Here is a 144,179-nt window from a genome sequence, read left to right on the forward strand (position 1 = left end):
GTTCCAAGTCCCAAGGATCAGATGAAAGAATTGGGGAGGTGCGTCATTCTCTTATCTTACAGCCCAGGCTTGGAAACACCTTCCCCCACATTGTCGCAATACTAAATCTGAAAATCTGTTTCAGAAAATCACTGACTACCTGGCTACTTGACATAGCTTTTCTAACATAGTGATTAACTGCAAGGGAGCTAGGGTGGTTGATGTTTTTCTTAGTACAGGGACACTCTTCAGAGTAGCTGTTGTGCTCTATAAATGATCTGAATGATTGATTGATTGACTGACATACAAATATTGGGGAGCTTAAAACAGGCTCAATACAAGTAGTGAGTGATGTAAAAAACACACTTTTACAGGACCCCTTACAAAATGGGCAGTTCATTGGATAAGGCAAACACCACCACAAGATGTGGTCCAGTGATATATGTTGGCCACGAAGGTAGGTGACTTCATGTATACGCCTCTATTTACCACCTTACCTAAACATACTGGAAATAAAGACTGTGTTATAAATAGAGGTAGGGCCGACAACGCAGTGACATTTCCGTAGGGATGGTAGCCTATTGCATTGCCATCAAAATCACTGTGACCCCCAGGAGACATGGTGTGTAATCTCAACCTTTCCAGTTGACCAAATTATGTGCTCTTTGGTTTGGTAACACTTTTTGAACTTGTTCTTCTGCTCCCATTTTGTGCCAAAAATAGGCACCTTTAATAGCAATTTAAAGCTGTCCTGTAAATGTTGCTAAAAACAAAATCCGGACTGACACTAGCTTGGGTTGGGGGGAGGTTCAACAGTGCCCAGAGTGTATTCACAAAACTGTAATAGAGTGGTTAAGTTATAGCCTTTGGAGAGCGCAGTACGTCACTGCAGTCTTGAGTCTTCTAATTTACCAACGTGTCTGATCTTGAGAAAATGATCCTCTCATTGTGCCTTGATCTCCTAAGCTGACAATATGTGTGCATGTTCAATTGGGCTTACTGAAACTATAAAGACATATTTCCAGAGTATGCCCAGGTACTGTTTTCATTCATTTCATTCAAACATTCAGTCTTTAAATGCACTTGCCCACATTCAGTATTATCATCTTTAAAGGGTGAACATCCCAGAAGATTCACTGTGCTAGACACTCTTCCCTACTAGTCTTGCAGTAAACAAAAGGTCACCAACATCAAATGCTCTTTTATAGCCCATACATTGTTAAAATTCTGACATGGGTCACTATACCAAGGCTCTCAATATCTCAATGTCTACTAATGAGCCTTTCCTATATTTGTCCTAAGAACAGCAAAGTGCAGGATATGTGGTGTCCCGCACCAGCTCAGCAGAAGCAACTAGACAATTTACCAAAAACTGGGAGATGCTGCAGTACACTGGCCAATTAACCCTTAGCATTTTGAACAGGTGCAGCACCGATACTGGGATTCCACAGCATCTGGCGTGCATGCATTTAAAGGCTTTTCGAAGAGGCTGCACTTGTGTGCGTCTAGATCACAGTTACTCAGGCTATGAATGGGCTTCTCCAAATACCAGTGATCTAATAGGTCCTGGCTACTTCAGAAATAAATCAATACAAACAGAAGGCCTCAGAGTGGCAGCAACAGGGCTTTAAGAATGCTAATGCAGAATACCACATAGCGAGAACAGTGCCAGAACTTGCACATTTAATTAAGTATCCACCCATTCGTTCTTATCAGTGACTTAAGCACCTGCTCCAGAGATCTGTCTGTTACCTACATGCCCGTCCTCCCAGATCCGTTCTTTGGGGATTGGGAAATTGCACATTCTGTGAGAAAGGGAAGCTTGCTTTGCTACTGTTATGTTGTACCTGTTCTGTGGGAAAGCATACTTTGCAATACTGGTGCGCGATCTGTACCTTTCCTGCGACAAGAAAAGCTTGAACTGTTTGCAATGAAGGGGTACTTGTTATATGAAAATGGGTTTTTCCACTGCTGTTGCACCAACTTATGAAAAACAAAGGGTATGTTAAAGGCACTTGCATAACATGTCTTATGAACTGGGGACTGTTTCGAAATATTTGATCTGGGGTACCTATGATCCTTACGAAGACACCTGATGCCATAGGGAAAATAGTTAAGAGTTGAAACGTTGGCAGAAAAAAAGAAGCAGAGTCTATAGCTCAGACATCCTGTTCTTGTGCTAGGGAGTTGTCAGTTAAAACTGTTTTATCCCTTCCACACACAATTTTAATATAGTACTGACAGTTTAACAAAGGGAGAATGTAATTGTCGACATAAGGGACTTAACCGCACCCAAACTAGGAAACGCATAGCCAGGAGACTATAATCAGTAAATTGTGGTACTCTCTGGCGCTTCCAGCAAGGACATGAATGCATAGTAATTGCATAAGAGGTTTAATTGTTCCAGGAGTTTCAAACTAATTGTATGTTTTGCCTGTATACAGAAAGCATTAAACAGTCGATTAACTTGTTTCACTTCTTTTTAGTATGTTAGCTCTGGTGTTGTACATGTTCAGCATATATGAGTTAATTGTGTGGTGCTCTATTTGCTACTGCCACTCATTTATTTACACTCCGTGTAAGGGTATGCTGAGCTGCTGCTTTCCATGTTTCATCTTTATTGCGTTGTGAAGCATAATACGAAACGTCCCACTGCATAAATAACAAAACAATTTGCTTTACTAAGTCTTGCTTTAATGTATAATGAGAATGAAAGAGTGAACTCTCAAAACATATACGAGCAGAGTTAACTTTTGGTTGTATGTGTGAAACAAGCAGTTTTTTAAAAGGAATAGATAACTTTGTAAAATTTAAAAAGACACAGATGACACGTTCCTCCGCGTCTCCAAGTTACTCCGGCCAATTCTGGGATTTTAGTCAACAGCACTTTGAATGATAGGGCTTTGTGTCCACAAGTAAAGTTTAAAGCAAATCTACAAACACTATGAGATTGGCTGAAAAATCAGAAGTGGCTTATGGTATTATATTCGATGGTGAACTTTGGCACCCTTGAGAAATGACAAGGGCATGCACTGTCTCTTTGAGACCATTTTGGTTTTCTCTCAGTAGACTTTGACACCGCTCATTATTTAGTGTTTGTCGGCTTCATTGTCGCTCTCATTTTCTTGATTCTTATGGGGAAGCTGCTGTAAATGTCCTTCCTGTTTGTGTACTTATCCGTCCCCAGGTGCATAGATGCATTACTTTTGTTCTTCTATGGCTCATTTCATAGGCACTGTAGGAGGCTTGCCTGGTTTGTAATGGGAACATAAGGTACTTACATCTTATACCAGGTCCAGTTATCCCTTATTAGTGAAATGTAGGCAGTGTCTAGAAGCCAGGCTGTCTAGAGGTAGCTGTAGGCAGAGCAGCCAAGGCTGAACTAGGAGACATGCAAAGCTCTTGCAATACCACTGTAGTCACACAGTACTCATACACAATAAAGACAATATCCAGTGTTACCAAAAATAAAGGTACTTTATTTTAGTGACACAAGGCCAAAAATATCTTAGAGGCTATACTTCCTTAGGAGGTAAGTATTATACACAAAATATACGCCAGTAATCAAAATCAGGTAAGTAAACAGTCATACAAAAGTGCAAACAGTGAAAATCACCATAGGCTATAATTGGCCTAGAGGAAACACAAACCATATACTAAAATAGTGAAACGAGAAAGTCGGTTTCCCACCTATGCAAGAGTAGTGTGTAAAAGGGTGGTGGGAGTGTAAGAAAACACCAAAGGCAAGTAAAGTACCCCACCCCAGAGCCCAGGAAAACAGGAGTAAAGTACAGCGTTTCCTCAGAACACACTGGGAGTCATGGTAAAGGATTATGCACAAACCAAGCAAGAGTGCAAGACACCAATGATGGATTCCTGGACCTGAAGACCTGTGGAGAGAGGAGACCAAGTCCAAGAACAGCAGAAGAGTCCAGGAGTAACAGGAGGCCCTGCTGACCCGGATGAAGGTGCAAAAGTGGATTCTCCGGTTAGAAGAAAAAGTCAGGAATGCACCAAGAAGACAGATGTGGGTTCCTACTTGGTGCAAGAGATGTCCCACATTAAGTAGAAGAATGCAGGCTGGTTTTCGTCATTGGATTACACCAACAAGCCTTGGCTCATGCAAAAGACGCCTTTGGTTGGAAAAGGTGCTACCTGGACTCAGGAGGAACCTGGGGGTCTCAACTCAGCTGAGGAAACAGAGGGGGCTCACTGCACTTCAGAGAGCCCTCAGAAGACCAGACAGCACCCACAGGAGTCCCAGGACACGGGTACAAAGGAGTTGCAAATCGCTGTCATTGCAGCACTACAAAAAAAGGATCTCATGCCACCGGGGAACAACACAGTGAGCTGAGCGCCGTAGGATAGAATTCTGGGGATTTGGGCTATGCTGTGCACGAGGGATTTCTTGGAGAAGCACAAAGAAGCCCTAGGAGCTGCAAAGCACGCAGTGCACAGGGTTACTGTCTGGCTTGTGGATGCAAGCCCTTACCTCCACTAAATTTGGACAGCTGGACCTTTGGACAGTCAGGATCACTTTGGTCCACCACCTGAGTTCCAGGGATCACGCTCGTTGACAGGAGAGGAGTCCCAGAGTACTGGTTGTTGCTGCAGAGAGGTGCCTGCTGAAGCAGGGAAGTGACTCCGTCACTCCACGGGAGAGTCCTTTGGTCCTTCTGGTGCAGAATGAAGACAGGCAGTCCTCACAGCGTACATGACCTGGAAACTGTTGCAGTTGCTGGCAGGAGCTGAAGTTACAGAGTTGCAGTAGCCTTCTTGGATACTTTGTTGCAGTTGTAGAGTTATTGGAACAGTTCTGCGGTTGTTACAATGATAGAAGGTGAAGCAGAGGTTGCAGAGGAGTCCTGCTGGAATCTTGCAAAACTGAATCTGAGGAAACACCCACAGGAGAGAACCTAAATAGCCCTGAGAGGGGGATTGGTCACCTAACAAGGTAATCACTTATCAGGAGAGGTCTCTGGCGTCACCTGCTAGCACTGGCCACTCAGATGCTCCCAGAGTATCCCAACACCTTGGAATCCAAGATGGCTAACACCAGGGACACTCTGGAGGAGCTCTGGGCACAACCCCTTCGGTGGTGATGGACAGAGGAGTGGTCACTCCCCTTTCCTTTTCCTTTGTCCAGTTTCGTGCCAGAGCAGGGACTGGGGGTCCCTGAACTGATGTAGACTGGATTAAGCAAGGAGGGCGCCATCTGTGTCAGAGGCTCTGGGACACCTATTTCCAGAGGGGGGGGGGGGTAACACCCCTGTCCCAAAGGAAATGCTTTGTTCTGCCTTCCTGGGATTAGGCTGCCCAGGCCCCAGGAGGGCAGAAGCCTGCCTGTGAGGTGGCAGCAGCTGGGGCTGCAGTGGAAACCTCAGAGAGCTGGTTTGGCAGCACTGAGGATCCATGGAGGAGCCCCTAGGGTGCACGGAATTGGTTCCCAATACCAGAATCGTATTGGGGGTACAATTTCACAATCTTAGACACCTCACATGGCCATGTTCAGGGTTACCTTGATGAAGCTACATATACGTATTGACCTATATGTAGTGCACATTTAGAATGGAGTCCCAGCACTCAGGAAGTCCGGGAAGTTGGTCCTGGACAATGTGAGGGCACGTTTGCTAGTGCAAGTGTGCCGTCACACACCGTAGGTTTGCATCTAGCTTTCAGGAACTGAAGGTTAGACATGTAGGTGACTTATAAGTTACCTGGTGCAGTGAAAATATCTGTGAAATAGTGCTTGCACTATTTCACTCAGGCTGCAATGGTGGTCCTGAAGACTGAAGAAGTGTTTGTATGCACTCCTTATGGGTGGCAAAAGGAAATGCTGCAGCCCATAAGGATCTCCTGGAACCCCAATGCCCTGGGTACCTAGGTACCATATACTAGGGACTTAGACTGGGGGGTCCAGTATGCCAATCTGGAGTGGAATATGGAGTCACTAGACTATAGTGACAAATTTAGAAACAGAGACAGCATGAGCACTGGAGTTCTGGTTAGAAGGACTCCAGTGACACATTCAAGCATACTGACAACACAGTAAAACATACTGACATATAGGCTACAAACTATGGGCACTGGAGTCCTTACTAGCAGGATCCCAGCGAGAAAGTAAAAACCCACTGACAAACAGGCAGAAATTGGGGGTAACATGCCAAGAAAGATGGTACTTTTCTACAGGCACTGCATTTTTCTTTGGGCTCAAGCATTCAACCAGGGTGCTTCGTTTTCAGCTGTTGTCTTTTGTACATTTCCTGTCTCTGTGTTCCTAAACTATCTGACTACTTTACTACTCCCACTCTCCTTCCTCTGTCTGTGTTTCCCTGCCACTACTGATATACCCTCCCTCCATCTATTGTCTGTGCTGCCCTGCCCCACCAGACTACCCTCCCTCTTCTGTTGTCCATTTTGTCCTGCTTTGACCTGCCCTCTCTCCCTCACTTGCCCCTCTGTGATAGCAAACAAAAGCACTATGACACAGCCACCACTAGCTGCGTCTTAGCACTCTTTCCGCCCCAACACCACTCTTTCCGCCCCAACACTCTCCTCTGTCAGTGTAGATCTCCCTATCTGTACTCTGTTGTCTCCTCCCTCCCCCTGGTGATGTCTCCCACCCCATTCTCCCTCCAGCCAACAATAAAGAAGCAATATGACAAGGACAGCGCAGGCACCATCATAGTGTTTTTTTAACTTTCAGCAATGTTGGTGTCACACAGAATACACCAGTGTTTAGAGTTAGCTTTTCAGGGGATTAGCATAAATTCCAATGTCACTGCGGATGGCATGACCCTGGCTCCTCGGAGAGAAAGCTACCCTTGACCAAACTCTTCTTAGCCTGGGCAAAGATTTCACCATGGCTGCACATATAGCAATGATCTTCTGATACAGCACCAGCATCTGGTCACCTTCGCTAGCACCCCATCATAATTTAGGCCAGTTTATTAAACCTGGTCCTGGTGTGCAATTTAGCAACCCTTTCTTCTCCTAGGTTAGTGGACAATGTGGGTAAGTCTGCATAGATCCAGTAGCTATTCACTAATATATTGTGCGGATATTTGTACTGGACAACTACACTTTCTGCACAGGACTGGACTCGGAACCCAAAGCAGCCCTGGCAGATTATGCCACTCCAGCCTCCATAAGGTGCATAACAAGCCTGACCACTACAATGGGGTTTAGGGGTTCTCCTCACAAGAATATTTGGGAAAAATGACAAAAACTGTGTATTCTATAATACATTTTTTATTATATATTTAATTGTATTAGTTTTTAAACAGTGCCTCTCATTCCTCCATAGCCCCCTCACACATATTTCATTTGTTTTATAGCACCCCTATTACCAGCGCAGGGTGTTGGAGCACTTTACATCACGCACACATACAGAGACAATGAATCATATGTGTGTAAATCAGTGTATACAAAATGTTGACAAGGAGGACTACAAGATGTAGGATTCACACGTCATCCATACTGGTAGGAATTTTTTAAGAGGATTTGGTCTGCAGAAGCATAAACTCAGGATTCAGAATGTAAAACAATGGTTAGGGTTGACTTTTCTCATAACTTATTTCTACCAAAACAAACCAGTTTAATCAAAATTAGGATCAACAAAGACTGGTAAAACCAACTTTCCAACCTGTATCATGCAGTTTGCATGTAGCCCTTTGAGGACAGTTCATAGCTCACTGTGCTAGATTATGATTGTAACATATGAACTGCAAGTAACAAAGGGATCTTTGTGACAAAAGCAGTATCTCCCTGAGCTATGCTCATAAAATACTGTTCTGTGATCTACATAGTACACGTTCTCTGCAACAGGCATATTAAATCTCTGCTCTATCTTAGATGAGCCAAAACTTTAATTATCAGAGTTGTCTTGGCACTTTTATTGCTGCCTGAAAACTGTTGGATATACAAGGGACTCTACAGTGCTTGTAAAACTGCTGCATGCAACAAAACCGACCCCGGTAACAAAAGCAGCCCTCACCCTTCCACTGGAGAAGTGTGGCACGATGGTTAGAGCGGCAGAACCTGATGCAAAAATCTGGCCCAATACCAAGGTTCAATTCCCACCTCAGTGGGTCTTGGGCTCAATTCCCTTGGGCCAGATAATTCTTGCCTCAGTGCCTAATCTAATTAATGGGTCCCACTCTGCAAATCTGGGCAATAGCTTGCTTAATCTCCACAATGTCTCTCATGGAACATGGGTGCCTGGCTTCACCCTGGGGCAGTCCGTGAATGGGCGCCTCAAAGGGAAAAGCCAGGAGGGGTTCCCCAGCGGTATGCGTACAGCGCCTTGATAGCCTAACGGGTGAGTAGTGTGCTATACAAGTGTGAAGTTTACCGTTTTTTTTCCCTGCCTCCCAGAGAAACGCCTTATGCCTGGTAGGTCAGTCCGGCCTTGTTTCTGTGCTGGTCCACTGTCTGAAAGACGTGAGATAGAAACAGGCCCTTTGTTTCTAATGAAAATCAAATCACAATCGCGAAAAGCATAAGCATAAGCATGCATAGTTATTTTCATTTTCCAAAGTACGGTGGCTTGACGGGCATCAGTACTGCGTCTTTCCAAAATGCTAAGCATGCTATGACATAGTAATCATGGTTCCTGTCTCGTCCCAGGGAGATAAGCATTGTGTGACAGAGCAATGTGATTTCACTTTTAATTGTTGGAATGATGCAGGCAAGTTTTGAAACAGCTGGAACAGTGTCCTGCTGTTAGGAGAATGCCCAGCAAGTCATGGAACAGTAGGCTTTGGTGATGTCTCTTCTGAGAAAGCTGCACCGGAGCTTGTGCAGTTAGTGATTTATCCCACACTGGTAAATAAGAGATAAAGGGCACACAACTGGGCCCCGTGCCACTCAACCTACTGCACAAATGACAGCTATGATCCTAAACTGCTGGCAGTTGTTCTTCTGTATAGCTCAGTGGGTAAAACCATTTGCTGCTGCTGAAATCTGTGCGCAAGCAGCAAATCATGGGCTTCAAATGCTGCAGCTTAGCTATTCAGACTTCTGAGAATGATAAAGCTGGGGTATGGGTAGTTCTGTGATGGAAACCTAGCAACTGTTTGAAAAATCAACCCTGGACTAATAAAACCGCTCCTGTGTGAAGAAAGCAGATTGGGAACTATGTGCCTGGTAAGTAAGAACCATTACAAAGAGTATCTCTGAAATAACCTAAAACATAGCACGAGGTGGACAGATGGAGTTATACAGACACACTCCTTGTCGGATCAAGGAGTTTCCGAGGAGACCAAACTGATGCCCTTGCTAGGAACTTGCTGTGCCTGGGACAGACCCCTCACAAATAGGAGCAGATCACAAAGTATCCGCGCGTGGGCTGGGACACAAACATGATGATCCTAACTTTTAACACAGTAGCCTTATCACATTAGACCAGTGTTGAAACTGAGTAGGGGACTTGTATCCTTTCACTGTTCACATTTAGGAAACGTGCACACATAGGGGCAGATTTATACTCCGTCTGCGCCGATTGTGTGTCAAATATTTTGACGCACAATCAGTGCAAACGTTGCCCCGTATTTAAACTTTGACGCCCAAGCCCGCGGATGACAAAATTCCACGTGTGCGTAATTTTTTGGATGCAGCAACCCGCCTTGCTTTAATTATATGCAAGGTAGGTTTTCCCCTCCAAAAAATGGCTTAAAGGGCCGTGCGTCGTATTTATGCTTTCGGGCAAAAATGACGCACGGGCGGGAGGCGGAGCCAGAAAATGACGCACAGCCCAATTTGCGTCAAAAATTAACGCCTGGGTCAGGGCAGGCGTTAAAATGGGGCAAACACACCTTTATTTAATCAGAACACACAGAACAAAAAGCAGAGCAGCAGAGCAGCAACAGGGAGCCATGGAGGTGATTCTAATCCAGCGTGCACACAGATGCAGAGCCCAGCAGCAACATCAGCAGCTACAACAACACCAGCAGGGACCCCAAAGGCAGCGCAGAAGGCAGGAGAGGATATTCCGCCCAAGAACAACCCTTCAGGGCCTCAGGGAACACAACATCATACAGAGGTACCGGTTGAACTGACAGGCCATTCAGCAGCTGCTGCGCAACAAAAACAAAGCTGCTTGCCGTACTTCACATGCTGGCAAGTGGCTATTTTCAAACAACTGGTGCCCTGGTTGGCGCAATATCACAACCATCATTCTCCGCCTTTTTGCCCAAAGTACTGGATGCCATAATTCGACTGACACCAGCCACATCTGCTGCCCTAACACACTGCAGAAGCAGCAGGAAACAAAACAGGGGTTCTACCTCATCAGTGGCATCCCACACGTCCTTGGTGCAATCGACTGCACACATGTACGCCTTGTGCCACCTGCTGCAACTGAACACCTCTACCGCAACAGGAAGCACACACATTCCATCAACGTGCAGGCCATAGTCGATCACCAGGGATTGATCACCAACATCGTGGCTAAATATCCTGGGAGTGTACATGACTCATACATCTTCCGTCACTGCACCATCAATGAACACTTCCAGGATGGACGGTATGGCAATGGACTACTTGTTGGTAAGTACAAAAACCTACTTATATACTCACTGCACAGCAACCCTCTAGGAAACACAACACATACACCACAACAGCAACATGTCAACAGGAACACCCTGAGGTCGTGACATCACTAGCCATGTTTCTTAAGTCACCATTGAAACTGTCACACATTGGAAATTACTGTACAGCCTAAGGTGAAGACGTCAATGAGTGTGGTTGCCTAAATGTCACCTTGCAAATTGTAAGTGTCCCAATGACCTTTACATTAATACATTGCATAAGTTTCAAGGTATGGGATGTCCAGGGTACTTTGATATGAACGTGTTAACAACACTTTCAATTTTAACTGTGCATGGAACTATCATCTCACCCCCAGTGAAGACACACGGACACCTGTATCACAAGTCACAATGCTAGGGATGGCACACTGTACTGCAAATCCCAAAACATACTGCTGACAAGTGGTTAGCAGACAAACACTTGTTCAGCCAAGGAAACAACACAATGCAGATGGTACAGCCTACAAGCATAGGATGTCACATTAGTACACAAAAGAGTCACAGACAACACAAGACAACTGCTGCCATGAAAGGTCTTTTCAATAGTGCCAGCTACATCAACATGATCCCATTCATTTTCTCTTGCAGCTGATCAGGGGTATGGCATCCAGCCATGGATTATGACACCATTTGGCAACCCAAGTACTGCTGCAGAGCGTGCATACAACGAGGCCCATAGGAGGACACACAGCATTGTTAAGCGGACCTTCGGCATCCTCAAGTCAAGGTTCCGCTGCCTCGACATCACTGGTGGTAGCCTCCTATATTCCCCGGAGATGGTCTTTAGGATCATCCTCACATGTGCAATATTGCACAACATTTGTATCAAAATAAACATTCCCCTCCTGGAACCAGAGCCACACATGCCTGAAGAGGAGGAAGAGGAGGATGCTGACCTGCGACAGGAGGGGAAACATTCAGAACACAGCTGCTGGTATACGCAGGTGGCAACAGATTGTAAATAATTTCTTCTGAATATGATCACCTTCACCACTTTAGTAAACTAATTTAAGTAAACACCTATTCTAATCACCATATCATGGTCTGGCTATTCCTTTTTGCACACCTTCATCTCTACTTATCAGAATAAGAGTGTTGCCTCATGGAGCATTGCTGAGATACTGAGTAGGACACGGAACATCCCAGAGCTAATGTGATGCCAAACATATAGGGGGTGATTCCAACCCTGGCGGTCGGTGTTAAAGTGGCGGCCAACCCGCCAACAGGCTGGCGGTCCAAAAAATGGAATTCTGACCCTGGCGGGAACCGCCAACACAGCCCGCCACTTTAACACTCCGACCGCCACGGCGGGACAGACAAACAGCGCGGCGGTCACCGCCAACAGGCAGGCGGCAGACAATGTACCGCCCACACTATCACAACTCACCAATCCGCCACCTTTTCCGGGGCGGGAGCACCGCGATAAAAACACGGCGGAAACAGACTACGAACGGGAAAACGCTCACCTCTACGCACTCCACGAGGACGGAGGACAGCATGGAGCCCGAAGTAAACATCCTACCAGCTATTGTCTACCTGCTCATCTACCACGAGTACGAACTCCGGCGCAGAAGACAACGGTGAGCACTGCACCTACGACACAGGGGAGGGGGGAGGACGAAAGGTTACGGGCACACACATACGCCTCCCCCCAACCATCAACACACCAATGCAGAGCAACAACTGAGTGACACCCCCCAAACCCCCCTGAAAAATGCAAAGACATAATAAAAATGTTACGTTAAATTTATGTAAAAATTAGGTTCATTGAAGTCATGAAAAATTTACGAAATGAAATATCAAACCATAAATAATGAACAGTGCGAAAGCTATGTACAAAGTCAATAAGTCCAGCCCAGTTTTTCGAATATCCACAGTCCATGGGCCAATGTCCACCAAACACATGGGCAAAGCCCACACAGGAGACCTGAGTCCGTTGGAGAGAGCACTGCTGGGGCATCAGATGACAAAACGACAGGCACCTCAGGGGGGAGGGAAGGGGGGGCACCTCAGCCACATGAGTCCACGACGCCAGAACCACGAAGGGGCCACCATGCCCACTGTGCCATCCTGGGGAGTGCAAAGCCACAGTCTCTCAAGTCTATACAGTGGGTGGGTTGCCCACTGTTACATCCTGGGGAGTGCAAAGCCACAGTCTCTCAAGTCTATACAGTGGGTGGGTTGCCCACTGTGCCATCCTGGGAAGTGCAAAGCCACAGTCCATCAGGTGGATTACAGACTCCACTGGTTATGGAGGAGGCAGGGTGCCCAGAGTGCAGCGTGAACACTAGCTCGAGACAGAACCAGCACTGTCAATGGGCCAGCGGTGCTTGAGACGGCGGGGCCCAGCAGAGCGGTGCTTGACAGGAAGGGCCCAGCGGAGCGGTGCTTGACAGGAAGGGCCCAGCGGAGCGGTGCTTGAGACAGCGGGCCCAGCGGAGCGGTGCTTGAGACGGCGGGGCCCAGCGGAGCGGTGCTTGACAGGAAGGGCCCAGCGGAGCGGTGCTTGACAGGAAGGGCCCAGCGGAGCGGTGCTTGACAGGAAGGGCCCAGCGGAGCGGTGCTTGAGACGGCGGGGCCCAGCGGAGCGGTGCTTGACAGGAAGGGCCCAGCGGAGCGGTGCTTGAGACAGCGGGGCCCAGCGGAGCGGTGCTTGAGACGGCGGGGCCCAGCGGAGCGGTGCTTGACAGGAAGGGCCCAGCGGAGCGGTGCTTGACAGGAAGGGCCCAGCGGAGCGGTGCTTGACAGGCGGGGCCCAGCGGAGCAGTGCTTGACAGGAAGGGCCCAGCGGAGCGGTGCTTGAGACAGCGGGGCCCTCTTCAGCAGTGCCTTTCAGCACGGCGGGGCCCTCTTCAGCGGTGCCTTTCAGCACGGCGGGCCCTCTTCAGCGGTGCCTTTCTTCACGGCGGGGCCCTCTTCAACGGTGCCTTTCTTCACGGCGGGGCCCTCTTCAGCGGTGCCTTTCTTCACGGCGGGGCCCTCTTCAGCGGTGCCTTTCAGCACGGCGGGGCCCTCTTCAGCGGTGCCTTTCTTCACGGCGGAGCCCTCTTCAGCGGTGCCTTTCAGCACGGCGGGCCCTCTTCAGCGGTGCCTTTCAGCACGGCCGGGCCCTCTTCAGCGGTGCCTTTCTTCACGGCGGGGCCCTCTTCAGCGGTGCCTTTCAGCATGGCGGGGCCCTCTTCAGCGGTGCCTTTCTTCACGGCGGGGACCTCTTCAGCGGTGCTTGTCCAGTCATTCAAGGGAGCCAGACCTGGCCAGGACTCCCTGCTTAGTCCCCCTCCGACCGTGCAGTTGCTGGACCCTTCTGTGACGGAGTCCTGGGCCCGTGGGTGTCCTCCGTCACACCCGGGATGGGGCTTGTGGGGCCCTCCTGGTCCACGCCCCTGCTGGCTGACTTCTCCGCCCTGCTGCCCTTGCCCTCCTTCGATGAGGCTCTCTGGCCCTTGCCTCCCCTGGATGTTGTGGCAGGTGACGGCCCAGGACTTTGCTCCTTGGGGGCAGCCGTGTCAGACTTCTCGCGGCGGCCCTTGATTTTACGGGTCCTCTTTCCGGGGGGGGGGGCTGGCTGTCCCCTTGCTGCTGGCCGATGTATCAGTGCTGGGAAAGGGTGGACTCCAAAACCCGTGCACAATGGTGACACTTGAAGCAGGGCTGGTGGTGGCTGAGGTGCTCAAGGGACTCTTACCAGATGGAGGGGGTGGGTCAGGTGGGGCAAAGAGGTTAAGTTTTGAGAGGTAAAGTTTTTTAGGACCAATGTAAAGGGTAGGTGCAGTGGGAATGGGAGTGGAGGAAGAGGATGTGGTTGTAGGAGAGTCAGGTGTGCTGTCTTTGGGTGCAGGTGCTTGTGACGTAGGCTGTCGTGAGGTGGTTGGCTGTTGGGTGGGTGGCTGCCTGCGTTTGTGTGTCTTGGAAGAGGGGGTGACAGACACAGTGGGAGAGGACACAGGGGATGTGTACATGGCAGTGGGGGTGGTGACTGCACGTGTGCGGACTGTACTGGAGGGTGTGCTGGTGATGGAAGTACTGGCTGATGGTGGTGTGCATGCAGGTGTGAGTGGAGACGCCACAGGGAGGGAGGAGGGAGACGAGGAGGAGGGGGACACAGAGGTGGTAGTGACTGTTGGCATGTCTGCATCTGTGTGTTGCTTGGGTGAATGCTTGTGTGATCTGTGGTGCTTATGTCTGGATGAGCTGCCCTTGGGTGTTGAGGTGTGTGCAGGCTGGTCTGATGGTGTGGATGGGATAGGCTGAGGAACAGGAGACAGAGACAGGGTGGAGGCAGTTAGAAGAGGGAGGCTGGAAACAGGGACAATGGCTGCCGTCAGTGCTGAGGCCAGAGTATTGAACGATCGTTGATGGGCAGCATGACCCGAATGAATGCCCTCCAGGTATGCATTGCTCCGATGCACCTCCCTCTCTACCCCCTGGATGGCATTCAAAAGGGTAGACTGCCCAACAATGATGGTCTGTAGGAGGTCAATGACCTCCTCACTGAGGGCAGCAGGGGTAACAGGGGCAGGGCCTGAGGTGCCTGGGGCGAAGGAGATGCCCGCCTTCTTGGGCGAGCGGGCACGGAGCGAAGGCTGAGGGGCTGCTGGGAGGGCGGAGCTGGTGTGCTGGGTGGCGGCTGTACCTGTAGAGGTGGGGGCCCGGATGTTGCCGCCACCGCTAGGGAGCTCCCTTCCGAGGACGTTTCGGTGTCGCTGGTGTCACCACGGGTCCCCGTTGTGGTGCTCCCCTCGCCCTCCGTATCACTGGTGACCTCGGTGTCTGTACCATGGCCCACCGGGGCCTTGTGAGTTGCAGCTCCCTCGTGCTCCGATGCCAATTCTCCTCCGCCTGATGATGCTAATGCACACATGCACAAGAAGATAAAGAAAAAGGGTGGGGGGAGAAATAAAAACAGGTTGAGTGCATGCATTGTCAACACCGTTGGCGGAGAGGACAGACACAGGAGCCTCATGCACTACGCCGCGCAATCGGGGTACACTACTCAGTACTTGTGACTAGGCCAACAGGTCTATGGACAACAAATGCGCACATGGGTGATGCTGGACCATCGATTGCTGTACTTGTCACCCTACAGAGGTGGGGGGCGGGGGCACAGGGCCATGCCTAAAGGAGGGGTCTACACTACAGAAAGCGCCCTGGCCTAATGTCACCCACAGCCCTCCTCCCCCACCCAGACGCCTCCACTGCGTGTAAAGATAGCAGAATGTGCTGCTACTCACCCCCTTGTGTCTGCTGTGATGTCCTCACGCGCCCATCCAAATCGGGGTAGGCCACCTCCAGGATCCGGGACATCAGGGGGGTCAAGGTACGACTGGCACCCCTCCTACGTTGGGAGGCCATCCCCAGCAGTGACTCGTCCCGCGGCAGATGTCCTCCCACCTCTTTCGGCAGTGGGTGCCCCGTCTGTTGTGGGCCCCCCAGGGCCCGGACTTCCTTGGCGATGGCACGCCAAATGTCGACTTTCTGATGGGCACTGACCTATTTGACATGTACAGGGTGGAATAGGAAATATCATCATTTTTCTGCATGTTAGATGTGATTGCCCCCCCCTCCCCAACCTTGCCATGTGGCACATGCTCTCATCTGTCGTGCCTTGCACTCCTCATTCTCTCCCCACCCCACCATCTTACATCCACCATACACAACCCAGGCATAGCCCATTCAACGTGCACCCAGTGTACTTACCTGTTGGTCTGGAGGACCGAAGAGTAGCGCATACTGGGGGAGGACCCCATCCACAAGTTTCTCCAACTCTTCAGAAGTGAAGGAAGGGGCCCTTTCCCCAGTCGCAGCAGCCATTGTCTCTTCCAGACCGAGGTCACAGCAGCACTTGCAGTATAGGTCCTCTCCTGTGGATGATCAGGTCTCGAGTGATTATTCAGATAGAAAATGGCGGTCACGCCTGCGGCGGTGCGTGCCGCCGCGGTGCGTATCGCGACCGCCGGCGCACCTCGTCATTGGCTCCTGAAACCCATAGGGTTCAATGTTAACCAATGCGGCTTTGCACAGCGGTCTTCGACCGCCTACTGCCACGGTGTGCCACGCCAGCGCATTGACCTCACATCCCACTGTCACACTTCTCAGGTCAGGCAGCCGCCATTTCAAGGGCCCACATGGCTTAATTTCTACTGCGTCACACAGGCCTAGGCCTTGCATTGCCACTCATACAAGCCATTCAATGCATAGCGATTTGTGTACTGTGCAAGCTGTGGTTACGTACCTGTGGGTTGCTTGACTCTGTACTCCATGTTGTCCTTCCTAGGCACCGTCCGCTGGGACTTGCGAGGAGAAGGAGGAATCCTCCCGTGTACCGACCGCTGGTGGACCTGTCGACAATGGAAGAACGACATATTATACTTCGATACCGACTTGACCGAGCCACTATACATGAACTGTGTGCCCAGCTGGAGCCAGCCCTGATGTCCCCCATCCGCCAACCCACAGGAATTCCCCCTCTGGTGCAGGTTCTGTCAGTTCTCCATTTTTTGGCAAGTGGGTCTTTTCAGACAACAGTGGCCATGTCATCAGGGATGTCTCAGCCTATGTTTTCTAAGATTTTGTCCAGAGTGTTGTCTGCCCTGATGAAAGACATGCAGAGCTACATTGTTTTCCCTGAGGAGGGTGATTTGGCCACTGTGAAGGGTGATTTCTATGCCCTTGGACATATCCCCAACATCATTGGTGCCATTGATGGGACCCATGTGGCTTTAGTACCCCCAAAAGACAATGAGCAGGTGTACAGAAACAGAAAAAATTACCATTCGATGAATGTGCAGGTGGTCTGTTTGGCTGACCAGTACATCTCCCATGTAAATGCCAAGTTCCCTGGGTCAGTGCATGACGTGTATGTTATGCGAAATAGCAGCATCCCTTATGTGATGGAACAGCTACAGAGACAACGTGTGTGGCTAATAGGTGACTCTGGTTACCCCAACCTGCCTTGGCTATTGACCCCAGTGAGGAATCCCTGGACCAGGGCAGAGGAACGGTACAATGAGGCCCATGGGCGAACTAGGAGGATCATAGAAAGGACCTTCGGGCTCCTGAAGGCCAGGTTCAGGTGCCTGCATATGACAGGTGGATCCCTAATGTACTCACCAAAGAAGGTGTGCCATATCATCGTGGCCTGCTGTATGCTTCACAATCTTGCATTGCGACGCCAGGTGCCTTTCCTGCAGGAGGATGCTCCAGATGGTGGTGTTGTAGCAGCTGTGGAGCCTGTGGAGAGTGAAGAGCAGGAAGACGACGGGGACGACACGGACAACAGGGATACAGTTATACAACAGTATTTTCAGTAGCACACAGGTAAGAATCACCCACGCCATTTTAGATTTACTTCTGGCCTCCTGCATTTCTACTTTCTGTGTTCCCCACCATTTCCTTTTCACTGAATTGTGACTTTCCATTCACTTTTCAGAGCTGTTTGACCAACTGCGTGACTTCTGCTTTGTTTGCCCATGGACTAAAGCTCATTGACATTGGTATGTTGTCCTCACAATGTAACTGAACATTATTGAACCGTTATGTGTAATACATTTGTTAAGAATACAAGCAGACTCCAGATTTTTGAAGTGCAATTAGTGATTTATTTTTAGTGCTACATATAGGTCCATGATAGTAAAACGGTGATGGGTGGGGGTGGAGTAATGTCCATGGCAGAGTCCAGTTCTCAGTTTCACAGGTGCATTGTCCATATGCCTGTGGAAGGATGGAGCAGGGGCTGTTTAAGGTTGGACAGGGTGACAATGTGGGACAGTGGGATGACATCAGGGGGTATCTTATGCTGGCGGGGGTCTTGGCATCCTACTCTGTCTTCTTTTGTGATCTCAGGTTCCTCTTGCGGGGTGGTTGTTCTTCAGCAGGAGGTGGGGTTCTGGTGGCCTGTCGTTGTGTGGGGGCCTCCTGTCCACTAGCGCCGGCGGAGGTGGTAGGCTGTTCCTGGTCCAGGCTAGTGACAGGGGCCCTTTGTGGTGCCACATGGTCCCGCAATGTGGTGACTATCTGGTTGAGGGCCAGGACTATGGTCCCCATTGCGGAACCGATGATCCTGAGTTCGTCTCTGAACCTCATGTACCGTTCCTCCTGCTGTGCCTGGATCTCCTGGAACCTGGCCAGTACCGTCGCCATCGTCTCCTGGGAGTGGTGGTATGCTCCCATGATGGTGGTGAGGGCCTCTTGGAGAGTGGGTTCCCTGGGCCTGTCCTCCCCCCCCTGTCGCACTACAGCCCTCCCAGTTCCCCTGTTTCCCCGGGCCTCTGTCCCCTGGACGGTGTGCCCACTACCACTGCCCCCAGGTCCCTGTTGTTGTTGGGGTAGTGGGTCAGCCTGGGTGCCCTGTAGTGGCGGACACACCGCTGATTGACGCGTCCTGGAGACAGAGGCATGGGCCCGCTGGGTGGGAGCTGTGCTGATATTCCCAGAGGGGGTTAGGTCTGCTGTGGCCTGTGTCTGTGTGTGGGGAACCGACTGTCCAGAGGTCCCCGATGGTCCGGGCTGGTCATCAGGTTCTAGGTCGACAGAGCTGCTGTCATCACTGGGTGCCTGTTCTGGGGGTGGGATGGACAAATCTGGACCCTCCTGGCCGGTGTGTTGGCGTTCGGGCCCTGCAGGGGTAAAAGAGTATGGTTATTGCTTCTGTGTGTGCCATGGAGTGCGATTTGTGGGTGCCCTTGTCCCCCAGTGCTGGCATTCCCTTGTGGGAGGAGTTGTGAGGGTGGTTTGTGGGGGGGGGTGGGTATGTGCAGTGGTCATGCATAGGTGATGGGTGTCCATGGTTTGTGTTGGCATTCAGGGTTTGGTGTTGGGTTGGGTGGGTTGTGCTGGTGAGACATTGGCAGGGAGGATGTGTGCTGGGGGGTTGGGGGTGAGGGTGGGGGTGTGGGTTGGCATGCTGGTGGTTGGGGGGGGGGTGAAGTAGTTGAGATTCGACTTACCAGAGTCCATTCCTCCGGCTACTCCAGCGAGGCCGTCAGGATGCAGGATGTTAAAGACCTCTTGCTCCCATGCTGTGAATTCGGGTGGAGTGGGTGGGGGTCCGCCGCCAGTCTTCTGTACAGCGATGTTGTGTCTTGACACCATCAAGCGCACCTTCCCCCGTAGGTCGTTCCAGCGCTTTCGGATGTCTTCCCGATTTCTGGGATGCTGTCCCACAGCGTTGACCCTGTCGACGATCCTTTGCCATAGCTCCGCTTTCCTGGCTATTGTGGTGTGCTGCACCTGTGTGCCGAAGAGCTGGGGCTCTACCCTTATTATTTCCTCCACCATGACCCTGAGTTCTTGGTCCGAGAACCTGGGGTGTCTTTGGGGTGCCATGGGGTGGTGTGGATGAGGTGTGGGGTGCTGTTTGTGGTGATGTGAGTGGTGGTGTGTGGTGATGTGTGCGTAGATGTGGTGTGGGTGATGATGTTGGGTTCCTGTGTGTGTTGTGGTTTGCGTTCCCTGTGCTCTCTCTCTGTGTATTGCGCCTTGTCTCTGAATTTCGATTTGTGGGGGTTTGTGGGTGATGTGGGTGTGTGTTTTATATGGTGATGGGTGTGTGGGAGTGGTGTGTGTATGTGTATCAGGTGTGTGTATTTTGAATTGTCCAATGTGGCTGTGTTTTGTATGTGTGTGTGTATTTTGACCGCGGCGGTGTGTACCGCCAATGGAATACCGCGGTTGAAAGACCGCCGCGTGGATTCGTGGGTCGTAATGGCGTGGGCGTGTTTGTGTTGGCGTGACGGTGGAGGTTTGGTCATCTCCAGTTCATCGCTGCCCGCTGATGAGGCGGCCTTCAGTGGATGTCGGGTTTTTGGCGGTTTGCCAGTTGGAGGTCAGAATGACCGTGGCGGTTTACCGCGGCCGTATAATGGCGGACTTCTGACCGGCGGTAAGGGCCTTTTACCGCCGAGGTCAGAATGACCCCCATAATGGTCACATACACACACACTCTTAATGACATATACCATGTACATATCTCCTTTGAAAGCCAATAGCAGAGGACCACAACTATTTCACACATACATGTTGAAAGCAAGGTCCAACGCAGCATATGGCACACAACTATGACACCATCACTCCATAAGGGGAAAACAAGCCTCATACATGAAGCAGTCAATGTGCTTTGGCATCACTAACAGGAATGTCTGACCAGACCCTTGACAGCAGTTAGTCCAACTGCATCCAATATTTGCAAGGAATATCTGTGACTAGAGTTCCATAGAAGCAGAACATAGACAGCACAAGTGCCACACATATGACATGCATTGCGCACATGACATTCCATGCTCATGTCAGGCCATTTCCTAACTCCTGACACACCCATGCACCTGGTCACAACCCACCTGTCGGACGAGGTCCCTGGAATACTAATACCTCCTCTACACACACAGACGAACATTAGCAAACCAGAGTGCTACGCCCTTTCCTAAGGTATGCCATTGTCATATAACATCTGACTGCATGGACGTCAGGTCAATTTATACACTGTCTTCTAGTGTCAAAGCCCTGTTAGCACATGTAGATTGCTTCCCCTTGTGAAAATGTCTGTTGGCCCTTAGAATGCAAGTCTCACCTACAGGGCTGGTGAGAAACAGATGCAGCCCATACTTGTGATCACCTCCATGCACACCACCCATTTCAAAAAGCACTGCCCCTGATGATGCCTGGAACAGCATAGGAGTTGCCATTATGTCAAATACACCGTCAACCATTGATACTAAGTAAGCCGTGTAACACAGCCCTTGGGTTCATTTGTCACCTTCAAAAACACAGGACGTACACAGTTTGACATGTCAACTGTCTAGTTTGTCCTCCAAACAGTCTCAGTCAGACCACTGATTATGTAACTTGTCCAGTAGCTGGCTCCTGAATCAGCTTGCATTCTGTCAGCCTGACTGGCAACTGTCGGTGCGACACACTAAAGTATCCCTGTGTCTACATATGTACCACACGTGCGTAAGCAAACCTCCCATTCATCAGGGGGCATTGGGCATGGGCTTCTACCATGCATACCCAAATACATTGTATAGGATCATCTGCCTTTTAACTGTACCATTTGAGTTACATCCTCTTGGAAATGCAAAATTCATGGCCCATCCCTTGTCTGGGTTGCATATATGCATGAATGACAAAGTGTGACAGTGTCCCAGGGTCATAGGCAGGGATTGGGTATGGGGCTTTCAGCACAACCAGCAACCTCTGATAATGTCCATGAATAATACACAAATGTCAGAACCATGACAGTTCACACACAGCATCACAGTGCGCACAACATAGTGATGGGCCGTGTGTGGTGAATAACTGCGAGAATAAACAGCACAGAGGCTATGATGTTCCCAGATGCAGTGGGAAGTGCAGAGGCCAACCTGTGTACAAATGTTGTAATGACACCTGCCGGAACATGACAATTGAGACATTATCTCACTCAGCACACCAAGGTTGCCCTGTTGACTGTCTCATTACACGTCTTTAGTGACTGGGTGGGACCATCCACATGTTGGTTCACATGTCCACATCTACTTTACTCACATTGATCAACAAAGGATACTCAGTAGTTACAGGAATAGCTGCCACTGACTCATGATGAGTCCTGGTACGAACTGTGACAAATTACACCCCAAACAATCTACAGGATCATCATTGGACCACACACATGAACAAGACACCTATGTGCAATTGATCACTGGAAATATGTGGACACGTGCTGTCTTGTATGCTGGTCCACCACAGCCACTTGATAGTTGGGGCTCACTTCTATTGCCTCAACTGTGGTGTCATCATACATATGAGATTGACCCTTGTCTGTCTGTGCGAACAACATGGTACCCACTCCTCAATGCATGTGTATGACTCACTGTGGGATTCATCAACTAGTGCCTAGGAAGCTCTTACCAATACCCTAGGACATAGGATGTAGAAAATGTGGACCATTGACATGAACATGCATCTGCCATCCATCTGGTGCATGCTATGTCACATGTGGTGTCTACGTGACCCTAAAACTTGGAAGTATACTTTACGGGTGTTGTTACATGTATGACTAACACATGCCCTTGCTCATTTTAAATTTGACTTGCATCTTAGGATTGGACACATGGACGTCACATTCATACAACCATATGTACAATTATGCTTCATGTGATATACACACACACTTGGTCAACCAACACATTAGTTGTCAAAGCACACACTTTGAGCCAAAGGCATTTAGGTATTGTACATATGTGCGTCATAATGCTATCCTCTCCTTATGACAAGCATGCACAATTTGTGCCACACATATATGTAGGCCACACTTATGACCATCTATGATGTCAGCCAACTGTAAAAATACTGTGAAGGGTGTAGTAAATGATGCTCAGCTGCAGTATGATGTCACACATGTGAACATACACCATCAACACCATACTGTCTTCAATTAGACAATCTCTGATGTGTTCCAAATGTAAAATAACCAAAACACCAGTAAAAATGCCCCAAACCAGTTAATGCACTGTGACTTTGACGTCCCTAGCGGTGTGCGTATTTTTTTGTTTACCAAAACTGTATTTGCGTCATTTTTTTTACGCACAGGAGTTAAATTTAGCCTGCATCCAGATATTTGTACAGTCCATGTATCATTATGTGGATGCGGGTTAATATTCATGTCTGTGCGTCAAAATAAATTATGCAAATACAGTTTTGTGCAACAAAAAATGCCGCATAACGCGAAAAAGGCGGGACTTTTCATACAGGAAGTGATGTAATAGGATATCCTGTTTACAGATCATGTACAGTGGGTGTACTTTCACTTTCACTTTGCAGTCTATGATCCTTCTAGACTGTGTGGCTGTGTAGAGAGTGTTGTCTAGAGATTTTGTGCTGTATTTGTCCTGTGTGCTATCTGTAAAGTCCTTTTGTGAAATAAATATTGTTTGTGTATACTGTAGTACTGTGTTTTGTCTACATTTGTCCATTTATCTTGTGTATTTCTTGTTTTGTGGGAGTCTGTTGTGGGTAGTGTTAGTCTGGGGATAGTTAGGCTCTTTTAGTGCTTGGGTTTACTTTTTTTCTGTCTTTTTACCCCTACTTTCACCCTTTTCCCCTTTCTATTTCTTTTACCCCTATTCCTTATCTTCATCTAAAAGTATGTCTGGTAGGCCACGTCTTGGCAGGATGGGGGAAGAGGAGTTGGGGGTCTTCATCTGGCTGGTGACACATTTCTTGCCGCTCATGATCCAGGCAGGGGGTAGGGTCATACATGGGCATCCGACAGAAGCGCGCAGAATCCGGTGGGGAAAGGTGCTGCATCACCTGCAGCGTGTGTATGCCAGCCAGAGTAGTGACCACCAGCTGAAGCACCGGTGGGCTGACCTCATCACCAGGGAGCAGGATCTCTTGGACCACCTGGGAATCATGATTGGTGGCACTGTTGGTGAGTACGACTATTGTTAATGTGCACGATTAAATGCTCTGTAGTGACATCAGGGGATTAGTGCAACGTCTGCCAGCTAACTTGATGACTGTGTGTAATGCTGGGGAAATATAAGGGGATCATTGATGCACTATGGCAAGGATCACAATTGCTAGCTGTCAGGTAGCACATGCTCTGCAAACTTACAGGTAACTTTACCATGAAGGAAATTGGTGCAGCCTTTTTGTCAGCACAGCTAACAAAATAGGAGCCAATCATGTCTATATAGGGTACTATTGACAGAGAAGTACAGCTGTACCAACATTTAGGCCAACTATGTTGAAGCAATTGCTAGACTGACTTTAGAATCACTACATGATGCTGAAAATGAGTGCTGCCTTCACGTCAATTGATAATAGCAAAGTGGCTCAGACATTGGTCTCATGTTAGTCTGGTGAGTGTGGAAGGAAAGCGTTCACAGAAGTACTATGAATGTGTGGGATTATTGTGTTTCTTGATCTTTTTGGATACATGTCAGTTCATGATTTGAAAACATTGTGAAAAGGTTTAAGGTGCCCTCAGCTAACATCTTAAGATGTTTGTTGGAATTAGTTGAGCCACAATCCAAAAATGGTTTGCAGTCCAAGTGTACGCACATGGCTTCACATCTCCATGGTTGGTGCAAATCACCATAGCTGGGCCACATCAATTGACTACACTGTAACAACAGGATGGCTTACAGGAGTCCCTGCCCCTCTCTCTGTACATTGTGCCTATGTGCAATAAATGTTTCATGGCCACAAGGCATGTTTGACTGGTAATGCAGTCCTCAAGAAACCAGGCGTTGGATGTTTCTCTTGGATGCACATGGTGAGACGATTACACTCCATATTTTTTAGTGTGCACCAATTATGGGGCAAGTTTGCAACCACATGATAGTTAGGGCCAATGTATGTGTGCAGATATGTGTGTAACTGTCACAGGAGACCCATGCTATGTACAAGTTGGCCGTGAAATATCAGATGCAGTACCATCATGTCTGAATGGCTGCCATTTCCTTATTCAGCCTACACATTGTAAATGATAATGAAATTGTTGCACTGTGCACAGATTTTGAGCACATTTCTTCCTTCCATACCTTACAGGTGGACCGGCACCCTACACTGTGGGAGAGGTGGCGACATTTGAGTACCCCGACCACTCCAGTAAGTGTTGATATGTCTGTTATGTGTTGTGTTTGCTGGTTATGGACTCATGTGAGTTGAACGCATAGCAAGGTGTGATGCGTTGGGCATTATTTTCACTTGTTCCATGAGTGGGAATGTAGTTCTCACATGTTTTGAGTTTGCCAATGCGTATCCAATGGTATCATGTAGGGATTGTAGGACATCCCTGTAAGGCCCAATGTGAGCAAAGGGGATAGTCATGTGTATGACACTTGTATCACCAAGAGTCGCAATGGAAGTCAGCCCCAATTTAGTCAGCCTGTCAGACCCACATTCTCTAAGATTGGTAGAGCTAATAGCTTTCCAATAGACATCTGCTTCCCTATTTTCCTACGTAAGTTTGAAACAGTAGGTAGAACCTCCTAGAAGCATGTACTTCCACATGTAGTGCATCAAGTCTGTGGAACCTGAGTGTAATGGCCTAGGTGTGCATGCAATTCATGATCATGGGTGTTCTTGCAACTCTGTGTCTGATGTAAGTCAGGCCTCACTGGAAGTATATGTTGTGTACTAAGTTCTGCATTTCCTGACATGTCTGACCCTATGAGTGATCTAGGGTTTGCTGACTCCTAATTGTAGATAGACCTTACCTGTGGTGTGTCTGTAGAGACAAACATGTGTGGAGTTGCCTATACACTCCTCAGTGTACATGTTGTTGGCAAATTATAGTTGTGTATCCACCGCACCCCCTCAAACACGGCCATGGGTTTGTGAATGGGATACCTAGTACTGATGCTACCAGTATGTTACACATACCTGTGAATAAGTGACGGTTTGGTTGCATACTAGTATACACACTCAGGTTTGGCACTTGGTACCATACTGGAAAGTCCAGTTACAACTTGCAGACCATGTGGCTTTAGTTTTGCTTTCCGTACACTGACATTTGTAGCCCAGCCCTTGGTGGAGGATATGCAGCATGATTCTTAGATAATAACTGTCAGAACTCAGATTGCAAGTCAAAGCCAGTTGTTACCCATCTTGTGGGTTATGGATGTGCTTTGTGTGATGTTACCTTTGTTGTCTGGCCTGCCATATACTTCCTCAGGGACATTCAATGCTCTGTATCGTGATATGAGCTGTTACAAGTACAGTAGATGTAATGTCTGATTAACTTGCTGTGCCGTTTCACACAATGCAGATACTAATGTAGCATATCTGCATTTGTCTTCATAGCAGCTAACATGACTCCAGACCAGGTCCGTGAATTTCAGCGCCGGGCCATGCGATACCAGCACATCCTGCTGGTGGAGTCGGGGTTCCGGAGGATGGCCCGGCGATATCGCCATGAACGTGCCTCCGGGGCATGGCGAGCCTTCCCACAGGGTGGGCCTACTTTGCCCACCACAGCCACCACAGAAACAACCACCAATCAGAGCCAGGTGGCCCCACCCACAGCTGCCACTGTTGATCCAACATCTGCTGGACTTCCTGGCCCCAGCATTGCCACCGGTGCAGGACAGCCCACACAGACCTCCTCCACCGGTACCCAGACTGCCACTGCTCCATCTGTTGACCCTGCTGCCTTCAACAGACTTGAACATAAGATGGACAAAATGCTGCGCAAGGTGAGCCACCTGAGCCGGGACGTGCGGCACATTAAAAGGCGGGTCAAGGATATTAAGAGGACCCTCCGGAGGGCCAACCTCTAGACACTTGATTTGATGGACATGATACCCTCCCCTCCCTCCTCTTTCCTTGTTCTTATAGTTAGTGGTCTTAGGGGGCTTAGTGTTAGGTTAGCATAGGCTGTTAGTTTAGTTAGTGTTAGTGGGTGTGGGGTGGGGGTCCTGCTTGTTTCTTTTTTGACTTATTACATGTGTGGGTGGGTGGGTGTTGGGCTATGTTGGGGTTCTTGTGTGTAAAAACAAAAATACCAAAAAAAGAAAAAAAAGAAAAAAAAATACAAAAAAATATATATTTGTTTAGGATAGTATGTGTTTAGGTTAGTATGTGTTGTCCTCAATGTGTCCCATCTCATAAGGGAAGTGGGAGGTTGATGTTTAGAACGTTTCGTTACATGTGATAAGTAATTGTAGCTTAGGTTAGTTAGGGACAGTTGTGGGTAATGAGTAGTCAGGGTAGATTAGGGTAGGTAAGATTTTTCCTTCAGTTTCCTCATCTATGGTTAGCTTTTAATAAATATTTGGTTACCCCTTAATAGTATGTGTTGAATGGTACTTGATCGTGGGTTTGGATTCAGTGTACATCAATTTTGTACTTTAACATCTGTGTCCTATGCTGCTAACAAATCCCAACTGAGCTGTACGATTGGCAGCTAGCCCAGAGCTACCTTGCAAAGTGTCTACCCTTTGTTGCAAACACCAATCACAGTTAATATGGATCCCAATGTGTTTCTGTTGATAAGTGTGTTTTCAAAGTCACTAACATTGCTTCCAGAATTGATATTGGGGAAACAGTTTTAGGTCTGACTGCAGTGTGATGATAATGCACACCCTTATAAGATGAGTTCTCATTGGCAATCTTGTATTCTTGTCTTCATGACCCTCATACATCATTTGTGACACAGTTCGGCATGATTACCTATTTGTATGTTAACTCAGACACCTTCATTTGTGCAGTTTTTTTGGTATTTACTTAGATTAGTGTGGCATGTTTATTGTGTTATTTTTGCATGGTGAAAACATTTTGCGGCCACTATTTGATGACTTAGTTATCCCCTGAGGAAGCATTCTTCTGTCCTACACAGCATGGTGGTGTATGGTTTCTCACTTCATCAGATTATTCCCTCAGGATGGGCAGAGTATGATGCAATCATGGTCACTGCGCAGATTTCTCTAACTACATAATATCAGGACAGTTGTATTGACAAGCTACGTAATTTGACAGTAGGCACATTTCAGTTATCTACTGCACAGTTAATATGTCACATTACCCAGAGACAGATTTGTTGTGTAAGTGCTATTTATTGAAAAGTGCTGTAGTGCTATATGTACATTGTCCATGATTGTGAGTCCATTATAGTGATATCTTCCATTGTGATCCAACAAAAGGGTTTACCAAAATGCTTTTGTCATGCTGGGGTTGCTGTTTCAGACAGTGCAGAGGGACAGATTTAGCCAATGAGTAGGAGAGAGACAATCACTGGGCTGGGTGACAAGATATACAGTGGTTAGCAGAACAGTGCTTCAGTACAGTTGTTGTAAGACTGTCATGTTTCAAAACGCAGGACTTGTGTGTTGCCTGCTTTGTCCTTGTTGTTGTTGGTTGTGAAGGGGCAACACACACCTCAGTGTTAGAAGACGTGGAGCCAGACATCCCGGTCGCTGCTCCCTGTGAAGGTCTTAAGGGTAGTACTGCTGCAAGGAGGGCCTGCTGGTTCTTGAGAATAGCAGCCACGTTACGATGGTAGGCAGCCAGGTCGGCCCTGAGGGGTTCAATGTTACATTCGTGCACGCGTTGACAGGATTGCTGCTGTAGGGGTTGGGTCAACTGTATTACAGATGTGCTGATTTCCTTCTGGGTTTTCTGCAGTTCCTGCAAGATAGATGTTAGGGCTTGCATAGCTGCTGTCTGATCTGCAAATGACATCATGCACGAACGCACCCCCTCTAGGCTGGCTGCCTGCCATATTTTGCATCCCCACCCGCACCTCCTTGGCCAGCTCCCGCTGTACTCCAACTACAGTTCTCTCAAAGCTGGTGCCAGTGTCGTCTGAGTCCTCAGCTGTATTGGAGCTGGCAGGTCTTACAATTGGGGTGGTGGGTGGTTCCTCTGCGATGGCTGCTTGTTCTGTGCTACTCCTTGTGACAGAAGGTGGGGTCTGGAAGGTTTCAAGGACCTTTTAGATAGTCTCCTGGGGAATGTTTATCGGCTCGCCATCCATGTCATCAGGGAAATCTGGGGCGGGCATATCGGCAGGAGATCCATCTTCCTCTGAAATGAAACAGGGTACAATTAGTGTGTCTGTGTTGTGGCAATTTTGATGTGATGTACCTGCCTTTTGATGAATTCACTTTGTGATTTTGTTTTGTGTTAATATCTCCAGTCCTTCAGATGGGCATTGTTTCAGGCCTATGGCACACCTGTGTGTCACATGTATGTTATTGAGTTATCAGACTTGTCAGCCTCATCGCCTCTAGGTGCTAATTTTAGCGAAATAGAGAATTGCCACCTTCTTTTCCTACTCTACCCTCCGTGTACATCCATTCTCATGGTGAGAAATTTCACTGGCTGTGGGTGTTCTGATGGCCCTGGCAGCACACTTAACAATCTGGACCTGCCCCAATCCCTGATCGTTCACATCAACTTAAATGTAATTGACATGTGGCATATCCTATGCATGGCAATGTTATGATCCGATATGGATGTTGACATTGTTAATGGGTCCTGCTGATGTTGGGTAATGTGTGTTACATTGGATTGCCCTGATAGTCGTAGGAGTGTCCTATTTCATCCTCTGACTGTGCAGGTGTATTTCAGTGACCAGTTACATGTGTCCCCTCCTCAATGCTGTTGTCTGAGCAGTATGACATTTGGGATGTTGCCTTGTTACCCAGGCACAGGATGGACCCTGACATATGCAGCATGGGTGTGTCCTTAGTGCTGTGTCGCTCCTATTGTTGTTTACTTTGGCTGATGTTTGTGACAACTATGGGCATTGACATTTGAGAGTACTGGGGCCATTGTCTTGTTTCTGGGGATTGTTGCAGATGTCATCCTCACCCCCTAATTTAGGTGTGCATGATCCATGGGGAGGTTACTGCCATTGGCTACTTGAGCTGCACACAGATCAGAGGTGGTAGTGGCAACTGTTGTTGCATTTTCATTGCAGTTGTCGGTTTGGCAAGAGGATTGCTAATAGGGCCCTAGTTAATGTAGGGGGTATGTTGGATGACAAGTGCCAGAATGTAAGTTTGACGTAGTGGCCTTCCCTCCTGTCGTGGCTTTCCCTTTGCTCCATCGTTGGCATGACAGCATGCCCCCATGTGACTGTTGTTGGTGTAGTGTAATGGTGTGCCCGAGCTTCTGTCTGTGCAGGCCATGCCCCAATGCCGTGCCCCTTTACCCATGCCACTCCATGTATATGATGACTTCCATGCATTTTGTGGTCGGTATCCCCCCCCGGTTGTAGATTACATTATTGCATTTTAATTCCCCATGCAACTTACCCTGCATGTGCGTTGTCTCTTGGTAGTCTGCGCTGTCCTGTCCTTGAATCCCTGTGACGATCTCCTCAGGGATGACGGCTGCGACCATCTCCTCCATGTGGTCCAGGGCCTCCTGGTGTGCTGGACTCCCCCCTCCAGTCTGCAGTGCTGCCTTCCTGTTCCTGGCCATCTTTTCCTTGGTCCTGCGTTTGCAGTCATGACAGCGTTTTTTGCACTCGATGACTGTTCTGCGTACTTCAGCCACACTGTTAATCTTGTCGACAATTTGTTGCCATATAGCCTCTCTCCTACTGATTCGCAACTTTGATGTGACAAACAGTTGGTGCTGGTGTTCCGTCACCTCTTTAACCAGAATTTCCTGCTCCTCTGCACTAAAGTGACACTTTCTTTTCTTCTTGAAAGTGTCCTGGTTCTTGTGTGGGTCCTCCTGGCTGGTTTCCTCGTCTGCTGTCATCTTCCTGGGTTCTGTAGTGGCATCTGGGATCCATTTTGGCTCTCCTCTGGTGAAATGGCTGTGTTCGCTGTGTTCTTTTACACTATTGCGTTAAAAAAAACCGGCGCATATCTGGTTTGCGGTGTCGTAAATCGACCCACAGTCATTTCCGCCGCGTTAACGTCATTTTCCTTTACGACTTGACGCCGCAGTGTGCGTCAAAAATAATGACTCCCACCTGTTGTTTGCGCCGCCGTGGGTCAAAGTATAAATATGACGCCCGCACAGGGCCCCAAAATGGCGTTAGCCGGCGGTAATCTTTTTGACGCAAAACTGCGCCGGTGCAGTTTTGCATCAAAAAGTATAAATATGGGCCATAGTGTCATGAAGCATTTTCTCTGGGTTCTTTTTTTGGCAGTTCTGAATAGCATTGGCAAAAGGCATTTTCCTTTTTAGGGTCGAGCCTGCATCGCATGCGCTTGCGCATGCGTTTCGCTAGCGAGACGCTTTAGGGATTAATAAGGGCTTGGAGCCTCGTCCACGTGACGTCAGTGTCTTTCATTGGTTCGTCGGCTTGCCTGTTAGAATCTGCTTGATTTCATTAGTGGAACGCACGCATACGTCATGCCTTTTCCGGTGGTTAGCCCTCCTCGTGCGCATCGTCCAAGTACAGAAAACATGTGAGGCTCGCTGTTTTCCATTCGGTTTGTGGACTGCTTTTTCTCTATTTTCACAGCGCGATCTCACTTGGCAGAAGTCAAGCGCTTTGCATAAATAGACCCTGGTACACAGTAAATTTCACTTTTTCCGGTTACGTACATGGTTTATGTTGCAAGCACCAAGACACTTTGGAATTTGAGCGCTTTGGAAAACTGCTACTTTCTTAATGAGATACTACATTTACCACGGATAGTTCCGACATGTTACCTTTTGGATAGGACGCTTTCAATATCTATATCTATCCATATAAAGTAAAGATAACATCTTAATGTCGAAAGGAGCTTGTTTACACTGGAGCTTGACTGAATATGCCTGTGCCGTGGACTAAGACTATTGTAACGTTTAGTAATGTTTCACTGAAACATCTCTTTTATAAAATGAGTAGCTTCGAAATGTCATGAGGTTCACAATATCAACACTAGATGGCGTCCAGGGACTTCCTATTCTGGTTGTGGCATCAAAATTAAATCATTAATTTCATCAAAATCATATTTCATGTTTTTTCTTTCGGCAAAGATAACCATATCCTGGGCAAGCCCAAGTTTCTCACACTCCAGATGAATGATGGGAAAAAAAACATTACATTTAAAAAGCATGTTCTTAAATTTAACTAAAATGTTGTTTTCAACAAGCCTTTATCAGAAACATAGTAAAATGCGTATTATTCAGTCATCGTGTCAGCATAAATAAATTCATATTTAATTTCACAAATTTTATATTTTAAAATACTTAAATGTTGAACGTTTCCCCTTTTTAGGGTCGTCTTTTGTTCGCAGCGTGATCTCGCTTGGCAGAAGTCGAGCGCTTTGCATAACATCAACTCTGTTACATAGTTAATTGCACTTTTGCCAATAGGTTTCACTACGAGTGAACTGTAGCAGCGCGATCCCGCTGTTTTTTTGTTCATTCAATGTGGCAAGAAAATTCCGGTAGGGAGTTTACACCTGCTAATAGCAGGAACTCAGAGAAATGCTAGACCCTATTGCATTGCTAATGCTTGTTTATCAATACTGTACACCACTGTCAGATTGCATTGACAAAGCTACAGGTCCCAGAGGCGAGGCCATTAGGGGTTAAACAGCTCAATGTGTGCGAGGGCAGAGAGCAACTTCGATATGCAAATGCAGCATCTTGCTGCTAAAGGGCTACTACCACTCCATAGATAAACAAAGCAACATGCTAAAAAGACTTAGGGGCATATTTATACTCTGTTTGCGCCGAATGTGCGTCAAAATTTTTGACGCACATTCGGCGCAAACACTGCCCCATATTTATACTTCGACGTCCGACGCAGCGGGCGTCAAAGTTCCACCATCTGTGCCATTTTTTAGAAGGGCGAACCAGCCTTGCGTTAATTATATGCAAGGTAGGTGTTCCCTTCTAAAAAATGACTTTAAGGCCTGTGCCCCATATTTATACTATGACGTCATTTTGACGCACAGTAGGGGACAGGCCTTAAAAAACGGCACCCAGCCTGATGGGCGCCGTTTTTTAACGCCTGGGTCGGGCAGGCGTTAAGGGACCTGTGGGCTCAGAAGGAGCCCAGAGGTGCCCTCCCATGCCCCCACGGACACCCCCTTCCACCCTTGCCCACCCCAGGAGGACACCCAATGATGGAGGGACCCATCCCAGGGATGTTGATGTAAGTTGAGGTAAGTATATATATATATATTTTTTTTTGTGGCATAGGGGGGCCAGATTTGGGCCCCCCTATATGCCACTATGCCCAATGACCATGCCCAGGGGACATAAGTCCCCTGGGCATGGCCATTGGGCAAGGGGGCATGACTCCTGTCTTTGCTAAGACAGGAGTCATGTCAATGGAGGGTGGGAGTCAAAAGAAATGGCGCAAATAGGGTTGAGGCAGATTTTTTGCCTCAGACCTGACTTGCCCCATTTTTTGACGCCCAAACTCCATTTTCCCCTACGCCGGCGCTGCCTGGTGTGTGTCATTTTTTTTGACACACACCAGTCCGCAGCACCGGCTAACGTCATCCAATAAATAAGGCGCCCGCATGGCGCTTTGGAATGGCGTTAGCCGGCATTAAAATTTTTGACGCACAACTGCGTTGGCGCAGTTGTGCGTCAAAAAGTATAAATATGGGCCTTAGGGCCTTATTTATACTTTTTGGTGCAAAACTGCACTAACGCAGTTTTGTACCAAAACGTTTTGCACCGGCTTGCACCATTTTTTAGCACCAGCTGGGCACCATATTTATGGAATGGTGCAAGCCGGTGCAAAGGGTAGGCTAGCTTAAAACAAAATGACGTTAGGCAGGTTTGAGTCAAAATAAATTATTCTGACCAGATTAGCATAATTTTTTGACGCTAAGGGGCATATTTATACTCTGTTTGCACTGAATTAGTGTCTTTTTTTTAACTCTAATTCAGTGCAAAACTAACTTCATATTTATACTTTGGTGCTAGACCCATCTAGCGCCAAATTTATGGAGTTAAAGTCATTTTTTGGAAGTGGAAACCTACCTTGCCTCAATGAGATGCAAGGTAGGCGTTCCCGTGCAAAAATGACTCTATGGCCTTAACGCCATATTTATACTCCCATGCACAAATGGTGCAAGGGAGGGAGGAGGGGGCCAAAAATGGGGCAAAGCTTGCTTTGCCCCATTTTTTAAGACCTGGGTCAAGGCAGGCGTTAGGGGACCTGTGGGCCTATTTCCATGGTTGAACACCATGGAATAATCCCACAGGTGCCCTCCCCAGGCCCCAGGGGCACCCCCACCCACACTAGAGGGACTGCGAGGATGGGGGACCCCATCCCAGGTAAGTACAGTTAAGATTGCATTTTATTTTTGAAAGTGCCATTGGGGCCCTGAAATGGACCCCCATACATGGCACAGGGTGCAATGGCCATGCCCAGGGGACCCCTGTCCTCTGTGCTGGCCATTGGGGTGGTGGGCATGACTCCTGCCTTTTTTAAGGCAGGAATCATGTGGCATGGTAGGTTTAGCACCATAAAATGACGCTAATCTGGTTAGAGTCATTTTTTTTTTTACTCTAACCTGCCTAAAGCCATTTTTTGGTGCTAAACCCTCTTCTTCTAAACTGCCAGCCCCACCCGACTAAAGTCATTTTTTAAACTCTAGCCTACCCTTTGGCCCGACTTGCACCATTCCATAAATATGGTGCTGGCTGGTGCACAGAAATGGTGCAAGCCGGTGCTAAACCTTTTGATGCAAAACTGAGTTAGTACAGTTTTGCAGCAAAAAGTATAAATAATGGCCAATATTTTGTAAGTTTGCGCCACTTTTGCGTCAAAAAAATGACGTTAAAGCGGCGCAAAAAATGTATAAATCAGGGCCTTGGTGCTAGACGGGTCTAGCACCAAAGTATAAATATGGAGTTAGATTTGCACCGAATTACAGTAAAAAAAATGACGCTAATTTGGTGCAGAGTATAAATATGCTGCAGAGTATAACTATGCCGCTAAATATTGCGTTAGGCCATAGAGTCATTTTTTGCACGGGAACGCCTACCTTGCATCTCATTAAGGCAAGGTAGGTTTCCACTTTCAAAAAATGACTTTAACTCCATAAATTTGGTGCTAGAGGGGTCTAGCACCAAAGTATAAATATGGAGTTAGTTTTGCACCGAATTAGAGTAAAAGAAATGACACTAATTCGGTGCAAACAGAGTATAAATATGCCCCTTATTTTCCACACAATCGGAGAAGTGTCTGAAAAGAAATGGAGAAAGAAAACACAATGTATGGCACCTTTCTAATCCAGCCCATCCTCACGTTAGCGGTGTGTGTGATTTAGGTTTACCACCTGTAACATCTCTGAAATGCATTCTTCTTGAACAGGTGGAGCAGGTCGTACAGGTGTTGATCCCCGAGGGCTATCATTGTTGACCACCCTCCGTTAGCAGCGAGGCCAAAGGCCCCCCTCCCTCCGTTGTGCTTCACAGCGCTAGACCAAGGCTGCGACAGGGCGACGAGGCCCATGGTGGTATGCCGCCCACCCTTGACCCTTGTAAAACTGGCTTCTGAAAAAAAAATAAGTAGAAGACTTGCATGGGTCCCTCGATGGTGACCAGACATGGAATCCTGGGCAGATGTCCTAGCCTAGCGCTGTCCCTGATCTACGTGCTTACTACTAGAGGGTCACCGAGACCTCCTAGTCCTCGCTCATATGTACACTACCAGATGGACGAGCTATTTTGTGAAGGTCCATGAGATTGTACGCCAGGCAGATGAATGTTGTAATTGTATTTAAATATAGCTTACAACCCCCTTGGAGGCGCTGAATCTCTTTTCGGTACCCAAGGCAGATTCGTGGTGTATTGGAAGAGGGAAATATAAATTGTTATTGAGAATAGTGAAAGTGGTAGACTGTATGTTACATTTTCAATGAATCATTTACATAGACTTGCTTTCACAATGCATATTTTATTGTATTTTATTTACATAGACTTACACTTACATCACATTTTTTAACAACGTGTTGTATTTCTGAGTCTATCTATTGACGTGACTGCGTTTCTCATTTTAGGAACGGGTTAAAATGAGTTAAAATAGCAGTTCATCTTTATTCAAATTAAAAACCCGTTCTAAAATAGAATGTAAAGTGTTATAGAGGCAAATGGTGAGAATTATATGAATTAGTGCATTTGTTTTAACTTTCAATTTTGCATTCTTACACGTTGGTGTTCCACATTTTAGGAACGGGTTAGAAAAGTAATAAGGTGGGAAGGGTGGAAAATAATTTAGTTTGTAAAAAGTACGTATAAATACAACTTCATCTGTATTCAGATTACAATGGATTTTAGAACAGTATTTTAAAGTGTAATAAGAGAAAAGGGTGAGAAGAATTCACATTAGATTCTTTTTCACATTAAAATTTGGAATTCTTTCATGCTAGTGTTCTAAATTTTTGAACGGGTTATAACAGGTATATAGTGGCAAAAGGTGGGACATAATTTAATTTGCAAAAACTATTTAAAAATAAAAGTTTATCTTTACTCAAATATAATTCTGTTTTAGAGGTTTTTTTTTTTAAATAAAAAGATATAGGAGCAAAGGGTCGGAAGCATTTAAACAAATAAGTTTTTTTCAGATTCAGATTTGGAATTCTTACATGTTTGCATTCCTCATTTTAGGAAATGATAATTTAGGGGCAAAGGGTGGAAAGTAATTTAATTTATACTTAAACAATAATTTAAACTTATTTCTTAAATAACATTCTATTTTAAACAAGTTGTTAAAGTGATACGGGGACAAAAGTTGGGAAATATTTAAAATAGAATAGTTTTTCAATTTAATATTTTGCATTTCAACATGTTTGCGTTCCACGTTTTAGGAAAAGATGAGAAAATCAATATGGGACAAAGAGTGGCAAGTAATTTAGGCCCGTATTTATACTTTTTGACGCTAAACTGCGCTAACGCAGTTTAGCGTCAAAAAGTTTTGCGCCGGCTAACGCCATTCTGAAGCGCCATGCGGGCGCCGTATTTATTGAATGGCGTTAGCCGGCGCTAGCAGACTGGCGCTGCCTGGTGTACGTGGAAAAAAAACATGTACACCAGGCAGCGCCGGCGTTGTGGAAAATGGCGTTAGGGCGTCTTAAAATGGTGCAAGTCAGGTTGACGCCAAAAAATCGCCTCCACCCGATTTGCACCATTTTTAACGACGCCCAGACGCCATTTACATGACTCCTGTCTTAGTAAAGACAGGAGTCATGCCCCCTTGCCCAATGGCCATGCCCAGGGGACTTATGTCCCCTGGGCATGGTCATTGGGCATTGAGGCATGTGGGGGGGGCACAAATCAGGCCCCCCTATGCCAAAAAAAAATATAAAAAAATAAAAAATTATACTTACCTGAACTTACCTGAATGTCCCTGGGATGGGTCCCTCCATCCTTGGGTGTCCTCCTGTGGTGGGCAAGGGTGGCAGGGGGGGTCCCTGGGGGCATGGGAGGGCAGCTGTGGGCTCATTTTGAGCCCACAGGTCCCTTAACGCCTGCCCTGACCCAGGCGCTAAAATCCGGCGCAAATGCGGGTTTTTTTGCCCCGCCCACTCCTGGGCGTGATTTTTGCCCGGGAGTATAAATACGACGCATTTGCGTCGCAGTCATTTTTTTAGACGGGAACGCCTACCTTGCATCTCATTAACGCAAGGAAGGCGTTCACGCAAAAAAATGACGCTCTTTCCTCATACTTTGGCGCTAGACGCGTCTAATGCCAAAGTATAAATATGGCGTTAGTTTTGCGCCGAATTTGCGTAAAAAAAAACGACGCAAATTCGGCGCAAACGGAGTATAAATATGCCCCTTAATGTGTAAAAAGCACATCTTTAGTCATTAGTTTAATTTTAGTTGATATAAAATATAATTTTTCGAATTTCCATCTATCTGCATATGAACAAGTTATATTGGAAAATGGGTGGGGACTAATTTAAAGCAAATGGATAGCTTGAATTATATTCAAAAATTTATTTTTAACATATTTTAAAGAATCTTGTTAATTTTAGGAGCGGGCTATGAAAAGTAACATGAGACACAAGTAGAATGTAATTTAATTAGAATAGGTTATTTAAATTGTATTTTAAACGGTATTTAAAAAGAACGATGCCTTTGCTTAAAACTCCAGTAGATGGCAGTGTTGATTCCTGAATATATCCAAACACCGATCAGCTTTCTTAATGTGAAAGCAACAACAAAAGGTTTACATAGAATGTTGCCAGCAGTCATGGGGCAGAAATGCTAACATGCTTTTGAAAATCAACTCTGCAGACTAGTTTGAACTATAAGGATTTTCATTCTTAAAAAGGTAGTAACGAAGATTTTTAAAACAAGCAGCATTGTGACTGTAAGTCATGCAATTATTATATAAATTAAAATGCATTAAAGGGTGATGTAAATATATGCGTTGTAAAAAAACTTGCGGACGGATTTTAATGCTAAGGCAGCACTAAAGTGGCTTTTTACACACACCATATTTACAAAGTGGCGCCATGCATGCATAGGCGCCTGTGGCAGGCTGAACAGTATACACCAGACCGAGATCCGATATTATGGTAAGTAAAGGTTTATTTTATAGGCGTTATCTTTTGTTCATTCAAATTTACATAGTGAAATATGGCGTGGCCCAGTTAAATGTCTCTTCTTTAACTTGGTCTTCTTTCTTTCTCTTTTCTTCCTTTTGTCAGGTTTCTCAAGTAACGTGGTGGTAAGGCTCCAGGGAGGTACCGACAAGAAAACAGAAGAAGGCTTGGGTAAGTATATAGGTATTTACTGGGGCTCTCTACAGTGAAGAAAGAATAGGGAATGGGTAAGTAGGGGAATAGGAGAAAAGTGCGTCCACCCGTGAACTGTATTAAAGTATAACACTATCTGTGCTTCAGGTAAGTCATAAGGTGCGCCCGAGAGGTTTAGGTATTCTTAGTCAGACTGTGCCCTTTCTTTATCCCTCTCTCCTCTTACCCCTCCCCACTTCCCTTTCCCAGCGTAGATTTAGGGTTCCTGCCCCTTGTCCCTAGGAGGGACCGTACCTTTGTGAGCCATGACCCTCCAGGGTCGTGGCTAGGCTCCTTCGTCTGTCTGTACTGCTCTCCGGGACTGTTCGTCTCCTGTTGTCTGGTGGTCTGCTCCTTCGTGGATTCACCGGTGTCTGTCCTCCTCTCACTCCCGCCGTTCTTCTCTTCGTCCTGTTTCTCCTCTTTCTGCCGATCCGCGGCCTTTTTCAATCCGAGCGTTTCCCAGGGAACGGGGAAACGCAGCTGCGGTGAGTTGCGCGTCCCCATGGCAACATGGGGACGCGGAAATTACGTATCGGGTTCGCCCAATACGTCAGTTCCCCTGGCTGCTGTCACCGTGATCGGGTTCGCCTGATCACATACCCCTTCCCAAGAACGGTCTTGTTCGAGGACCGGAGTAGGGCAAGGAAACCTGGATAGGTAATCCGCAGGACCCTGTTGCGTTCCCGGCACATGACAAACCTGAAAGGAAAATGGCTGAAGCTCAAGAAACCATCTGAGAATTCTAGAGTTGGAATCCTTATAGGAAGCAAGCCAGGTAAGCGGAGCATGATCAGTATACAGTACAAAAGGTCGACCCAGAAGATAATACTGTAAAGTCTCCACAGCCCATTTAATTGCCAAACACTCCTTCTCAATTGTGGGGTAATGGCATTCCCGGGGAAACAACTTCCGGCTAATAAAGACAATCGGGTGATCTCCATCACCCGCATCTGGTTGAGCGAGCACTGCCCCAATGCCCACATTCGAAGCATCTGTGTACACATGAAAAGGTTGGGAGAAATCAGGACATCGCAAAATCGGTTCTGAGGTAAGGGAGGATTTTAACTGGTCAAAACTGTGTCTCTGACTGTCCGAAAAAGGGACCAATTTGTTGGGGTGTTGTTTTGATAATAGGTCAGTAAGTGGTGCCGCCACTGTGGAATACCCCGGGATAAACCTACAATAGTAACCCACGAGCCCAAGAAAGGAACGCAAATCTCTCTTTGTCTTTGGGGTTGGGGCGTTTTGAATCGCTTCTACTTTAGTCATTTGGGGTTTTAGCATACCACTGCCTATCTTATAGCCGAGATACGATATGTCAGTCTTCCCCAAGACACATTTCTTTGGATTAGCAGTCAACCCGGCGTCTGTGAGAGTAGTTAAAACTTGGTGTAGATGGTACAGATGGTCAAGCCACGTATTGCTAAAGATAACAACGTCATCAAGATAAGCGGCAGAGAATGAATGGAAGGGTTTTAACAATCTATCATCAACCTTTGAAAGGTTGCCGGCGCCCCATGAAGGCCAAAAGGTAACACAGTGAATTGATATAAACCAGATTGAGTCGAGAAGGCTGTTTTTTCTTTATCTTCGGGGAAAAGGGGTATCTGCCAGTATCCTTTAGTGAGGTCCAAAGTAGACATATACTTAGCTGTCCCTAACTTCTCAAGAACGTCATCCACCCGGGGAATAGGATATGAGTCAAATACAGAGATGGCATTGAGTTGGCGGAAGTCAATACAAAAACGAACTGTTCCGTCAGGTTTGGGAACCAGAACTACGGGTGAGCACCATGGGCTGACAGAAGGCTCAATAACTCCCATGTGTATCATCTTTTCTATTTCGGTTTCGATTATATGTTTCCTAGCCTCGGGAATACGATAGGGTCGTAATCGAATAATCTGACCTGGGGTTGTTCTTATTCTGTGCTGGATTAGGGATGTTCTGCCTGGTGTATCTGAAAATACTCCTGAGTGCTGAGTTAATAGGGTATCTAACTGATCCTTCTGTGACTTTGTCAACGAGGTGTTGACAATGGGCAAGTTTACCTCTTGTGGATTCCCCGAGGGAAACAACTCTATCTCTACTTCCTTAACGGGGGATAAGAGACAACTCGCTGCTACTCTCTCGCTGACCTCTGGTTCCGCTTCCCATTTCTTGAGAAGATTCACATGATAAATTTGTGTTTTATTGGGGTTGACACTTAACTCGATGAGATAGGTGACAGGGGAGATTGCTCGAACAATCCTATATGGCCCTTGCCATCTAGCTAACAACTTTTGATCAGATGTGGGTCTCATAATCAACACCTGGTCATTAGGAAGGAACGTACGGAGTTTACTTCCCTTGTTGTAATAGTGTTTCTGCGACTCTTGGGCCTTTTCCATATGTTGTCTTACATTCTCCCATAAATCCTGTAAATGCGATTTCAACTTCTGAACGTATTCTAACACTGGTCTTCCCTCCTCTTCTTCTTCTTCCTCCCAGGTTTCGACTGCCATATCTAAAAGGGAACGAGGTTGCCTCCCGAAGACCAGTTCGAATGGACTATGCCCTGTAGAGGACTGCTCGTGGGTGCGAATGGCATATAACACTAAGGGTAGTTTCTGATCCCAATCCCTCCCAGTCTCATCTACTATTTTCTTTAAGAGAGTTTTAATAGTCCTATTGTAGCGTTCTACCAGTCCGTCTGTCTGTGGATGATAAACTGAAGTTTTAATCTGAGTAATGCCAAGTGTTTTACAGATTTGCTTCATAAGGTTGGACATGAAGGGTGTACCCTGGTCCGTAAGAATTTCTCGGGGAAATCCAGTCCATGTGAATACTGTTATCATTGCCTGTGCCACCGTTTTAGTCGTCATGCTGGAAAGAGGTATGGCTTCGGGATACCGGGTTGCATAGTCTACTATCACTAGTATATATGTGTGTCCCTTAGTTGAGGGAAGTAAGGGTCCAATTAAATCCATTCCCACCCTACGGAATGGGATATCAATGATGGGAAGAGGTAAGAGAGGTGCTTTCCGGGGTCGGCCTGGTTCGGTGAGCTGACACCTAGGACATTGTGAGCAATATTTTCGAATATGAGCAAAAACCCCTGGCCAGTAGAATCTTCGGAGGAGATATTCTTCAGTTTTGTCTCTGCCAAAATGTCCCCCCCCGGTTGATTGTTAGCTAGAAAAAGTTCTTGGTCTCTATATGTCTCGGGGACTACTAATTGGAATTTGCGTTCCCCTGCCCTGGTAGTGGTCACCCTATACAGAAGATTGCGTTGTACAAAAAAATAGGGACCCACCTTGTCAGTTTCTTCTGTTTTTGCTGTTCCCCAAGCATGAGTGAGAGTAGGGTCTTCCCTCTGATGTTGTCGGAAACTGATGGGGTCCCTGTGATTCTCCGCTATAACTCTTATGGGTTGAGGTTGGTTATTAGTTGCTCGAAACTGGGCCTTGCCTTCCCTCTTTTCCCGGCGAGAACGTTTTCTACGATATGGGGAACCGTCAATTTCGCTATAAGGGAAAGGAGCCTCTGCCCACCATTCGAAGTTTTCCTTGTGGGTACTATTTAATAATTGCTGGAAGTGTATGTAATCTGTTCCCACAATACATTCCTCTATTAGTTGTTCCATGACCCCCATGGGAAGAAAGTCTCTGTAATTTCCCCACTCTAGTTCTACTGTGGAGAGAGGATATTGGGCCTTATCGCCGTGTATACAGCAAATAGTTACTCTTTGGCAGGTGTTTTCATCTACTGGATCTATCAAATCTTGTCGTATTACTGACTGAGTGCAACCCGAGTCTATGAGGGCAGAGAGGAGATGCCCATTAATTCGGAGTGTCTGTTTAAATTTGCTATCCCCTGTTCCTGTACATAAGACTCTGCGTCGGGTTACTCCGATTTCCATAGGTTCTGTCCCCTCTGTTTTCCTGGGACATACGCAAGCAATATGTCCCCATTCTCCACAGTTAAAACATTGGGGTCCGGACATTGGATGGGCCTCCCCTGGTTTACGTGAAATAGGGTCTTCTACAGGATATCTCTGGAAGGGCCGTGTTGGAGGGGGAAGGGGTTTGGGATTGGGCCGAGGTGACGGTGATCTTACGTCCGTGGATCTGTGATACGCACAAGCCAGATCTATAGCGATGTCCGTATCCACATTAGGATGTTGTCTTATCCAGCTTTTTGTACCTGTGGGTAATGAGTCCAGATACTGCTCGAGGATAACTGTTTTAATAACATCCTCTCGACTAGTGCCTATAGGACCTAGCCATTTGAGTACCAAATCCTTAACCCTAAAGTAAAAGGTCCGAGGGTCCTCATTTTGACTCCATCTAACTTTGCGGAACCTTACTCGGTAATACTCAGTGTCGTGACCAATCCGTTCCAAAATGCTCTTTTTAATGTCTTTATAAGGTGTAGTTCCATCGGGGTTGGCCGCCTGATAGGCTGCCTGTATAAGACCGGTGAGTAAGGGTGCGATATATTGTCCCCATCGGTCTTCGGGCCACTGAGCTGAAGAGGCGACCCGCTCAAAGTTAGTAAAGAACGAATCAGGATCTTCCCCTTCCTGATACCGTTGAAGAACCGAACTGGGGACATTAGGGTGCACTTTACTAGCAGCTATGGTCTCAGTTAACTTTTTCATGGCCGTTTCGTGAACCAGTTGATTGTTTGCCAATATAGTGGCTTGGCTCTTTAGAGCGGACTGTAAGGCTTCCCTATCTTCTTTGGCCTCGCGCTGGTGAGCTTCCCAAACCAGCTGTAAATGTCGCTGGCCTTCTGCCAGTTGTTTAATCATGTCCTCAAGGCTCGGATGTTCACTCATGGTTATACCGTTCCTCAGCCGCCGGGACTCACAGATCCCACTTCTGACACCAATGTGGCAGGCTGAACAGTATACACCAGACCGAGATCCGATATTATGGTAAGTAAAGGTTTATTTTATAGGCGTTATCTTTTGTTCATTCAAGTTTACATAGTGAAATATGGCGTGGCCCAGTTAAATGTCTCTTCTTTAACTTGGTCTTCTTTCTTTCTCTTTTCTTCCTTTTGTCAGGTTTCTCGAGTAACGTGGTAAGGCTCCAGGGAGGTACCGACAAGAAAACAGAAGAAGGCTTGGGTAAGTATATAGGTATTTACTGGGGCTCTCTACAGTGAAGAAAGAATAGGGAATGGGTAAGTAGGGGAATAGGAGAAAAGTGCGTCCACCCGTGAACTGTATTAAAGTATAACACTATCTGTGCTTCAGGTAAGTTATAAGGTGCGCCCGAGAGGTTTAGGTATTCTTAGTCAGACTGTGCCCTTTCTTTATCCCTCTCTCCTCTTACCCCTCCCCACTTCCCTTTCCCAGCATAGATTTAGGGTTCCTGCCCCTTGTCCCTAGGAGGGACCGTACCGAGGGTCGTGGCTAGGCTCCTTTGTCTGTCTGTACTGCTCTCCGGGACTGTTCGTCTCCTGTTGTCTGGTGGTCTGCTCCTTCGTGGATTCACCGGTGTCCGTCCTCCTCTCACTCCCGCCGTTCTTCTCTTCGTCCTGGTTCTCCTCTTTCTGCCGATCCTCGGCCTTTTCAATCCGAGCGTTTCCCCAGGAACGGGGAAACGCAGCTGCGGCGAGTTGCGCGTCCCCATGGCAACATGGGGACGCGGAAATGACGTATCGGGTTCGCCCGATACGTCAGTTCCCCTGGCTGCTGTCACCGTGATCGGGTTCGCCCGATCACAGCGCCACTTTGTAAACCTTTGTGCCACATTATGCCTGCGCCTTGATGTGCTTGTTTTCATTGTTTTACATTAGTTTGAAATGTCTTGTCTCCTTTTTCCCATTCTGAGAATGAGGCTTTGGCACTTGCACCAGTGGGCTGGCCCATGGGCTCTCTGAGTGCTCAATCACTCCTAAGTCCAACATCTTCTGAACCTCAGATTTAATGCAGTCTCTGACATGGTCAGGCTGCCCATAAATCTTACTTTTGACAGGTAAACTGTCTCCAATATCAATGGTATACTCACATCAAGTGGCCTGACCAGGTGTGAGTGAAAAGAGTTCAGGGAATTGACCTAGGAGGTTCCTGCAGTACTTTGCTATGCTGTAACGCAGTCTGCAAGGATAACTCCTTCCACAGAGCCATCAGCTGCAGTGTTGGAGAAGAGGTCAGATGGAGGGTCACTCTCTTCCTCCTGCCCCTTGTCAGTGGCCATGAGGAGGGTCAAGTCTACCCTATCAGAGTAGGGTTTCAGGGCAGTTCACAAGAAGTACTCTTAGAGGACTTCTGGGAGTGCCTAAGTCCACCAGGTTGGTGACCTCACCCTTCTTCTTCACTATGAGATGTGGTCCACTCCATTTGTCCTGGAGTGCTTTTGGTGCAACTGGCTCCAATACTCATACCTTCTGTCCTGGATGGTACTCAGTCAGGACAGCCTTCTGGTTATGCCATTGCTTCTGTAGCTCTTGCCTTGCCTGAAGGTTTTTAGTGGCCTTTTTCATGTACTCAGTCATTCTTGATCTTAGGCCAAGCACATAATCCATAATGTCTTGTTTTAGGGGGCATCAAGGGTTGCTCCTGCCCCTCTTTGACAAGTGCAAGTGGACCCCTAACAGGGTGACCAAAAAGGGGTTTAAAGGGCTTGTAGCCCACTCCCTCCTGTGGTACATCCCTGTAGGGAAAAAGGAGGCATGGCAGTAGGACATCCCATCTCCTCCTGAGTTTTTCAGAGAGTCCCATGATCATGCCTTAGAGAGTTTTGTTAGATCTCTCAACCGATCCATTAGTTTGTAGATGATAGGGTGTGGTGAATTTATAGGTTACACCACTTTCCTTCCACATTGCCTTTAAGTATGCAGACATGAAGTTACTACCCCTGTCTGATACTACTTCTTTAGGGAAGCCGACCATGGAAAATATTCCCAGGAGGGCCTTTGCCACTGCAGGAGCTGTAGTGGTTCTTAAGTGGATGGCTTCTGGATATATAGTGGCATGGTCCACTACCACTAAGATGAACCTATTTCCAGAAGTAGTTGGAGGGTTAAGGGGGCCAACAATGTCAACCCCAACTCTCTCAAAGGGCACCCCACCCCAACCACAGGAAGTGGGATTAAGAGGGCATTTGGAGTGCCACCAGTCCTCCCACTGGCTTGGCAAGTGACACAAGAGCAACAAAACTCTTTCGTGTCTTCTCACATGTGAGGCCAGTGAAAGTGAGGGACCAGCCTGTCCCAAGTCTTTGGGTCTCTTGCCTCACTATAAAGGAGATTCTTCTCCCAGTAAACTCTGTGAGAGTCACTGGCATCCCCTGCTCCTGGTTTTAGAGCTTGCTGTCTCAAACCCTCTAATGTGGGACAGGACTGCAGTGCAACACTCAGTTCCTACCTGATAGGCCCCCTGAACCCATGAGCTCTGCTGTGTCACTCTGAAGCTCCTTTGGTACAGGTTTTGCACAGTGAGTTGACTCCTCCTCATCAAAAGGGGAATCTTCTGGAGAGGGAAGGATGGTGGACAAGGGTTTGCCCTTTCTACCCCTAGTTTTTGGGGGCACTTGGTCCATTGTTCCAAGATCCAAGTTTCCCTGTCCTCTTTATCTCGTGGCCTGAGCCCTGGTGAGAGAAAAGATGTGCCCTGGAATGCCCAGCATTGCTGCATGAGCCTCTAATTCCACTTCAGCCCAAGCTGAAGTCTCCAAATCACTGTCCACTTGACATTCTACAGGTAGGTCAGTGGATACCACAACTTTCTTTGGACCAGTAACCCTCCCTTCAATTGAGATTCACAACAGCCATGGCGTGACTAACAGTGTTGTTATGGGCGTCAGTCACTTGGTACTGATGACCAAGTAGGTGTTGCTCTGGGGCTACCAGTTTTTCCATTACCATAGAGACATTGAGACCTGTGTTCCTGTAGGTCTTAACATGAACACCATTTATTAGGGGTATGTGCTTGTACTTATCAATATTAAGGGGATATGCAACCAGGGTGGCAAGGTCAATGCCACCATCTGAGACTAAAACAGCCTCAGTGGTCTCCCTAACTAGACCAACCCCTACTACATTACCAAAAGTGAGCCCAGCTACACATTTAGATTGGTTATTAGTAGAGTTTTGACACCACCACTGCTATTACTAGGGACACTAGTGGAAGCAGTGGGGGTTGTGGTGGTGGGAGGTTTGGTGTTCCTCTTGGGGCAAGTGGGATGACTTACCCAATGGCCTTTGATTTTACATAGAGAACACCAAGGCTTTTTCTGTTGGTTTGAAAAGGATTTGGGCCCACCCGCAGAAGATTTTTGGGGACCTGATGAAGACTCTGACTTTTTGTCTTTGTACCCACCCTTATAATGACACTTACCATCCTCCTTCTTTTCCGTGTCATCCCCTGTATGAGCTTTTCTGCTCACCCTTGTTCTGACCCATCTCTCTGCCTTCTTTCCAAATTCTTGGGGAGAGGTCAGATCTGAGTCTACCAAGTACTGGTACAACAAGTCAGACACACAATTGTTAAGAATATGCTCTCTCAGAATTAGATTATACAGATCCTCATAATCAGACACTTTGCTGCCACGAAACCAACCTTCTAAAGCCTTCATTGAACAGTCCACAAAGTCTATCCAGTCTTGTGAAGACTCTTTTCTGGTTTCTCTGAAATTAATCCTATATTGTTCAGTGGTTAAACCAAATCCATGGAAGAGTGCTGTCTTCAAAACATTGTAATTATCTGAATCATCTTCTCTGACAGTAAGGGGTCTATCTCTCCCATTGCCAGAGAAGGAAAACCACAGAATGGCAGCCCACTGCATCTGAGGGACTTTCTGAACTTTACAGGCCCTCTCAAGTGCAGCAAACCACTTGTAGATGTCATCCCCCTCCTTGTAAGGGGAGACAATATTGTGCAGGTTTCTAGAGTCAAATGTGTTCTCCCTAACACCATAGCTCCTGAAACTGCTATTGCTGCTGCCACCATGGGGAACTAACCCCAACCCCTGGCTTTCCCTTTCCACAGCTAAGGCTTCCCTATCTAGTACCAGCTGTTGCAGCCTCAGTCTAGCCTCTTCTAATCTCAGCTTTCGGAGTTCCCTATCTAGGGAGTTATCCTCAGGATTGAATGTGGGGGACACTTCTGAGACTGACATGACATGGGAATGAGCAGAGACAGATCTTTCCCTGGCTTGTGTAACCCTAATAATCATTCCTCTAGGTGTGAAGGGAGCTCTATTTGTGTGTGACCCTTCCCACTGCCAGCTACACTAGATGGTTTACCAGGGGGAAACGTTTGTGAAGGACTCTCCCCTGCATCCCCAGGACCCTTTCCTGATTCTATAGGGTTAAGATCCCCCTCTCTCTCTTCTACCTGGTGACCAGACTGTTCTTGGTCATCTTGGAGAAGGAGATTTTAAAGTGTAGGAGGCTGGCCTGGCTTATAGTGGGTACCTAGTGGTACTTACACCTTGTGCCAGGTCCATTTATCCTTTATTAGTAGATTAGAGGTGTTCTAGCAGCTTAGGCTGATAGAGGTAGCTATAGCAGAGCAGCTTAGGCTGAACTAGGAGACATGCAAAGCTCCTATTATACCACTTATATCACACAGGACTATATCACAAGAAAACACAATACTCAGAGTAACTAAAAATAAAGGTGATTTATTTTATTGACAATATGCCAAACGTATCTCGGAGGATATACTCCCTTAGGAGGTAAGTAATATACACAAAATATACACACAAACCAAAATCAGGTAAGTAAATAGTGATAAAAGTAGTGCACTCTCTGTAGAACACAATAGAATGCAATAGGAGACAATAGGCCTAGGGGCAAAACAAACCATATACAATAAAAGTGGAATGCGAATCACAAATGGACCCCAGGCCTAGTGTAGTGTGTAGAGGGTCACTGGGAGTGTAAGAAAACACTAAGGTGTCCAGGATACCCCAACCCAAGACCCTGAAAAGAAGGAGTAAATTTACCCTACTACCCCAGGAAGACAGTAAAGTCGAAATAGGGGATTCTGCAAAGGCAACAACTGACTGCAAAGCACTGAAGACAGATTCCTGGACCTGAGGACCTGCAAAGGAAGGGGACCAAGTCCAAGAGTCACGCAAGTTTTCAAGGGGGGCAGGAGTCCTCTAAACCCCGGATGAAGGTGCAAAAGGGCTGCCTCTGGGTGGAAGAAGCCAAAGATTCTGCAACAACTGAAGGTGCCAGGAACTTCTCCTTTGGTCAGAAGATGTCCCACAGTGTGCTGAAGGACACAAAGTTGTTTTCACACAGAAAGACCACAAACAAGCCTTGCTAGCTGCAAGAGTTACGGTTGAAGGTTTTGTGTGCTGCCAGGGCCCAGGAAGGACCAGAAGGTCGCCCCTTGGAGGAGTAGACAGAGGGGGCGCTCAGCAACACAGAGAGCCCATGCAGAAGCAGGCAGCACCCACAGAAGAACCTGAACAGGCAAGCAGAGGATCTGAGCATGGAGGTCATCTCAGCACAACAAAAGAGAGTCCCACGAAGTCGGAGTCCAACTCAGTGAGTTGGGTAATGCAGTACGGAGTGCTGGGGACCTGGGCTGTGCGGTGCACGAAGGAAGTCTTGCAAAAGTGCACAGAAGCCCTAGCAGCTGCAGTTCACGCAGTACACAGGATTACTGTCTGGCATGGAGAGGCAAGGACTTACCTCCACCAAATTTGGACAGAAGGACCACTGGACTGTCGGGGACACTTGGACCCAGCTCCTGTGTTACAGGGACCATGCTCGTCAGGATGAGAGGGGACCCAGAGGACCCGTGATGCAGAGGTTTGGTGCCTGCGTTGGCAGGGGGAAGATTCCGTCAACCCACGGGAGATTTCTTCTTGGCTTCCAGTGCAGGGTGAAGGCAGATAGCCCTCAGAGCATGCACCACCAGGAAACAGTTGAGAAAGCCGTCAGGATGAGGTGCTACAATGTTGCTGGTAGTCTTCTTGCTACTGTGTTGCGGTTTTGCAGGTGTCCTGGAGCAGTCAGCGGTCGATCCTTTGCAGAAGTCGAAGAGGGAAGTGCAGAGGAACTCTGGTGAGCTCTTGCATTCGTTATCTGAGGCATAACCCAGAGGTGAGACCCTAAATAGCCAGAAAAGGAGGTTTGGCTACTGAGAAAGGAGGCTCGGCTACTGAAAGAGGTAAGCACCTATCAGGAGGGCTCTCTGACGTCACCTGCTGGCACTGACCACTCAGAGCTGTCCATTGTGCCCCAACACCTCTGAATCAAAGATGGCAGAGGTCTGGGACACACTGGAGGAGCTCTGGGAACCTCCCCTGGGAGGAACTGGTCAGGGGAGTGGTCACTCCCCTTCCCTTTGTCCAGTTTCGCGCCAGAGCAGGGCTGGGGGATCCCTGACCCGGTGTAGACTGGCTTATGCAGAGATGGGCACCATCTGTGCCCATCAAAGCATTTCCAGAGGCTGGGGGAGGCTACTCCTACCCAGCCCTTCACACCTATTTCCAAAGGGAGGGGGTGTAACACGTGGTCATATTCGGGATTACCAATGTGAAGCTACATATATGTATTGACATATATGTAGTGCACTCGTGTAATGGTGTCCCCGCACTCACGAAGTCCAGGGAATTGGCCCTGGACAGCGTGGGGGCACCTTTGCTAATGCAAGCGTGCTCTCACACTTAGTAACTTTGCACCTAGCCTTCAGTAATTGAAGGTTAGACATATAGGTGACTTATAAGTTACTTAGGTGCAGTGAAAATGGCTGTGAAAGAGTGTGTGTACTATTTCACTCAGGCTGCAGTGGCAGTCCTGAAGAAAGGCTTCTCTGAGCTCCTTATAGGTGGCATAAAAATGCTGCAGTCCATAAGGAACTCCACAAACTATGAGCACTAGGGTCCTGGTTAGCAGGATCCCAGTGAGACAGTAAAACACACTAAGACACACTCACAAACAGGCCAAAAGTAGGGGTAACCATGCTAGAAAGAGGCTACTTTCTCACAATGCTGTAGCAAACAACCGGCACACACAGGAGGAAATTAGGAAGAGGTGGAATGACCTGCATTGAATAGTATGCTCTCTGGCTCCAAGCATCACCTGGAGGCCCAGCTCCCCCTTACAATTTTTTCCCTGGGAGAAGGTCCTCCAGATCCTACATACTGAAGGCCTGAAAGGAATCGCTGGTGAAGTGGAGACTGGTAAATTGGACTTATCAATGTCTCATTAATCAGAAATATAAAGGCAAATTTAAGAAAAGTGAACCAGCACACAGTGCAGCGCCAGTTTTCTTGCACCACTTAGTGCCCTCCTAACGCCACCATGAGTGCACCCTATTTAAAATACGGCGCACCATGGCAGTAGTTAGGGGACTAGCGTCAGAATTTTTTATGCTATTCCGGAGCTGTGCAGGATTAGCGCCAAAAATGTTCACGCTAATCCTGTAAAGCTCATTTAGGCCCAATTGTAATAAATGGTGTGCCTCCTTTTAGCGCCTACTCTGAGCAGGCATTTAAAGAGCCGAAAAAATGAAGCAAAGAAATCTATTAGATTTCTTTGTGACATTTTTTTGGCCCCCCTAATGGGGGAACAACCCCTTTGCATACATTATGCCTGACACAGGCATAATGTAGGGCAAAGGGTTGCAAAGTGGCGCAATGCATGCATTGCACCTCTTTCTAAATATGATGCAGGGGCCACATTAGCATGAAAAAAAATGACGCTAATGTGGCGCAAGGAGGCACAAGGGGCTCTTAAATATGCCCCTTAGTATTTGCCCTTAAGTTAGCTGTTGGTAATGTTTTTAGACCCTAATTAAAACATATACATCAACATTTAAAGTATTTAAGTATCTCGTAATCCTCAAACTAGTACCATTATGGCTGTATCTCTCCTTTTAAGAATGATTAATATGTCTAGTCATTATGTGTGATGTTCTCCATGGATCATCCCTTGCATTTGCCTAGTTGGTTAGTTTGCTTCGATGTATGTTGTTGTACTCAAGAAAACATGTTTCAAACTCCATCTATTTGCATGTGAAGGAATAGTTATTCTAAGTGTCACTTTCACCTATTTACATCATTCACATATGTGTGTGTATATATATTGTAAATGTCTGTTGATTTTCTCTGCATATATTTTACTATGTATGTTTAACTCACATTTTTTCAAGTGTTGTTAATGGTGACTAGAAATGATTACAACTACCATGATGCCCTGTTTTTGTCTTTGGAAAATAAGACTGCAGTGTGATGTTGATCATTCTCTCTTTTCTTCCAATAATGCACATGTTAGAAATGGGGATGTTACTCCTATTTTCACTGTATGTATCTTTGTTTTTGCCCAAGTGTCACTGGGATCCTGCCAGGCAGGACCCCAGTGCTCATAATGTATGCTCTGTATGTGTTCCCTGTGTGGTGCCTAACTGTATCACTGAGGCTCTGTTAATCAGAACCTCATTGTTTATTGTCGGAGGCTGGCCTGGCTTGTAGTGGGTACCAGAGGTACTTACACCTTGTGCCAGGTCCAGTTATCCCTTATTAGTGTAGAAGAGGTGTTTCTAGCAGCTAAGGCTGATAGAAGGTAGCTATGGCAAAACAGCTTAGGCTGAACTAGGAGACATGTAAAGCTCCTACTATACCACTGGTGTCATATGACCAATATCATAAGAAAACACAATACACAGAAGTACTAAAAATAAAGGTACTTTATTTTTATGACAATATGCCAAAAGTATCTCAGTGAGTACCCTCAGTATGAGGATAAGTTATATACACAAGATATATGCACAGAAACAAAAATTATGCAGGTAATAACAAAAGGAAGTAATGCAAGCAATGCAAAGTTACAGTAGCTTGCAATAGGAGCACATAGGTATAGGGGCAACACAAACCATATACTCCAAAAGTGGAATGCGAACCACAAATGGACCCCAAACCTATGTGAGCTTGTAGAGGGTCACTGGGACTGTAGGAAAACAGTGAGGGTTAGAAAAATAGCCCACCCCAAGACCCTGAAAGGTAGGTGTAAAGTGCACCTACTACCCCTAGAGAGCACAGAAGTCGTGATAGGGGGATTCTGCAGGAAGAACAAACACCAGCAATGCAACAACAGTGGATTTCCGGACCTGAGTACCTGTAAGACAAGGGGACCAAGTCCAAGAGTCGCGACAGTGTCCAGAGTGGGCAGGAGCCCAAGAAATGCCAGCTGAGGGTGCAAGGAAGCTGCACCTGTTGGAAGAAGCTTGGTGTTCTGCAAGAACGAAGACGACTAGGAACATCCCCTTTGGAGGATGGTTGTCCCACGTCGTGAAGAAGCTTGCAGAGGTGTTCCCACGCAGAAAGACCACAAACAAGCCTTGCTAGCTGCAAGGGTTGCGGTTAGGGTTTTGGATGCTGCTGTGGCCCAGGAGGAACCAGGATGTTGCCACTTGGATGAGGAGACAGAGGGGGTGCCCAGCAAGCCAGGGAGCCCTCACAAAAGCAGTCAGCACCCGCAGAAGTACCTGAACAGGCACTTAGAAGAAAAGTGAACCGGAGTCCAACCGAAGTCACAAAAGGGAGTCCCACGACATCGGAGGACAACTCAGAAGGCTGTACACTGCAGGTTAGAGTGTCGGGGATGCAGGTTTGGCTGTGCATGAAGGACATCCTGGAAGAGTGCACAGGAGCCGGAACAGCTGCAAATCATGCGGTACCCAGCAATGCAGTCTAGCGTGAGGAGGCAAGGACTTACCTTCACCAAACTTGGACTGAAGAGTCACTGGACTGTGGGGGTCACTTGGACAGAGTTGCTGAGTTCCAGGGACCACGCTTGTCGTGCTGAGAGGGGACCCAGAGGACCGGTGATGCAGTCTTGCCTTGCCTGCGGTTGCAGGGGGAAGATTCCATCGACCCACAGGAGATTTCTTCAGAGCTCCTGGTGCAGAGAGGAGGTAGGCTACCCCCAGAGCATGCACCACCAGGAAACAGTCGAGAAAGCCAGCAGGATGAAGCGATACAAGGTTGCTAGCAGTCGTCTTGCTACTTTGTTGCAGTTTTGCAGGCGTCCTGAGCAGTCAGCGGTCGATCCTTTGGCAGAAGGTGAAGAGGGAGATGCAGGGGAACTCTGGTGAGCTCTTGCATTCGTTATTTGGTGAGATCCCCAAAGCAGAGACCCTAAATAGCTAGAAAAGGAGGTTTGGCTACCTAGGAAGGAGGATTGGCTAGCAAGAGAGGTAAGAGCCTATCAGAAGGAGCCTCTGACGTCACCTGCTGGCACTGGCCACTCAGAGCAGTCCAGTGTGCCACAAACACCTCTGTTTCCAAGATGGCAGAGGTCTGGGACACACTAGAGGAGCTCTGGGCACCTCCCCTGGGAGGTGCAGGTCAGGGTAGTGGTCACTCCCCTTTCCCTTGTCCTGTTTCGCGCCAGAGCAGGGCTGGGGGATCCCTGAACCAGTGTAAACTGGCTTATGCAGAGATGGGCACCATCTGTGCCCATCAAAGCATTTCCAGAGGCTGGGGGAGGCTACTCCTCCCCAGCCTTTACACCTATTTCCAAAGGGAGAGGGTGTTACACCCTCTCTCAGAGGAAATCCTTTGTTCTACCTTCCTGGGCTAGGGCTGCCGGGACCGCAGGAGGGCAGAAACCTGTCTGAGGGGTTGGCAGCAGCAGCAGCTGCAGTGGCGAACCAGGAAAGGCAGTTTGGCAGTACCCGGGTTCTGTGCTAGAGACCCGGGGGATCATGGAATTGTACCACCAATACCAGAATGGCATTGGGGGGACAATTCCATGATCTTAGACATATTACATGGCCATGTTCGGACTTACCATTGTGACTCTGTACATAGGTAGTGACCTATGCACGGTGCACACGTGTAATGTTGTCCCCGCACTCACAAAGTCCGGGGAATTTGTCCTGAACGATGTGGGGGCACCTTGGCTAGTGCCAGGGTGCCCACACAATAAGTAACTTTGCACCCAACCTTCACTCAATGAAGGTTAGACATACAGGTGACTTATAAGTTACTTAAGTGCAGTGGTAAATGGCTGTGAAATAATGTGGACGTTATTTCACTCAGGCTGCACTGACAGGCCTGTGTAAGAATTGTCAGAGCTCCCTATGTGTGGCAAAAGAAATGCTGCAGCCCATAGGGATCTCCCGGAACTCCAATACCCTGGGTACCTCAGTACCATATACTAGGGAATTATATGGGTGTACCAGTATGCCAATGTGAATTGCTAAATTTAGTCACTAGCCTGTTAGTGACAAATTTGGAAAGCAGAGAGAGCATAACCACTGAGGTTCTGGTTAGCAGAGCCTCAGTGAGAGAGTTAGGCATCACACAGGGAACACATACATATAGGCCACAAACTTATGAGCACTGAGGTCCTGGCTAGCAGGGTCCCAGTGACACATAACAAACATACTGACAACATAGGGTTTTCACTAGGAGCACTGGGCCCTGGCTAGCAGGATCCCAATGAGACAATGAAAACACCCTGAAAAAATATACTCACAAACAGGCCAAAAGTGGGGGTAACAAGGCTAGAAAGAGGCTACGTTCTCACACACATAGACTAAAACAACATATATACAGTGAAATATGGGTGTAACATGCCAGGCAAGATGGTACTTTCCTACACAACCCCCCCAAACGAAGGACAATTAGACTAGCCATGACCTGGTGAGTCTTCATTTTCTAAGTGGAAATATCTGGAGAGTCCATCTGCATTGGAGTGGGTACTCCCAGGTCTATGTTCCACTGTATAGTCCATTCCCTGTAGAGATATGGACCACCTCAACAATTTAGAATTTTCACCTTTCATTTGTTTCAGCCAAAGTAGAGGTTTGTGGTCTATCTGAACAATAAAGTGAGTGCCAAACAGGTATGGCCTCCACTTCTTCAGTGCCCAGACCACAGCCAGCAAAGGCCTCCCTCTCTATGGCAGACCAACGCTTTTCTCTAGGTGTAGGAGGCTGGCCTGGCTTGTAGTGGGTACCAAGGGTACTTACACTCTGTACCAGGTCCAGTTATTCCTTATTAGTGTAGAAGAGGTGTTTCTAGCAGCTTAGGCTGATAGAAGGTAGCCATAGCAGAGCAGCTTATGCTGAACTAGGAGACATGCAAAGCTCCTACTATACCACTGGTGTCATATGCACAATATCATAGGAAAACACAATACACAGATATACTAAAAATAAAGGTACTTTATTTTTATGACAATATGCCAAAGGTATCTCAGTGAGTACCCTCAGTATGAGGATGCCATATATACAGAAGATATATGTACACAATACTAACATTATGCAGTAATAGCAAAAGGAAGTAATGCAAGCAGTGTAAAGTTACAATAGATTGCAATAGGAGCACATAGGTGTAGGGGCAACACAAACCCATATACTCCAAAAGTGGAATGCGAACCACGAATGGACCCCAAACCTATATGAGCTTGTAGAGGGTTGCTGGGACTTAAGAAAACAGTGAGGGTTAGAAAAATAGCCCACCTCAAGACCCTGTAAGGTAGGTGTAAAGTGCACCTACAACCCCCGGAGAGCACAGAAGTCGTGATAGGGGGATTCTGCAAGGAAAACCAACACCAGCAATGCAACAACAGTGGATTTCCGGACCTGAGTACCTGTAAGACAAGGGGACCAAGTCCAAGAGTCGCGACAGTGTCGAGAGTGGGCAGGAGCCCAGGAAATGCCAGCTGAGGGTGCAAGGAAGCTGCCACAGGATGGAATAAGCTTGGTGTTTTGCAAGAACGAAGAGGACTAGGAACTTCCCCTTTGGAGGATGGATGTCCCACGTCGTGAAGAAGCTTGCAGAGGTGTTCCAAGCAGAAAGACCGCAAACAAGCCTTGCTAGCTGCAAGGGTCGCGGTTAGGGTTTTTGGGTGCTGCTGTGGCCCAGGAGGGACCAGTATGTCGCCACTTGGATAAGGAGACAGAGGGGGCGCCCAGGAAGTCAGAGAGCCCTCACAGAAGCAGGCAGCACCCGCAGAAGTACCGGAACAGGCACTTAGAAGAGGAGTGAACCGGAGTCTACCCGAAGTCACAAAAGGGAGTCCCACGACGCCGGAGGACAACTCAGAAGGTTGTGCACTAAGAGTAGGGTGTCAGGGACCCAGGCTTGGCTGTGCAGAAAGGAAATCCTGGAAGAGTGCACAGGAGCCGGAGCAGCTGCAAATAACGCAGTACCCAGCAATGCAGTCTAGCGTGGGGAGGCAAGGACTTACCTCCACCAAACTTGGACTGAAGAGTCACGGGACTGTGGGAGTCACTTGGACAGAGTTGCTGAGTTCCAGGGACCACACTCGTTGTGCTGAATGGGGACCCAGAGGACCGGTGATGCAGTCTTTTGTTGCCTGCGGTTGTAGGGGGAAGATTCCATCGACCCACAGGCGACTTCTTCAGAGCTCCTGATGCAGAGAGAAGGCAGGCTACCCCCAGAGCATGCACCACCAGGAAACAGTCGAGAAAGCCGGCAGGATGAAGCGATACAAGGTTGCAGTAGTCGTCTTTGCTACTTTGTTGCGGTTTTGCAGGCGTCCTGAGCAGTAAGCGGTCGATCCTTTGGCAGAAGGTGAAGAGGGAGATGCAGAGGAACTCTGGTGAGCTCTTGCATTCGGTATCTGAAGAATTCCCCAAAGCAGAGACCCTAAATAGCCAGAAAATGAGGTTTGGCTACCAAGGAAGGAGGATAGGCTAGTAAGAAAGGTAAGAGCCTGTCAGAAGGAGTCTCTTACGTCACCTGATGGCACTGGCCACTCAGAGCAGTCCAGTGTGCCAGCAACACCTCTGTTTTCAAGATGGCAGAGGTCTGGGGCACACTGGAGGAGCTCTGGTCACCTCCCCTGGGAGGTGCAGGTCAGGGGAGTGTTCACTCCCCTTTCCTTTGTCCAGTTTTGCGCCAGAGCAGGGCTGGGGGATCCCTAAACCGGTGTAGACTGGCTTATGCAGAGATGGGCAGCATCTGTGCCCATCAAAGCATTTCCAGAGGCTGGGGGAGGCTACTCCTCCCCAGCCTTCACACCTATTTCCAAAGGGAGAGGGTGTTACACCCTCTCTCAGAGGAAATCCTTTGTTCTGCCTTCCTGGGCCAGGGCTGCCTGGACCCCAGGAGGGCAGAAACCTGTCTGTGGGGTTGGCAGCAGCAGCAGCTAGAGCACTTGTGCTAGAGACCCGGGGGATCATGGAATTGTGGGTGACAATTCCATGATCTTAGACATGTTACATGGCCATGTTCGGAGTTACCATTGTGACGCTATACATAGATAGTGACCTATGTATAGTGCATGCATGAAATGGTGTCCCCGCACTCACAAAGTCTGAGGAATTTGCCCTGAACAATGTGGGGGCACCTTGGCTAGTGCCAGGGTGCCCACACACTAAGTAACTTTGCACCCAACCTTCACCAGGTGAAGGTTAGACATATAGGTGACTTATAAGTTACTTAAGTGCAGTGGTAAATGGCTGTGAAATAACGTGAACGTTATTTCACTCAGGCTGCACTGGCACGCCGGTGTAAGAATAGTCAGATCTCCCTATGGGTGGCAAAAGAAATACTGCAGCCCATAGGGATCTCCTGGAACCCCAATACCCTGGGTACCTCAGTACAATATACTAGGGCATTATAAGGGTGTTCCAGTATGCCAATGTGAATTGGTGAAATAGGTCACTAGCCTGTTAGTGACAATTTGGAAAGCAGAGAGAGCATAACCACTGAGGTTCTGGTTAGCAGAGCCTCAGTGAGACAGTTAGGCATCACACAGGGAACACATACATATAGGCCACAAACTTATGAGCACTGGGGCCCTGGCTAGCAGGGTCCCTGTGACACATAACAAACATACTGACAACATAGGGTTTCCACTATGAGCACTGGGCCCTGGCTAGCAGGATCCCAGTGAGATAGTGAAAACACCCTGACATATACTCACAAACAGGCCAAAAGTGGGGGTAACAAGGCTAGAAAGAGGTTACTTTCTCGCACTAGGGGTCAACCTTCTGCTAAATAAAGCAACTGGTTGATCCTGGCCCTCAGAATTCAGTTGTGATAAGACTGCCCCTACCCCTAATTCAGATGCATCAGTTTGAACAATTAATTTCTTGGAGTAACATGGGCTTTTTAGGACAGGTGCAGTGCACATGGCCTGTTTGAGCTCCTCAAAAGCTTTCTGACAGCTAGCTGTCCACAATACCTTTTTCGGCATCTTTTTACTGGTGAGATCATTACATGGGGCTGCTATGGAGCCCTAGATTTTAATGAATCTCCTGTAATACCCAGTGAGGCCTAAGAAGGCTCTCACCTGGGTCTGTGTTGTAGGGGGAACCCAATCCATGATTGTCTGAATTTTCCCCTGAAGTGGTGCAATCTGTTCTTCACCTACCAGGTGTCCCAGATAAACCACCTTTCCCTGCCCTATCTGGCACTTTGAGGCCTTGATAGTGAGGCTGCCTTTTGCAGGGCCTCCAAAACTTTCCAAAGATGGACCAGGTGCTCATACCAGGTGGAGCTAAAGACAGCTATATCATCTAGATATGTTGTACTAAAAGCCTCCAACCCATGCAGGACTATGTTCACCAACCTCTGAAAAGTGGCAGGTGCATACTTCAAACCAAAGGGCATCACTGTAAATTGGTAGTGCCCTCCTATAGTTGAAAATGCAGTTTTAGGTTTAGCATCCTCAGCCAATTTGATCTGTCAATACCCTGCAGTCAAATCAAAGGTGCTTAGATACTTGGCAGATGCCAGTGTATCTATGAGCTCCTCTGTCCTGGGTATAGGGTGAGCATTAGTTTTTGTTACCTGATTGAGACCTCTGTAATCAACACAAAACCTAATCTCTCTTTTTCCATCTTTTGAGTGAGGCTTTGGTACAAGCACCACAGGACTCGCCCATGGGCTTTCAGAAGGTTCAACCACTCCTAGATCAAGCATTTTCTGAACCTCTTGTTTTATGCAGTCCTTGACATGGTCAGGCTGCCTATAGATTTTACTTTTGACAGGCAAGCTGTCTCTAGTATCAATTGTGTGTTCACACCAAGTTGTGGTGCCAGGCACAGTTGAAAAGAGTTCAGAAAACTGTCCAAGGAGATTTATGCAGTTGTCTTTCTGTTCTGCAGTCAGTCAATCTGCTAAAATTACTCCCTCCACTAAAGCATCTTCTTCAGTGGAGGAGAAGAGATCAGGGAGAGGGTCACTCTCTTCTTCCTGCCCCTCATCTATTGCCATGAGCAGGGTGAGATCAGCCCTGTCATAGTAGGGTTTTAGGCGGTTGACATGAATCACACTAAGGGGAGTCCTGGCAGTGCCCAGGTCTACCAGATAGGTAACCTCACCCTTTTTTTCAACAATTAGATGAGGTCCACACCATTTGTCTTGGAGTGCTCTTGGGGCCACAGGCTCCAACACCCACACCTTCTGTCCTGGTTGGTACTGGATCAGAACAGCCTTCTGGTCATGCCATTGCTTCTGGAGCTCTTGGCTGGCCTGAAGGTGTTTACAGGCCTTTTTCATGTACTCAGCCATTCTGGATCTTAGGCCAAGTACATAGTCCACTATGTCCTGTTTGGGAGCTTTTAAAGGTTGTTCCCAACCCTCCTTCACAAGTGTTAGTGGACCTCTTACAGGGTGGCCAAAGAGGAGTTCAAAGGGGCTGAAGCCCACTCCTTTCTGGGGTACCTCCCTGTAAGCAAAAAGGAGGCAAGGTAACAGGACATCCCATCTCCTCCTGAGTTTTTCAGGGAGTCCCATTATAATTCCTTTGATAGTTTTATTAAACCTCTCTACCAGTCCATTAGTCTGTGGATGATAAGGTGTGGTGAATGTGTATCTTACACCACATTCCTTCCACATGGCCTTTAAGTATGCAGACATAAAGTTGCTACCCCTGTCTGATACAACCTCTTTTGGGAAACCCATCCTGGAAAAGATTCCCAGGAGGGCTTTTGCCACTACAGGAGCTGTAGTGGTCCTTAGGGGAATTGCTTCAGGATATCTTGTGGCATGGTCCACAACCACCAAGATAAACCTATTGCCTGAAGCAGTAGGAGGGTCAAGGGTGCCAACTATGTCAACCCCTACCCTTTCAAAGGGGACCCCAACCACAGGTAGTGGAATAAGGGGAGCCTTTGGTGTGCCACCAGTCTTGCCACTGGCTTGGCAGGTCACACAAGAATTACAAAAATCTTTTGTGTCCTCTGACATCCTAGGCCAGTGAAACAGGGGGACAAGCCTTTCCCATGTTTTGATCTGGCCCAAATGCCCACCCAAAGGAATGTCATGTGCCAGAGTTAGGAGGAACTCTCTGTACTGCAGGGGAATGACCAATCTCCTGGCTGCTCCAGGTTTTGGGTCCCTTGCCTCTGTGTACAAGAGGTTGTCCTCCCAGTAAACTCTATGTGAGTCACTGACATCCCCATTTTGCTGCTTGACAGCTTGCTGTCTGAGACCCTCTAATGTGGGACAGGATTGCTGTGCCACACTCAGCTCTTCCCTGGCAGGCCCCCCTCCACCCAAAAGCTCAGCAGTGTCTGCTGCCAGCTCATCTGGTGAAGGTTCTGCACATGGAGGAAATCGTTCTTCCTCAGAAGGAGAATCATCTGTAGAGGGAGGGATAGTGGGTAGGGATTTACCCTTGCTACCCCTAGCTTTAGGGAGTACTTGGTCCATTGTTCCAGGATCCAAGTTACCCTGTCCTTTTTGCTCTTTGGCCTGAACCCTTGTCAAAGCAAAAACATGACCAGGAATGCCCAGCATTGCTGCATGAGCCTCCAACTCCACTTCTTCCCAAGCTGATGTCTCTAAATCATTTCCTAGTAGACAGTCTACAGGTAAATCTGAGGCAACCACAACTTTCTTTGGACCAGTGACCCCCCCCCCCCCCCCAGTTGAGATTCACAACAGCCATGGGGTGGCTAAGAGTGTTGTTATGAGCGTCTGTCACTTGGTACTGGTGACCAAGTAGGTGTTGTTCAGGGTGCACCAGTTTCTCTATTACCATGGTAACACTGGCACCTGGGTCCCTGTAGGCCTGAACCTCAACACCATTTATTAGTGGAAGTTGCTTGTACTTATCCATATTAAGGGGACAAGCAACCAAGATGGCTAAATCAATGGCACCTTCAGAGACTAACACAGCCTCTGTGGTCTCCCTAACAAGACCAACCCCAACTAAATTATCAAAAGTGAGCACAGCTACTCCCTTGGATTGGCTATTAGTAGGTTTGCTCCCACCACCACTGCTATTACTAGGGGCACTAGAATTTGCAGTAGGGATTGTGGTAGTGGGAGGTTTGGTGTTTTTCTTTGGACAACTGGCATCAGTTGTCCAATGGCCTTTGACTTTACACAAATAACACCAAGGCTTTTAACTTGATTTGAAGAGGATTTGGACCCACCACCCCCACCAGAGGATTTTTGTGGGCCTGATGAAGACTCAGTTTTACTTTTGTCCCCACCCTTGTCAGAAGACTTACCATCCTTCCTCTTGCCATCCTTGTCACCCCCTGTATGAACTTTTCTGTTCACTCTTGTTCTGACCCATTTGTCTGCTTTCTTTCCCAATTCTTGTGGAGAGGTCAGATCTGAGTCCACTAGATATTGGTGTAACAAGTCAGACACATAGTTATTCAGAATATGCTCTCTCAGAATAAAATTATACGGGCTTTCATAGTCAGAAACTTTACTGCCATGTAACCACCCTTCCAAGGCCTTCACTGAACAGTCAACAAAGTCTATCCAGTCTTGTGAGGACTCTTTTCTGGTGTATCTGAACTTAATCCTGTATTGTTCAGTGGTTAAGCCAAATCCATCCAAGAGTGCATCCTTCAAAACTGCAAAATTGTTAGCATCACTTTCTCTAACAGTAAGGAGCCTATCCCTACCCTTTCCATTGAAAGATAGCCACAATCTAGCAGCCCACTGCCTTTGAGGGACCCCCTGTACCATACAGGCCCTCTCAAGTGCAGCAAACCAATTGCTGATGTCATCCCCCTCCTTGTAAGGGGGGACTATCTTGTGCAGATTCCTAGAATGATGCTCTCTAACAGGATTACTATCAGGAATACTGCTGTTGCTGCCACCATGGGGTCCAAACCCCAATTTCTGTCTCTCCTTCTCCAGGTCTAGGGATTCCATATCTAGAGCCAGCTGTTGCTGTTTAAGCTTCAGTCTGGTCTCTTCCACTCTCAACTTTTTGACTTCCGTTTCTAACATGTTGTCTTCAGGGTGGGTGGGTTGGGAATGCTTGGACACAGAGGATAAATTGCATACAACAGAGGGAGATCTGTCCCTAACTGACTGGACTCTAACAACCTGGCCTCCAGGAATAAAAACATCCCTACTATGATGGGAGCTTCTATTACTACCAGCATTGCTAGGTGGTCTGCTAAGGGGCAGATTTGGAACAGAACCCTCCCCACCTCCCTCAAGGTGATCCCCTGAGTCCGAATGGGAGCCATCTATTAACTTCTCATTTGAAGTGCCTGCTTGGGACTCATCATTCACAATCAGCATGTTATATAGAAACTCTTTTGTGGGGTTCTTTCCTATCACTAAACCTCTATCTAAGCAGAGACTCCTTAGGCTCTTGAAATTTAGATTGTCATAGGTAGTATTGACCATTTTAAGAGCAGCCCCTACATCAGACATGATAGAAGAAGGTTTAGAGACAGTGAGAAGAAAGAAAAAGTTTCAGGACTTTTTAAAGAACAGAGAAAAAAAACTTTTTCAAAATTTTAGAAACTTTTTAGAAGTTTTAGAGTACTTTTCAGAAATTAGTAAAAAGTGTAAGAGGAGAAAAGCAAAACTTTTTGGTTAGGTGTACATACACTGAACTTGTTTTGTATATTATGCTCTTATGAAAAGTACACAATGACAAAGTGGTAAGTAGTTACAAGTACTTATCCCACCACTGCACAACCAATGTAGGAGGCTGGCCTGGCTTATAGTGGGTACCAGAGGTACTTACACCTTGTGCCAGGTCCAGTTATCCCTTATTAGTGTAGAAGAGGTGTTTCTAGCAGCTTAGGCTGATAGAAGGTAGCTATGGCAAAGCAGCTTAGGCTGAACTAGGAGACATGTAAAGCTCCTACTATACCACTGGTGTCATATGCACAATATCATAAGAAAACACAATACACAGAAGTAGTAGTAGCACAAACTTTATTCGGCTTTCAACAAGTCAAAAAAGTATCAAATATTATACATTTCAGTATATAATAAATAAATAAAGTTAAATAAGTTCAAATAGTAAAGAGATAAAAAAACAGACAGAGTATCTAGTATATCATTAAAATTTCCCAATCATAAATATTTAAATGGACTAAATAAAATTATCACTACCCCCATAGACTTTCTTGTATTTAATACAGAGCATAAAAAGTTAGCCAAAGTTCCACACATCTCAATAGAGGATAACACCTGGAGGCTGGCATACGCAATACGACACTGGGGCAAGTTGATTAACCTTAGAAGAGGCACTACTAAGCGCTTTCTCTGCTTAGCGTAAAATTTACAGAATAAGACCACGTGAATTGTAGTTTGAAGTGCCTTTGCGTCCCAGGGGCATGCCTTTAGCGTGGTACTCCAGTCGTTCATAGTTGTAAAGGTTACTAAACTATGAAATGTGTCTAGCCTTAATCTGGTGAGAACGAAACGGTGGCGGAGGTTTACCACATTCGCCAGATAGGGCTGCATGCCCTCCGCTGACAGAATTATTTGGTTATGGATGACGGTGGGCTTTTTTGATTCAACCTCCCATCGTAAATCTTCTAGATACTTTAATGCCCGAACGCTCAGGTCCTTCCTAGAAATTTTTCCCAGCGATACCGGGTTTGTGTAATAGTCTTTGTTACCCATGTTTCCAAAAAGGTCATAATATATCTTAACCAGGGCACCCTCGCTGAGTATTTTGTCTCCATACAGTCAGTCAAGATGGCCTTGTTTAATCCAGTATATTCCGAGGTCCAAACTTTGTGCCATAGCAATAATGGTTGAATCTTTATCAGATCTGAAATAAAGGGGACCCCAGTTCCGAGTGGATAATGTATGATGATATACCATTTGGTACCATCAGCAGATATCTTAAAAAGTCATTTTCCACCGTCTGTACTGGGTTACAGTTGGTGTATCCCCAAATTCCAGACCCATACATAACAGCCGGAATGCACTTGGCTTTGTAAATTTTTATCATGTTCGGGGGGGTAATCCCCCCGAGTCTTTTGGAAAAAAGCCTTAAGGCCGCCGTTGTTTTAATAAGCTGAGCTCTTTTCATTTTCCTGCAGTTGGCCCAAGAACCCTGTTTATCGAACATTATGCCCAGATAAGAAAAGGTTCCCGCAGTTTCAACCCTCCCATCAGCGGTAGTAGTGTTATAAATCTTATCACATTTCCTGCCACAGTTCATAATAAACGCTTTGGAGCGATTAACGGGGAGTCCCAATTGTGACATAAATGTAATGCAAGTGGTTAAAAGTTTTTGAAGAGCTAGTGGGCTAGTGGGGTCCTGGCCATTAATACTGCATCGGCTGCATAGAGTAGTACCGGGACAGCGCGCTTACCTATTTGGGGTAGTTCTCTGCAGTTACTTGCCAATTCATTTTCTAAGTTATTTATGTACATTGAGAACAAGAACGGGGCAAGAACACAACCTTGGGGCACTCCTCTATGTAGACCAAAAGGGCGGGTACATTCCCCTTTTAGCCCATACCTCACGTTTGCCCTACAACCTGTGTACATTTCTCGTATGAACTGAATTATAGCTGGCTCTACCCCCATGCTGCTTAAGATATCCCATAGCTTGTCATGTAGTACACAGTTGAATGCTGATGATAGGTCGATGAAGGCCAGATGCAAATTGCCTGCTCTAATCTTTGTATACTTTCCAAAAATTATACTTAAGTTCAGGCTTTGCTCCACTGTCCCAATTCCTTTCCGGAATCCATACTGGACAGAAGATAAAACACTCTTTTCTTCCGCCCATATTTGCAGCCTGTTCAGGATAATTCTCTCTGCTAATTTAGCTGTTGTATCCAGCAAGGAGATTGGCCTATAACAGGCTGGGTTAAGGCGATCACCTTTTTTGTATATTGGAATAATATTGGAGTCTCGCCAAGATGGTAAGGGGCCGCGTATACAGATGGCCTTCAGTGTCTGCGTCAGTACAGGCCCCCATAGCTGAATATTAGCCTTGTATAAATCAATCGGAACGGCATCGGGGCCTGGCGCTTTCCCTGGTTTACTTAGAATTATGGCTTCCTCTACCTCCTCGAGGCTAAATTGGGGGGTTATGGTCGGGCGTGTACCTTCCTGGAGGCCTTGGTCGTGTACAGGAACTAAAGACTTCATATCGCTGGCCAGCGAATAGATTTTAGAAAAGTGTGCAATCCAATCCACTTCGGAAATCGCAATTTCCATCCTGGGGGAGTCTCTGTCCCCAAACACGGGAGAACTTATTGTTTTCCAGAAGAGGATATTATCTTTCGTGCAGCTTGCTGTATGTAAGGTTTCCCACAAAGATCTTTTCAAGGTCAGTTTCCTTTCCTTCATTGCTGTCTTGTATTCCTGTCTACACTTACGTATATATCAATTGGAGATCTTTTTGGGGCACTTAAGGCCTTTTTCAATTTCTTATGTGCTTGTGTACAGTTATGGTCAAACCATCCAATAGCCCTTTTTTTCCCCATCTTGCTGCCTCTTATAGTAAGAGCTTCTTTTGTGGCTTGCGTGATCAATGTAAAAGCACTTAAACATCGCCCTGGATCTAGGTTCTCACTTAGGCAGTCTGCAAAAGCATACTCTGACATATTAACTGTTTCAACAGAGCCTTAGGGTCTATCTGAGACCATTTCAGGGTGTATCCATTACGCGGCACTAATTCAATATCATCTACCAGCGTAGCCCTGTCATCCCTGGCTACTATAAGAGGAGTTAGTGAGAGGTTCAGGCTCTGGGGATAGTGGTCGCTGATTGCGATGTCATGCAAAGTATAATTTGTGAGGTAGTGTGCAAAGTGGGTTGACATTAAGACATAATCAATCACAGTGTTCGCACCCCTTCCGTTGTAAGTTGGTTTAAACTGTGTTTCGTCCGAGTGTAATTCATTTACAAAGGGCAGGTTATGGGTTTGAGCCAGTAAATTCATTGCATCTCCTTGAGTGTTATGTGAAAAGTGAAGTCTTAAGCCAATACCTTCCGGATCCCAGCCACATACCTTATCTGAGATTTCTTTACAAGGGTGGACATTAAAATCACCGCCCCAGATCATGAAGGTCTCGCGGTTATTTTTTGCACATATTTTTTTTAGATCGTTTCCCATCTCCGTTAGAATGTTAGAAAATGTTCCTAGGGCTACATTATTGTAAAAATTAATAATGACTAGATGAGTCTTATGATCCAGGTTACTCTCTATCATTTGATAGTACAAGCTCGTGAATTGCATCTCTAGGTTCTGTAAACGTAACTTGTTAGAAATATATGTGCACAATCCCCCTTTTGGTCTGCCATACCTGGACTGAGCGGCTGGTGTGTGAAATGTTTTATAGCCGTTAATGTGGACAGGGCTTAAAAGCCACGTCTCTTGGAGACAAATACATGAGTAATCTTCTTTAAAGTTCGCCCAGGTCGCGTTACCTATCTTATTAGTTAGACCTGCAATGTTCCAAAACAATAAGGCTATTTCCGCTTTCTGTTTAGGGATACAGTACTGGTCCTTTGGTAAACGTAGGGATGTATCACTGTCGATTGGGTGAATTATATTTCTGGGGGCGTTACTCTGATTTAAGTAAAGTTGTGTCATGTTTCTTATGGGATCCGTTATGTGGGATGTGTCTTCCTTGATTAAATCTGGCCCTGGTGTATGTGCTAACCTGGACTAGTTCAGTGGAGGGAACTGATTCTTGTTGAGTCAATCTATATCTTCTAAGGTTGTAAGAGGGTGAAATCTATTACGCCGTGTGAAAGGGTCTGGTCTGTTTAAAGATGCTCTTACTGGTTGTGGGTTTATAGGGTTATACCCTACCGGTCTTTGATAAAAGAAACCTAAGGGTAGTAGCGAGATTCCTTGGGGGGTAACTTGTCTGGCTCCTAATTCATGAATGATTCTGTCAACTAGGTTTGGTGAGCTAAATGAAAGGACCACACAATCTCCTTCCAGCGCTTTCTTACTGCTGCCTATCCACTTAATTCTTCCTGACCATTTTTATGTCATTAAAAAGGCCCCCCACCATTCCAGAACCCAGACGAGCTCCTATCCAGTTAAGGGCCTTATTTCTCAGGGCCGTCCATGATTCTCGTTGTTGATCGTCTATGGGTGGTACATTGGCCAAGAACACTATGAAAGGTGTAGCCTCCGGAGGGAGATGTAATATGTCACTTGGCAGATGTACGGGATTCGGGGATTTAGTCCTACTGGGTGTGTTCCTCCCTAGGTTTAGGTGGGGCTGAGTAGTCGCTATCCTACATGGGCTGTTGCCTACTATCTTAAATAGTCTAGGGTTTGGGACTGTTTGTTCTGAAGGCGTTTTATGTGCTATAGTCAGGGAGGATGAAGGCCGGAGAGTTTGGTTCGAATTGGGTGCTGGTGATTGTGGTTGTGTCTTTCTCAGGGAATTTGCATTCAAGTGTGTACCATTTGTCCTATTTTGCAGGGCAGATTGAATGTTATTTTCGTAATCAGGAGTCGATGATGATATATTAGAATATTTTGTTACCCGTTGTAAAGACTTTATTATTCCTAGACCTGCCTCAAGGTACTCTCAGAAGTACTAAAAATAAAGGTACTTTATTTTTATGACAATATGCCAAAACTATCTCAGTGAGTACCCTCAGTATGAGGATAAGATATATACACAAGATATATGCACACAAACCAAAATTATTCAGGTTATAGCAAGAAAAGTAATGCAAGCAGTGTAAAGTTACAATAGATTGCAATAGGAGCACATAGGTATAGGGGCAACAAAAACCATATACTCCAAAAGTGGAATGCGAACCACGAATAGACCCCAAACCCATGTGAGCTTGTAGAGGGTCGCTGGGACTGTAAGGAAACAGTGAGGGTTAGAAAAATAGCCCACCCCAAGACCCTGAAAGGTAGGTGTAAAGTGCACCTACTACCCCCAGCGAGCACAGAAGTCGTGATAGGGGGATTCTGCAGGAAGAACAAACACCAGCAATGCAACAACAGTGGATTTCCAGACCTGGGTACCTGTAAGACAAGGGGACAAAGTCGAAGAGTCGGGACAGTGTCGAGAGTGGGGAGGAGCCCAAGAAATGTCAGCTGAGGGTGCAAGGAAGCTGCCACCTGTTGGAAGAAGCTTGGCGTTCTGCAAGAACGAAGAGGACTAGGAACTTCCCCTTTGGAGGATGGATGTCCCATGTCTTGAAGAAGCTAGCAGAGGTGTTCCCACGCAGAAAGACTACAAACAAGCCTTGCTAGCTGCAAGGGTTGCGGTTAAGGTTTTTGGATGCTGCTGTGGCCCAGGAAGGACCAGGATGTTGCCACTTGGATGAGGAGAGAGAGGGGGCGCCCTGCAACGTAGGAAGCCCTTACAGAAGCAGACAGCACCCGCAGAAGTACCTGAACAGGCACTTAGAAGAAAAGTGAACTGGAGTCCACCAGAAGTCACAAAAGGGAGTCCCATGACGCCGGAGGACAACTCAAAAGGTTGTACACTGCAGGTTAGAGTGTCGGGAACCCAGGCTTGGCTGTGCACAAAGGAAATCCTGGATGAGTGCACAGAAGCCGGAGCAGCTGCAAATTACTTGGTACCCAGCAATGCAGTCTAGCGTGGGGAGGCAAGGACTTACCTCCACCAAACTTGGACTGAAGAGTCACTGGACTGTGAGAGTCACTTGGACAGAGTTGCTGAGTTCCAGGGACCACGCTCGTCGTTCTGAGAGGGGACCCAGAGGACCGGTGATGCAGTCTTTTGTTGCCTGCGGTTGCAGGGGGATGATTCCGTCAACCCACAGGAGATTTCTTCAGAGCTCTTGGTTCAGAGAGGAGGCAGGCTACCCCCAGAGCATGCACCACCTGGAAACAGTTGAGAAAGCCGTCAGGATGAAGCAATACAAGGTTGCTAGTAGTCGTCTTGCTACTTTGTTGCGGTTTTGCAGGCGTCCTGTGAAGTCAGCGGCTGATCCTTTGGCAGAAGGTGAAGAGGGAGATGTAGAGGAACTCTGGTGAGCTCTTGCATTCGTTATCTAAAGAACTCCCCAAAGGAGAGACACTAAATAGCCAGAAAAGGAGGTTTGGCTACCTAGGAAGGAGGATTGGCTACCAAGAGAGATAAGAGCCTATCAGAAGGAGCCTCTGACGTCACCTGCTGGCACTGGCCACTCAAAGCAGTCCAGTATGCCACAGATACCTCTGTTTCCAAGATGACAGAGGTCTGGGACACAATGGAGGATCTCTGGGCACCTCCCCTGGGGGATGCAGGTCAGGGGAGTGGTCACTGCCCTTTCCTTTGTCCAGTTTCGTGCCAGAGCAGGGCTGGGGGATCCCTAAGCTGGTGTAGACTGGCTTATGCAGAGATGGGCCCCATCTGTGCCCATCAAAGCATTTCCAGAGGCTGGGGGAGGCTACTCCTCCTCAGCCATCGCACCTATTTCCAAAGGGAGAGGGTGTTACACCCTCTCTCAGAGGAAATCCTTTATTCTGCCTTCCTGGGCTAGGCCTGCCTGGACCCCAGGAGGGCAGAAAACTGTCTGAGGGGTTGGCAGCAGCAGCAGCTGCAGTGGAGACCCCGGAAAGGCAGTTTGGCAGTATCCGGGTTCCGTGCTAGAGACCCGGAGGATCACAGAATTGTCCCCCCAATGCCAGAATGCCATTGGGGTGACAATTCCATGATCTTAGACATGTTACATGGCCATGTTCGGAGTTACCATTGTGACGCTGAACATAGGTAGCGACCTATGTACAGTGCACGCGTGTAATGGTGTCCCCGCACTCACAAAGTCCGGGGAATTTGCCCTAAACGATGTGGAGGCACCTTGGCTAGTGCCAGGGTGCCCACACACTAAGTAACTTTGCACCCAACCTTCACCAGGTGAAGGTTAGACATATAGGTGACTTGTAAGTTACTTACGTGCAGTAGTAAATGGCTGAGAAATAACGTGGACGTTGTTTCACTCAGGCTGCACTGGCAGGCCTGTGTAAGAATTGTCAGAGCTCCCTATGGGTGGCAAAAGAAATGCTTCAGCCCATATGGATCTCCTGGAACCCCAATAGCCTGTGTGGCTCAGTACCATATACTAGGGAATTATATAGGTGTACCAGTATGCCAATGTGAATTGGTAAATTAAGTCACTAGCCTGTTAGTGACAAATTTGGAAAGCAGAGAGAGCATAACCACTGAGGTTCTGGTTAGCAGAGCCTCAGTGAGGCAGTTAGGCGTCACACAGGGAACACATACAGGGCACATACTTATGAGCACTGGGGCCCTGCCTGGCAGGGTCCCAGTGACACATAGACTAAAACAACATATATACAGTGAAATATGGGGGTAACATGCCAGGCAAGATGGTACTTTCCTACATGGGGGATCCCTGAACCGGTGTAGACTGGCTTATGCAGAGATGGGCACAATCTGTGGCCATCAAAACATTTCCAGAGGCTGTGGGAGGCTACTCCTCCCCAGCCCTTCACACCTATTTCCAAAGGGAGAAGGTCTAACACCCTCTCTCAGAGGAAATCCTTTGTTCTGCCTTCATGGGCCAGGGCTGCCTTGACCCCAGGAGGGCAGAAACCTGTCTGAGGGGTTGGCAGCAGCTGCAGTGGAAACCCCGGAAAGGCAGTTTGGCAGTACCCGGGTTCTGTGCTAGAGACCCGGGGGATCATGGAATTGTCCCCCCAATACCAGAATGGTATAGGGGTGACAATTCCATGATCTTAGACATGTTACATGGCCATGTTCGGAGTTACCATTGTGACGCTGAACATAGGTAGCGACCTATGTACAGTGCAAGCGTGTAATGGTGTCCCCGCACTCACAAAGTCCGGGGAATTTGCCCTAAACGATGTGGGGGCACCTTGGCTAGTGCCAGGGTGCCCACACACTAAGTAACTTTGCACCCAACCTTCACCAGGTGAAGGTTAGACATATAGGTGACTTGTAAGTTACTTACGTGCAGTAGTAAATGGCAGAGAAATAACGTGGACGTTGTTTCACTCAGGCTGCACTGGCAGGCCTGTGTAAGAATTGTCAGAGCTCCCTATGGGTGGCAAAAGAAATGCTTCAGCCCATAGGGATCTCCTGGAACCCCAATAGCCTGTGTGGCTCAGTACCATATACTAGGGAATTATATAGGTGTACCAGTATGCCAATGTGAATTGGTAAATTTAGTCACTAGCCTGTTAGTGACAAATTTGGAAAGCAGAGAGAGCATAACCACTGAGGTTCTGCTTAGCAGAGCCTCAGTGAGGCAGTTAGGCATCACACAGGGAACACATACAGGGCACATACTTATGAGCACTGGGGCCCTGCCTGGCAGGGTCCCAGTGACACATAGACTAAAACAACATATATACAGTGAAATATGGGGGTAACATGCCAGGCAAGATGGTACTTTCCTACATGGGGGATCCCTGAACTGGTGTAGACTGGCTTATGCAGAGATGGGCACAATCTGTGGCCATCAAAACATTTCCAGAGGCTGTGGGAGGCTACTCCTCCCCAGCCCTTCACACCTATTTCCAAAGGGAGAAGGTCTAACACCCTCTCTCAGAGGAAATCCTTTGTTCTGCCTTCATGGGCCAGGGCTGCCTTGACCCCAGGAGGGCAGAAACCTGTCTGAGGGGTTGGCAGCAGCTGCAGTGGAAACCCCGGAAAGGCAGTTTGGCAGTACCCGGGTTCTGTGCTAGAGACCCCAGGGGATCATGGAATTGTCCCCCCAATACCAGAATGGTATTGGGGTGACAATTCCATGATCTTAGACATGTTACATGGCCATGTTCGGAGTTACCATTGTGACACTATACATAGGTAGTGACCAAAGTATAGTGCACGCGTGTAATGGTGTCCCCGCACTCACAAAGTCTGGGGAATTTGCCCTGAACGATGTGGGGGCACCTTGGCTAGTGCCAGGGTGCCCACACACTAAGTAATTTGGCACCCAACCTTCACTAAGTGAAGGTTAGACATATAGGTGACTTATAAGTTACTTATGTGCAGTGGTAAATGGCTTTGAAATAACGTGGACGTTATTTCACACAGGCTGCAGTGGCAGGCCTGTGTGAGAATTGTCTGAGCTCCCTATGGGTGGCAAAAGAAATGCTGCAGCCCATAGGGATCTCCTGGAACCCCAATACCCTGGGTACTTCAGTACCATATACATGGGAATTATATGGGTGTACCAGTGTGCCAATGAGAATTGGGAAAGTTAGTCACTAGCCTGCAGTGACAAATTTGGAAAGCAGAGAGAGCATAAACACTGAGGTTCTGGTTAGCAGAGCCTCAGTGATACAGTTAGGCACGACACAGGGAACACATACGGGGCCCATACTATGAGCACTGGGGCCCTGCCTGGGAGGGTCCCAGTGACACAAGGACTAAAACAACATACATACAGTGAAATATGGGGGTAACATGCCAGGCAAGATGGTACTTTCCTACACTTACTATGACAGGGCTGATCTCACCCTGCTCATGGCAACAGATGAGGGACAGGAAGAAGAGAGTGACCCTCTCCCTGATCTCTTCTCCACCACTGAAGCTGATGGCTTAGTGGAGGGAGTAGTATTAGCACATTGTCTTACTGCAGAACAGAAAGACAACTGTATCAATCTCTTAAGTCAGTTTTCAGACCTCTATTCACTTATACCAGGTACAACTTCCTGGTGTGAACATACAATTGATACTGGAGACAGCCTGCCTGTTGAAAGTAAAATGTATAGGCAGCCTGACCATGTCAGGGACTGCATTAAACAAGAGGTGCAGAAAATGTTGGACTTAGGGGTGATTGCGCCTTCAGAAAGCCCCTGGGCTAGCCCAGTTGTGCTTGTACCAAAACCTCACACCAAAGATGGAAAAAGAGAGATGAGGGTTTGTGTAGATTATAGAGGGCTCAATCAAGTAACCAAGACAGATGCTCACCCTATACCGAGGGCAGATGAGCGTATAGATACACTGGCTTCTGCCAAGTATCTAAGCACTTTTGATCTAACTGCAGGGTATTGGCAGATTAGGTTATCAGAAGATGCTAAACCCAAGACTGCATTTTCAACCATTGGAGGGCACTACCAATTCACAGTAATGCCCATTGGTCTGAAAAATGCACCTGCCACTTTTCAGAGGTTGATGAACATAGTCCTGCAAGGGTTGGAAGCTTTTAGTGCAGCATGTCTAGATGATATTGCTGTCTTTAGCTCAACCTGGGATGATCACCTGGTCCACCTATAGAAAGTTTTGGAGGCCCTGCAAAAGGCAGGCCTCACTATCAAGGCCTCAAAGTGCCAGATAGGGCAGGGGAAAGTGGTCTATCTGGGCCACCTGTTTGGTGGAGAACAGATGGCACCACTACAGGGGAAAATCCAAACTATCATGGATTGGGTTCCCCCTATAACTCAAACCCAGGTGAGAGCCTTTTTAGGCCTCACAGGGTACTATAGGAGATTCATAAAGAATTATGGCTCCATAACAGCCCCTCTTAATGATCTCACTAGCAAGAAAATGCCTAAGAAGGTATTGTGGACAGCTAGCTGTCAGAAAGCTTTTGAGGAGCTCAAACAGGCCATGTGCTCTGCACCTGTCATAAAAAGCCCTTGTTACTCCAAGAAATTCATTGTACAAATTGATGCATCTGAATTAGGGGATGGGGCAGTACTATCACAACTGAATTCTGAGGGCCAGGATCATCCTGTTGCTTTTATCAGCAGAAGGTTGACCCCTAGAGAAAAGTGTTGGTCTTCCATAGAGAGGGAGGCCTTTGCTGTGGTCTTGGCACTGAAAAAGTTGAGACCATACCTGTTTGGTACTCACTTTATTGTTCAGACAGACCACAAACCTCTACTTTGGCTAAAACAAATGAAAGGTGAAAACCCTAAATTGTTGAGGTGGTCCATATCCCTACAGGGAATGGACTATACAGTGGAACATAGACCTGAGAGTACCCACTCCAGTGCAGATAGTCACTGGGATCCTGCCAGGCAGGACCCCAGTGCTCATAATTTATACCCTGTATGTGTTCCCTGTATGGTGCCTAACTGTATCACTGAGGTTCTGCTAACCAGAACCTCAGTGGTTATGCTCTCTCTGCTTTCCAAATTTATCACTAACAGGCTAGTGACTAAATTTACCAATTCACATTGGCATACTGGTACACCCATATAATGCAAAGTTACTTAGTGTGTGGGCACCCTGGCACTAGCCAGGGTACCCCCACATCGTTCAGGGCAAATTCCCCGGACTTTGTGAGTGCGAGGACACCATTACACGCGTGCACTGTACCTATGTACAGCGTCACAATGGTAACTCCGAACATGGCCATGTAGCATGTCTAAGACCATTCTCGCATTGGGGGGACAATTCCATGATCCCCCGGGTCTCTAGCACAGAACCCGGGCACTGCCAAACTGCCTTTCCGGGGTCCCCACTGCAGCTGCTGCTGATACCAACCCCTCAGACAGGTTTCTGCCCTCCCGGGGTCCAGGCAGCCCTAGCCCAGGAAGGCAGAACAAAGGATTTCCTCGGAGAGAGGGTGTAACACCCTCTCCCTTTGGAAATAGGTGTGAAGGCTGGGAAGGAGTAGCCTCCCCCAGCCTCTGAGAATGCTTTGATGGGCAATGATGGTGCCCATTTCTGCGTAAGCCAGTCTACACCGGTTCAGGGATCCCCCAGCCCTGCTCTGGCGCGAAACTGGACAAAGGAAATGGGAGTGACCACTCCCCTGACCTGCACCTCCGAGGGGAGGTGCCCAGAGCTCCTCCAGTGTGTCCCAGACCTCTGCCATCTTGGAAACAGAGGTGTTTGTGGCACATTGGACTGCTCTGAGTGGCCAGTGCCAGCAGGTGACGTCAGAGGCTCCTTCTGATAGGCTCTTACCTCTCTTGGTAGCGAATCCTCCTTCCTAGGTAGCCAAACCTCCTTTTCTGGCTATTTAGGGTCTCTGCTTTGGGGATCTCACCAGATAACGAATGCAAGAGCTCACCAGAGTTCCTCTGCATCTACCTCTTCACCTTCTGCCAAAGGATCGACCGCTGACTGCTCAGGACGCCTGCAAAACTGCAACAATGTAGTAAGACGTCTACTAGCAACCTTGTATCGCTTCATCCTGCCGGCTTTCTCAACTGTTTCCAGGTGGTGCATGCTCTGGGGGTAGCCTGCCTCCTTTCTGCACCAGGAGCTCTTAAGAAATCTCATGTGGGTCGATGGAATCTTCCCCCTGCAACCGCAGGCAACAAAAGACTGCATCACCGGTCCTCTGGGTCCCCTCTCAGCACAATGAGCGTGGTCCCTGGAACTCAGCAACTCTGTCCAAGTGACTCCCACAGTCTAGTGACTCTTCAGTCCAAGTTTGGTGGAGGTAAGTCCTTGCCTCCCCACGCTAGACTGCATTGCTGGGCAACGTGTGATTTGAAGCTGCTCCGGCTCCTGTGTACTCTTCCAGGATTTCCTTTGTGCGCAGCCAAGCCTGGGTCCCCGACACTCTAACCTGCAGTGCACAACCTTCTGAGTTGTCCTCCGGCATCGTGGGACTCCCTTTCGTGACTTCGGGTGGACACCGGTTCACTTTTCTTCTAAGTTCCTGTTTAGGTACTTCTGCAGGTGCTGCCTGCTTCTGTGAGGGCTCCCTATATTGCTGGGCACCCCCTCTGTCTCCTCATCCAAGTGGCAACATCCTGGTCTCTCCTGGGCCACAACAGCGTCCAAAAACCGTAACCGCAACCCTTGCAGCTAGCAAGGCTTTGTTTGCGGTCTTTCTGCGTAGGAACACCTCTGCAAGCTTCTTCACGACGTGGGACATACATCCTCCAAAGGGGAAGTTCCTAGTCCTCTTCGTTCTTGCAGAACACCAAGCTTCTTCCAACAGGTGGCAGCTTCCTTGCACCCTCAGCTGGCATTTCTTGGGCTCCTGCCCACTCTCGACACTGTCATGACTCTTGGACTTGGTCCCCTTGTCTTACAGGTACTCAGGTCTGGAAATCCACTGTTGTTACATTGCTGGTGTTTGTTCTTCCTGCAAAATCCCCCTATTACGACTTCTGTGCTCTCTGGGGGTAGTAGGTGCACTTTACACCTACCTTTCAGGGTGTTGGGGTGGGCTATTTTTCTAACCCTCACTGTTTTATTACAGTCCCAGCGACCCTCTACAAACTTACATAGGTTTGGGGTCCATTCGTAGTTCGCATTCCACTTTTGGAGTATATGGTTTGTGTTCCCCCTATACCTATGTGCTCCTATTGCAATCTATTGTAACTTTACACTGCTTGCATTACTTTTCTTGCTATTACCTGCATAATTTTGGTTTGTGTACATATATCTTGTGTATATAACTTATCCTCATACTGAGGGTACTCACTGAGATACTTTTGGCATATTGTCATAAAAATAAAGTACCTTTATTTTTATTACTTCTGTGTATTGTGTTTTCTTATGATATTGTGCATATGACACCAGTGGTATAGTAGGAGCTTTACATGTCTCCTAGTTCAGCCTAAGCTGCTTTGCCATAGCTACCTTCTATCAGCCTAAGCTGCTAGAAACACCTCTTCTACACAAATAAGGGATAACTGGACCTGGCACAAGGTGTAAGTACCTCTGGTACCCACTACAAGCCAGGCCAGCCTCCTACACCTTTGGGCTGCAGCATTTCTTTTGCCACCCACAAGGAGCTCAGACAATTCTTACACAGGACTGCCACTGCAGCATGAGTGAAATAATGTCAACGTTATTTCACAGCCATTTTTCACTGCACATAAGTAACTTATAAGTCACCTATATATTTAACCCTCACTTGGTGAAGGTTAGGTGCCAAGTTACTTAGTGTGTGGGCACCCTGGCACTAGCCAAGGTGCCACTACATTGTTCAGGGCAAATCCCCCAGACTTTGTGAGTGCGGGGACACAATTACACACGTGCACTACACATGGGTCACTACCTATGTGTAGCGTCACAATGGTAACTCCGAACATGGCCATGTAACATGTCTAGGATCATGGAATTGTCACCCCAGTACAATTCTGATATTGGGGGGACACTTCCATGCATCCCCGGGTCTCTAGCACAGTTCCCGGGTACTGCCAAACCGCATTTCCAGGGTCTCCACTGCAGCTGCTGCCAACCCCTCAGAAAGGTTTCTGCCCCAGGGGGTCTGGGAAGCCCAGTCCCAGGAAGGGCTGGGGAGGAGTAGCCTCCCCCAGCCTCTGGAAATGCTTTGATGGGCACAGATGCCCATCAAACACCGGTTCAGGGATCCCCCAGCCCTGCTCTGGCGTGAAACTGAGGTGCTGGGGCACAATGGACAGCTCTGAGTGGCCAGTGCCAGCAGGTGACGTCACAGACCCTCCTGATAGGTGCTTACCTCTTTCAGTAACCAAGCCTCCTTTTTCATTAGCCAAACCTCCTTTTCTGGCTATTTAGGGTCTCTCCTCTGGGCTATTCCTCAGATAACGAATGCAAGAGCTCACCAGAGTTCCTCTGCACTTCCCTCTTCGACTTATGCCAAGGATCGACCGCTGACTGCTCCAGGACGCCTGCAAAATTGCAACAAAGTAGCAAGACGACTACCAGCAGCATTGTAGCTTCTCATCCTGCCGGCTTTCTCGACTGTTTCCTGGTGGTGCATGCTCTGAGGGCTGTCTGCCTTCACCCTGCACTGGAAGCCAAGAAGAAATCTCCAGTGGGTCGATGGAATCTTCCCCCTGCCAATGCAGTCACCAAACTTCTGCATCACCGGTCCTCTGGGTCCCCTCTCATCCTGACGAGCATGGTCCCTGGAACTCAGGAGCTGGGTCCAAGTGTCTCCCACAGTCCAGTGGCCCTTCTGTCCAAATTTGGTGGAGGTAAGTCCTTGCCTCCCCATGCCAGACAGCAAACCTGTGTACTGCGTGATTTGCAGCTGCTCTGGCTTCTGTGCACTTTTCCAGGACTTCCTTGGTACACAGCCTAGCCTGGGTCCCCAGCACTCCGTCCTGCAGTGCCCAACCTGCTGAGTTGGAGTTCGACATCGTGGGATCCTCCTTTGTAACTCTGAGATGACCATTGTCCTCAGATCTTCTAAGTGCATGTTGCGGTACTTCTGCGGGGGCTGCCTGCTTCTGCAGGGGCTCTCTAAATTGCTGAGCGTCCCCTCTGTCTCCTCCTCCAAGGGGCGACATCCTGGTCCTTTCTGGGCCCCAACAGCACCCAAAATCCTCAACCATGACTTTTGCAGCTAGCAAGGCTTGTTTGCGGTATTATTGCCTGAAATCACTTCTACAACCTCTAGCACGCCATGAGATATCTTTCAGCCAAAGGAAAAGTTCTTAGCCCATTTTGTTGTTGCAGAATCTTTGGCTTCTTCCACCCAGAGGCAGCCTTTTTGCACCTTCATCTGGGGTTTAGTGGGCTCCTGCCCCCCCTGGACACTTTCGTGACTCTTGGACTTGGTCCCCTTCCTTTACAGGTCCTCAGGTCCAGGAATCCATCTCCAGTGTTTTGCTGGTGCTTGTGGTTCTTGCTGAATCCCCTATCATGACTATTCTGTCTTTCGGGGGTAGCAGGGTAACTTTACTCCTACTTTTCAGGGTCTTGGGGTTGGGTATTTTGGACACCTCTACTGTTTTCTTACAGTCCCAGCGACCCTCTACAACCTCCCATAGGCCTGGGTTCCATTTGTGATTCGCATTCCACTTTTGGAGTATATGATTTGTGTTGCCCCCATGCCTATGTCTACCTATTGCATTCTATTGTGATTCTACATTGTTTTCACTACTTTTCTTACTGTTACTGACCTGTTTTGGGTTTGTGTACATATAATTTGTGTATATTACTTACCTCCTAAGTGGGGGTATCCTCTGAGATAGTTTTGGCATATTGTCACTAAAATAAAGTACCTTTATTTTTAGTAACTCTGAGTATTGTGTTTTCTTATGATATTGTGCTATATGATATAAGTGGTATAGTAGGAGCTTTGCATGTCTCCTAGTTCAGCCTAAGCTGCTTTGCCATTACTACCTCTAACAGCCTAGGCTGCTAGAAACACCTCTATTCTACTAATAAGGGATAACTGGACCTGGCACAAGGTGTAAGTACCACAAGGTACCCACTATAAGCTAGGCCAGCCTCCTACATGGGGTTTCTGATTGGCTAGGGTACGCATCTAAGCCAGGCAGAGCCCACCCTCTCTGGTCACAGCGAGGGAGTCACATACCCAAGGTAACCCCTCCTCACGCCCTTGGTAGCTTGGCACGAGCAGTCAGGCCTATCCCAGTGACAATGTGTAAAGCGATTGCACAACACACACAGCACACATGACGCACTATCCCCAACACAAAGAAAACACAACACCAAATTATATAAAAAAAATAAACTGTATTATACACACCATCATTAGACCAAACACATGTCAATAATACCCTCCTACCCAAGCAGTTGTCAGAACATTGCAGAGTACCATTTCTCTGCAAAAGCCAGCAGTAGTCAATTGAAACACATAGGTTACTGACTATTCTGCAAGATAAGCAGTAGCCAGGAAAACATTGTTATCACAAACAACAAAAAATGCACATCATGGAAAACACATGCCACCAAAAAGGTCAAACAACATCCTAAATGTACATATGAGAAGCTACATGGCGTCAATGTCACAGCAACATTATGAATGTACATTCTATGAAACATTCTCATGTGGCATAGGTAATAATACTCTCCCAAAACCGGCAAGTGTGATCTGCTACTCACCCAGGCACTAAAACAAGGCAATGCTGTTCAAAAGGTGGACGCCCGTGTCCCAACTTGGAAGCTCTTACGCTCCGACCTTTGCCTCTGCAGTGCAGTAGGTTTATCATTGGCAGGACTGTGGACCTCCGTCGAGGGTTGCCACCCCGGTCTGCTTATATGCCACCAAAAGCAAGTTGTGCGGGGGCCTAGAGGTAACAGGGTACTTCCGATGAGGTTCCCCACCCGTGAGCCTCAAAAACCAACAGGGGGCCCAGCGGGAATGGGGGGAACCTCCAAAGAGGCCTCCCTCTCGATTGAAAGCCACAGCAGTAGGAAGGGGGCCTGGCAGGATGAGTCTCCTGGCTCGGAACCCTGCCGTAACCTTCGTGGGGCCCTCTGGTTCTCCCCGGTCCAAGACAGCCCTCCACAATCCTCAGGCAAGCAGGGCGTTCACCGAGCAATCACCAAAGCCGCCACACGGCTCCTGGCTCTCGCTCATCTTCTCCTGGGGCCGTGATGCACCACAGCAGGTGCCTGATGGTGCCCCGGGGGCACTCTCCACAGCGCTCTTCGCCCCGGGGGCACTCCATGGAGCACTCCTGGCTTTGCTTCTGTTGACCCACTTGGGTCACAGTGGTGATTTCCCACTCAGGCAACAACGTGAAAAGTGCTCTTCACGCGCTTTAAGCCAATTGACCAAAAGGCAAAGTGCTCTTCCTGTGCTTCACATAAATTGGAGAAGGCAAAACACAATGCTTCCCTCACACCGGGGAAGTCGAAAGTAAAGTGCTCTTCTATCGCTGTGATGCAAGGGAATGGGGCCTCAGCACCCAACCCCTGGAGACAGTAAAAGGGAGCACAGGGCGGTAGGGCCCAAACAAACAAGCAGGCCAGCACAAAGGGTTGCAGGCAGTGGCAGTTCCTCGTAGTGACCCAGCTGGTCAGAGGTCAGCACAACAGCAGCAGTCCAAGGCGGTTTCTGGAAAACTCCTGTGCTTATACACAGTTTTGCACAAGCTTTTACAGGGAGGGGGGGGGGAAGAGGTTCTAACCAGTTCCTAATGGTTCTAGGAGTGGCCCCTCTCTCCTCCAGCACAGGCTCCAGGCATCAGTTGGGAGTAAACGAGCCCTTAGTGTGAGGCCAGGGCACAACCTTTACAAATACAGGTGTGCCCCACTTCTCCTTCTCTCAGCCCAGTAAGTCCATTCAATATTCAGGTGCACCTCTGTGACACCTCCACCCTCCCTGTGTACAGGCTGTCTGAAAAGTATGCACAAAGCCCAGCTGTCACTCTGCCCCAGACGTGGATTGGAGTCAAGCTGCAAAGAGTCATGAGCACAGAGAAATGCTTTTTTTCTAAAAGTGGTATTTCTATAATAGTAATAAAAACTCCACCTGCAACAGTAAGCAGCATTTCTTACCACCATTACAACCATACCAAACATGCCTACGCTACCCCTCACAGATCAAACAATACCACCTAGACATAAGGCAGGGCATTTCCAATGCAATCTTATGGGCAAGGTAGCACTCACAGCAGAAAGAGAGCAAATAGGCTGTTTGTCACTACCAGGACAGGCCACACAACCAGCACATGTCCTGCCTCTTACATACACAGCACTCTGCCCATAGGGCTAGCTAGGGCCTACCTTAGGGGTGACTTACATGTAATAAAAGGTGAGTTTCAGGCCTGGCAAGTACATTTAGATGCCAGGTCCCTGTGGCAGTAAAGTGTGCATGCAGGCCCTGTGCAGGCAGACCTGAGACAGGTTTAAGCGGCTACTTCTATGAGTGGCGCAAGCAGCGCTGCAGGCCCACTAGTAACATTTAATTTACGGGCCCTGGCTATAGAGATACCACTGTACAAGGGACGTACAGGTAAATTAAATGTTCCAATTAGGTGTAAGCCAATCATACCAACTTTAAAAGGGAAAGCACCTGCACTTTAACACTGATCAGCAGTGATAAAGTGCTCAGAGTCCTAGAGCCAACATCAAGAGGTCAGAAAAAATAAGGGGAGGAAGGCAAAATGTTTGGGGATGACCCTGCAGAAAGCGCCAGGTCCAACACAACTCCCCCACCAGCCTAAGGGCAGGGGAGAGAAATCAATACCTTGATGGGCTTCCTTGGTTGGGGTGGTAGAACATGGACCCTGACCCACAGCTGCAGGGGCACCCTCCAGTTCTACGCTAATCAAATCAAATTAAATCATAAACATTTATAAAGCGCGCTACTCACCCGTGCGGGTCTCAAGGCGCTAGGGGAAAGAGGGGGGTTACCGCTGCTCGAAAAGCCAGGTTTTTAGGAGTCTCCGGAAAGCGGAGTGGTCCTGGGTGGTCCTGAGGCTGGTGGGGAGGGAGTTCCAGGTCTTGGCCGCCAGGAAGGAGAAAGATCTCCCACCCGCCGTGGAGCGGTGGATGCGAGGGACGGAAGCGAGTGCGAGGCCAGAGGAACGGAGGAGGCGGGTGGGGACGTAGAAGCTGAGGCGTCGGTTGAGGTATTCCGGTCCCTTGTCGTGGAGGGCTTTGTGTGCGTGGGTGAGAAGTCGAAAGGTGATCCTTTTCTTGACTGGGAGCCAATGCAGGTGTCTCAGGTGTGCCGAGATGTGGCTGTTGCGGGGTACGTCGAGGATGAGGCGGGCCGAGGCGTTTTGAATGCGTTGCAGGCGATTTTGGAGTTTGGCGGTGGTCCCAGCGTAGAGGGTGTTGCCGTAGTCCAGACGGCTCGTGACGAGGGCGTGGGTCACGGTTTTTCTAGTGTCGGCGGGGATCCAGCGGAAGATCTTGCGGAGCATGCAGAGGGTGAGAAATCAGGCAGATGATACGGCGTTGACTTGCTTGGTCATGGTGAGAAGAGGGTCCAAGATGAAGCCGAGGTTGCGGGCGTGGTCTGCGGGGGCCGGTGCGGTGCCGAGGGCCGTGGGCCACCAGGAGTCGTCCCAGGCGGACGGGGTGTTGCCGAGGATGAGGACTTCCGTTTTTTCAGAGTTCAGCTTTAGGCGGCTGAGCCTCATCCAATCTGCGACGTCCTTCATACCCTCTTGTAGGTTGGTCTTGGCGCTGGCGGGGTCCTTGGTGAGGGAGAGTATAAGTTGGGTGTCGTCGGCGTAGGAGGTGATGATGATGTCGTGCTTGCGTACGATGTTGGCGAGGGAACTCATGTAGACATTGAAGAGTGTCGGGCTGAGCGAGGAGCCTTGAGGTACGCCGCAGATGATCTCGGTGGGTTGTGAGTGAAACGGAGGGAGGTAAACTCTTTGGGAGCGGTTTGAGAGGAAGGAGGCGTTCCAGTCCAGGGCCAGGTCTTGGATCCCGGTGGAGCGGAGGCGGGTGATTAGGGTGCGGTGACAGACGGTGTCGAAGGCAGCCGAAAGGTCGAGGAGAATGAGGGCGACTGTTTCACCGTTGTCCATCAGTGTTCTGATGTCCTCTGTGACTGAGATGAGGGCGGTTTCCGTGCTGTGGTTGGTTCGGAATCCGGTTTGTGAAGGGTTGAGCAGGTTGTTGTTTTCCAGGAAGGTGGTCAGCTGTTTGTTGACGGTCTTCTCTATTACCTTGGCTGGGAAAGGCAGGAGAGAGGTGGGGTGGAAGTTTTTCAGGTCGCTCGGGTCAGCCGTAGGTTTCTTTAGTAGGGCGTTGACTTCGGCGTGTTTCCAGAATTCGGGGAAGGTAGCAGAAGAAAAAGAAGAGTTGATGACGGCCTGGAGGTGCGGGGCGATGATGTCGTCGGCTTTGTTAAAGATGAAGTGAGGGCAGGGGTCCGAAGGGGCGCCGGAGTGGATAGAGTTTATGGTGGATTTGGTTTCTTCAGTGTTGATGTGGGTCCAGTTGTTGAGGGTGATGGCCGGGGGTGCGGGTTCAGTGGTATTTGGTTGGGTCTGGTGTCCGAAGCTGTCGTGGAGGTCGCTGATCTTGCGATGGAAGAAGGTGGCGAGGGATTCGCACAAATCCAGTGAGGGCGTGACGGCGTTGGCGTTGGCGATGGGGTTGGAGAACTCCTTGACGATGCTGAAGAGTTCTCTGCTGTTGTGGCTGTTTTTGTCCAGTCTGTCGGTGAAAAAGTTCCTTTTAGCAGTGCGGATCAGGTGGTGGTGTTTGCGGGTAGCGTTCTTGAGGGCGGTCATGTTGTCAGCGGTGTGGTCCTTGCGCCAGGCCTTCTCGAGGGCGCGACAAGTTTTCTTTGATTCTTTGAGGGTGTCAGAGAACCAGAGAGGTTTTTTGGTGTTGGTCTGTCGATGCGTGCGTTTGAGGGGAGCAAGGTTGTCTGCGCAGTTGGAGATCCAGTTTGTGAGGCTGAGGGCTGCGTTGTTGGGGTCGGTGGTGAGGGTGGGTTGGTTGGCGGCGAGTGCGGAGAAGAGTTGCTCTTTGGGGATCTTGTTCCACTGTCGACGAGGGATGGGTTAAGTGCGGAGGTGGCGGGTCTCGCGTCGGAATGTGAAGTGGACACAGCTGTGGTCGGTCCAGTGTAGAGCTGAGGTGTGGCTGAAGAAGATGTGTTTGCTGGCGGAGAAGATAGGGTCAAGCGTGTGTCCGGCGATGTGGGTGGCGGTGTTCACCAGTTGTTTGAGGCCAAGGTTGGCGAGCTTGTCGAGCAGGGTGGTGGTGTTGGGGTCGTTGTTTTGTTCCAGATGAAAGTTGAGGTCACCTAGGAGGATGTAGTCCGGTGAGGCGAGGGCGTGCGGGGAGATGAAGTCGGCGATGGCGTCGCTGAAAGGGGCGCGCGGTCCGGGAGGACGGTAGACGAGGGATCCTCTGAGGGTGGTCCTCGGGTCGGTGCGAATCTGAAAATGCAGGTGTTCAGCAGCGAGAGGGGTGTCTTCGGTGGAGGTGGTGATGCTGATGGAGTCTTTGAAGACGATGGCGATACCTCCTCCTACTTGGTTGGTGCGGTCTTTTCTGGAGATCTTGTAGCCTTCGGGGATGGCGGTGGCGATGTCTGGAGCAGAGGAGGAGTTCATCCAGGTCTCCGTGATGAAGGCGACGTCCGGGGCTGTGGAGTCCAGGAGGTCCCAGAGTTCAACGGCGTGCTTGTGGACGGAACGAGCGTTGACCAGGATGCACTTGAGGTGGTTGATGGCGCGTGGGCTTGTGGTCGTGGTAGTTGCGTGGTGGAAAATGCGTTTGCAGGAGTTGCAGGCGAAGGGTCCATGGGTGCGTTTGGGGTGAGCTTGGAAGCAGGTGTTGGAGCGTCCTGGGTTGAGGGCGTGGAGGGTGGTGGGGTCGTAGCGGATCAGCGGAGCTTGGGAGAGCTGGGGACCAGGGGTCGTGGCGCTGGGCGCGGGCCAGGCATGAATGGGCGCAGACAGGCTTGCCTCTGGCGCACCCACTGCGCGCACGCGCTGTGCGGTCGCGCAGCGGCCGCCATATGAGGTAGGAGGGGGGAGGGGTCAGCTGGGGTCGAATGGGAGCTGGGGGGCGGAGGCGTGCAGGAGGTTGCGGCGGGAAAGCGCGAGGGGGGACAGGTAGAGTGAGAAGAGCTGGGGAGGGGGGTTTAAGGGTGGAGGGGGTGAGTGTTAGGAGGTTTAGGAGATTAGGGAGAAAGATAGGAGTAGGGTTGTGAAGATAGGGGAGGGGGGGTGTAGAGGTGGGTGAGGGTGAGAGGTAGAGTGAGAGGATAGGAAGATAGGTGATAGAGGGGGTGGCGGGAAGGGGGGGAGAGATAGAGAAATAGATAGAGAAAATAGATAGATAGAGAAATCGATAGATAGAGAAATAGATAGATAGAGAGATAGGTAGATAGGAGGGGTGGAGAGTGAGGGAGTTGGATAGTGGGATAGAGAGATAGAGAGATAGGTAGATAGGAGGAGTGAGGGAGGTAGATAGCGAACGGGTTAGATAGGGGTGATAGAGAGGGGGGAGGCGAGTGAGGGAGGGGGATGAGGCTGGAGCAGGAGGGCAGGCACGGGGAGAAGAAGACGGAGGAGGCAGAAGAGCCGAAGGCAGAAGACAGAAGAGCAGAAGACCGGAAGAACAGAAGAACAGAAGAACAGAAGAAAGGAAGACCGGAAGAACAGAAGAGCAGGAGACCAGAAGAACAGAAGAACACAGAAGAACACAGAAGAACACAGAAGATCACAGAAGAAGATGAGGAAGAAGAGAAGAAGAGAGAAGACGGGGAAAAGAAGAGTACAGCAGAAGATTACAGACGAGGAGCAAGGAGGAAGAACAGAGAAGAAGAAAAGAAGAAAAGAAGCAGGAGCAGGAGAGAGGGTGAGTAGCGCGGGGCAGAGCGAAGGGCTGGGAGGTGGGGGGTACTTACTGTGAGGTGGGTCTCAGGAACTCAGGAACCTGGAGGAGCTGGAGGAGCTGCAGCGGCAGGGGGAGCGACCTACCCTTGGGTCAAGGGTCGCTACCACTGTCGCGCAGCGGCCGCCATATGAGGTAGGAGGGGGGGAGGGGTCAGCTGGGGTTGAATGGGAGCTGGGGGGCGGGGGCGTGCAGGAGGTTGCGGCGGGAAAGCACGAGGGGGGGACAGGTAGAGTGAGAAGAGCTGGGGGAGGGGGGTTTAAGGGTGGAGGGGGTGAGTGTTAGGAGGTTTAGGAGATTAGGGAGAAAGATAGGAGTAGGGTTGTGAAGATAGGGGAGGGGGGGTGTAGAGGTGGGTGAGGGTGAGAGGTAGAGTGAGAGGATAGGAAGATAGGTGATAGAGGGGGTGGCGGGAAGGGGGGGAGAGATAGAGAAATAGATAGAGAAAATAGATAGATAGAGAAATCGATAGATAGAGAAATAGATAGATAGAGAGATAGGTAGATAGGAGGGGGTGGAGAGTGAGGGAGTTGGATAGTGGGATAGAGAGATAGAGAGATAGGTAGATAGGAGGAGTGAGGGAGGTAGATAGCGAACGGGTTAGATAGGGGTGATAGAGAGGGGGGAGGCGAGTGAGGGAGGGGGATGAGGCAGGAGCAGAAGGGCAGGCGCGGGGAGAAGAAGACGGAGGAGGCAGAAGAGCCGAAGGCAGAAGACAGAAGAGCAGAAGACCGGAAGAACAGAAGAACAGAAGAACAGAAGAAAGGAAGACCGGAAGAACAGAAGAGCAGGAGACCAGAAGAACAGAAGAACACAGAAGAACACAGAAGAACACAGAAGATCACAGAAGAAGATGAGGAAGAAGAGAAGAAGAGAGAAGACGGGGAAAAGAAGAGTACAGCAGAAGATTACAGACGAGGAGCAAGGAGGAAGAACAGAGAAGAAGAAAAGAAGAAAAGAAGCAGGAGCAGGAGAGAGGGTGAGTAGCGCGGGGCAGAGCGAAGGGCTGGGAGGTGGGGGGTACTTACTGTGAGGTGGGTCTCAGGAACTCAGGAACCTGGAGGAGCTGGAGGAGCTGCAGCGGCAGGGGGAGCGACCTACCCTTGGGTCAAGGGTCGCTACCACTGTCGCGCAGCGGCCGCCATATGAGGTAGGAGGGGGGGAGGGGTCAGCTGGGGTTGAATGGGAGCTGGGGGGCGGGGGCGTGCAGGAGGTTGCGGCGGGAAAGCACGAGGGGGGGACAGGTAGAGTGAGAAGAGCTGGGGGAGGGGGGTTTAAGGGTGGAGGGGGTGAGTGTTAGGAGGTTTAGGAGATTAGGGAGAAAGATAGGAGTAGGGTTGTGAAGATAGGGGAGGGGGGGTGTAGAGGTGGGTGAGGGTGAGAGGTAGAGTGAGAGGATAGGAAGATAGGTGATAGAGGGGGTGGCGGGAAGGGGGGGAGAGATAGAGAAATAGATAGAGAAAATAGATAGATAGAGAAATTGATAGATAGAGAAATAGATAGATAGAGAGATAGGTAGATAGGAGGGGGTGGAGAGTGAGGGAGTTGGATAGTGGGATAGAGAGATAGAGAGATAGGTAGATAGGAGGAGTGAGGGAGGTAGATAGCGAACGGGTTAGATAGGGGTGATAGAGAGGGGGGAGGCGAGTGAGGGAGGGGGATGAGGCAGGAGCAGAAGGGCAGGCGCGGGGAGAAGAAGACGGAGGAGGCAGAAGAGCCGAAGGCAGAAGACAGAAGACAGAAGGGCAGAAGACCGGAAGAACAGAAGAACAGAAGAAAGGAAGACCGGAAGACCAGAAGAGCAGGAGACCAGAAGAACAGACGAACACAGAAGAACACAGAAGATCACAGAAGATCACAGAAGAAGATGAGGAAGAAGAGAAGAAGAGAGAAGACGGGGAAAAGAAGAGTACAGCAGAAGATTACAGACGAGGAGCGAGGAGGAAGAACAGAGAAGAAGAAAAGAAGAAAAGAAGCAGGAGCAGGAGCAGGAGAGAGGGTGAGTAGCGCGGGGCAGAGCGAAGGGCTGGGAGGTGGGGGGTACTTACTGTGAGGTGGGTCTCAGGAACTCAGGAACCTGGAGAAGCTGGAGGAGCTGCAGCGGCAGGGGGAGCGACCTACCCTTGGGTCAAGGGTCGCTACCACACGCTAATCTGATCCCAGTTGGGTCTCTATGTCAATGCTTCCCAGGCAGCGTAGGGTAATTGTAGGAGGCTGGCCTGGCTTATAGTGGGTACCTCGTGGTGTAGGAGGCTGGACTGGCTTGTAGTGAGTACCAAGGGGTACTTGCACCTTGCACCATGCCCAGTTATCCCTTATTAGTGTATAGGGTGTCTAGCAGCATAGGCTGATAGATAATGGTAGCTTAGCAGAGCAGCTTAGGCTGAACTAGGAGACGTGTGAAGCTACTACAGTACCACAAGTGTCACTTGCACAATATCATAAGAAAACACAATACACAGTTATACTAAAAATAAAGGTACTTTATTTTTATGACAATATGCCAAAGTATCTTAGAGTGTCCCCTCAGTGAGAGGATAGGAAATATACACAAGATATATGTACACAATACCAAAAATATGCAGTATAGTCTTAGAAAACAGTGCAAACAATGTATAGTTACAATAGGATGCAATGGGGACACATAGGGATAGGGGCAACACAAACCATATACTCCAAAAGTGGAATGCGAACCACGAATGGACCCCAAACCTATGTGACCTTGTAGAGGGTCGCTGGGACTATTAGAAAATAGTGAGAGTTAGAAAAATAACCCTCCCCAAGACCCTGAAAAGTGAGTGCAAAGTGCACTAAAGTTCCCCCAAGGACATAGAAGTTGTGATAGAGGAATAATGTAGGAAAGACACAAACCAACAATGCAACAACGATGGATTTCCAATCTAGGGTACCTGTGGAACAAGGGGACCAAGTCCAAAAGTCACAAGCAAGTCGGAGATGGGCATATGCCCAGGAAATGCCAGCTGTGGGTGCAAAGAAGCTTCTACTGGACAGAAAAAGCTGAGGTTTCTGCAGGAACGAAAAGGGCTAGAGACTTCACCTTTAGTGGATGGATCCCGCTCGCCGTGGAGAGTCGTGCAAAAGTATTTTCCCGCCGAAAGAATGCCAACAAGCCTTGCTAGCTGCAAATCGTGCGGTTAACGTTTTTGGATGCTGCTGTGGCCCAGGAGGGACCAGGAGGTCGCAAATTGGACCAGGAGGTAGAAGGGACATCAAGCAAGACAAGGAGTCCTCTTAGCAGCAGGTAGCACCCAGAGAAGTGCCAGAAACAGGCACTACGAGGATGCATGAAATGGTGCTCACCTGAAGTTACACAAAGGAGTCCCACGTCGCCGGAGACCAACTTAGAAAGTTGTGCAATGCAGGTTAGAGTGCCGTGGACCCAGGCTTGGCTGTGCACAAAGGATTTCCGCCGGAAGTGCACAGGGGCCGGAGTAGCTGCAAAAGTCGCGGTTCCCAGCAATGCAGTCTAGCGAGGTGAGGCAAGGACTTACGTCCACTAAACTTGGACTGAAGAGTCACTGGACTGTGGGAGTCTCTTGGACAGAGTTGCTGGATTCGAGGGACCTCACTCGTCATGCTGAGAGGAGACCCAAGGGACCAGTAATGCAGCGTTTTGGTGCCTGCGGTTGCAGGGGGAAGATTCCGTCGACCCACAGGAGATTTCTTCGGAGCTTCTAGTGCAGAGAGGAGGCAGACTACCCCCACAGCATGCACCACCAGGAAAACAGTCGAGAAGGCGGCAGGATCAGCGTTACAGAGTTGCAGTAGTCGTCTTTGCTACTTTGTTGCAGTGTTGCAGGCTTCCAGCGCGGTCAGCAGTCGATTCCTTGGCAGAAGGTGAAGAGAGAGATGCAGAGGAACTCTGATGAGCTCTTGCATTCGTTATCTAAAGTTTCCCCAGAGACAGAGACCCTAAATAGCCAGAAAAGAGGGTTTGGCTACTTAAGAGAGAGGATAGGCTAGCAACACCTGAAGGAGCCTATCAGAAGGAGTCTCTGACGTCACCTGGTGGCACTGGCCACTCAGAGCAGTCCAGTGTGCCAGCAGCACCTCTGTTTCCAAGATGGCAGAGGTCTGGAGCACACTGGAGGAGCTCTGGAAACCTCCCAGGGGAGGTGCAGGTCAGGGGAGTGGTCACTCCCCTTTCCTTTGTCCAGTTTCACGCCAGAGCAGGGCTAAGGGGTCCCCTGAACCGGTGTAGACTGGCTTATGCAGAATTTGGCACATCTGTGCCCAAGAAAGCATTTCCAGAGGCTGGGGGAGGCTACTCCTCCCCTGCCTTCACACCATTTTCCAAAGGGAGAGGGTGTAACACCCTCTCTCAGAGGAAGTCCTTTGTTCTGCCATCCTGGGACAAGCCTGGCTTGACCCCAGGAGGGCAGAAACCTGTCTGAGGGGTTGGCAGCAGCAGCAGCTGCAGTGAAACCCCAGTAAAGGCAGTTTGGCAGTACCAGGGTCTGTGCTACAGACCACTGGGATCATGGGATTGTGCCAACTATGCCAGGATGGCATAGAGGGGGCAATTCCATGATCATAGACATGTTACATGGCCATATTCGGAGTTACCATTGTGAAGCTACATATAGGTAGTGACCTATATGTAGTGCACGCGTGTAATGGTGTCCCCGCACTCACAAAGTCCGGGGAATTGGCCCTGAACAATGTGGGGGCACCTTGGCTAGTGCCAGGGTGCCCTCACACTAAGTAACTTTGCACCTAACCTTTACCAGGTAAAGGTTAGACATATCGGTGACTTATAAGTTACTTAAGTGCAGTGTAAAATGGCTGTGAAATAACGTGGACGTTATTTCACTCAGGCTGCAGTGGCAGGCCTGTGTAAGAATTGTCAGAGCTCCCTATGGGTGGCAAAAGAAATGCTGCAGCCCATGGGGATCTCCTGGAACCCCAATACCCTGGGTACCTCAGTACCATATACTAGGGAATTATAAGGGTGTTCCAGTAAGCCAATGTAAATTGGTAAAATTGGTCACTAGCCTGTTAGTGACAATTTGAAAGAAATGAGAGAGCATTACCACTGAGGTTCTGATTAGCAGAGCCTCAGTGAGACAGTTAGTCACTACACAGGTAACACATTCAGGCACACTTATGAGCACTGGGGCCCTGGAGAACAGGGTCCCAGTGACACATACAACGAAAACAACATATATACAGTGAAAAATGGGGGTAACATGCCAGGCAAGATGGTACTTTCCTACACAACCCCCCCCCCCAAACGAAGGACAATAAGACTAGCCATGACCTGATGAGTCTTCATTGTCTAAGTGGAAATATCTGGAGAGTCCATCTGCATTGGAGTGGCTACTCCCAGGTCTATGTTCCACTCTATAGTCCATTCCCTGTAGGGATATGGACCACCTCAAGAATTTTGGATTTTCACCTTTCATTTGTTTTAGCCAAAGTAGAGGTTTGTGGTCTGTCTGAACAATGAAGTGAGTGCCAAACAGGTATGGCCTCAACGTCTTCAGTGCCCAGACCACAGCAAAGGCCTCCCTCTCAATGGCAGACCAACACTTTTCTCTAGGGGTCAACCTCCTACTAATAAAAGCAGCAGGTTGATCCTGGCCCTCAGAATTAAGTTGTGATAGGACTGCCCCTACTCCTAATTCAGATGCATCAGTTTGGACATAGAATTTTTTAGAGTAACAGGGCTTTTCAGGACAGGTGCAGAGCACATGGCCTGCTTCAGCTCCTCAAAAGCTTTCTGACAGTTTGCTGTCCATAATACCTTTTTAGGCATTTTCTTGGATGTGAGGTCATTAAGAGGGGCTGCAATGGAGCCATAGTTCTTAATAAACCTCCTGTAATACCCAGTGAGGCCTAGAAAGGCTCTCACCTGAGTCTGAGTAGTAGGGGGAACCCAATCAATAATTGTTTGGATTTTCCCCTGAAGTGGTGCAATCTGTTCCCCACCAACAAGGTGCCCCATATAAACCACCTTACCCTGCCCTATCTGGCACTTTGAAGCCTTGATAGTGAGGCCTGCCTTTTGCAGGGCCTCCAAAACTTTCCATAGGTGGACCAGGTGATCACCCCAGCTGGAGCTAAAGACAGCTATATCGTCCAAATATGCTGCACTGAAAGCTTCCAGCCCTTGCAGGACTGTGTTCACCAACCTCTGAAAAGTGGCAGGTGCATTTTTCAAACCAAAAGGCATTACAGTGAACTGGTAATGTCCTCCAATGGTTGAAAATGCAGTTTTAGGTTTAGCATCTTCTGATAATTTGATCTGCCAATACCCTGCAGTCAAATCAAAAGTGCTTAGATACTTGGCAGATGCCAGTGTATCTATGAGCTCATCTGCCCTGGGTATAGGGTGAGCATCAGTTTTGGTTACCAGGTTGAGACCTCTATAGTCTACACAAAACCGCATTTCCTTCTTTCCATCTTTGGAATGGGGTTTTGGTACAAGTACCACAGGAGAAGCCCATGGACTTTCAGAGTGCTCAACCACTCCTAGTTCTAACATTTTCTGCACCTCTTGCTTTATGCAGTCCCTGACATGGTCAGGCTGCCTATAGATCTTACTTTTGACAGGCAAGCTGTCTCCAGTATCTATAGTGTGCTCACACCAAGAAGTGGTACCTGGCACAGTAGAGAAGAGTTCAGAGAATTGATCTAGGAGATTTATGCAATGGTCTTTCTGCTCAGCAGTAAGACAATCAGCCAAAACTACACCTTCCACAAGAGCATCTTGTTCTGGAGAAGAGATCAGGTAGAGGATCACTGTCTTCTTCCTGTCCCTCATCAGTTGCCATGAGCAGGGTGAGATCAGCCCTGTCATAGTAGGGTTTCAGGCGGTTGACATGGAGCACCCTAAGGGGACTCCTGGCAGTGCCTAAGTCAACTAAATAGGGGACTTCTCCCTTTTTCTCAACAATTGTGTGGGGACCACTCCATTTATCTTGGAGTGCTCTTGGGGCCACAGGCTCTAAGACCCACACTTTCTGCCCTGGTTTGTACTGAACCAAAACAGCCTTCTGGTCATGCCATTGCTTCTGGAGCTCTTGGCTGGCCTGAAGGTTTTTACTGGCCTTTTTCATATACTCAGCCATCCTTGATCTGAGGCCAAGTACATAATCCACAATATCTTGTTTTGGAGCTTTTAAAGGTTGTTCCCAACCCTTTTTGACAAGTGTGAGTGGACCCCTAACAGGGTGACCAAAAAGAAGTTCAAAGGGGCTGAAGCCCACTCCTTTCTGGGGTACCTCCCTGTAGGCAAAAAGGAGGCATGGTAGAAGGATATCCCATCTCCTGCGGAGTTTTTCAGGGAGACCCATAATCATGCCTTTGAGAGTTTTGTTAAATCTCTCTACCAGTCCATTTGTTTGTGGATGATAGGGTGTAGTGAATTTATAAGTGTAGGAGGCTGGACTGGCTTGTAGTGAGTACCAAGGGGTACTTGCACCTTGCACCAGGCCCAGTTATCCCTTATTAGTGTATAGGGTGTCTAGCAGCTTAGGCTGATAGATAATGGTAGCTTAGCAAAGCAGCTCAGGCTGAACTAGGAGACGTGTGAAGCTACTACAGTACCACTTAGTGTCATATGCACAATATCATAAGAAAACACAATACACAGTTATACTAAAAATAAAGGTACTTTATTTTTATGACAATATGCCAAAGTATCTTAGAGTGTACCCTTAGTGAGAGGATAGGAAATATACACAAGATATATATACACAATAGCAAAAATATGCAGTATAGTCTTAGAAAACAGTGCAAACAATGTATAGTTACAATAGGATGCAATGGGGAAACATAGGGATAGGGGCAACACAAACCATATACTCCAGAAGTGGAATGCGAACCACGAATGGACCCCAAACCTATGTGACCTTGTAGAGGGTCGCTGGGACTATTAGAAAATAGTGAGAGTTAGCAAACTAACCCTCCCCAAGACCCTGAAAAGTGAGTGCAAAGTGCACTAAAGTTCCCCTAAGGACAAAATAGTCGTGTTAGAGGGAGAATGCAAGGAAAACACAAATCAGCAATGCAACAACGATGGATTCCTGTCTGAAGGTACCTGTGGAACAAGGGGACCAAGTCCAAAAGTCACAAGCAGCTCGGAGATGGGCAGATGCCCAAGAAATGCCAGCGGTTGGTGCAAAGAAGCTCTTACTAGGCTGAAGAACTGTGAATACTGCAGGAACGACAAGGGCTAGAGACTTCCCCTTTGGAGGATGGATCCCCCACGCCTTGGAGAGTCGTGCAGAAGTGTTTTCCCGCCGGATGGACGCCAACAAGCCTTGCTACACGCAAATCGTGCGTTTGGCGTTTTTGGACACTGCTGGGGCCCAGGAGGGACCAGGAGGTCGCAAATTGGACCTGCAGAGAGAGGGGACGTCGAGCAAGACAAAGAGCCCTCACTGAAGCAGGTAGCACCCGGAGAAGTGCCAGAAACAGGCACTACGAGGATGCGTGAAACGGTGCTCGCCGAAGTTGCACAAAGGAGTCCCACGTCGCCGGAGACCAACTTAGAAAGTCGTGCAATGCAGGTTAGAGTGCCGTGGACCCAGGCTTGGCTGTGCACACAGGATTTCCGCCGGAAGTGCACAGGGGCCGGAGAAGCTTGCAAAGTCGCGGTTCCCAGCAATGCAGCCCAGCGAGGTGAGGCAAGGACTTACCTCCACCAAACTTGGGCTGAAGAGTCACTGGACTGTGGGGGTCACTTGGACGGTGTCGCTGGATTCGAGGGACCTCGCTCGTCGTGCTGAGAGGAGACCCAAGGGACCGGAGATGCAGCTTTTTGGTGCCTGCGGTTGCAGGGGGAAGATTCCGTCGACCCACGGGAGATTTCTTCGGAGCTTCTGGTGCAGAGAGGAGGCAGACTACCCCCACAGCATGCACAAGCAGGAAAACAGTCGAGAAGGCGGCAGGATCAGCGTTACAGAGTTGCAGTAGTCGTCTTTGCTACTATGTTGCAGGTTTGCAGGCTTCCAGCGCGGTCAGCGGTCGATTCCTTATCAGAAGGTGAAGAGGGAGATGCAGAGGAACTCGGCTGAGCTCATGCATTCGTTATCTAAAGTTTCCCCAGAGACAGAGACCCTAAATAGCCAGAAAAGAGGGTTTGGCTACCTAGGAGAGAGGAAAGGCTACTAACACCTGAAGAAGCCTATCACAAGGAGTCTCTGACGTCACCTGGTGGCACTGGCCACTCAGAGCAGTCCAGTGTGCCAGCAGCACCTCTGTTTCCAAGATGGCAGAGGTCTGGAGCACACTGGAGGAGCTCTGGACACCTCCCAGGGGAGGTGCAGGTCAGGGGAGTGGTCACTCCCCTTTCCTTTGTCCAGTTTCGCGCCAGAGCAGGGGCTAAGGGGTCCCTGAACCGGTGTAGACTGGCTTATGCAGAATTGGGCACCTCTGTGCCCAACAAAGCATTTCCAGAGGCTGGGGGAGGCTACTCCTCCCCTGCCTTCACACCATTTTCCAAAGGGAGAGGGTGTCACACCCTCTCTCAGAGGAAGTTCTTTGTTCTGCCATCCTGGGCCAGGCCTGGCTGGACCCCAGGAGGGCAGATGCCTGTCTGAGGGGTTGGCAGCAGCAGCAGCTGCAGAGAAACCCCAGGAAGGGCAGTCTGGCAGTACCAGGGTCTGTGCTACAGACCACTGGGATTATGGAATTGTACCAACAATGCCAGGATGGCATAGAGGGGGCAATTCCATGATCATAGACATGTTACATGGCCATATTCGGAGTTACCATGGTGAAGCTACATATAGGTAGTGACCTATATGTAGTGCACGCGTGTAATGGTGTCCCCGTACTCACAAAGTTCAGTGAATTGGCTCTGAACAATGTGGGGGCACCTTGGCTAGTGCCAGGGTGCCCTCACACTAAGTAACTTTGCACCTAACCTTTACCAGGTAAAGGTTAGACATATAGGTGACTTATAAGTTACTTAAGTGCAGTGTAAAATGGCTGTGAAATAACGTGGACGTTATTTCACTCAGGCTGCAGTGGCAGGCCTGTGTAAGAATTGTCAGAGCTCCCTATGGGTGGCAAAAGAAATGCTGCAGCCCATAGGGATCTCCTGGAACCCCAATACCTCAGTACCATATACTAGGGGATTATAAGGGTGTTCCAGTAAGCCAATGTAAATTGGTAAAAATGGTCACTAGCCTGTCAGTGACAATTTGGAAAGAAATGAGAGAGCATAACCACTGAGGTTCTGATTAGCAGAGCCTCAGTGAGACAGTTAGTCACTACACAGGTAACACATACAGGCACACTTATGAGCACTGGGGCCCTGGGTTACCAGGGTCCCAGTGACACATACAACTAAAACAACATATATACAGTGAAAAATGGGGGTAACATGCCAGGCAAGATGGTACTTTCCTACAATAAGTTACACCACACTCCTTCCACATGGCCTTTAAGTATGCAGACATGAAATTGCTTCCCCTGTCTGATACTACTTCCTTTGGGAAGCCCACCCTGGAAAATATTCCCAGGAGGGCCTTTGCCACTGCAGGAGCTGTAGTGGTCCTTAAAGGAATAGCTTCAGGATATCTTGTGGCATGGTCCACTACCACCAAGATAAACCTATTGCCTGAAGCAGTAGGAGGGTCAAGGGGGCCAACTATGTCAACCCCTACCCTTTCAAAGGGAACCCCAACCACAGGCAGTGGAATAAGGGGTGCCTTTGGAGTGCCATCTGTCTTGCCACTGGCTTGACAGGTTTCACAGGACTTACAAAACTCTTTTGTGTCCTCAGACATCCTAGGCCAATGAAACAAGGGAACAAGCCTGTCCCAAGTTTTCATTTGACCCAGATGTCCAGCTAGGGGAATGTCGTGGGCAAGAGTTAGGAGGAACTTTCTGTACTTCTGAGGGATCACTAATCTCCTGGCAGCTCCAGGTTTAGGATCCCTTGCCTCAGTGTACAAGAGGTTGTCCTCCCAGTAAACTCTGTGAGAGTCACTGACATCCCCATTAGCCTGTTTGACAGCTTGCTGTCTGAGACCCTCTAATGTGGGACAGGTTTGCTGTGCCACACTCAACTCCTCCCTGGCAGGCCCCCCTTCACCCAAAAGCTCAGCAGTGTCTGCTTCAAGCTCCTCTGGTGTAGGTTCTGCACAGGGAGGGAATTCTTCTTCTTCAGAAGTTGAATCCACTGTAGAGTGAGGGATAGTAGGAAGTGGTTTGCTTCTACTAGCCCTAGCTTTAGGGAGCACTTGGTCCATTGTTCCAGGATCCAAGCTTCCCTGTCCTTTTTGCATTTTGGCCTGAGCCCTGGTTAAAGCAAAAATATGCCCTGGGATGCCCAGCATTGCTGCATGGGCCTCCAACTCCACATCTGACCAAGCTGATGTCTCCAAATCATTTCCTAGTAGACAGTCTACAGGTAAATCTGTGGCTACCACAACTTTCTTTGGACCAGTAACCCCCCCCCCCACCAGTTGAGATTTACAACAGCCATGGGGTGTCTAAGTGTGTTGTTGTGAGCATCGGTTACTTGGTACTGGTGACCAAGTAGGTGTTGTTCAGGGTGGACCAGTTTCTCTATGACCATAGTCACACTGGCACCAGTGTCCCTGTAGGCCTGAACCTCAACACCATTTATTAGGGGTAGCTGCTTGTACTTACCCATATTAAGGGGACAAGCAACTAAGGTGGCTCAATCAATAGCCCCCTCAGAGACTAACACAGCCTCTGTGGTCTCCCTAACAAGACCAACCCCAACTAAGTTACCAAAAGTGAGCCGAGCTACTCCCTTGGATTGGCTATTAGTAGGTTTGCTCCCACCACCACTGCTATTAGTAGGGACACTAGGTGTAGCAGTAGGGGTTGTAGTGGTAGGAGGCTTGGTGCTTTTCTTTGGACAACTGGGATCTGTTGTCCAATGGCCTTTTACTTTACATAAATAGGACCATGGTTTCTTTTCTTTGTTTTGATTAAAAGAGGATTTGGACCCACCACCCCCACCAGAGTGTTTTTGTGGGCCTGATGAAGACTCATTTTTAGATTTGTCCCCACCCTTGTCAGAAGACTTACCATCCTTCTTTTTGTTGCCATCTTTGTCACCCCCTGTATGAACTTTTCTGTTCACTCTTATTCTGACCCATTTGTCTGCCTTCTTTCCCAATTCTTGGGGAGAGGTCAGATCAGAGTCCACCAAGTACTGGTGCAACAAATCAGACACACAATTATTAAGAATATGCTCTCTCAGGATCAAGTTATACAGGCTGTCATAATCAGTAACTTTACTGCCATGTAACCACCCCTCCAAGGCCTTCACTGAATGGTCAATGAAATCAACCCAGTCTTGTGAAGACTCCTTTTTGGTCTCTCTGAACTTTATCCTGTATTGTTCAGTGGTTAAGCCATAACCATCCAGGAGTGCATTCTTAGGTACTGTAAAATTATTGGCATCACTTTCTTTCACAGTAAGGAGCCTATCCCTACCTTTTCCACTAAATGATAGCCATAGGATAGCAGCCCACTGCCTTTGAGGGACATCCTGTACAGCACAGGCCCTCTCAAGTGCAGCAAACCACTTGTTAATGTCATCCCCCTCCTTATAAGGGGGAACTAGTTTATGCAGATTCCTGGAATCATGCTCTTTTGCAGGATGACTATGGGGAACACTGCTGCTGCCACCATGGGTTTCTAAACCCAACTTCTGTCTTTCCTTCTCTAGTTCTAAAGACTGTCTATCCAAATCCAGCTGTTGCTTTTTAAGCTTCAGTCTGGTTTGTTCCACCCTCAACTTATTGAGTTCCCTTTCTAACAATCTGTCATCAGGGTTGGTGGAGGGACATTCCTAGATACAGAGGTATGATGTGAATGAACAGAAGGAGACCTGTCCCTTACAGAGGGCACCCTAACAGCTTGGCTGACAGTGTAATATGAGAGCACATCATCTGTATGATGTGACTCCACCTCAGTACCAACTATGCTAGACTGTCTAGTAATGGGCAGGCTAAGAAGATTCTTTCCTGAACCTTTTCCTGGGGGAGTCCCTGGATCAGATTGGGAACCATTAGCTACTTTTTCAACAGATGGGGCACTTTTAGCCTTATCTTGTTCTCTAAGCATGTTAAGTAATACTTCCAAGGAAGGATTCTTCCCTACACTCAAACCTCTCTCTATGCAGAGACTCCTTGCTCCTTTCCAGCTAAGGTGATCATATGCAATCTTAGACAGGTCAACATTTTGGCCTTTGCCAGACATTTTTAGAGAGAGTTAAAGTGATAGAAAAAGAGAAAAAAGTTTTCAGAACTTTTTTGGAAAGACAGAAAAAACTTTTTAAACTTTTAAGAACTTTTTGAAAGTTTAGAAGTACTTTTCAGCACTTTAGAAAAGAGTGAAAAGAGGAAATGCAAAACTTTTTAGCTATGTGTACACACACTGAACTTGTTTGGTATATTTTTCTCTTATGAAAAGTACAATGACAAGAGTGGTAAGTAGTCTCAAAGCACTTATCCCACCGCTGCACAACCAATGTAAGAGGCTGGACTGGCTTGTAGTGAGTACCAAGGGGTACTTGCACCTTGCACCAGGCCCATTTATCCCTTATTAGTGTATAGGGTGTCTAGCAGCATAGGCTGATAGATAATGGTAGCTTAGCAGAGGAGCTTAGGCTGAACTAGGAGACGTGTGAAGCTACTACAGTACCACAAGTGTCACTTGCACAATATCATAAGAAAACACAATACACAGTTATACTAAAAATAAAGGTACTTTATTTTTATGACAATATGCCAAAGTATCTTAGAGTGTACCCTCAGTGAGAGGATAGGAAATATACACAAGATATATGTACACAATACCAAAAATATGCAGTATAGTCTTAGAAAACAGTGCAAACAATGTATAGTTACAATAGGATGCAATGGGGACACATAGGGATAGGGGCAACACAAACCATATACTCCAAAAGTAGAATGCGAACCACGAATGGACCCCAAACCTATGTGACCTTGTAGAGGGTCGCTGGGACTATTAGAAAATAGTGAGAGTTAGAAAAATAACCCTCCCCAAGACCCTGAAAAGTGAGTGCAAAGTGCACTAAAGTTCCCCCAAGGACATAGAAGTCGTGATAGAGGAATAATGTAGGAAAGACACAAACCAACAATGCAAAAATGATGGATTTCCAATCTAAGGTACCTGTGGAACAAGGGGACCAAGTCCAAAAGTCACAAGCAAGTCGGAGATGGGCATATGCCCAGGAAATGCCAGCTGTGGGTGCAAAGAAGCTTCTACTGGACAGAAGAAGCTGAGGTTTCTGCAGGAACGAAAAGGGCTAGAGACTTCCCCTTTAGTGGAAGGATCCCTCTCGCTGTGGAGAGTCGTGCAGAAGTATTTTCCCGCCGAAAGAACGCCAACAAGCCTTGCTAGCTGCAAATCGTGCGGTTAGTGTTTTTGGATGCTGCTGTGGCCCAGGAGTGACCAGGAGGTCGCAAATTGGACCAGGAGGTAGAGGAGACGTCAAGCAAGACAAGGAGCCCTCTTAGCAGCAGGTAGCACCCGGAGAAATGCCAGAAACAGGCACTACAAGGATGCGTGAAACGGTGCTCACCCGAAGTTACACAAAGGAGTCCCACGTCGCCAGAGACCAACTTAGAAAGTCGTGCAATGCAGGTTAGAGTGCTGTGGACCCAGGCTTGGCTGTGCACAAAGGATTTCCACCGGAAGTGCACAGGGGCCGGAGTAGCTCAAAAAGTTGTGGTTCCCAGCAATGCAGTCTAGCGAGGTGAGGCAAGGACTTACCTCCACCAAACTTGGACTGAAGAGTCACTGGACTGTGGGAGTCACTTGGACAGAGTTGCTGGATTCGAGGGATCTCGCTCGTCGTGCTGAGAGGAGCCCCAAGGGACCAGTAATGCAGCCTTTTGGTGCCTGCGGTTGCAGGGGGAAGATTCCGTCGACCCACGGGAGATTTCTTCGGAGCTTCTAGTGCAGAGAGGAGGCAGACTACCCCCACAGCATGCACCACCAGAAAACAGTCGAGAAGGCGGAAGGATCAGCGTTACAGAGTTGCAGTAGTCGTCTTTGCTACTTTGTTGCAGCGTTGCAGGCTTCCAGCGCGGTCAGCAGTCGATTCCTTGGCAGAAGGTGAAGAGAGAGATGCAGAGGAACTCTGATGAGCTCTTGCATTTGTTATCTAAAGTTTCCCCAGAGACAGAGACCCTAAATAGCCAGAAAAGAGGGTTTGGCTACTTAGGAGAGAGGATAGGCTAGCAACACCTGAAGGAGCCTATCAGAAGGAGTCTCTGACGTCACCTGGTGGCACTGGCCACTCAGAGCAGTCCAGTGTGCCAGCAGCACCTCTGTTTCCAAGATGGCAGAGGTCTGGAGCACACTGGAGGAGCTCTGGAAACCTCCCAGGGGAGGTGCAGGTCAGGGGAGTGGTCACTTCCCTTTCCTTTGTCCAGTTTCACACCAGAGCAGGGCTAAGGGGTCCCCTGAACCGGTGTAGAATGGCTTATGCAGAATTGGGCACATCTGTGCCCAAGAAAGCATTTCCAGAGCCTGGGGGAGGCTACTCCTCCCCTGCCTTCACACCATTTTCCAAAGGGAGAGGGTGTAACACCCTCTCTCAGAGGAAGTCCTTTGTTCTGCCATCCTGGGACAAGCCTGGCTTGACCCCAGGAGGGCAGAAACCTGTCTGAGGGGTTGGCAGCAGCAGCAGCTGCAGTGAAACCCCAGGAAAGGCAGTTTGGCAGTACCAGGGTCTGTGCTACAGACCACTGGGATCATGGGATTGTGCCAACTATGCCAGGATGGCATAGAGGGGGCAATTCCATGATCATAGACATGTTACATGGCCATATTCGGAGTTACCATTGTGAAGCTACATATAGGTAGTGACCTATATGTAGTGCACACGTGTAATGGTGTCCCCGCACTCACAAAGTCCGGGGAATTGGCCCTGAACAATGTGGGGGCACCTTGGCTAGTGCCAGGGTGCCCTCACACTAAGTAACTTTGCACCTAACCTTTACCAGGTAAAGGTTAGACATATAGGTGACTTATAAGTTACTTAAGTGCAGTGTAAAATGGCTGTGAAATAACGTGGACGTTATTTCACTCAGGCTGCAGTGGCAGGCCTGTGTAAGAATTGTCAGAGCTCCCTATGGGTGGCAAAATAAATGCTGCAGCCCATAGGGATCTCCTGGAACCCCAATACCCTGGGTACCTCAGTACCATATACTAGGGAATTATAAGGGTGTTCCAGTAAGCCAATGTAAATTGGTAACATTGGTCACTAGCCTGTTAGTGACAATTTGAAAGAAATGAGAGAGCATAACCACTGAGGTTCTGATTAGCAGAGCCTCAGTGAGACAGTTAGTCACTACACAGGTAACACATTCAGGCACACTTATGAGCACTGGGGCCCTGGAGAACAGGGTCCCAGTGACACATACAACGAAAACAACATATATAGAGTGAAAAATGGGGGTAACATGCCAGGCAAGATGGTACTTTCCTACACGTGGTACTTACACCCTTTGCCAGGTCCAGTTATCTCTTCTAAGTAGAATAGAGGTGTTTCTAGCAGCTTAGGCTGATAGAAGGTAGCCCGGGCAAAGCAGCTTAGGCTGAACTAGGAGACATGCAAAGCTCCTATTATACCACTTAAATCATATAGCACAATTGTACCAGGTCCAGCTATCCCTTATTAGTGTAGAAGAGGTGCTTCTAGCAGCTTAGGCTGATAGAAGGTAGCTATGGCAAAGCAGTTTAGGCTGAACTAGGAGACATGTAAAGCTCCTACTATACCACTGGTATGAGAAAACACAATACACAGAGTTACTAAAAATAAAGGTACTTTGGGCCATATTTATACTTTTTGACGCAAAACTGCGCTAACGCAGTTTTGCGTCAAGAAAATTAGCACCGGCTAACGCCATTCTGAAGCGCCATGCGGGCGTCGTATTTATTCAATGACGTTAGCCGGCGTTAGCCGCCGGCGCTGCCTGGTGTGCGTGAAAAAAAACGACGTACACCAGGCAGCGCCGGCGTAGGGGGAAAATGGAGTATGGGCGTCCAAAAATGGTGCAAGTCAGGCTGAGGCAAAAAAATTGCCTCAACCTGATTTGCGCCATTTTTTTACGACGCCCAACCCCCATTGAAATGACTCCTGTCTTAGCAAAGACAGGAGTCATGCCCCCTTGCCCAATGGCCATGCCCAGGGGACTTATGTCCCCTGGGCATGGTCATTGGGCATAGTGGCATGTAGGGGGGCACAAATCAGCCCCCCCTATGCCACAAAAATAAAAAAATAAAAATACTTACCTGAACTTACCTTAATGTCCCTGGGGTGGGTCCCTCCATCCTTGGGTGTCCTCCTGAGGTGGGCAAGGGTGGCAGGGGGTGTCCCTGGGGGCAGGGGAGGGCACCTCTGGGCTCATTCTGAGCCCACAGGTCCCTTAACGCCTGCCCTGACCCAGGCGTTAATATCCGGCGCTAATGCGGGTTTTTTAGACCCGCCCACTCCCGGGCGTCATTTTTGCCCGGGAGTATAAATACGACGCATATGCATCGGAGTCATTTTTTAAGACGGGAACGCCTACCTTGCATATCATTAACTCAAGGAAGGTGTTCATGCAAAAAAATGACGCTAACTCCATGAACTTTGGCGCTAGACGCGTCTAACGCCAAAGTATAAATATGGAGTTAGTTTTGCGTCGAATTTGCGTCGAAAAAAACGACGCAAATTCAGCGCAAACTGAGTATAAATATGCCCCTTTATTTTTATGACAATATGCCAAAAGTATCCCAGTGAGTACCCTCAGTATGAGGATAAGATATATACACAAGATATTTGTACACAAACCAAAATTAGGTAAGTAAAAGCAAGAAAAGTAATGCAAACAGTGTAGAATTACAATAGATTGCAATAGGAGCACATAGGTATAGGGGCAACACAAACCATATACTCCAAAAGTGGAATGCGAACCACAAATGGACCCCAAACCTATGTGAGCTTGTAGAGGGTTGCTGGGACTGTAAGAAAACAGTGAGGGTTAGAAAAATACCCCACCCCAAGACCCTGAAAAGTAGGAGTAAAGTACACCTACTACCCCCAGAGAGCACAGAAGTCGTGATAGGGGGATTCTGCAGGAAGAACAAACACCAGCAATGCAACAACAGTGGATTTCTGGACCTGAGTACCTGTAAGACAAGGGGACCAAGTCCAATAGTCGCAATAGTGTCGAGAGTGGGCAGGAGCCCAGGAAATGCCAAATTAAGGTGCAAGGAAGCTGCCACCGGATGGAAGAAGCATGGAGTTCTGCAAGAAAGAAGAGGACTAGGGACTTCTCCTTTGGAAGACTGATGTCCTAAGTCGCGGTGAAGCTTTCAGAGGTGTTCCCATGCAGAAAGACTGCAAACAAGCCTTGCTAGCTGCAAGGGTTGCAGTAGAGGTTTTTGGGTACTGCTGTGGCCCAGGAGGGACCAGGATGTCGCCACTTGGAGGAGGATACAGAGGGGGCGCCCAGCAACTCAGGTAGCCCTCACAGAAGCAGGCAGCACACGCAAAAGTACCTGAACAGGCACTTGGAAGGAAAGTGAACCGGAGTCCATATAAAGTCACAAAAGGGGGTCCCACGACGCCGGAGGACAACTCAGAAGGTTGTGCACTGCAGGAAGGAGTGTCAGGGGACCCAGGCTTGGCTGTGCATGAAGGAAATCCAGGAAGAGTGCACAGGAGCCGGAGCAACTGCAAAACATGCAGTACCCAGCAATGCAGTCTAGCGTGGGAAGGCAAAGACTTACCTCCACCAAACTTGGACTGAAGAATCACTGGACTGTGAGAGCCACTTGGACAGAGTTGCTGAGTTCCAGGGACCATGCTTGTCAGATCAGAGGGGACCCAGATGACCAGTGTTGCAGTCTTTTGGTGCCTGCGTTTAGAAGGGGGAAGATTCCGTCGACCCTCAGGCGACCTCAAACGCTCATTCAGAAACCAGTCCCCCAGCAAAGACAGTCCCAAAGCAGAAAGAAAGTTGCACATCACTTGACATTCTCTCATCCGCCACCTCCAGCACCGGCATCGCAGGGGCAAAAGGCACGCATTCACCCGACCGATGCAGCAATGCCGCCCAAGCCCCAGTCATACACGCAGCCGTGTACACACCCCTGGGACGAGTCCGAGACATACCTTCAAGCACTCTTGGCAGCTGGTCCGGCCATACTGCATCATTTTCTGCCGCAAGATGAGGTAAATATATCAACGGGTGAATCCAAAAGTACGCAAAGTGGGCCTGTGCGCAGTAATAATACAACTCCAGATCTGGGGCAGCAAGCCCACCCATTTCAAATGGCAACGTCAGCTTCTCCCACGTGAGCCTGGGCTGCCTGCCCGCCCACACCAGTCGCACCAATGCCGATCGGAGTCTCTGCAGAAAGCTCAGGGGCAGCACCAGTGGAAGATTAACGAAAAGATACAGAAATGTAGGTAAAACCACCATCTTGGCAATGCCAAAGCGCCTAAGCAGCGAAAGCAGCAAGGAGCGCCACATCTTCAACCTGTCCTCCAACCAGGTCACCAATCTACCATAATTGGCAAGCCACAGGGTCTCAACGTCACAGCTGAGCCATACAACCAGATAACGGACCGGACCCTCCGCCCACTCGACAGGGTAACGTGACGAAAAACGCATGGTACGATGAGTAAGAGGAAGCACCACTGACTTCGACCAGTTCATCGCTATGCCAGAGAAGGTACCGAAGCGGACAACCTCAGTGAGCAAAACATCCAAGTTCTCACTCGGCTCCCGCATATACAGCGCAATATCATCCGCGTACATAGAGATCAATATCAGGCGCTGCCTAAACTGCAGCCCCCTAGGATTCTGGTGGTGCCTCAAATAGGCCGCCAACGGCTAGATCGCAATAGTGAAAAGGAGCGGGGACAAAGGACACCCCTGCCGAGTTCCCTGAGCTACCGGGAAGGGCTCCGAGATACATCCATTCAACCGGAGCCTCGCAACCGGAGCCGTGTAGAGAAAGCGAACCAGCCCAATAAAGTGCACACTCATACCTACCCTGCCCAGCAGTGCAAATAAATAGGACCAGGACAGGGAATCAAACGCCTTTGTAGCATCCAAAAACGCCGTAGCCGCCTCATCCTCCGCCGCAAGGTTGCTCAGCACCGCAAAGAACGTGCGCAAATTATACGCAGTCGACCGCCCCGGCACAAAGCCAGACTGATCCGGATGCACCAATTGCGTCATCAGCGTCTGCAGTCGAAGTGCAATCAACTTAGCCAAGATTTTATTGTCAACATTAATCACGGAGAGTGGACGATACGAATCACAACTGCAAGGATCCTTACCTGGCTTAAGTATGGTAACAATCAGCACCTCCCACAAGGAGGCCGGGAGAGAGCCCGCCTCCAACGCCTCAGCGTAAACCTCCAGCAGGTAGGGAGCCAGAATATCAGAGTACTCCTTATAGAAGGCAGGTGTCAAGCCATCGAGGCCCGACGCCTTGTCACCAGGCAGTCCACTAATTACTGCCTTAATCTCTTCCATCGAGAAGGGCTCATTGACATAGGCCCTGTGCTTATCATCAAACCAGAGCAGACTGATGTCATCAAAGTAAGCCTGCGCTGCCTCAAGATTTGACACAGCAGGGGCCAAATATAAGTCCTCATAGTACAGTGCAAAAACCTGCACAATCCCGGACGTTCCTGTTACCCGCAGTCCTTCCCGATCGTCTATCTCAGTGACATATCCACTCGCCCAGGGTCTGCGCAGCATATTCGCCAAGGTGCGACCTGCCCTGTCACCCTCCCCATAACGGCTGGCCCTGGTGTATTTCCCCACAAAACACACCTCACGGTCAGATGCCTCCTCATATTGGGAGACTGCAGCATGCAAATCCGCCAACGTCCCACCAGCCCAGTCCAGTACCAATTTCGCCTCCAAATCTGCAGTCCTAGACTCCAGCTCAGCTAATTCCCTACGCAAGGCACGAAGCACACCATGCTGCTTGGAGAGGCACACCCCTCGAATGAACACCTTAAAGGCCTCCCAAAGCGTTCTGGCAGAATCCACCGACCCATGATTCTCAGCAAAGAAATGCGAAATGGCCTCCCGCACCTCCTCACAGAACACCTCATCACGAAGAGCTCCCTGCGGCAAACGCCAAGCAAACACAGCTCTCGGAGCCCCAGGTATCGACAGCTGCAACCTGTAGGAGGCTGGACTGGCTTGTAGTGAGTACCAAGGGGTACTTGCACCTTGCACCAGGCCCAGTTATCCCTTATTAGTGTATAGGGTGTCTAGCAGCTTAGGCTGATAGATAATGGTAGCTTAGCAAAGCAGCTCAGGCTGAACTAGGAGACGTGTGAAGCTACTACAGTACCACTTAGTGTCATATGCACAATATCATAAGAAAACACAATACACAGTTATACTAAAAATAAAGGTACTTTATTTTTATGACAATATGCCAAAGTATCTTAGAGTGTACCCTCAGTAAGAGGATAGGAAATATACACAAGATATATATACACAATAGCAAAAATATGCAGTATAGTCTTAGAAAACAGTGCAAACAATGTATAATTACAATAGGATGCAATGGGGAAACATAGGGATAGGGGCAACACAAACCATATACTCCAAAAGTGGAATGTGAACCACGAATGGACCCCAAACCTATGTGACCTTGTAGAGGGTCGCTGGGACTATTAGAAAATAGTGAGAGTTAGAAAAATAACCCTCCCCAAGACCCTGAAAAGTGAGTGCAAAGTGCACCAAAGTTCCCCTAAGGACAAAATAGTCGTGTTAGAGGGAAAATGCAAGGAAAACACAAATCAGCAATGCAACAACGATGGATTCCTGACTGAGGGTACCTGTGGAACAAGGGGACCAAGTCCAAAAGTCACAAGCAACTCGGAGATGGGCAGATGCCCAAGAAATGCCAGCGGTTGGTGCAAAGAAGCTCTTACTAGGCTGAAGAACTGTGAATACTGCAGGAACGACAAGGGCTAGAGACTTCCCCTTTGGAGGATGGATCCCCCACGCCTTGGAGAGTCGTGCAGAAGTGTTTTCCCGCCGGATGGACGCCAACAAGCCTTGCTACACGCAAATCGTGCGTTTGGCGTTTTTGGACGCTGCTGGAGCCCAGGAGGGACCAGGAGGTCGCAAATTGGACCTGCAGAGAGAGGGGACGTCGAGCAAGACAAGGAGCCCTCACTGAAGCAGGTAGCACCCGGAGAAGTGCCAGAAACAGGCACTACGAGGATGCGTGAAACGGTGCTCGCCGAAGTTGCACAAAGGAGTCCCACGTCGCCGGAGACCAACTTAGAAAGTCGTGCAATGCAGGTTAGAGTGCCGTGGACCCAGGCTTGGCTGTGCACACAGGATTTCCGCCGGAAGTGCACAGGGGCCGGAGAAGCTTGCAAAGTCGCGGTTCCCAGCAATGCAGCCCAGCGAGGTGAGGCAAGGACTTACCTCCACCAAACTTGGGCTGAAGAGTCACTGGACTGTGGGGGTCACTTGGACGGTGTCACTGGATTCGAGGGACCTCGCTCGTCGTGCTGAGAGGAGACCCAAGGGACCGGAGATGCAGCTTTTTGGTGCCTGCGGTTGCAGGGGGAAGATTGGAGGCAGACTACCCCCACAGCATGCACAAGCAGGAAAACAGTCGAGAAGGCGGCAGGATCAGCGTTACAGAGTTGCAGTAGTCGTCTTTGCTACTATGTTGCAGGTTTGCAGGCTTCCAGCGCGGTCAGCGGTCGATTCCTTATCAGAAGGTGAAGAGGGAGATGCAGAGGAACTCGGCTGAGCTCATGCATTCGTTATCTGAAGTTTCCCCAGAGACAGAGACCCTAAATAGCCAGAAAAGAGGGTTTGGCTACTTAGGAGAGAGGAAAGGCTACTAACACCTGAAGGAGCCTATCACAAGGAGTCTCTGACGTCACCTGGTGGCACTGGCCACTCAGAGCAGTCCAGTGTGCCAGCAGCACCTCTGTTTCCAAGATGGCAGAGGTCTGGAGCACACTGGAGGAGCTCTGGACACCTCCCAGGGGAGGTGCAGGTCAGGGGAGTGGTCACTCCCCTTTCCTTTGTCCAGTTTCGCGCCAGAGCAGGGGCTAAGGGGTCCCTGAACCGGTGTAGACTGGCTTATGCAGAATTGGGCACATCTGTGCCCAACAAAGCATTTCCAGAGGCTGGGGGAGGCTACTCCTCCCCTGCCTTCACACCATTTTCCAAAGGGAGAGGGTGTCACACCCTCTCTCAGAGGAAGTTCTTTGTTCTGCCATCCTGGGCCAGGCCTGGCTGGACCCCAGGAGGGCAGCTGCCTGTCTGAGGGGTTGGTAGCAGCAGCAGCTGCAGTGAAACCCCAGGAAGGTCAGTCTGGCAGTACCAGGGTCTGTGCTACAGACCACTGGGATCATGGAATTGTACCAACAATGCCAGGATGGCATAGAGGGGGCAATTCCATGATCATAGACATGTTACATGGCCATATTCGGAGTTACCATGGTGAAGCTACATATAGGTAGTGACCTATATGTAGTGCACGCGTGTAATGGTGTCCCCGCACTCACAAAGTTCAGGGAATTGGCTCTGAACAATGTGGGGGCACCTTGGCTAGTGCCAGGGTGCCCTCACACTAAGTAACTTTGCACCTAACCTTTACCAGGTAAAGGTTAGACATATAGGTGACTTATAAGTTACTTAAGTGCAGTGTAAAATGGCTGTGAAATAACGTGGACGTTATTTCACTCAGGCTGCAGTGGCAGGCCTGTGTAAGAATTGTCAGAGCTCCCTATGGGTGGCAAAAGAAATGCTGCAGCCCATAGGGATCTCCTGGAACCCCAATACCCTGGGTACCTCAGTACCATATACTAGGGAATTATAAGGGTGTTCCAGTAAGCCAATGTAAATTGGTAAAAATGGTCACTAGCCTGTTAGTGACAATTTGAAAGTAATGAGAGAGCATCACCACTGAGGTTCTGGTTAGCAGAGCCTCAGTGAGACAGTTAGGCACCACACAGGGAACATATACATGCACACCTATGAGCACTGGGGCCCTGTGTGACAGGGTCCCAGTGACACATACATATAGGCCACAAACCTATGAGCACTGGGGTCCTGACTAGCAGGATCCCAGTGACACATAACAACCATACTGAAAACATGGTGTTTTCACTATGAGCACTGAGGCCTGGCTATCAGGTTCCCAGTGAGACAGTGAAAACAGTGACAAAACACCCTGACATACACTCACAAACAGGCCAAAAGTGGGGGTAACAAGGCTAGAAAGAGGCTACCTTCTCACACAACCCCCCCCCAAACGAAGGACAATAAGGCTAACCTTGGCCAGTTGAGACTTTATTGTCTAAGTGGTGATAAGTAGAGAGTAGCTCTGCAATAGACTGGTTACTCCCTTTATCATCCACTATATGGTTACTTCCCTGTGGGGATGTAAACCACCCTGTTTGAAGTTTTTTAGCTAAGCAACAATGTGAAGATATATTTTCAGAGTTTCTATCAGTAAGTTTTAGTTTAGAGCAGTGGGAATTGTCCACTGAACCTATTTGTAGTGATGGAAATGCCAGACAGGGATGCTGTCTCAGAAAAGCCATAGCTGGGCAAAAACTTTGTCCATCTGGCTGGAAGAGAGAACAGGGATGCTGTTTCTCTTGAGTTGGAGCAGGGCAGGGATGCTGTCCTATGAGCTCCACACTAGGGCAGGGATGCTGTCCTAAGTGTTGTGAGGCAGTACAGGGTTTCTGCACTAAAGTTTCTCTGGGAGGGTTGGAGGGATGCTCCATGTTAACTAAAATGGTGCTCTTTTTGTCACCAATGTTAGTTATCCCACAGAGAGGTACTTCTACCTCAGGGAGTCCAGCTATGCCAGCTGATGATTCCCTTGGAACAGGTGCCACCCCAGGAGAGGTTTCTCCCACCACAGGAATAGTATCCTGAATGGTAGGGTGGTTAGGGGATACTGTGATACCCTTTTTACCTGTTGATGGAGAGGGATCCTGAGTTTTCAGGCCTTCTCTCTTTTGCTTTTTCATTTCACTTGAAATGAGAGGGAACAATTCCTCAGGGATGCCCAGCATGGCTGCATGGGCATAAAACTCTACATCAGCCCAACCTGAGGCCTCTAGGTCATTACCTAAGAGACAGTCTACAGGTAAGCTAGGTGATACCACCACCTGCTTAGGGCCAGTAACTCCACCCCAACTAAACTGAATTATAGCTAAGGGAAGAAACTTAGTGGAGTTATGGACATCAATAATCTTATACTGTTGTCCAATGATGTGTTGATCAGGGTGCACTAGGTTGTCAGTCACCAAAGTGAAACTGGCACCTGTGTCCCTGTAGGCCAAGGCCTCAACACCATTTATTGAAACTGTCTGCCTGTACTTATCCATTGTAAGGGGACAAGCAGCCAGTGTGGCAAGGCCAATGCCACTAGTTGTGACAGAAACTGTCTTGGGACTGATGACATCAGTTTCCACTATGGACCCATAAGTGAACCCAACTACACCCTTTGCTTGACTGTTGCCAGCAGTCCCACCACTAGTACCACTACTGCTAGGGGCACTAGAGCTTGATGTATTAGTGGTGGTAGGCTCAGGGGGTTTACCTGGACAGGACTTATCCCCTGGCCTATGGCCTCTATTTTTACACACAAAGCACCAAGGCTTTTTAATGTGTGCAGGTTGGGAAGAAGAGGAAGAATTTGTTTTATCCCCACCCTCTGAAGAGTGTTTAAGATTTGAAGTGGGATCTTTGGTTTTACCCTTATCCCCATGCTTATCTTGAGATTTTTCACCATCTTTCTTCTTATTGCCATCTTTGTCACCCCCTGTATGAACTGTTCTGTTCACCCTTGTTCTGACCCATTTGTCTGCCTTCTTTCCCAATTCTTGGGGAGAGGTCAGATCCGAGTCTACCAGGTACTGGTGCAACAAATCAGACACACAATTATTAAGTATATGCTCTCTCAGGATTGTGTTATACAGGCTTTCATAATCAGTAACTTTACTGCCATGTAACCACCCCTCCAAGGCCTTCACTGAATGGTCAATGAAATCAACCCAGTCTTGTGAAGACTCCTTTTTGGTCTCTCTGAACTTTATCCTGTACTGTTCAGTGGTTAAGCCATAACCATCCAGGAGTGCATTCTTAAGAACTTGGAAATTGTTAGCATCATTTTCTTTTACAGTAAGGAGCCTATCCCTACCTTTTCCAGTAAATGATAGCCATAGGATAGCAGCCCACTGCTTTTGAGGGACATCCTGTACAGCACAGGCCCTCTCAAGTGCAGCAAACCACTTGTTAATGTCATCCCCCTCCTTATAAGGGGGAACTATCTTGTGCAGATTCCTGGAATCATGCTCTTTTGCAGGATGACTATGGGGAATACTGCTGCTGCCACCATGGGTATCTAAACCCAACTTCTGTCTTTCCCTCTCTATTTCTAAAGACTGTCTATCCAAATCCAGCTGTTGCTTCTTGAGCTTCAGTCTGGTTTGCTCCACTCTCAATCTATTGAGCTCCCTTTCTAACAATCTGTCATCAGGGTGGGTGGGAGGGACATTTCTAGATACAGAGGTATGATGGGAATGAACAGAAGGAGACCTGTCCCTTACAAAGGGCACCCTAACAGCTTGGCTACCAGCATAATGTGAGAGCACATCATCAGTATGATGTGATTCAACCTCTGTACCAACTATGCTAGACTGTCTAGTAATGGGCAGGCTGAGAAGTTTCTTTCCTGAACCTTTTCCTGGGGGAGTCCCTGGATCAGATTGAGAACCATTAGCTACTTTTTCTACAGATTGGGCACTTATGGCCTTATCCTGTACTCTAAGCATATTAATTAACAGTTCTAAGGAAGGATTCTTCCCTACACTCAAACCTCTCTCTATGCAGAGACTCCTTGCTCCTTTCCAGCTAAGGTGATCATATGCAAGTTTGGACAGTTCAACTTTTTTTCCTGTGCCAGACATTTTTAGAGAGAGTTAAAGTGATAGAAAAAAAGAAAAAAGTTTTCAGAACTTTTTGGAAAGACAGAAAAAACTTTTTAAACTTTTAAGAACTTTTTGAAAGTTTAGAAGTACTTTTCAGCACTTAGAAAAGAGTGAAAAGAGGAAATGCAAAACTTTTTGGCTATGTGTATATACACTGACCTTGTTTTGTATATTTTTCTCTTATGAAAAGTACAATGACAAGAGTGGTAAGTAGTCTCAAGCACTTATCCCACCACTGCACAACCAATGTAGGAGGCTGGACTGGCTTGTAGTGAGTACCAAGGGGTACTTGCACCTTGCACCAGGCCCAGTTATCCCTTATTAGTGTATAGGGTGTCTAGCAGCTTAGGCTGATAGATAATGGTAGCTTAGCAAAGCAGCTCAGGCTGAACTAGGAGACGTGTGAAGCTACTACAGTACCACTTAGTGTCATATGCACAATATCATAAGAAAACACAATACACAGTTATACTAAAAATAAAGGTACTTTATTTTTATGACAATATGCCAAAGTATCTTAGAGTGTACCCTCAGTAAGAGGATAGGAAATATACACAAGATATATATACACAATAGCAAAAATATGCAGTATAGTCTTAGAAAACAGTGCAAACAATGTATAATTACAATAGGATGCAATGGGGAAACATAGGGATAGGGGCAACACAAACCATATACTCCAAAAGTGGAATGTGAACCACGAATGGACCCCAAACCTATGTGACCTTGTAGAGGGTCGCTGGGACTATTAGAAAATAGTGAGAGTTAGAAAAATAACCCTCCCCAAGACCCTGAAAAGTGAGTGCAAAGTGCACCAAAGTTCCCCTAAGGACAAAATAGTCGTGTTAGAGGGAAAATGCAAGGAAAACACAAATCAGCAATGCAACAACGATGGATTCCTGACTGAGGGTACCTGTGGAACAAGGGGACCAAGTCCAAAAGTCACAAGCAACTCGGAGATGGGCAGATGCCCAAGAAATGCCAGCGGTTGGTGCAAAGAAGCTCTTACTAGGCTGAAGAACTGTGAATACTGCAGGAACGACAAGGGCTAGAGACTTCCCCTTTGGAGGATGGATCCCCCACGCCTTGGAGAGTCGTGCAGAAGTGTTTTCCCGCCGGATGGACGCCAACAAGCCTTGCTACACGCAAATCGTGCGTTTGGCGTTTTTGGACGCTGCTGGGGCCCAGGAGGGACCAGGAGGTCGCAAATTGGACCTGCAGAGAGAAGGGACGTCGAGCAAGACAAGGAGCCCTCACTGAAGCAGGTAGCACCCGGAGAAGTGCCAGAAACAGGCACTACGAGGATGCGTGAAACGGTGCTCGCCGAAGTTTCACAAAGGAGTCCCACGTCGCCGGAGACCAACTTAGAAAGTCGTGCAATGCAGGTTAGAGTGCCGTGGACCCAGGCTTGGCTGTGCACACAGGATTTCCGCCGGAAGTGCACAGGGGCCGGAGAAGCTTGCAAAGTCGCGGTTCCCAGCAATGCAGCCCAGCGAGGTGAGGCAAGGACTTACCTCCACCAAACTTGGGCTGAAGAGTCACTGGACTGTGGGGGTCACTTGGACGGTGTCACTGGATTCGAGGGACCTCGCTCGTCGTGCTGAGAGGAGACCCAAGGGACCGGAGATGCAGCTTTTTGGTGCCTGCGGTTGCAGGGGGAAGATTCCGTCGACCCACGGGAGATTTCTTCGGAGCTTCTGGTGCAGAGAGGAGGCAGACTACCCCCACAGCATGCACAAGCAGGAAAACAGTCGAGAAGGCGGCAGGATCAGCGTTACAGAGTTGCAGTAGTCGTCTTTGCTACTATGTTGCAGGTTTGCAGGCTTCCAGCGCGGTCAGCGGTCGATTCCTTATCAGAAGGTGAAGAGGGAGATGCAGAGGAACTCGGCTGAGCTCATGCATTCGTTATCTGAAGTTTCCCCAGAGACAGAGACCCTAAATAGCCAGAAAAGAGGGTTTGGCTACTTAGGAGAGAGGAAAGGCTACTAACACCTGAAGGAGCCTATCACAAGGAGTCTCTGACGTCACCTGGTGGCACTGGCCACTCAGAGCAGTCCAGTGTGCCAGCAGCACCTCTGTTTCCAAGATGGCAGAGGTCTGGAGCACACTGGAGGAGCTCTGGACACCTCCCAGGGGAGGTGCAGGTCAGGGGAGTGGTCACTCCCCTTTCCTTTGTCCAGTTTCGCGCCAGAGCAGGGGCTAAGGGGTCCCTGAACCGGTGTAGACTGGCTTATGCAGAATTGGGCACATCTGTGCCCAACAAAGCATTTCCAGAGGCTGGGGGAGGCTACTCCTCCCCTGCCTTCACACCATTTTCCAAAGGGAGAGGGTGTCACACCCTCTCTCAGAGGAAGTTCTTTGTTCTGCCATCCTGGGCCAGGCCTGGCTGGACCCCAGGAGGGCAGCTGCCTGTCTGAGGGGTTGGTAGCAGCAGCAGCTGCAGTGAAACCCCAGGAAGGTCAGTCTGGCAGTACCAGGGTCTGTGCTACAGACCACTGGGATCATGGAATTGTACCAACAATGCCAGGATGGCATAGAGGGGGCAATTCCATGATCATAGACATGTTACATGGCCATATTCGGAGTTACCATGGTGAAGCTACATATAGGTAGTGACCTATATGTAGTGCACGCGTGTAATGGTGGCCCCGCACTCACAAAGTTCAGGGAATTGGCTCTGAACAATGTGGGGGCACCTTGGCTAGTGCCAGGGTGCCCTCACACTAAGTAACTTTGCACCTAACCTTTACCAGGTAAAGGTTAGACATATAGGTGACTTATAAGTTACTTAAGTGCAGTGTAAAATGGCTGTGAAATAACGTGGACGTTATTTCACTCAGGCTGCAGTGGCAGGCCTGTGTAAGAATTGTCAGAGCTCCCTATGGGTGGCAAAAGAAATGCTGCAGCCCATAGGGATCTCCTGGAACCCCAATACCCTGGGTACCTCAGTACCATATACTAGGGAATTATAAGGGTGTTCCAGTAAGCCAATGTAAATTGGTAAAAATGGTCACTAGCCTGTTAGTGACAATTTGAAAGTAATGAGAGAGCATCACCACTGAGGTTCTGGTTAGCAGAGCCTCAGTGAGACAGTTAGGCACCACACAGGGAACATATACATGCACACCTATGAGCACTGGGGCCCTGTGTGACAGGGTCCCAGTGACACATACATATAGGCCACAAACCTATGAGCACTGGGGTCCTGACTAGCAGGATCCCAGTGACACATAACAACCATACTGAAAACATGGTGTTTTCACTATGAGCACTGAGGCCTGGCTATCAGGTTCCCAGTGAGACAGTGAAAACAGTGACAAAACACCCTGACATACACTCACAAACAGGCCAAAAGTGGGGGTAACAAGGCTAGAAAGAGGCTACCTTCTCACACAACCGCACCGGGGAATGATCCTGAAAGGGTCCGGGCCAAATGCTCCACAGCTTGCGTCCACATCTCCACATCCCTAGTCCCCAGCCAGCAATCCAGTCGGGACCAGCTACTATGGACACAATTAACACATGTGCCCTCTCGCAGGTCTCCATGCTTAGCTCTCCATAGATCAACCAAAGCGCCATCACACATCACATTCTTGAAAGCAGCCACAGCAGCAGAATGCCTAGGTCTCGTCAAACTCTCCCGATCCCTCTCCAAATCCAGAACCACATAAAAATCACCCCCCTAGATCACTGCTCCACTGCCCAATGATTCCACCAAGTGCCACACCTCGCAGAAAAAGCCAGATTAATCCACATTAGGCCTGTACACTGACACCAACCGGCAGGGCCTGTCCAACAAAGTCCCGCCCAGCAACACATACTGCCCATTCGGGTCCACTATCACACGATGCGTGCGCCATAGCAGCATCTTGCGCAGCAAGATCGCCACCCCTCTAGCGTAACTTGAAAACACCGCACCATGACACTCTCCAATCCACCCACCCCTCAACCGCTTCATCGTCTGGGCCACCAGATGTGTCTCCTGAAGCAGACACACATCTATACTATGCCTTTGGATATAGGCAGAGACATGCCGTATCTTCTGCTGATTATTCAAACCACGCACGTTCCACTTAAGGCACCTGACCACCGTCATTGCCCCCAGCATCCTCCCAACATCATTTCCAAGCATCCGGCTGCAGAACCAGCCACCACCGCCAGCCAACACTGTCCAACACAATAACACAGTAAGACAAGTCGAACTTCACCAAAACAGGAAAGCAGAACCCCGTCCCCCCCCACCCACGCGGCCCCCCCAAACGGGTCGAAGCAAAGCACCCCCTCTCCCCCAAACAAAAAAGATCTGAATCCCACATCAAAAGGAAAGGACTCATCCAGTGGTCGCGAAGCTAGCCATCCAACCCATCCGAACAACAGACAGGCCGGAAGGGACAAAGGGGCTAATTAGAGAAACAGATAAACAGATTCAGAAGCGCTGAAAAGAAAATCCGCAGCACCACCAGGATGTCACTCGCCATGGACCAGGTCATCCATCTGCACACCTGCAGAGCATTCAGTCAGTATCACTAAGGCGCGCCTGCTCCGAGCCCGAAGCTCCAGCCCGTTCAGCCGCAGGACGCGGAGGAAGCGACTTAACAAACTTGGCTGCCAGCTTCGGATCAGTAAAGAAATGCAGCGTTCCACCATGTTGAATTCGGAGCTTAGCCGGGTGGATGAGCGAAAAGCCGCAGTCAAACTCAGAGAGCGCTTAACCGGCAACAACTGCCTGCACACCTGGAGTGTACTCCGGGAAAAATTGCAGCTAAGTATTTCTATATATCACCGGCGACGATCCCAAGCCAGGCGCAGCACATCGTCGTAGTCTCGATAATTCAAAAGCTGGAAAATAACAGGTCTCGGCAGGGTCCCAGGAGGAGGCCTGGGTCCCAGGGATCTATGAGCCCTCTCTACCACCAACATACGAGAAAGCTCACCAGGAAACAAATCGGCAAGCATTTGCTCCACAAAGTCCTCCATTCTGCCCATGTCCGTGGTCTCGGGAAGGCCAAGTAGCCGAATATTATTGCGCCGGGACCGCACCTCCAAGTCCTCGTTTTTGGCCCTAATGACCTCCAAAACTCGTTCCATCTGCCGCAACCGCTCTCGCTCCCCATGCCGCTGATCCTCCATCTCCGACGTGCGCGACTCCAGCTGCTCAAATTGAGCATCATGCTCATCCACCCGAGCCCTGATGCGGTCCATCTGCTCCGTCACATGATCCAACTTAGCGTCTATTCCAGCCAAACTACTCTTAAGATCCAGGAACATGGATTTGACAGAAGCCCCTTCCTCCATCTGCACCTCCCCAGGTTGCAGCGCGGCAGCGTTACCTTCCGCCTGCGGCCCTCAAAGAGATCTTGGCCTGTCGCTGCTCCGCCTTACCCATCGTGGCCACCTCAGAGGGCCCGACTGCTGACACTCCCGCAAGGCTCCAGAGGCAGGCGGGGACACAACAACCAGAGGGGAGCCAGCTACTCACAAGGAGTTCTCCAGCCTCTGATTATATCACCCCCACCGACAGCTACACTCCTCCGGAGAACGCTATCCGGCAGTCGCAGCGCCACCAGTCGACTTCTCAGGCATCCACAAAGTAGATCAGGTGGCTCCTCAGCTCTCCTCAAGCCCCAAATAAGGGGAGCCAGAAACTCTCCGGCTCCCCCAGGGAGCAACAGCAAGGCCTCACTCCCGGCCCGATCCGGCGACAATGCAGGGCAACGTAGGCCCTCCCAGCAGGGCCCCGCCACCTGAGGCCAAAATCAAGGCTGCCGCCCAGTAGTCCACCAAAAATAGGCCCTCCCTGGCCTATATCTCAAGGGGACCCCCCACCACCAAAGTTCCACCGCTTTAACGGCCCCCCCGCAGATCTCCTCCAGTTAGGCCTCTCCGTCACCGGCTCACCTCCAAGTTAGGAAGGCCCACCTCTGCCCCGCGCACCTCCAGGCATCTGCGCGGCACCAATCCAGGCCCAACTAGGCCTACTACATCCCGTGGGGGGTGTGGGGGGCCGTGGCCCGGCTAGACCGCTGATGATCCCCCCAACCAACGCCACGATCCCCCCTCCAAGCAGACCACTGGGGATCCCCCCTAGCCTCCACCCTCACCACCGAGACGTGGAGGCCCAGCGAACGCGGCGTGTGCCTCCAAGCAGCCACGCCGCAGAGCATCCACGTGGCGCCAACAGGGCCCAGCCCGGACTCACAGCTTCACGGGGGGCCGCGGCCCGACAAGACCGCCGAGGGCCCCCCCACGGCACTCCTCACCTCCCGTCAATGGGCCGTGGAGAAGCTCCCCACGGCCAACTGCAATCTCGCAGTGGCCAGGCGCCTCCAGACATGCCGCCCGCCTCCTGCTCAGCAGGCCACCGGCAGGGCCCCGGCGCCGCGCCAGTTCCCCAGGCAGCAATCCCACGCAAGAGCCAACCGGGAGGAGCCCGGTCCACTCACAGACCTCTCCACTCGGGGGGGCGCGCCTGCAGCACTCCTGAATCAGGAGAAATGCAGGAGTTAAGCTCCTAGTACGGCGGAGCCTCACACCGCCGTGACGGCCATCTTACAGCGTGGCTAGCTCCGCCCCCCCAAGGCTTTTTAGGTTGATTATTGGAAGAGGATTTGGACCCACCACCCCCACCAGAGGATTTTTGTGGGCCTGATGAAGACTCAGTATGCTTACTTTTGTCCCCACCCTTGTCAGAAGACTTACCATCCTTCTTCTTGCCATCCTTGTCACCCCCTGTATGAACTTTTCTGTTCACTCTTGTTCTGACCCATTTGTCTGCCTTCTTTCCCAATTCTTGGGGAGAAGTCAGATCTGAGTCCACTAAATATTGGTGTAACAAGTCAGACACACAGTTATTCAGAATATGCTCTCTCAGAATAAGATTATACAGGCTTTCATAGTCAGAAACTTTACTGCCATGTAACCACCCTTCCAAGGCCTTCACTGAACAGTCATCAAAGTCGATCCAGTCTTGTGAGGACTCTTTTCTGGTGTCTCTGAACTTAATCCTGTATTGTTCAGTGGTTAAGCCAAATCCATCCAAGAGTGCATCCTTCAAAACTTTGTAGTTATTGGCATCACTTTATCTGACAGTAAGGAGCCTATCCCTACCCTTTCCAGTGAAAGATAGCCACAATATAGCAGCCCACTGCCTTTGAGGGACCAACTGTACCATACAGGCCCTCTCAAGTGCAGCAAACCACTTGTTGATGTCATCCCCCTCTTTGTAAGGGGGGACTGTCTTGTGCAGATTCCTGGAATCATGATCTCTAACAAGATTACTATCAGGAATACTGCTGCTGCCACCATGGGGTCCTAACCCCAACCTCTGTCCCTCCTTCTCAATGTCTAGGGATTCCCTATCTAAGGCCAGCTGTTGCTGTTTAAGCTTCAGTCTGGTCTCTTCAACCCTCAACTTTTTGAGGCATTGATTTGGCCACCTTGGTTGCTTGTCCCCTTAATATGGATAAGTACAAGCAACTTCCCCTAATAAATAGTGTTGAGGTTCAGGCCTACCGGGACACAGGTGCCAGTGTTACCATGTTAATAGAGAAACTGGAACACCCTGAACAACACCTACTTGGTCACCAGTACCAAGTGACAGACGCTCATAACAACACTCTTAGCCACCCCATGGCTGTTGTAAATCTCAACTGAGGGAGGGGGGTACAGGTCCAAAGAAAGTTGTGGTTGCCTCAGATTTACCTGTAGACTGTCTACTAGGAAACGATTTAGAGACATCAGCTTGGGCAGAAGTGGAGTTGGAGGCTCATGCAGCAATGCTGGGCATTCCTGGGCATAATTTTTGCTTTGACAAGGGCTCAGGCTAAAATGCAAAAAGGACAGGGTAACTTGGATCCTGTCACAATGGATCAAGTGCTCCCTAAAGCTAGGGGTAGCAAGGGTAAATCCCTACCCACTATCCCTCCCTCTACAGATGATTCTCCTTCTGAGGAAGAAGAATTTCCTCCCTGTGCAGAACCTTCACCAGATGAGCTGGCCGCAGACACTGCTGAGCTTTTGGGTGGAGGGGGGCCTGCCAGGGAAGAGCTGAGTGTGGCACAGCAATCCTGTCCCACATTAGAGGTTCTCAGACAGCAAGCTGTCAAACAGAAAAATGGGGATGTCAGTGACTCACATAGAGTTTACTGGGAGGACAATCTCTTGTACACAAAGGCAAGGGACCCAAAACCTGGAGCAGCCAGGTGACTGGTCATTCCCCTGCAGTACAGAGAGTTCCTCCTAACTCTGGCACATGACATTCCTTTGGCTGGGCATTTGGGCCAGATCAAAACATGGGAAATTCTTGTCCCCCTGTGTTTCACTGGCCTAAGATGTCAAAGGACACAAACATTTTTTTTAAGTCTTGTGTGAAATGCCACGCCAGTGGCAAGACTGGTGACACACCAAATGCTCCCCTTATTCTACTACCTCTGGTTGGGGTCCCCTTTGAAAGGGTAGGGGTTAACATAGTTGCCCCCCTTGACCCTCTTACTGCTTCAGGCAATAGGATTATCTTGGTGGTTGTGGACCATGCCACCAGATATCCTGAAGCAATTCCTCTAAGGACCACTACAGCACCTGCAGTGGCAAAAGCCCTTCTAGGAATCTTTTCCAGGGCGGGTTTCCCAAAAGAGGTTGTATCTGACAGGGGTAGAAACTTTATGTCTGCATACTTGAAAGCTATGTGGAAGGAATGTGGTGTAACATACACATTCACCACACCTTATAATCTACAAACAAATGGACTGGTAGAGAGGTTTAATAAAACACTCAAAGGAATGATAATGGGACTCCCTGAAAAGCTCAGAAGGAGATGGGATGTCCTGTTACCTTGCCTCCTTTTTGCTTACAGGGAGGTACCCCAGAAAGGAGTGGGCTTCAGCCCCTTTGAACTCCTGTTTGGGTACCCTGTAAGAGGTCCACTAACACTTGTGAAGGAGGGTTGGGAACAACCTTTAAAAGCTCCCAAACAGGACATAGTGGACAATGTACTTGGCCTAAGATCCAGAATGACCGAGTACATGAAAAAGGCCAGTAAAAACCTTCAGGACAGGCAAGAGCTCCAGTAGCAATGGCATGACCAGAAGGCTGTTCTGATCCAGTACCAACCAGGACAGAAGGTGTGGGTATTGGACCCTGTGGCCCCAAGAGCAATCCAAGACAAATGGAGTGGACCCCATCTAATTGTTGAGAAAAAGGGTGAGGTTACCTATCTGGTAGACCTGGGCACTGCCAGGAGTCCCCTTAGGGTGATTCATTTCAACCGCCTAAAACCCTACTATGACAGGGCTGATCTCACCCTGCTCATGGCAACAGATGAAGGACAGGAAGAAGAGAGTGACCCTCTCCTTGATCTCTTGTCTTCCACTGAAGAGGATGCTTTAGTGGAGGGAGTAGTTTTAGCAGATTGTCTGACTGTAGAACAGAAAGACAACTGCATAAATCTCCTTGGACAATTTTCTGAACTCTTTTCAACTGTGCCAGGCACCACATCTTGGTGTGAACACACAATTGATACTGGAGACAGCTTGCCTGTCAAAAGTAAAATCTATAGGCAGCCTGACCATGTCAGAGACTGCATCAAACAAGAAGTTCAGAAAATGCTTGATCTAGGAGTGGTTGAACCTTCTGAAAGCCCATGGCGAGTCCTGTGGTGCTTGTACCAAAGCCTCACTCAAAAGATGGAAAAAGGGAGATGAGGTTTTGTGTAGACTACAGAGGTTTTAATCAGGTAACAAAAACTGATGCTCACCCTACACCCAGGGCAGATGAGCTCATAGATACACTGGCATCTGCCAAGTATCTAAGCACCTTTGATTTACTGCAGTGTATTGGCAGATCAAATTGGCTTAGGATGCTAAACCTAAAACTGCATTTTCAACTATAGGAGGGCACTACCAATTTACAGTGATGCCCTTTGGTTTGAAAAAGGCACCTGCCACTTTTCAGAGGTTGGTGAACACAGTCCTGCAAGGGTTGGAGGCTTTTAGTGCAGCATATCTGGATGATATAGCTGTCTTTAGCTCCACCTGGGATGAGCACCTGGTCCACCTTTGGAAAGTTTTGGAGGCCCTGCAAAAGGCAGGCCTCACTATCAAGGCCTCAAAGTGCCAGATAGGGCAGGGAAAGGTGGTTTATCTGGGACACCTGGTAGGTGGAGTACAGATTGCACCACTGCAGGGGAAAATCTAAACAATCATGGATTGGGTTCCCCCTACAACACAGACCCTCACTGGGTATTGCAGGAGATTCATTAAAAACTATGGCCCCATAGCATCCCCACTTAATGATCTCACCAGTAAAAGGATGCCTAAAAAGGTATTGTGGACAGCTAGCTGCCAGAAAGCTTTTGAGGAGCTCAAACAGGCCATGTGCACTGCACCTGTCCTAAAAAGCCCATGTTACTCCAAGAAATTCAGTGTTCAAACTGATGCATCTGAATTAGGGGTAAGGAGCAGTCTTATCACAACTGAATTCTGAGGGCCAGGATCAACGAGTTGCTTTTATCAGCAGAAGGTTGACACCCAGAGAAAAGCGTTGGTCTGCCATAAAGAGGGAGGCCTTTGCTGTGGTCTGGGCACTGAAAAAGTTGATGCCATACCTGTTTGGAACTCACTTTATTGTTCAGAGATACCACAAACCTCTACTTTGGCTGAAACAAATGAAAGGTGAAAATCCTAAATTGTTGAGGTGGTCCATATCTCTACAGGGAATGGACTATACAGTGGAACATAGACCTGGGAGTACCCACTCCAATGCAGATGGACTCTCCAGATATTTCCACTTAGACAATGAAGACTCATCAGGTCATGGCTAGTCTGATTGTCCTTCGTTTGGGGGGGCGGTTGTGTAGGAAAGTACCATCTTGCCTGGCATGTTCCCCCCATATTTCACTGTATATATGTTGTTTTAGTCTGTGTGTCACTGGGACCCTGCCAGGCAGGGCCCCAGTGCTCATAAGTATGCGCCCTGTATGTGTTTCCTGTGTGATGCCTAACTGTCTCACTGAGGCTCTGCTAACCAGAACCTCAGTGGTTATGCTCTCTCTGCTTTCCAAATTTGTCACTAACAGGCTAGTGACTAAATTACCAATTCACATTGGCATACTGGTACACCCATATAATTCCCTAGTATATGGTACTGAGGTACCCAGGGTATTGGGGTTCCAGAAGATCCCTATGGGCTGCAGCATTTCTTTTGCCACCCAAAGGGAGCTCTGACAATTCTTACACAGGCCTGCCAGTGCAGCCTGAGTGAAATAACGTCCAAGTTATTTCACAGCCATTTACCACTGCACTTAAGTAACTTATAAGTCACCTATATGTCTAACCTTCACCTGGTGAAGGTTAGGTGCAAAGTTACTTAGTGTGTGGGCACCCTGATACTAGCCAAGGTGCCCCCACATCGTTCAGGGCAAATTCCCCAGACTTTTTGAGTGCGGGGACACCATTACATGCGTGCACTGTACATAGGTCACTACCTATGTACAGCTTCACAATGATAACTCGAGACATGGCCATGTAACATGTCTAAGATCATGGAATTGTCACCCCATGCCATTCTGGCATTGGGGGGACAATTCCATGATCCCCCGGCCCGGGTCTGTAGCACAGAACCCAGGTACTGCCAAATTGCCTCTCCGGGGTCTCCACTGCAGCTGCTGCTGCTGCCAACCCCTCAGACAGGTTTCTGCCCTCCTGGGGTCCAGGCAGCCCTGGCCCAGGAAGGCAGAACAAAGGACTTCCTCTGAGAGAGGGTGTAACACCCTCTCCCTTTGGAAATAGGTGTGAAGGCTGGGGAGGAGTATCCTCCCCCAACCTCTGGAAATGCTTTGATGGGCACAGATGGTGCCCATCTCTGCATAAGCCAGTCTACACCGGTTTAGGGATCCCCCAACCCTGCTCTGGCACGAAACTGGACAAAGGAAAGGGGAGTGACCACTCCCCTGACCTGCATCTCCCAGGGGAGGTGCCCAGAGCTCCTCCAGTGTGTCCCAAACCTCTGCCATCTTGGAAACAGAGGTGTTTGTGGCACACTGGACTGCTCAGTGTGGCCAGTGCCAGCAGGTGACATCAGAGGCTCCTTTTGATAGGCTCTTACCTCTCTTGGCAGCCAATCCTCCTTCCTAGGTAGCCAAACCTCCTTTTCTGGCTATTTAGGGTCTCTGCTTTGGGGATCTCACCAGATAACGAATGCAAGAGCTCACCAGAGTTCCTCTGCATCTCCCTCTTCACCTTCTGCCAAAGGATCGACCGCTGACTGCTCAGGACGCCTGCAAAACCCCAACAAAGTAGCAAGACGACTACTAGCAACCTTGTATCGCTTCATCCTGCCGGCTTTCTCGACTGTTACCAGGTGGTGCATGCTCTGGGGGTAGTCTGCCTTCTTTCTGCACCAGGAGCTCTGAAGAAATCTCCAGTGGGTCGACCGAATCTTCCCCCTGCAACCACAGGCAACAAAAGACTGCATCACGGGTCCTCTGGTTTCCCTCTCAGAACGACGAGCGTGGTCCCTGGAACTCAGCAACTCTCTCCAAGTGACTCCCACAGTCCAGTGACTCTTCAGTCGAAGTTTGTTGGTGGTAAGTCCTTGCTTCCCCACGCTAGACTGCATTGCTGGGTACCGCGTGATTTGCAGCTGCTCCGGCTCCTGTGCACTCTTCCAGGATTTCCTTTGTGCACAGCCAAGCCTGGGTCCCCGACACTCTAACCTGCAGTGCACAACCTTCTGAGTTGTCCTTCTGCGTCATTGGACTCCCTTTTGTGACTTCGGGTGGACTCCGGTTCACTTTTCTCCTAAGTGCCTGTTCAGGTACTTCTGCGGGTGCTGCCTGCTTGTGTGAGGGCTCCCTGACTTGCTGGGCGTCTCCCTCTGTCTCCTCATCCAAGTGGCGACATCCTGGTCCCTCCTGGGCCACAGCAGCATCCAAAAACCCTAACCACGACCCTTGCAGCTAGCAAGGCTTGTTTGCGGTCTTTCTGCGTGGGAACACATCTGGAAGCTTCTTCACGATGTGGGACATCCATCCTCCAATGGGGACGTTCCTAGTGCTCTTCGTTCTTGCAGAACACCAAGCTTCTTCCAACAGGTGGCAGCTTCCTTGCACCCTCAGCTGGCATTTCTTGGGCTCCTGCCCACTCTCAAAACTGTCACGACTCTTGGACTTGGTCCCTTTGTCTTACAGGTACTCAGGTATGGAAATCCACTGTTGTTGCATTGCTGGTGTTTGTTCTTCCTGCAGAATCCCCCTATCACGACTTCTGTGCTCTCTGGGGGTAGTAGGTGCACTTTACACCTCCCTTTCAGGGTCTTGGGTTGGGCTATTTTTCTAACCCTCACTGTTTTCTTACAGTCCCAGCGACCCTCTACAAGCAAACATAGGTTTGGGGTCCATTCGTGGTTCGCATTCCACTATTGGAGTATATGGTTTGTGTTGCCCCTATACCTATGTGCTCCTATTGCAATCTACTGTAATTTTACATTGCTCGCATTACTTCCTTTTGCTATTATCTGCATAATTTTTGTGTACATATATCTTGTGTATATATCTTCTCATACTGAGGGTACTCACTGTGATACTTTTGGCATAATGTCATAAAAATAAAGTACCTTTATGTTTTAGTATAACTGTGTATTGTGTTGTCTTATGATATTGTGCATATGACACCAGTGGTATAGTATGAGCTTTACATGTCTCCTAGTTCAGCCTAAGCTGCTTTGCCATAGCTACCTTCTATCAGCCTAAGCTGCTAGAAACACCTCTTCTACACTAATAAGGGATAACTGGACCTGGCACAAGGTGTAAGTACCTCTGGTACCCACTACAAGCCAGGCCAGCCTCCTACAGTTGGGCAATGCAGGACAGAGTGCTGGGGACCAAGGCTAGGCTGTGCACAAAGGAAGTCCTGGAAAAGTGCATAGAAGCCGGAGCAGTTGCAAATCATGCAGTACACAGGTTTGGTGTCTTGCGTGGGGAGGCAAGGACTTACCTCCACCAGATTTGGACAGAAGGGCCACTGGACTGTGGGAGACACTTGGACCCAGATCCCGTGTTCAGGGACCACACTCGTCAGGATGAGAGGGGACCCAGAGGACCGGTGATGCAGTACTTTGGTGCCTGTGTTGGCAGGGGGAAGATTCAGTCGACCCACAGGAGATTTCTTCTTAGCTTCCAGTGCAGGGTGAAGGCAGACAGCCCTCAGAGCATGCATCACCAGGAAACAGTTGAGAAAGCCGGCAGGATTAGGCGCTACAATGATGCTGGTAGTCGTCTTGCTACTATGTTGCAGCTTTGCAGGCGTCCTGGAGCAGTCAGCGGTCGATCCTTGGCAGAAGTCAAAGAGAGAGATGTAGAGGAACTCTGGTGAGCTCTTGCATTCGTTATCTCCAGAGAAACCCACAGGATAGACCCTAAATAGCCCTCAGAGGAGGATTGCCTACCTAACCAGGTAAGAGCCTATCAGGAGGGGTCTCTGATGTCATCTGCTGGCATTGGCAACTCAGAGGTCTCCATTGTGTCCTCACACCTCTGCATTCAAGATGGCAGAGGTCTGGGCCACACTGGAGGAGCTCTGGGCACCACCCCTGGGGTGGTGATGGACAGGGGAGTGGTCACTCCCCTTTCCTTTGTCCAGTTTGGCGTTAGAGCAGGGGCTGGGGGATCCCTGAACCGTGTAGACTGGCTTATGCAAGGAGGGCACCATCTGTGCCCTTCAAATCATTTCCAGAGGCTGGGGGAGGCTATTCCTCCCCAGCCCTTAACACCTATTTCCAAAGCGAGATGGGGGTAACACCCTCTCTCAGAGGAAATCCTTTGTTCTGCCATCCTGGGACTGGGCTGTCCAGACCCCAGGAGGGCAGATACCTGTCTGAGGGTTGGCAGCAACGGTAGCTGCAGAGAAAACCCCAAAGAGCTAGTTTGGCAGTACCTGGTGTCCATGCTGGAGCCCCGGGGATGCATGGGATTGGCATCCCAATACCAAATTTGGCATGGGGGACAATTCTATGATCTTAGACATGTTAAATGGCCATATTCAGAGTTACCTTTGTGAAGCTACATATAGGTATTGATTGTAGGAGGCTGGCCTGGCTTATAGTGGGTACCTTGTGGTACTTACACCCTGTGCCAGGTCCAGTTATCCCTTATTACCAGAATAGAGCTGTATCTAGCAGCTTAGGTTGATAGAAGGTAGCTATGGCAAAGCTTAGGCTGAACTAGGAGACATGCAAAGCTCCTACTATACCACTTATATCATATAGCACAATATCATAAGAAAACACAATACTCAGAGTTACTAAAAATAAAGGTACTTTATTTTTATGACAATATGCCACAAGTATCTCAGTGATTACCCTCAGTAAGAAGGTGAGTAATATACACAAGTTATATGTACACAAACGCAAAACAGGTAAGTAAGAGTTAGGAAAGTAATGCAAACAGTGTAGAATTACAATAGGATGCAATAGGCAAACATAGGTCTAGTGGCAACACAAACAATATACTCCAAAAGTGGAATGCAAATCACGAATGGACCCCAGACATATGGGAGCTTGTAGAGGGTCGCTGAGACTGTAAGAGAACAGTCAAGGTGTCCAAGATACCTGTAGGAGGCTGGACTGGCTTGTAGTGAGTACCAAGGGGTACTTGCACCTTGCACCAGGCCCAGTTATCCCTTATTAGTGTATAGGGTGTCTAGCAGCTTAGGCTGATAGATAATGGTAGCTTAGCAGAGCAGCTTAGGCTGAACTAGGAGACGAGTGAAGCTACTACAGTACCACTTAGTGTCATATGCACAATATCATAAGAAAACACAATACACAGTTATACTAAAAATAAAAGTACTTTATTTTTATGACAATATGCCAAAGTATCTTAGGGTGTACCCTCAGTGAGAGGATAGGAAATATACACAAGATATATATACACAATAGCAAAAATATGCAGTATAGACTTAGAAAACAGTGCAAACAATGAATAGTTACAATAGGATGCAATGGGGAAACATAGGGATAGGGGCAACACAAACCATATACTCCAAAAGTGGAATGCGAACCACGAATGGACCCCAAACCTATGTGACCTTGCAGAGGGTCGCTGGGACTATTAGAAAATAGTGAGAGTTAGAAAAATAACCCTCCCCAAGACCCTGAAAAGTGAGTGCAAAGTGCACTAAAGTTCCCCTAAGGACAAAGAAGTCGTGTTAGAGGAATAATGCAGGAAAGACACAAACCAACAATGCAACAACTGTGGATTTCCAATCTAGGGTACCTGTGGAACAAGGGGACCAAGTCCAAAAGTCACAAGCAAGTCGGAGATGGGCAGATGCCCAGGAAATGCCAGCTGCGGGTGCAAAGAAGCTTCTACTGGACAGAAGAAGCTGCGGTTTCTGCAGGAACGAAAAAGGGGTAGAGACTTCCCCTTTGGTGGACAGATCCCTCTCGCCGTGGAGAGTCGTGCAGAAGTGTTTTCCCGCCAAAAGAACGCCAACAAGCCTTGCTAGCTGCAAATCGTGCGGTTAGTGTTTTTGGACTCTGCTGTGGCCCTGGAGGGACCAGGAGGTCGCAAATTGAACCAGGAGAGAAAGAGGATGTCGAGCAAGACAAGGAGCCCTCTCAGCAGCAGGTAGCACCCGGAGAAGTGCCAAAAACAGGCACTACAAGGATGCGTGAAACGGTGCTCACCCGAAGTTGCACAAAGGAGTCCCACGTCGCCGGAGACCAACTTAGAAAGTCGTGCAATGCAGGTTAAAGTGCCGTGGACCCAGGCTTGGCTGTGCACAAAGGATTTCCACCGGAAGTGCACAGGGGCCGGAGTAGCTGCAAAAGTTGCGGTTCCCAGCAATGCAGCCCAGCGAGGTGAGGCAAGGACTTACCTCCACCAAACTTGGACTGAAGTGTCACTGGACTGTGGGGGTCAATTGGACAGAGTCGCTGGATTCGAGGGACCTCGCTCGTCGTGCTGAGAGGAGACCCAAGGGACCGGTAATGCAGCTTTTTGGTGCCTGCGGTTGCAGGGGGAAGATTCCGTCGACCCACGGGAGATTTCTTCGGAGCTTCTGGTGCAGAGAGGAGGCGGACTACCCCCACAGCATGCACAGACAGGAAAACAGTCGAGAAGGCGGCAGGATCAGCGTTACAGAGTTGCAGTAGTCGTCTTTGCTACTATGTTGCAGGTTTGCAGGCTTCCAGCGCGGTCAGCAGTCGATTCCTTATCAGAAGGTGAAGAGAGAGATGCAGAGGAACTCGGCTGAGCTCTTGCATTCGTTATCTAAAGTTTCCCCAGAGACAGAGACCCTAAATAGCCAGAAAAGAGGGTTTGGCTACCTAGGAGAGAGGATAGGCTAGCAACACCTGAAGGAGCCTATCACAAGGAGTCTCTGACGTCACCTGGTGGCACTGGCCACTCAGAGCAGTCCAGTGTGCCAGCAGCACCTCTGTTTCCAAGATGGCAGAGGTCTGGAGCACACTGGAGGAGCTCTGGACACCTCCCAGGGGAGGTGCAGGTCAGGGGAGTGGTCACTCCCCTTTCCTTTGTCCAGTTTCGCGCCAGAGCAGGGCTAAGGGGTCCCCTGAACCGGTGTAGACTGGCTTATGCAGAATTGGGCACCTCTGTGCCCAACAAAGCATTTCCAGAGGCTGGGGGAGGCTACTCCTCCCCTGCCTTCACACCATTTTCCAAAGGGAGAGGGTGTCACACCCTCTCTCAGAGGAAGTTCTTTGTTCTGCCATCCTGGGCCAGGCCTGGCTGGACCCCAGGAGGGCAGATGCCTGTCTGAGGGGTTGGCAGCAGCAGCAGCTGCAGTGAAACCCCAGGAAGGGCAGTTTGGCAGTACCAGGGTCTGTGCTACAGACCACTGGGATCATGGGATTGTGCCAACTATGCCAGGATGGCATAGAGGGGGCAATTCCATGATCATAGACATGTTACATGGCCATATTCGGAGTTACCATTGTGAAGCTACATATAGGTAGTGCACGCGTGTAATGGTGTCCCCGCACTCACAAAGTTCAGGGTATTGGCTCTGAACAATGTGGGGGCACCTTGGCTAGTGCCAGGGTGCCCTCACACTAAGTAACTTTGCACCTAACCTTTACCATGTAAAGGTTAGACATATAGGTGACTTATAAGTTACTTAAGTGCAGTGTAAAATGGCTGTGAAATAACGTGGACGTTATTTCACTCAGGCTGCAGTGGCAGGCCTGTGTAAGAATTGTCAGAGCTCCCTATGGGTGGCAAAAGAAATGCTGCAGCCCATAGGGATCTCCTGGAACCCCAATACCCTGGGTACCTCAGTACCATATACTAGGGAATTATAAGGGTGTTCCAGTAAGCCAATGTAAATTGGTAAAAATGGTCACTAGCCTGTTAGTGACAATTTGGAAAGAAATGAGAGAGCATAACCACTGAGGTTCTGATTAGCAGAGCCTCAGTGAGACAGTTAGTCACTACACAGATAACACATTCAGGCACTCTTATGAGCACTGGGGCCCTGGTTTACCAGGGTCCCAGTGACACATACAACTAAAACAACATATATACAGTGAAAAAATTGGGGTTACATGCCAGGCAAGATGGTACTTTCCTACACAACCCCCCCCCCCCCCCCAAACGAAGGACAATAAGACTAGCCATGACCTGATGAGTCTTCATTGTCTAAGTGGAAATATCTGGAGAGTCCATCTGCATTGGAGTGGCTACTCCCAGGTCTATGTTCCACTGTATAGTCCATTCCCTGTAGGGATATGGACCACCTCAACAATTTAGGATTTTCACCTTTCATTTGTTTTAGCCAAAGTAGAGGTTTGTGGTCTGTCTGAACAATGAAGTGAGTGCCAAACAGGTATGGCCTCAACTTCTTCAGAGCCCAGACCACAGCAAAGGCCTCCCTCTCAATGGCAGACCAACGTTTTTCTCTAGGGGTCAACCTCCTACTAATAAAAGCAACAGGTTGATCCTGGCCCTCAGAATTAAGTTGTGATAGGACTGCCCCTACTCCTAATTCAGATGCATCAGTTTGGACATAGAATTTTTTAGAGTAACAAGGGCTTTTCAGGACAGGTGCAGAGCACATGGCCTGCTTCAGCTCCTCAAAAGCTTTCTGACAGTTTGCTGTCCATAATACCTTTTTAGGCATTTTTTTGGAAGTGAGGTCATTAAGAGGGGCTGCAATGGAGCCATAGTTCTTAATGAACCTCCTGTAATACCCAGTGAGGCCTAGGAAGGCTCTCACTTGAGTCTGTGTAGTAGGGGGAACCCAATCAATAATTGTTTGGATTTTCCCCTGTAGTGGTGCAATCTGTTCCCCACCAACAAGGTGTCCCAGATAAACCACCTTACCCTGCCCTATCTGGCACTTTGAAGCCTTGATAGTGAGGCCTGCCTTTTGCAGGGCCTCCAAAACTTTCCATAGGTGGACCAGGTGATCATCCCAGCTGGAGCTAAAGACAGCTATATCGTCCAAATATGCTGCACTGAAAGCTTCCAGCCCTTGCAGGACTGTGTTCACCAACCTCTGAAAAGTGGCAGGTGCATTTTTCAAACCAAAAGGCATTACAGTAAACTGGTAATGTCCTCCAATTGTAGAAAATGCAGTCTTAGGTTTAGCATCTTCTGACAATTTGATCTGCCAATACCCTGCAGTCAAGTCAAAAGTGCTTAGATACTTGGCAGATGCCAGTGTATCTATGAGCTCATCTGCCCTGGGTATAGGGTGAGCATCAGTTTTGGTTACCAAGTTGAGACCTCTATAGTCTACACAAAACCGCATTTCCTTCTTTCCATCTTTGGAATGGGGTTTTGGTACCAGTACCACAGGAGAAGCCCATGGACTGTCAGAGTGCTCAACCACTCCTAGTTCTAACATTTTCTGGACCTCTTGCTTTATGCAGTCCCTGACATGGTCAGGCTGCCTATAGATCTTACTTTTGACAGGTAAACTGTCTCCAGTATCTATAGTGTGATCACACCAAGAAGTGGTACCTGGCACAGTAGAGAAGAGTTCAGAGAATTGATCTAGGAGATTTATGCAATTGTCTTTCTGCTCAGCAGTAAGACAATCAGCCAAAACTACACCTTCCACAAGAGCATCTTGTTCTGTGGAAGAGAAGAGATCAGGTAGAGGATCACTGTCTTCTTCCTGTCCCTCATCAGTTGCCATGAGCAGGGTGAGATCAGCCCTGTCATAGTAGGGTTTCAGGCGGTTGACATGGAGCACCCTAAGGGGACTCCTGGCAGTGCCTAAGTCAACTAAATAGGTGACTTCTCCCTTCTTTCAACAATTGTGTGGGGTCCACTCCATTTATCTTGGAGTGCTCTTGGGGCCACAGGCTCCAAGACCCACACTTTCTGCCCTGGTTGGTACTGAACCAAAACAGCCTGCTGATCATGCCATTGCTTCTGGAGCTCTTGGCTGGCCTGAAGGTTTTTACTGGCCTTTTTCATGTACTCAGCCATTCTTGATCTGAGGCCAAGTACATAATCCACAATATCCTGCTTAGGAGCTTTTAAAGGTTGTTCCCAACCCTCCTTTACAAGTGTGATTGGACCCCTAACAGGGTGTCCAAAAAGAAGTTCAAAGGGGCTGAAGCCCACTCCTTTCTGGGGTACCTCCCTGTAGGCAAAAAGGAGGCATGGTAGAAGGATATCCCATCTCCTGCGGAGTTTTTCAGGGAGACCCATAATCATGCCTTTGAGAGTTTTATTAAATCTCTCCACCAGTCCATTTGTTTGTGGATGATAGGGTGTTGTGAACTTGTACGTTACACCACACTCCTTCCACATGGCCTTTAAGTATGCAGACATGAAATTGCTTCCCCTGTCTGATACCACTTCCTTTGGGAAGCCCACCCTGGAAAATATTCCCAGGAGGGCCTTTGCCACTGCAGGTGCTGTAGTGGTCCTTAAAGGAATAGCTTCAGGATATCTTGTGGCATGGTCCACTACCACCAAGATAAACCTATTGCCTGAAGCAGTAGGAGGGTCAAGGGGGCCAACTATGTCAACCCCTACCCTTTCAAAGGGAACCCCAACCACAGGCAGTGGAATAAGGGGTGCCTTTGGGGTGCCACCTGTCTTGCCACTGGCTTGACAGGTTTCACAGGACTTACAAAATTCCTTTGTGTCCTCAGACATTCTAGGCCAATGAAACAGGGGAACAAGCCTGTCCCAAGTTTTCATTTGTCCTAGATGCCCAGCTAGGGGAATGTCATGTGCTAGGGTTAAGAGGAACTTTCTGTACTCCTGAGGAATCACTAATCTCCTGGCAGCTCCAGGTTTAGGATCCCTATGCTCAGTGTACAAGAGGTTGTCCTCCCAGTAAACTCTGTGAGAGTCACTGACATCCCCATTAGCCTCTTTGACAGCTTGCTGTCTGAGACCCTCTAATGTGGGACAGGTTTGCTGTGCCACACTCAGCTCCTCTCTGGCAGGCCCCCCTTCACCCAAAAGCTCAGCAGTGTCTGCTTCCAGCTCCTCTGGTGTAGGTTCTGCACAGGGAGGGAATTCTTCTTCCTCAGAAGTTGAATCCACTGTCGAGGGAGGGATAGTAGGAAGTGGTTTGCTTCTACTAGCCCTAGCTTTAGGGAGCACTTGGTCCATTGTTCCAGGATCCAAGCTTCCCTGTCCTTTTTGCTTTTTGGCTTGAGCCCTTGTCAAAGCAAAAATATGCCCTGGGATGCCCAGCATTGCTGCATGGGCCTCCAACTCCACATCTGACCAAGCTGATGTCTCCAAATCATTCCCTAATAGACAGTCTACAGGTAAATCTGAAGCTACCACAACTTTCTTTGGACCAGTAACCCCCCCCCAGTTGAGATTAACAACAGCCATGGGGTGGCTAAGTGTGTTGTTGTGAGCATCGGTTACTTGGTACTGGTGACCAAGTAGGTGTTGTTCAGGGTGGACCAGTTTCTCTATGACCATAGTCACACTGGCACCAGTGTCCCTGTAGGCCTGAACCTCAACACCATTTATTAGGGGTAGCTGCTTGTACTTATCCATATTAAGGGGACAAGCAACTAAGGTGGCTAAATCAATAGCCCCCTCAGAGACTAACACAGCCTCTGTGGCCTCCCTAACAAGGCTAACCCCAACTAAGTTACCAATAGTGAGCCCAGCTACTCCCTTGGATTGGCTATTAGTAGGTTTGCTCCCACCACCACTGCTATTAGTAGGGACACTAGGGGTAGCAGTAGGGGTTGTAGTGGTAGGAGCATTGGTGCTTTTCTTTGGACAACTGGGATCTGTTGTCCAATGGCCTTTTATTTTACATAAATAGCACCATGGTTTCTTTTCCTTGTTCTGATTAAAAGAGGATTTGGGCCCACCACCCCCACCAGAGTGTTTTTGTGGGCCCGATGAAGACTCATTTTTAGATGTGTCCCCACCCTTGTCAGAAGACTTACCATCCTTCTTTTTGTTGCCATCTTTGTCACCCCCTGTATGAACTTTTCTGTTCACCCTTGTTCTGACCCATTTGTCTGCCTTCTTTCCCAATTCTTGGGGAGAGGTCAGATCAGAGTCCACCAAGTACTGGTGCAACAAATCAGACACACAATTATTAAGAATATGCTCTCTCAGGATCAAGTTATACAGGCTTTCATAGTCAGAAACTTTACTGCCATGTAACCACCCTTCCAAGGCCTTCACTGAACAGTCATCAAAGTCGATCCAGTCTTGTGAGGACTCTTTTCTGGTGTCTCTGAACTTAATCCTGTATTGTTCAGTGGTTAAGCCAAATCCATCCAAGAGTGCATCCTTCAAAACTTTGTAGTTATTGGCATCACTTTCTCTGACAGTAAGGAGCCTATCCCTACCCTTTCCAGTGAAAGATAGCCACAATATAGCAGCCCACTGCCTTTGAGGGACCAACTGTACCATACAGGCCCTCTCAAGTGCAGCAAACCACTTGTTGATGTCATCCCCCTCTTTGTAAGGGGGGACTGTCTTGTGCAGATTCCTGGAATCATGATCTCTAACAAGATTACTATCAGGAATACTGCTGCTGCCACCATGGGGTCCTAACCCCAACCTCTGTCCCTCCTTCTCAATGTCTAGGGATTCCCTATCTAAGGCCAGCTGTTGCTGTTTAAGCTTCAGTCTGGTCTCTTCAACCCTCAACTTTTTGAGTTCCCTTTCTAACAAGTTATCCTCGGGATGGGTGGGTTGGGAATGCTTTGACACAGAAGACATGTTGGACACTACAAAGGGGGATCTGTCCCTAACTGACTGAACCCTAGCAACTTGGCCTCTAGGAAAAAAGACTTCCCTACTGTGATGGGAACCTCCATTGCTACCAACATTACTGGGTGTTCTGCTAGGGGGCAGATCCTGTTCAGAACGCTCCCCTCCTTCCTCAAGGTGATCCCCTGAGTCAAAATTGGAACCTTCTATTAACCTCTCATTTGATGGGCCTGCTTGGGACTCATCATTTACAATAAACATGTTAAACAGAAACTCTTTTGTAGGGTTCTTTCCTATCACTAAACCTCTATCTAAGCAGAGACTCCTTAGGCTCTTGTAATTTAAATTGTCATAAGTTGTATTGACAGTTTTAAGAGATGAATCTACCACAGACATGATAGCAAAAGGTTTAGAAATAGTGAGAAGGAAGAAAAAGTTTCAGAACTTTCTAAAGAACAGAGAAAAAAACTTTTCTAACTTTTAGAAAACTTTCAGAAGTTTTAGAAAACTTTTCAGAACTTTGTAAAATTTTTGAGAGAAGAAAGGCAAAACTTTTTGGTTAAGTGTACATACACTGAACTGTTTTTATAGGATTCTCTTAGGAAAAGTACACAATGACAAAGCGGTGCAAGCTCACATAGGTTTGGGGTCCATTTGTGGTTCGCATTCCACTTTTGGTGTGTATGGTTTGCGTTGCCCCTATACCTATGTGCTCCTATTGCAATCTACTGTAATTTTACACTGCTTGCATTACTTTTCTTGTTATTATCTGCATAATTTTGGTTTGTGTACATATATCTTGTGAATATATCTTATCCTCATACTGAGGGTACTCACTGAGATAATTTTGGCATATTGTCATAAAAATAAAGTACCTTTATTTTTAGTATATCTGTGTATTGTGTTTTCTTATGATAATGTGCATATGACACCAGTGGTATAGTAGGAGCTTTACATGTCTCCTAGTTCAGCCTAAGCTGCTTTACCATAGCTACCTTCTATCAGCCTAAGCTGCTAGCAACACCTCTTCTACACTAATAGGGGATAACTGGACCTGGCACAAGGTGTAAGTACCTCAGGGACCCACTACAAGCCAGGCCAGCCTCCTACATTGGTTGTGCAGCGGTGGGATAAGTACTTGTAACTACTTACCACTTTGTCATTGTGTACTTTTCATGAGAGAATAATATACAAAACAAGTTCAGTGTATGTACACCTAACCAAAACGTTTTGCTTTTCTCCTCTTACACTTTCTACTAAGTGCTGAAAAGTACTCTAAAACTTCTAAAAGTTTCCAAAAAGTTAGAAAAAGGTTTTTCTTCTCTGTTCTTTAAAAAGTTCTGAAACTTTTTCTTTCTTCTCACTGTCTCTAAACCTTCCTTCATCATGTCTGATGTAGAGTCTGCTCTTAAAATGGTCAATACTACTTATGACAATTTGAATTACAAGAGCCTAAGGAGTCTCTGCTTAGATAGAGGTTTAGTGATAGGAAAGAACCCCACAAAAGAGTTTCTATATAGCATGCTTATTGTGAATGATGAGTCCCAAGCAGGCACTTCCAATGAGAAATTAATAGATGGCTCCCATTTTGACTCAGGGGATAACCTTGAGTGAGGTGGGGAGGGTTCTTTTCCAAATCTGCCCCTTAGCAGACCACCTAGCAAAGCTGGTAGTAATAGGAGCTCCCATAATAGTAGGGATGTTATTATTCCTGGAGGCCAAGTTGTTAGAGTCCAGTCAGTTAGGGACAGATCTCCCTCTGTTGTTTCCAATTTATCCTCTGTGTCTAAGCATTCCCAACCTACCCACCCTGAAGACAACATGTTAGAAAGGGAACTCAAAAAGTTGAGAATGGAAGAGACCAGACTGAAGCTTAAACAGCAACAGCTGCCTCTAAATAGGGAATCCATAGACCTGGAAAAGGAGAGACAGAGATTGGGGTTTGGACCCCATGGTGGCAGCAACAGCAGTATTCCTGATAGTAATCCTGTTAGAGAGCATGATTCCAGGAATCTGCACAAGATAGTTCCCCCTTACAAGGAGGGGGGTGACATCAACAAGTGGTTTGCTGCACTTGAGAGGTCCTGTATGGTACGGGGGTCCCTCAAAGGCAGTGGACTGCTATATTGTGGCTATCTTTCAATGGAAAGGGTAGGGATAGGCTCCTTACTGTTAGAGAAAGTGATGCTAACAATTTTGCAGTTTTGAAGGATGCACTCTTGGATGGATTTGGCTTAACCACTGAACAATACAGGATTAAGTTCAGAGACACCAGAAAAGAGTCCTCACAAGACTGGATTGACTTTGTTGACTGTTCAGTGAAGGCCTTGGAAGGGTGGTTACATGGCAGTAAAGTTCCTAACTATGAAAGCCTGTATAATCTTATTCTGAGAAAGCATATTCTGAATAACTGTGTGTCTGACTTGTTACACCAATATCTAGTGGACTCAGATCTGACCTCTCCCCAAGAATTGGGAAAGAAGGCAGACAAATGGGTCAGAACAAGAGTGAACAAAACAGTTCATACAGGGGGTGACAAGGATGACAAGAAGAAGGACGGTAAGTCTTCTGACAAGGGTGGGGACAAAAGTAAAAATGAGCCTTCATCAGGCCCACAAAAATCCTCTGCTGGGGGTGGTGGGTCCAAATCCTCTTCAAATCAAGTTAAAAAGCCTTGGTGTTATTTGTGTAAAGTCAAAGGCCATTGGACAACCGATGCCACTTGTCCAAAGAAAAACACTAAACCTCCGACTACCACAACCCCTACTGCAAATTCTAGTGCCCCTAGTTATAGCAGTGGTGGTGGGAGCAAACCTACTAATAGCCAATCCAAGGGAGTAGGTGGGCTCACTTTTGGTAATTTAATTGGGGTTGGTCTTGTTAGGGACACCACAGAGGCTGTGTTAGTCTCTGAAGGTGCCATTGATTTGGCCACCTTGGTTGCTTGTCCCCTTAATATGGATAAGTACAAGCAACTTCCCCTAATAAATAGTGTTGAGGTTCAGGCCTACCGGGACACAGGTGCCAGTGTTACCATGTTAATAGAGAAACTGGAACACCCTGAACAACACCTACTTGGTCACCAGTACCAAGTGACAGACGCTCATAACAACACTCTTAGCCACCCCATGGCTGTTGTAAATCTCAACTGAGGGAGGGGGGTACAGGTCCAAAGAAAGTTGTGGTTGCCTCAGATTTACCTGTAGACTGTCTACTAGGAAACGATTTAGAGACATCAGCTTGGGCAGAAGTGGAGTTGGAGGCTCATGCAGCAATGCTGGGCATTCCTGGGCATAATTTTTGCTTTGACAAGGGCTCAGGCTAAAATGCAAAAAGGACAGGGTAACTTGGATCCTGTCACAATGGATCAAGTGCTCCCTAAAGCTAGGGGTAGCAAGGGTAAATCCCTACCCACTATCCCTCCCTCTACAGATGATTCTCCTTCTGAGGAAGAAGAATTTCCTCCCTGTGCAGAACCTTCACCAGATGAGCTGGCCGCAGACACTGCTGAGCTTTTGGGTGGAGGGGGGCCTGCCAGGGAAGAGCTGAGTGTGGCACAGCAATCCTGTCCCACATTAGAGGGTCTCAGACAGCAAGCTGTCAAACAGAAAAATGGGGATGTCAGTGACTCACATAGAGTTTACTGGGAGGACAATCTCTTGTACACAAAGGCAAGGGACCCAAAACCTGGAGCAGCCAGGTGACTGGTCATTCCCCTGCAGTACAGAGAGTGCCTCCTAACTCTGGCACATGACATTCCTTTGGCTGGGCATTTGGGCCAGATCAAAACATGGGAAATTCTTGTCCCCCTGTGTTTCACTGGCCTAAGATGTCAAAGGACACAAACATTTTTTTTAAGTCTTGTGTGAAATGCCACGCCAGTGGCAAGACTGGTGACACACCAAATGCTCCCCTTATTCTACTACCTCTGGTTGGGGTCCCCTTTGAAAGGGTAGGGGTTAACATAGTTGCCCCCCTTGACCCTCTTACTGCTTCAGGCAATAGGATTATCTTGGTGGTTGTGGACCATGCCACCAGATATCCTGAAGCAATTCCTCTAAGGACCACTACAGCACCTGCAGTGGCAAAAGCCCTTCTAGGAATCTTTTCCAGGGCGGGTTTCCCAAAAGAGGTTGTATCTGACAGGGGTAGCAACTTTATGTCTGCATACTTGAAAGCTATGTGGAAGGAATGTGGTGTAACATACACATTCACCACACCTTATCATCTACAAACAAATGGACTGGTAGAGAGGTTTAATAAAACTCTCAAAGGAATGATAATGGGACTCCCTGAAAAGCTCAGAAGGAGATGGGATGTCCTGTTACCTTGCCTCCTTTTTGCTTACAGGGAGGTACCCCAGAAAGGAGTGGGCTTCAGCCCCTTTGAACTCCTGTTTGGGTACCCTGTAAGAGGTCCACTAACACTTGTGAAGGAGGGTTGGGAACAACCTTTAAAAGCTCCCAAACAGGACATAGTGGACAATGTACTTGGCCTAAGATCCAGAATGACCGAGTACATGAAAAAGGCCAGTAAAAACCTTCAGGACAGGCAAGAGCTCCAGTAGCAATGGCATGACCAGAAGGCTGTTCTGATCCAGTACCAACCAGGACAGAAGGTGTGGGTATTGGAGCCTGTGGCCCCAAGAGCAATCCAAGACAAATGGAGTGGACCCCATCTAATTGTTGAGAAAAAGGGTGAGGTTACCTATCTGGTAGACCTGGGCACTGCCAGGAGTCCCCTTAGGGTGATTCATGTCAACCGCCTAAAACCCTACTATGACAGGGCTGATCTCACCCTGCTCATGGCAACAGATGAAGGACAGGAAGAAGAGAGTGACCCTCTCCTTGATCTCTTGTCTTCCACTGAAGAGGATGCTTTAGTGGAGGGAGAAGTTTTAGCAGATTGTCTGACTGTAGAACAGAAAGACAACTGCATAAATCTCCTTGGACAATTTTCTGAACTCTTTTCAACTGTGCCAGGCACCACATCTTGGTGTGAACACACAATTGATACTGGAGACAGCTTGCCTGTCAAAAGTAAAATCTATAGGCAGCCTGACCATGTCAGAGACTGCATCAAACAAGAAGTTCAGAAAATGTTTGATCTAGGAGTGGTTGAACCTTCTGAAAGCCCATGGCGAGTCCTGTGGTGCTTGTACCAAAGCCTCACTCAAAAGATGGAAAAAGGGAGATGAGGTTTTGTGTAGACTACAGAGGTTTTAATCAGGTAACAAAAACTGATGCTCACCCTACACCCAGGGCAGATGAGCTCATAGATACACTGGCATCTGCCAAGTATCTAAGCACCTTTGATTTACTGCAGTGTATTGGCAGATCAAATTGGCTTAGGATGCTAAACCTAAAACTGCATTTTCAACTATAGGAGGGCACTACCAATTTACAGTGATGCCCTTTGGTTTGAAAAAGGCACCTGCCACTTTTCAGAGGTTGGTGAACACAGTCCTGCAAGGGTTGGAGGCTTTTAGTGCAGCATATCTGGATGATATAGCTGTCTTTAGCTCCACCTGGGATGAGCACCTGGTCCACCTTTGGAAAGTTTTGGAGGCCCTGCAAAAGGCAGGCCTCACTATCAAGCCCTCAAAGTGCCAGATAGGGCAGGGAAAGGTGGTTTATCTGGGACACCTGGTAGGTGGAGTACAGATTGCACCACTGCAGGGGAAAATCTAAACAATCATGGATTGGGTTCCCCCTACAACACAGACCCTCACTGGGTATTGCAGGAGATTCATTAAAAACTATGGCCCCATAGCATCCCCACTTAATGATCTCACCAGTAAAAGGATGCCTAAAAAGGTATTGTGGACAGCTAGCTGCCAGAAAGCTTTTGAGGAGCTCCAACAGGCCATGTGCACTGCACCTGTCCTAAAAAGCCCATGTTACTCCAAGAAATTCAGTGTTCAAACTGATGCATCTGAATTAGGGGTAAGGAGCAGTCTTATCACAACTGAATTCTGAGGGCCAGGATCAACGAGTTGCTTTTATCAGCAGAAGGTTGACACCCAGAGAAAAGCGTTGGTCTGCCATAAAGAGGGAGGCCTTTGCTGTGGTCTGGGCACTGAAAAAGTTGATGCCATACCTGTTTGGAACTCACTTTATTGTTCAGACAGACCACAAACCTCTACTTTGGCTGAAACAAATGAAAGGTGAAAATCCTAAATTGTTGAGGTGGTCCATATCTCCACAGGGAATGGACTATACAGTGGAACATAGACCTGGGAGTACCCACTCCAATGCAGATGGACTCTCCAGATATTTCCACTTAGACAATGAAGACTCATCAGGTCATGGCTAGTCTGATTGTCCTTCGTTTGGGGAGGCGGTTGTGTAGGAAAGTACCATCTTGCCTGGCATGTTCCCCCCATATTTCACTGTATATATGTTGTTTTAGTCTGTGTGTCACTGGGACCCTGCCAGGCAGGGCCCCAGTGCTCATAAGTATGCGCCCTGTATGTGTTTCCTGTGTGATGCCTAACTGTCTCACTGAGGCTCTGCTAACCAGAACCTCAGTGGTTATGCTCTCTCTGCTTTCCAAATTTGTCACTAACAGGCTAGTGACTAAATTACCAATTCACATTGGCATACTGGTACACCCATATAATTCCCTAGTATATGGTACTGAGGTACCCAGGGTATTGGGGTTCCAGAAGATCCCTATGGGCTGCAGCATTTCTTTTGCCACCCAAAGGGAGCTCTGACAATTCTTACACAGGCCTGCCAGTGCAGCCTGAGTGAAATAACGTCCAAGTTATTTCACAGCCATTTACCACTGCACTTAAGTAACTTATAAGTCACCTATATGTCTAACCTTCACCTGGTGAAGGTTAGGTGCAAAGTTACTTAGTGTGTGGGCACCCTGATACTAGCCAAGGTGCCCCCACATCGTTCAGGGCAAATTCCCCAGACTTTTTGAGTGCGGGGACACCATTACATGCGTGCACTGTACATAGGTCACTACCTATGTACAGCTTCACAATGATAACTCGAGACATGGCCATGTAACATGTCTAAGATCATGGAATTGTCACCCCATGCCATTCTGGCATTGGGGGGACAATTCCATGATCCCCCGGCCCGGGTCTGTAGCACAGAACCCAGGTACTGCCAAATTGCCTCTCCGGGGTCTCCACTGCAGCTGCTGCTGCTGCCAACCCCTCAGACAGGTTTCTGCCCTCCTGGGGTCCAGGCAGCCCTGGCCCAGGAAGGCAGAACAAAGGACTTCCTCTGAG

The sequence above is a fragment of the Pleurodeles waltl genome, chromosome 3_1 (assembly GCF_031143425.1).
Source record: "Pleurodeles waltl isolate 20211129_DDA chromosome 3_1, aPleWal1.hap1.20221129, whole genome shotgun sequence".
Classification (NCBI taxonomy): domain Eukaryota; kingdom Metazoa; phylum Chordata; class Amphibia; order Caudata; family Salamandridae; genus Pleurodeles; species Pleurodeles waltl.